General features: G+C 36.7%; 1 protein-coding gene across 4 annotated transcripts; it reads right to left on the reverse strand.

The window, feature by feature from the left end:
- Positions 1-19,933: 19,933 nt before the first annotated feature.
- LOC145673772 (DDB1- and CUL4-associated factor 11-like) lies at positions 19,934-111,713 on the reverse strand. Of its 4 annotated transcripts, none has more exons than XM_081743529.1 (11): positions 111,455-111,713; positions 83,973-84,074; positions 71,134-71,235; positions 65,851-66,010; positions 59,830-59,976; positions 48,835-49,016; positions 44,121-44,213; positions 34,581-34,827; positions 29,082-29,237; positions 25,324-25,430; positions 19,934-23,195 (listed from the first exon to the last, which is right to left on the reverse strand). In XM_081743529.1, the coding sequence occupies exons 2-11, from the start codon at positions 83,997-83,999 to the stop codon at positions 23,028-23,030; spliced, it is 1,389 nt and encodes a 462-aa protein (XP_081599655.1). In that variant the 5' UTR covers positions 84,000-84,074; positions 111,455-111,713; the 3' UTR covers positions 19,934-23,027. The 4 variants fall into 4 exon arrangements, with proteins under 4 accessions (XP_081599655.1, XP_081599652.1, XP_081599654.1 ...); XM_081743526.1 differs by having other exon boundaries at positions 83,973-84,081; XM_081743528.1 differs by lacking the exon at positions 111,455-111,713 and adding an exon at positions 111,355-111,376 and having other exon boundaries at positions 83,973-84,081.
- Positions 111,714-144,179: the final 32,466 nt, after the last annotated feature.

Here is a 144,179-nt window from a genome sequence, read left to right on the forward strand (position 1 = left end):
TCTTTAAAAAATCTCTTTAACTTCAAGTTTAACATACTGTATTAATATTTTTAAGAAACAATATTTACAATGCAAAATCATTGAGAACATAACAATGCAACAATGAAAAGCTTATTTTTATTTCTGTAAACTTTTTGGTCTAATCTTTTGACGTGGAGAAAAGAATAAAGGACAAAAAGAAGAAAACTTCCACCAACAATGAATAGTACACAAGAACTCCACACTATACTGTGTACCTCTTGAAGTTGAGCACTTTCTGTACTTTTTGGTGGCATCTTTTACTTTCCCTTTCTGTATATATGCACCTCTAAGGCGCACACAAGTGATTTAAAAAAACTGACTCGAGTAAAGCCTCCCCTCTCTTTACAGTGCATTAGGTAGAAAGTTCATTAATTATGAAAGAAACTGGTTGCATAAAATATTAATAAATAGATCAAGATATTTAGAATATTTAATGTATAGTAAATATTATACGTTACACACGATTAATGTAAAACAATGATTGAAATTAATAATCTATATATATAAAAGAGAACGCACAAATCCTTTGTTCCCTCATCACGCTAATACGGCTGAACCAATTTCTTTCATTTTTGGGGGGTTATTAGGATTTGGACCCTAGATGGTTTTTATCATATCACTTTAATTTTTAATTACCAGTGTCTTGAGATAATTGACCATTCAAGTGCCCATAACGTACAAATCCTTTGTTAGTTCATCATAGGTAAAAATAAACGTATTTATATGCAACCCGCATGACCGTGTCACTCGGCGGGTTAACATAAATGACAGGCGATATAATGTTAACATTTACTGGAATCTACTATGGTTTTTATCATATCACTTGAAAGCGAAAAAGTAAAAATTATCTAAGTAACAAATTTTATTGCGTTCCGGGCTGACCGCAGCGAAGCGGGGCGGGTTAACATAAATGACAGGCGATATAATGTTAACATTTACTGCAATCTTCTATGGTTTTTATCATATCACTTGAAAGCGAAAAAGTAAAAATTATCTAAGTAACAAAGTTTATTGCGTTCCGGGGTGACCGCAGCGAAGCGGGGTGAACGCTGCTAGTAAAGCATAATTTGGAAAAAAAAATAAAGCATAATGTGGGTTGCTCTACTTATTATTCTACATTCATGTTTTGTTACTAAATTGTGAACTCCTAATGCAATCAAAGTGTTTTATTATTATTATTATTATTATTATTATTATTATTATTATTATTTCATAAACGTAGATGGTAATCTAGGTGCTGCTACCTTTATATCTCAAATTATCGCTTCACCTGGCGCACGCTCAAATGCATCTAAAATAACAGAAAGATCCCAGAAAAAATGTTTTACAAATAAGGGAACATAGTAGTACGTAAGAAACAGAAAAGAATTCTGTCTTATCTCAGAGACCCTAAACCTTGTTCTTCCGCAAGAGCAGAGGTGCTTTATAGTAAAATAAGTAATATGGTACCAAAGGATCTTCTTCCTTTGCCTTTCGTTGAAGCAATTCGGTTTTTTGAATTTATAAATGAAATAGAACCAAGTTACCAGTCTCCATCCAGGCAAACTGTGACTCGCCGTATTGAGGCCTTGTTTTCTAAGGAGAAGTGTGGCTGCGGAATCGATTGATTTGACAACAGATAGCTGGGCTTCGCAGGCTGCGGAAAATTATATTACAATCACAGCCCACTATATGCTTCCATCTAAGTTCAATAAGTTCAGTCCTTCAAATAATTGAAATAGAAGTGAGGCACACAAGGGTAAACATAACTCAGCACTTAGCACATGTTGCAGAGTAGTGGAACATTTTAGATAAAATAAGATAAGATTTAGATGCAATTGTCTATGACAATGCTAGTAATATCACAAGTGCGGTACGAGAACTTCCGTATGCAAGCATATGTTGTTTTGCTCAAACCCTACAACTCTCTATAAATAAGGGTATTCCAATAGAGAACATCGAGAAAATGTTATGTGTTGTTAGTCGGATCGTTTCCCACTTTAAATATAGTACGTTGGCAACGTCAGAACTGGAAAAACAGTAAAGGTTATTAGGATTGGAAGTACATTTCCTTATACACAAGTTAAAACTCGGTGGAGCAGCATACATGAAATGCTTGAGAGATTGATAGAACAAAGAAGAGCTCTTAACAATGAATTATCAGATAGAAATGTAACAAAGACGTCAGATTGCAAGAAGTTTAACCCTTTAAGGATATCCAAAATTTTAGACTTTCACTCAAACAGCTACTGCTTCCTTACTATTTATCGTAGGATCATGGTTCATACCTCGTTTTTCTCACGATAGAGCATACTTACCAACGGTACCACGTGTCGGTATCATAAACCTTAACCGGAAAAATCGAAAAAAAAACGGAATTTTTCTGAAAAAATCACCCCTTCGTAACACTTGCGCCCCTCGGGCCCGTCCCCGGTTTTACGTAGGGATCTAGAAAAATTGATAAATACCTAAAGGTGCACACAATCTTTATGCAAGTTTCAATCTGATATCTTGAAAACTAAAGGCGTGAAAAAGTTTTGAAATTTGCCTTAAGAAAAAAAGTCACGTCTTTTCGCACCACTTGGCGCCGCCAAGTTGACCATCCGGTTCCAAAACGCATCTGCGGCGTTCTTTGGTCCATCCTTGACTTGAAAAATAAAAAAAAATCCCGGCTTAAATACCTGTTATAGAACCTAAATAAGCGGTCAAAGACGATAGTACGCCATGGTATATAAATATACCTGAACTCTTAAAAAGGTTAAACTTTCTACAGACTAGGAATGACCACATTTTCAGGGAAAACGGAAAACGGAATATAATTCTTCCGGAAACTGGAAAATTAGAAAGAAAAGACGGAAAATTTTCCGGAAAAACGGAAACGGAAAATTTTCCGGAAAAACGGAAACGGAAAATTTTCCGGAAAACGGAAACGGAAAATTTTCCGGAAAATCGGAAAACGGAAAATTTTCCGGAAAATCGGAAAACGGAAAATTTTCCGGAAAAACGGAAGACGGAAAATTTTCCGGAAAAACGGAAACGGGAAATTTTCCGGAAAATCGGAAGACGGAAAATTTTCCGGAAAAACGGAAAATGTGATTTCCGGAAACCGGAAAACTCTTTTTCCGGAAATGGCCATCCCTAGTATGAACCTTATTCTTTCCAGGGGATATTGGGGAGTAAAAATTTAGAACGTATCTGTACAGTGAATCGTATTGTACGTCAGTAGCGGTTCGTGGTCTGTAGAAGCACCGGTTGCAATGTTGCAATATCAAAGGTATGTAGTTACGCGCAAGTTTTCCCCTCCCCCAGCATTCTTGAGTCTTATCCAAAAAAAAAAAAATCAGGAAATATGAAAAGGAAAGTCCTTTTAAGCTCCATTTGTATATTTATTGAATAATTGATTTAATATATGTTATTTCCTTTTTTTTTTCAAACAACCACTATCAATGTACGTTTATACACTATTTATATACAAACCTTCTATGTTCATGTTATTGAACAAGAGATAAATCGAATATATAGCATGCATGTGCTGTAAGCCATGAATCCAAAAAGAAGAAAAAAGCAAGAAAATTGCATATATTCATTCACGCAGTTAAACAAAATTATTTAATTAAGTAAACTGTGCTTTACTTTAAAATGGAAGGTCTTTCTTTGTTCTTTCCGAGCTTCCAATTTTTCTATGACTTCATTGTGAAATCTGAAATGCTGCTCGCCAAGTTTTTCTGAATAGAAAGCATTGCTACTGCAAATATTTTCCGCTTTATTTTCTTTAGGGTACAGAAACACATCTCTCCTCCGACAATATGCATTTTGTTAGCATTTCTTTGTATGAATATAAGGGACAAAAAGTTCATTTTCAGTAACTACGTATTTTTGTCTGCTGTTCTACTATAAAGAAGCATGAAATATAAGATTTTTTCCTTCGAAAATTAAAAAAAAAATAATAATAGTTTAAAATTCCAGCAATTTAGGCTAAAGAAGACAGATGAGTATTGAAAGTGATTTGAGATTAATTTTTTATGCTCTCCGCCAGAAATCGAACACGGGATCATGTACACGAACGACACAGAGCTAAGACATTTTCTTCTTCGAAACCCGATCGCCCCTCCCCCCAGAAGAGGATTTTTTTATTTTAAAAATAAAATCTATCCCAAGAATTTTTACCTTTGTATTATAAAGGTAAAATAAAATCTATTGACTTCGAACGACCGCCCCCCCCAATCATTCAGCCTGTATCCGCCCCTGCTACCACCAGACGCGTATTTGTTCTTTGCGAGTTTCTGTTTGGTGAATAACTTCTTTCTTCCAAGCGTCTATATCTCACTCAATCTATCAGTTGAGTCAAGCGATGCCAAGCGGAGGAATTCATAACTACTACAGAAGCTGACTATATACCAGTTGCGAACGAAGTAGCAACTGGAAGAGCGCTATACGGGAGGATAGCAGCGATGCAAGAATAAATCCACTTCCTCATGTTAAGAGATAGGAGGTCGCTGCCATATGCTCAATGTTACTGCTTCCAGTGGCAACGCTCTCTGCAACTGGATTTGTAAATCACTCTCTTCCTTTCAGTTTTTTTTAAATTTATTATTTTAGAAATGCATCAATACTGTTTTGCGCTCAAGAGCAAAGGTTTATTTTTTTACTGATACACTACTTTAATACTTAAAAATATCTTTAGTATTAAAAAAATATCCGGTTGCACAACCATGCAACACATAGTACGAGCCGCCGCTGTTGCACGTGAAGTAGGCAACTCAAACGTTTTTACAGTTTTCCAGGTTGCATATTTTTCAGTTTTTCGTATTACCCTTATTCTCCCCAAGTGAAGAACAGCACCTGGCCAGAAAATTGACAGGGCAACGCCGAAGGCATTGACATAGCAAGTCTATGTACGCGTTTGATATTTGTCAATGCCTAGTCAGTGCCGGATTTAGGTTTGATGGGGCCTTAAGCTATTGAAAGGGGTCCTTTGTACGTGAAGCTTTAGGGGCCCTTTATACGTCAAGTTCTCTTTCTCAGCGACAAAATGTAGACATTTTTCTAGCTTTGGATATATGGTATATGCTAATTTATGGACCTAATGTATATCTAAATAGAAGAAAGGGCCCATTACAAGCAGGCCGGAAAACTTGTGCTCCACTGGGGCCTCATTACAAGTGGGGCTGAGAAATAGAGCCCTATTACTTGCTTCATAAAAGCCTAGTTCTTAACAATACAAAATACCATTGTTGTATGTGGGTTCTATCTTATTTGCTTTTTTCTTGTTATTTGGAAATTACATTGGAATCAGATTTTTCTTTAAATGTTTCGGGCGGCAAAAATTTTGGATTTGTTTTAAGATTGAAAATAAAGTAATATTTTATAAAACTAGCAGCCCGCTGAGTCCCGCGCAAGATCGAGAAAATATGTTGATTAGTTTACCTCACCGAATTCGCTCTAATTACAGTAGTTACTAAGTAGCTAGCTTATCTCATTTTTAAAGGTCATCTTCTCCCACCCCCACCCCAATGGATGAAGATGAACTTGAATATCATGAAAACTGATACTGTTAAACTCAGTGATCTCTAAAACTATGAATTAAACACTAATATCGGTCCTTTTCGACTACTTTTAAAATCTCACCAACTCCGTGGGGAATGGAATATGACCTTAAAGTTGATTTTTTTAAAAAAACTGTCACTATTCATCTCAGCGATACCAAAAACTGTGCGTCCAACTTTAATATGGGTTGTTTTCGATTATTTTTAAAATGCCCCCATGTTATTTTTGTAGGGACTTTGCACCCCATATCTCAGCTTAGGCGTGATCTAGGGACCTGGAACATGTCATTGATCATTTCCCTGATAGCTTTAAAACATATTAAAACATGTTTGTATCTATTATGGTTCGAGAGTTGAAAAACGCTACAGACAGACAATTATTGTATTGTTAATATAGATGCTATTAAACCATTACTGACTTTGAATAATGTAAACAATTATTTTCCTTATCATTATTGGTGTCTCACATTGACGTTCACCAATGGTCATTTACCTTCGGGCAGAACACCACATCATAATCATCATTGAGAAAATCAGGACATTTAAAATTACGTTGTAACTTTTGTAACTTTTAATACCTAAACTGTTATTCAACAAGAGATAGTTTGCAAAATCATGACTTGTTTCCTTATTTGAGACATCGTTTGTGCGAGGGAGGCAGCAAATTATTTAGAGCACAAGGGTGCACAATATATAAATGCGGGCCTGTTTAGATATGAACACTCTATGTCGAAGAATTCAATGCGAAGTGCCTATTTGTATTTTACACTGCAGTCTTCCTCCCTTCTTCGACTCTTTTTAATTTTGCATCCTGCACTGTCCGTCGCCTAGAATATGGAAGAGCTTTCTTTTTAGGAGGGCTATTCTATCACTTTTTATATTTTATAGAATAAGTAATGTGCAAAATGTTTGAAAACCGCGACACAGATGCATTTTCAACCACTGTAATTGTGTCAGAGATATTCTAATCACCCCTTGCAAACGATTAAATACTTAAAAAAAAATAGGAAAAATTATTTCTAACAAACTCAGAGGAATATGCACAACTTCGCCTTTCATTTGCTCTGTTTAACATCATTTACAGGCAGTAATACCCAACCTGGAATCTAATGAAATTCCATCTTGAAAGGCAGAAATTTCCATCTTGCTCCTGAATTTCCCACGCACTATACTAGTTACAAAATTCTGAATATTTACGAAACTTGAAAATTGAAATTACTATCTATATGTTTATTTGAGAAAATTATTCGTAAATTTCAAACTTTAAATTTTTAATAAGAATTTTCGTTAATTAAAAGAGACTATTGAAATTGATGAAAACAAGGACATTTTGTTGTCAGTATTTTTTAAAAATCACTCCTTTATGCCATAATATTTCACTGAACGTAATAAGAATAGACAAACTTTATTCTCCAGTTATTCTGTGTGAGGCGTTTTAGAAATTACTAGTTTCTCATGTGACAATTTACTTTCTTACGTTCACATTTTTTTAAAAAACTCCAAAGTACAATTTACGTTCCTTGTTACTTGTTTCTTGAGATTCTTAGGTTCCTGCATAGGTCACTTGTACAATAACATGCATTTTCAAATAACAAAATTTGACACTGATTTCACGTTTATTCAAGTGTCATTAGCCTACTTCCTTCACATAGAGAATATTGCTGTCGTTGCTGAAATAATCATATAAAATTCTATATATATGCTGGAAATTTTGACGAAAATTCCCTTTATCCCTATGTAAGAAATTAATGTAAAAAAATCCCATGAAATGCAATTTTTCCCATGGATTGCATCTCTGTAGAATATTGATACTCCATGATTATACAAGAGTTTTATGGCAAAAGTCGGCTTGACTCTTAGGTCAAATATGGTCGTTGATGCTGGAATATATTGTAGGTCAAATTTTGGGAGCAAATGAAAGTTACTGTAATCAAGTGGGAAGTCACTGGTTATTGGCCGCATTGCCCAAAGATGTTATAAAATAGGGGATCTGCCTATGCAACAAAATCGTGGAGCCATACGTCACAGTTCGCCACTGCCACTCTTGCCCGCTCCGCCCAATAAGATCGCAATATTTTGAGCTACCATTCACGGCGGAAACGAGAGGAGCCAATTAGAATCGATTGTTGTGCATGCTCGTTCTTTTGGGCTTCATTGAGTTAATAGGATGAACATACATATGGGCAGATTATCTATTTTATAACATCCTTGGTATTGCCCGTGTGGAAATAATTATATTGCTATTGGTGCGATTTCTTTCAGGAAGATCCTGCCGGGAATTTTATTTATTTATTTATTTATCAATCAGCAGATACAGCTTAGAGGCCATTTTACTCTGGATATATAACAGCAACAATAACAACGGAAAGGATTTGGAAAGATATCGGCCAGGGCCTGTTTAGTAGGTATCATCTCGGCAATTGCTTGGTAGGACTGAAGAAAACCCTGGACAGCCCCAATCAGGATGTCGGCAGCGGGAATGCTACCCACGACCACCGGAATGCGAAGCCAATACTCTACCGCATTAAGTATATAATAACGAAGAAGTTGACTGTTTTATTAACGTATAAGGTATATGGCGGAGGCTTCCAACTTATGTTCTTACACATTAAAATTAATGGGTTGTGTAGCAAACATTTTTCTATTTTTACAATATACTTATGTATAAAAGAAATCGTGGTTGATTTCGTAAGTAGCCCTACAATTTCTCTATTTTTAGAAATTTCAGTAAAATTTTATGTAAAAGTGGACAAAGAGAAAGGAAAAAATCTACAGAAAACATCTATTTGAAAATGTCTACAAGAAATTTTAAATTTAAAGTACTAAAACTTACCGAAACAGTCTGATTGAATTAGAGAAAGAATGAATTTCCTTAACAACAAATTTATTGTTATCAACAATGAGAATATAAATTATTCTTTACTGTCGATTGTTGGAAATGACAATAAACATGTAATAGTGCATTTTGTAGTTTATTGAACTTCTATGTTTATATAATAATAATAATAATAATAATAATAATATAATCCTCATCTCTTGTCAAAATACCTCCCCACGACCTCTTCAAGTTCTCTGTAATTTCATGGAAAGCCTTTATTATTATCATTTTCCATTCGAGGGGAGGTTGAGTAGTAAAAATTTTGAAAAACATCTCTGTGCAATGAATCCTATTGTCTGTGAAGCAGGCAATTCAAATGTTTTACATTGTTGCAAGTTGCATAACACTTCCCAAGTGAAAAACAGCACCTGGCCCGGGTATCTTCAGGGCAATGCCGAAGGCATTGACATCACAAGCCTAAGGTATGTACTCGTTTCATGTTTTTCAATGCCAGTCAGTGCCGGGTTTTGGTTTGATGGGGCCTTAAGCTATTGAAAGGGGTCGTTTCTGCTTGAAGCTTTAGGGGCCCTTTACACATCAAGCTTTCTTTTAAGCGACAAAATATAGCAATTCTTCTAGGTTTGAACATATGCTATATGCTAATTTATGGACCTAATGTATATCTAAATAGAAGAAAGGGCCCATTACAAGCAGGGCAGGAAAACTTGGGCTCCACAGGGGCCTCATTACAAGTGGGGCTGGGGCTCAGAAATAGAGCCCTATTACTTGCTTCATAAAAGCCTAGTTCACAGCAATACAAAATACCATTGTTGTATGTGGGTTTTATCTTATTTGATTTTTTCTTGTTATTTGGAAATTACATTAGAATCAGATTTTTCTTTAAATGTTTTCGGCCCCCAAGCGAGTGAGGCCCTAAGCCATAGCTTGTTTAGCTTATATGTAAATCCAGCACTGTGCCTAGTCAAGAGTCAGTGCTTGCGAAGTTTGAAGAGACACGACAAAACATAAAATTACAGGCATTAAAAATCATTCACCCAAAATTCTATTCTTTCATTTCACCATAGACAGAATGTTCATGAGTATTGCTGTACGAATTATCGATGTATAGGTTTCTAAGAATAGTTGGTTATTGCTATGGCTACGACACCTCTCGCGTACGTCCCGTTCTCTGCTAATCAAAAACAACGTATAGCATAACCGAAATAATATTGATTCATTGTTATGGGATGCGAAACCCTTGGTGAGGGGATAGGAGAGAATTCTTCCACTTATTGTTATTTTTAAAATAAAAATATTTCCAGTAAATAACTTATTGGAGGTGAATAAGGAGATAATTGTCAGTAATTTACAACATAATTACAGTATTTCATATGTAATTAACATGTATTTCGTATGTAATTAATGACTGATCAAGTGGTTAGTGGTATCTCGAATCTTATGTAGTTTAATAACTGTGGATGTTTAAATATTGCAAGGATCCCCACATCACAACAGACGCACGTGTCCGCTCAACACGTGCTAATGATTATAAACGACGTAGGAGCTAAAAAGCCGACACGGAGTACAGCGAGGAACGCCGAAAGCAAACGGACCTCACGGAAGGACCCTAGGACAAATAAAAGTAGGACCACCGAGACACCCAGCATCAGTCGTCCAACTGATCAAATCACCTACACCGCCCTGAGGTCGCACTGGACTAGGGGTCATTTCTACAACGAAGCCTTGCGAAGCTGCCTTGAGAGAAGAGGCACCGTGCAAAACACCTATTCTCCTCTGGTTGGACATTAAGGAGAAAACAGTTTTGTACTCTTTGTAATCAAAGACGTTTTGTATTTATCAAATTTTATAATAAATTGGTGAAGGAGATAAATCTCGTTCCATTATTGACTCTACCAAAACCATTACATGATAGGCACCGGAGTTTTGTACGGGACACTCTTTTTATTAACTTCCTAACAGGCACAAGGTCAGTATTTCAAGTTTTACTATGAAAATTCAGCTAATATATATATATATACAGATGGTGATCAGAAAAATGGAAACACCTGTAGTTGGCAACACGTCAGATGTATGGGTTGGCAGTGGTGGTGTGGCGCCCGCAGCGCCGGACCGCTGGTGGTGGTGTGTTACGTCGGTTTCCATACTACGTCAGGCACAGTGGAACAGCAGTGTCCAGTGGCTGCAGCAGACGCAGGTAGTGTAAAATGGGAGACCTCTCACAAGTAGACCTCACCACTTCGCCGTTGCGTTAGCAAAAGGAAACAACTACTGTCCTAGAGTAGGGTTGAATATAAGATATTGACAAAAATTTTAGCTGCTAATGAGCACTAGAAATATGGGAAAACGAAATAGAAACATGAATGTGGGAAAGCCATCTACAATATAATTTCAGAGTTGCAAGACCGATATTTTTTCGAAATAGATGGAGAAACAATAGTTATGACTTCAATTATGTAAATCGAGTTAGGAGGGATGTTTTTATGGCATTCCAGATCATGGCCGCCATATTGGATCGACGTCAATTTTTTCAAATGGAAGCAGGGCCATGTGAGGTATCAAACAACAATGATTTTTTCCACCCAATCTCATACACAAATTAGTTTGTCCATATCTAGAACGGTTTACAACTTACAGTTCTTTCAATGTTGAAAAAATCGTTGTTTGTAGCAGATAACAGATAACTATAGTGACAATGAATATAGCTCCAGAGATAGCATTCTTACTTGACAAAATTACAGCAATTCAAGAAATGCAAGTTCTAGGCATTTATAAAATGGTCAAAACAGAATTTTGCAGAGTACCATGAGCACCTAATAAAAATGAAGCGTCACAAATATCACAAAAGTTAATGCCGGAAATTTTGAAAGCGTGCATAAGTGAATTCATGCTCCCTGTATTCGACCAATAGCAATTCACATATCATTCCGCTTCCACACTAGCTTCTTGATTGTTTTTCTAATGATGTGCCTCCTCTAGAATATCCACAGTGTATTCCATTTCGAATTCCAATTCTTCATCCGCTAGGAATCTAATTATGTCATCTGCGATTACTTTTTCCTGTTCTGATATATTTGTTGCATCGTGCTTGAACCGTAATGTCTGTAACTGCTGCAGGAGGTACATAGCAATGTTTGCCTTATTTAACACCATGGTGTGTCGTTTTTTAGTCTAGAATTGTTGCCTGAACAAAGTCTCCCTAACACACACACACACGCACGCACCTCACAGAATTACAGGCTTAATACAATAAACGAAATAACTATTTCTCAAACACTTCCAACTTCACGGGTAGAACTCACAGTGAGAATAATATATTTTCTGCACTTGTCTCCTTACAAAGAGTTTGTCGCTGTAGAATGGTACACGATGCACGTAAGCTTCTACCTTATACCGTAGCTGCTACGGCCAGGAATGCCATTGGCAACCAATATTGCTACACCGTATTATCTTGATCGTGCTGTTCCAACTGCTTATAGTTTTAGTTTGAATCTACAAACGCATACACGAAGTGGCGAGGTCAGAACCACTTTATGAATGCTGAGGACTTTCATTTCTTGCATTGCCGTAATTTTGTTCTGTAAGAATGCTGTCTCTGGAGCTATGTTCATTGCCACTGTAGTTATCTGTTACCTGCTACAAACAACGAACTTTTCAACATTGAAAGAGCTGTAAGTTGTAAACCGTTCTAGATATGGACAAATTAATTTGTGTATGAGATTGGGTGGAAAAAATCATTGTTGTTTGATACCTCACATGGCCCTCCTTCCATTTGAAAAAATTGACGTCGATCCAATATGGCGGCCATGATCTGGAATGCCATAAAAACATCCCTCCTAACTCGATTTACATAATTGAAGTCGTAACTATTGTTCCTCCATCTATTTCAAAAAAATATCGGTCTTGCAACTATCAAAGTATATTATAGATGGTTTTCCCACATTCATATTTCTATTTCGTTTTCCCATATTTCTAGTGCTCATTAGCAGCTAAAATTTTTGTCAATATCTTATATTTAACCCTATTCTAGGACAGTATTGTTTCCTTTTGCTAACGCAACGGCGAAGTGGTGAGGTCTACTTGTCAGAGTTTCAAAGAGGGCAAATTGTTGGTGACGGCAGTGGCTACTGTGTTAGGTGTGTCGCGTGGGACAGTGTCGAAGGTGATGACGGCCTACACAACACACGGGAAAACCACATCGGGGAAGCGGAACAGTGTGCGGAAGAAAATCATGAATGACAGGTCACGCCCGGTATTAAAGCACATTGCCACGCATAACCAATGTGCCGCTGCGGAGCAAGTGACGGAAGAACTCAATCAGCACCTCCCCCACCCTGTTTCGACAATCACAGTCCTTAGCGAATTACATGACATGAACTTACAGGGTCGTGTTGCACGGGCCAAACCGCTCATCAGGGACCATAACGCTTTCGAACGCCGCAAATGGTGCCGCGACCATGCAACTTGGACCGTTGAGGACTGAAAACGTGTGATATGGTCGGATGAGTCATCCTTCACCCTATTCCCAACCACGGGCCGTGTTTATGTGTGGAGAACGCCCAGAGAAGCTTATGATCTGCAGTGTCTCCGACCAACTGTGAAACATGGCGGCGGCTCGGTGATGCTGTGGGCCGCCATATCATGGTTTTCATTGGGTCCTGTGGTCACACTTAGCGGAAGAATCACTGCCAACGATTATGTCGCAATTTTAGGAGACCACTTGCATCCTATGGTCCGGATGTTGTTCCCGGACAATGACGCCATCTTCCAGGATGATAATGCACCCATTCACACAACTAGGGTTGTTGCAGCGTGGTTTGAGGTACATCGGGATGAAGTTCAACACCTCCCCTGGCCCGCCCAATCCCCAGATCTCAACATAATTGAACATCTGTGGTCCGTCTTGGAAACCCGACTCCGGCGACGATTTCCACCTCCATTCTCTCTCTCAGAACTGGCCGATGCCCTGCACGAGGAATGGTGTAAAATTCCACTTGCTACCATTCACAACCTCTATGGCTCCATCCCACGTCGCATCAAGGCTGTTCTGAAGGCGAAAGGTGGCCCGACACCATATTAATCTGGTAAGTTGCAATTTCGTTCAGGTGTTTCCATTTTTCTGATCACCATCTGTATATATCCTCCTCGCCTCCCATAATTTTTGCGGGGCTAAATTTGGATTTAAATGGCATCAGAAGTGCAGAAGTGTCACTGTTCATCTCAGCGACCTCAAGAACTATAGATTCAACACTATTATCGGCCATTTTCGATCATTTGTAAATGTCTTTCCCCTCCTTTAAGTTACATCGCCAAAGTGATATGAGAAAAATCATCTCATGTTTGAACTTCATCTACGTTGAAAATTTGATCGAGATCGGTCCGGTGGTTCAAGAGTTATTGTCTTATTTATTTTTATATATTTGTCCCCTCCCCTAAGGTCTACCGTCAAAGTGATATAAAAACCACTCCAGGTCCGAACTTCATTCATATTGAAAATTTTATTAAGATCGGTCCTGTGGTTAAAGCGTGATGAAGTCACAAAGACGGTCACTTTTATTTTTATTCTGTCTACATATATCTCCCCTTCCCCTAGGTTGCACCGTAAAAGTGAAATAACGAAAACATTCTAGGTCCGAACCTTACCTAGGTTGAAAGTTTGATCAAGATAGGTCTGGTGGCTCAAGAGTTAATAAGTTTCATTTATTTTTATAGATTTCTCCCCTCCTCTCTCCTCCTCTAAGTTCTACCGTTAAAGTGATACGATAAAACCAACCTGAGGTCCGAACTCATGTATGCTGATTTTTTTTTTTTTTTTTTTTTAAAGATCGGTCGGATGGTTTAAGCGTGATGAAGTCATACAGTCACTTTTATTTTTACTTTTTTTTTACATATATATATCTCCCCCTCCCCCTTGTTGCATTGTAAAAGTGAAATGAAGAAAACATCCCAGGCCGGAATCTTATCTATGTTGAAAGTTTGATCGAGATCGGTAGGGTGGTTCAAGAGTCAATAAGTTTTATTCATTTTCATATATTTTCCTTCCTCCCCTTCCCTAAGATCTACTGTAAAAATGAAATGACAAAAAACTTTCCAGGTTTGAACTTCATAACACCAAAAGAAGACACAATATCCTCTTGCATGTGCATCGATGTGCAAATCTTCCTATTCCGTTCCAATTGTCACGATTCGAGTTTCGATTCCAAGTTGGCAGCCCTATCACTCTTACACGGAATTCGATAACATGCAACAGGACTTTTTGTCTTCTTTTGATGTGACGAATCACCTCCCGAAGTATGTGCACATCTTTCTGTTCCGTTGCAATTGTTCCGATTCGATTGTCTCTTCCAAGTTGGCAACCCTGTCACTCTTACACGACGCGGAATTCGACAATATGCAAGCGGACTTTTTGTCTTATTTTGATGTGAGAAATCTGTTCCCCAAATACTGTGACATCCTGTATCAGTATATTTCTTCCTGTTTCTGCCTAATGAACCGTCAGCGAAAGCTCTTCTCTGAGATCTGTGGTAGTGTTTCTCTACTTTTCCATTCCTGCTGAACAACTTATTTCTTTAAATCAATGGTAGCCAAACTTCTGAAACTTCTGAGCTACCGTACCGTTTTAAATCCTACTGTGACCTACCAACCAACAGAACTACCAACTTAAAAAAAAAAAAAAAATCTTACATTTGTTTATTGCCTATATACTTACGTAAACTTACAACTTAAACGTTAGCCAACTGGAGCGTTAACGCGATCTACTGAAAATGTTCCCGCGAGCTACTAGTTGCTCGCGATCGACGGTTTGGCGATCACTGCTTTAAATCCAACTAGATGACAGAAAATTTACGTCATAAAAATCATGTACGCCAAGCGTTAAGAGAAGACAGGGGAACATTAAATTAAATAAAAAGAATACACATGTTTTCCTGGTTTTCAGATTTCTTGTTTTTATTGGCATCATTTTATATAACTGTTTTTTGTACTGTTAACTACCCTAATCCACTTCTATACTTTAAGATCTTAACACATATGTATAAAATGTACAATATTTACAATTATAATACAACCTGGAATGAACTGTCAACAGGTATTATTAGAAAAGAAAACAAATGTTTTTATTTTAACCTTGTGGGATTAGTAATGAAAATGTCCATACTTTGTAAAGCAATTACATTTATTCGTGATATACAGTGTTCTAATGACTGTCAATGCTAAGATTTTCTTTTAATGATTTGGGATTTCAGTCACAGATATCTCTGCAGAACACTTTTGAGAAACCAAACTAAATGTTCTGTTGTCAGCCATTACATGAGGGACTTTTATTGAGACTCCAAGTAAAAATGACTTGTTTTTCATTTTAAGCCTCAGAGATTAATTTAATTTTTCAAAGACATTTTTGATTAGAAATCTTTGTTTAGCTAACGAATTTTGAGGGCGTGTAGGATTGAATGTTTTTCAACAATATGCATTTTATTATTATTATTATTATTATTTTGATTGATTGGGAGGAATAATGGTGAAGTTAGCGTCGTGACTATCTGCAATGGTGTATGAAGTCATCTAAGTCGTACCAAAACGTAATAAATAAACTAAGGTCATGAACATTGAAAAGGCGTAAGAAGACACACACACTTAAACTCATTTTTAACCAATAAAGCAACCTGTGTCTCTCGCCTCTCTAGCCTTTCAAGTGTACTACGAAATAAGAACATGCATGTAAGTACAGTTACTAGCAAAAGGAGTACCTACCTACATAATTTCTCAGAAATCTTAACAGTATGTGTGAGTCGATTTAATTAGTTGCTTTGACTTAAAAGACAGCCACGTGCTCTTCACAACGTTGTCTTTATTTAGTTCGAAGTTTCCACGAAAAAAATGTAGGCGAATTCCTGCTTTTTGGAGGTGATAGTACCATATTCTTGGTAAGAACAATTTCCATGATCGTGCAACGTAATAAAACATTTCGAAAAACCAATAACGGTGTTGTTATAAAATTTACTGGTAACGTTGATTGGTACGCTAACTTAGTATAAATGTAATCCTTTCCACTAATTTTTGAATCTGAGAAATTTTGTATCAGAAAGATTGAGAGAAACTTAGTTGTTCCAATTCTCGACATACGTCAAACATTGCTTGATTATCCAGACACAAGAGCTAACAGAGAAGACGAGGTCACGCAGAGCTTACTGGACAGTATTTAAAACGAGAGACCTCTTCCGCTAGTTAAAAGTGATAAAACATTAAGTCTGATACAGTTTCTGCCTACAAGAAACCGTTCTTTTAAAAACGAGTACGGACACAAGTACACAGACCACTGAGTTTAATAAATTTTGTCTGTATGTCATAAGAGAATGACTGATAAAGAAAAATGGCCAACATGTGTCATGCACATCAAAAATGGGCAATACTAACTTAATGAGATAATTTATCTCATGTTTATAATAAAGATAAAATAAGTTTCGTACGTATTCCTAATTGCATTCAGTATTGAAAATTCTACTCTAAAATAGTTTCGGTAGCCTCTGCTATCTTCGTCACTGGCACATCATTTCACTTCTCATAAAACCGTTTTTCACCTTCTCTTATGCATAGCTGAAGAACGACAAGATGTAAAAAAAACTTAATAACCGATTCCCTGCACTTGAACAACTCTTCCAATGAAGACACTCTGAACCTCTTAACAAGTAACTTAGATCTTACACACCTTAAGATGATTTGTAATATTTTTATGCGCTTTTAAATGTCTATTACTTAGCATAGGACAAAAAAATTGACTAAAATAAAACTCGCACAACGCGGAAATTTATCTGGACCAAAGCTTGTTTAAAGTGAAAGGAAAAAAGAAAGGAAGAAAGAAAAATTATTCCGTTTTCGTCTTAAGCAAGTTCACCTATATCTTTAAGAATGAGATCAATTCAAACTTAATTCTGCATGTAGTTTTCTAACTTGAGTCATTTTCTGATAAATTCCTTTAAAAAATTACAGAAAATGACCTGTATAATGGTTAAACTTCTGTGTTTATATTCGAGCTATCTTGAACTGTGAACAGATCGACTCGGTAAGAAAAGACCAATATAAGTGGCTACGTTCGGCACGCTATGATCGAGTAACAATGCTGACAAGTTGCAAGCACTCACAACATTCTTTGTCATTATCAGTTACAGAGAACTGAATATTTGCTATTAAAATATATAATAATTAAAGAAAAAAAGAAAAAGAAAAAAAGACTCAAAGTCATCCTTTCGAAATCATCGACAAAAGAACAAATTGAATTATGGTGGGTATTGTACAACCGAAGAGAAAAAGGATATGCTGTCTCCCACAGTCCTGAAGCATACGAGGGACGTTACACTAGAAAAGCTAAAAGTATTTACAAACTGGCACTGTCGGTAGTATTGTGTAACGGAGGCAGCCATCAAGGAATCCTACCTCTTGCTCGCCTTGTAACTCCTGCTCAAAATGTTTATCAAATAGTGAATGGGTAGTACGTAAAAATAACTTGAGTAAAAATTTCAGTTCACACATCATATGTTTGTTGTGCCACACATTCTGTATTTCAGAACAAAATCAGATGTCTTCCGGGAAATATATGTGAACTGGGAACATTAGAGCTATTTTCTTTTATTTCTACAAATACAATATATGTCTTGGTCAGGTAGAAGCTACCAGTCTACCCTCCTCTGAATGCTGGTCATTCCAAATATGGAAAGTTCAAGTTACATACATTTACTCATAATAACTTTTACTGGAAATCAGAGGAAACTGTTCAGTTTTGCCATGTTTTTCGTCCAAATAATATGACACAACAATATGAGTATGTATATTTCTTTTTTCTTTAATAAAACCAGGAATTATTCTAGAAATAAAATGCTGAGCTAGCGTATATAACTTACGAGTTATTTGTTTCTTATACATATAATACACAAATATATTACTGCGAAAGAAGCATTGTTAATATCCGTAACTTTTATAATTAAGAACATCATTTAAGTGTTGCAGAATAATAAGTGTACAATGTCACATTTGTATCAGACAAGAAAAGAGAAAATACGTTGAGAGGTGGCAGAAAACTCCACTGTTGTACATGTCCACAACCGCGCCTCTTCTACATTTCTTGTAAGGTTCTCAGGATCGCGGAGACGAAAATAACTATATGACCTTTAGAACTCTCTGTGCAGGGAGTTATTATTTTCCAAAGTACAGTTCTAAATATGCATTACTGAATTCTATAAAAATGATACTTTTGTGAAATTTCAGAAACTAAGCTTGAATATATGTACATTCGCGTTAAAAAAAAGTTATATCTGTGTTACCCAATCCCTTTTTCCAGTAACCTGTCAACAACCTGGCAAATCAGACATGTGATTTACTGCAGTAAAGTAATTTTGCAAAAAAGTGTTGACATGCGACCTACTTCTTGAACCTCACTGTACGATAATGAATTTTATATACGATTTAAGATATCAAATTGCTTTGAACCGCATTTTGATCTTTAATGTCTATTAAGAATAAACTGTACGAGATTGAATGTTGTATTTATCTAAACACTTTTTCGAAATAAAACATTTCGAGACTCCCTTTTAATATTACTGTAGTAAAGCCCTCTAAAATTTGGATATTCTGGTACTGTTGCGTCTTTAGTTTGTGTCAATAATAAATGTAGGATTGTCAGTTTTCGTTTGATATGCAGATTTCAAATAAGTAATGGCCTGACGGAGTGCTACCTGAGAAAAAGTATAACTTTACATTGGGTTGGCAATAATATTAACCTAGTAGTACTGCAGAGTATGCCAATCAAATGTCTCTGTGCCGATATTTACATCGTTCATAATTAAAGCGTTTTTTATCTTATCGGTTTAATCTTTACACTGCTGCGGTCGCTTAAACTTTTGATTTAAATAGGGTTTACGTGTGCAAGTCACGATCAACACTTCTCAACTGACTACGGACATTTGATTTCGTTGTTCTTTAACGCCATAAACACATTCGTTCATTTCGAAGTAACCACCTTTCAACATTAACCGCGAACAGAACATTTCACTCACTTAGCTTCTAAATGAACTTTTTCCACCTCATGTATGCTAGAATTTCTGTTATACTATGTGTGTCTAAAAGCTTTCCTATGTATCTCATTAAGTTTAATTCCGTCGTCTCACAAGCCATTCTTCCCCAGTTACATAGCCATTCTATACTCACAAAAGCATCCAAAACTAACAAAAAATGAAAATAAAATCTTTGAGTTTAACGTCCCACGATTATGCCCGTTAGGCTGAGAGAGACGGATAATTAAGGGAAGTGAATGATAATGGAGGAACTGGTGGAATGCGAATGTGGGAGGAAAACGAGAGTATTTCGAGAAAAACCAAAATCACGACGCTGTCCACCACAAACTTACTTGATCAGGGATTGAAGCAGAGACCCCATGCACGAGAGGTAAGCGCTCGACCACTGAGCCACCATGTCCCCCCCCCCCAAAAAAAAACCCGCCTAAACTCTTATTTTACACACCAAGAAATGTATTTATTTAAAAAAAAAATCATAAGATTGTGAATTTTTATATTTTAAAGCAAACAGTTTATTATTATTTCACTGACTGACAGTCAAGAACCACACATATATCACAGATGTTTCAAAAACGTTAATAATGTAACGTAAGAAAACTTTTTCTGCATACAGATGCCTAGGATCTTCAGTAACAATTAACAGTACATGTATGAAAAATTAATGAGCATTATATGTTTTTCCGAATACAATTTTTATTATTTTTTTTTCTTTTGTATATTTTAGAATATGAACTATTAAACAAAATCTGTCCTGTATACGCATTTCACACACTTTCCAACGTACAAAAAGCCTTATTCACAGCCGAAATGTTGTGCCCTGCCAATTCCCAGTTAAACAAACTGGCTAGTATAGAATATAATAGAAAACTGTGAAATTTACTTAAATAAAATATGAACTATTTAGAATACGAGTCAACTAGTGAATTAGAATAATTCTTAACAAAATATGAACATACTTACAGAATTGTTTTATCTACTTAATAACGACAGCGAATAGTAGTAAGTGGTAGTACGTCATGCCAGCATTTTAACAATTTTCAATTACCTAGTACTTCAAAAGAATATGATCCCAGTACAATCAGACATTATACAATTGTCTACAAGTAAAAACACAAACTGAAAAACGAAATTTCCTACTGAAACAATGAACATATACATTCACATTAAGTTTGCTTTGCTCGAAACAGACAGGGCTTTTAAAGTTACCTAATACGCCAAAGATGTATCTTATCTTTCAAAAAACAAGAAAGAAAAAAAAGTAAGAACGATAATAATAATAGTTACACACACTTCAAAAGAGTTTCATATCTGAACATTGTTATTTAACCGAAGCCGAATGAAAGTGGTTTCCAGCCCTTGTTATTGACAATTAAACAAATACAAATACAAGCACACATCATTTTGTTTGCCTAGCTGCTTACTGGATTCTTCAGAATGGACTATCAATTCCAATTTTCTCGGCAACCATCTACCTATCTGATCAAAATGTATATAAGCAACATGTTTTCATAATGTCTGCTAATCATCAAATTATTATTTTAAAAAAATAAATAAATAAAAATAAAAAAATCATTCATTACTGCTATGAAAGGTAAAGAAGAAGATTTTGTAAAGTTTATTGGTACCTGATTTTATTACCATGCACCGTTACGCTTTTTCGGAAGGCACATTGAGTAGCATCCACACAAGTATAGTAGCCTCGGTCTAAAGACAGCAATTTGCTTAAGTCGCCCCTGTGTGAGGTTTCTTTTCATACTGTCCTGTGTGTTTTTTCTCTCCGTTGAAAATTAACTCTCAGGCAATAAACTGAACCGAAACTGTTGCCAAATCTTTGTCAATGATCCTTTCTCTTTCCTTCTCTCTCTTAAACAGCGGCTTCCCTTTGTGAGCAAGTAGCTGTCTTTAGACCGAGGCTACTATACTCACGAATGATAACGGTGTATTGGTACATATTTTAGTATTTTTAGCGAAAAGTGCAATGAAAATTTTACGAAAATTCGTAACTAAAGTAAACAGGTAATGCCACAATGCATAAAATATGTTCTGAAAATATTAACATATAATAGAAATCAGCTACAACCAATACTAAAAATATATTAGAAAAATCACCGGATAGGCACGAATTTACGCTGGAAATAGGAGGTTTCTACTACGAAATGCGACAAAGAAAGATTATGCCATGAAGTTTGATTACACCGAGTATTTAATCAATTTTGTTTTAGATTTAGACTGAAGTAATGAGAATTGTTATTGTTTACCTGAAAGAATTCCTTTCCTTCGAGACTTTTTACGTCCATTCAGACTGAAATACAGTACTCGTAGTGAACGAAAAGTAACTTTCAAGAGCACCTCGTACATAAGCCTGAATTCATAAAAAGCACTTAAGAGCCTGACTTATTAAAAATACAAAATTTACCATTTTTTTTTATAAGTGAAAGGAGATAATAAAATGCAGCTTACCACAAACATAGATAATGTTATTCTACAACAGAAAATACGAATTTGAAGAATTTTCAGTGTTGCCATTCATAGAAACTACAATGCTGCCAGAATAACATTTCCCCGAAAATATAAGTTAAGGCAACGACTAGAGGAACGAACTCAACTGCATATGATTAACTGTTATCTTGTTTTGGTATCCTGTGAACTACTTTCTAAATAACATTATTATTTAATTTTAATAACTGTAAGTTAAAACTATTATGTTTATTACAAACTAAATAGTACTGTTATCTAAAAAGTAGTTCACAGGATACCAAAACAACATGATACGTAATCAAATGCAGTTGAGTTCGTTTCTCTAGTCTCTGCCTTAACTTAGATTTTCGGGGAAATGTTATTGTGGCAACACTGAAAATTCTTCAGGTTCGTGTTTTCTGTAGCATTATTTATGATTGTGGTAAGCTGCATTTCATTATCTCCTTTCACTTATGAAAAACAAGCAAAAGAAAAATGGTAAATTTTGTATTACTTTTAGTAAGGCAGGCTCTTATGAGTAGGTTTCGATATTTCTGGATAGAATCAAAGAAGTTAGAACAATTTGTTGAAACTGTAGTTCGTGGTCTTGTATTCATATTTGAATGTAAGTCAAAAAGTTTAAGAACTGAAAAACCAACTGACGAAGATGTACGTAATTATCGAAACTGTATTAAGTTAAAACACTACACACTTCTAAAGAAATGCGAAACTTGCAATCCCTGTCACTGGATGTTGTACCTCAATGTCACCGAATACCAATAAAGTTGCTGAGAAACAGTGGATGGTGCTTTGGTTGCAGAAAAGATGTCTACTATCAGAAATAGTACCACTTTAAATACGGCTTTCACACTTTGTTTTATTATTTGCTTGCACAAATGATGCAGTTTACTAGGCAAACAAACAATAAGGGAAAATCAAATAATAGAACTGAGCTCTCAAGCTCTCTAAACAAATTGAAAATTTTAACTCAATATTAACAATTGACGTTATATCAGTCTGTATTTTTTTCCCCTCTGGGACCAGAAAGACGATAACTTTATATAACTTAAAAGAGACAACGTTCACTTTTAGTTCTGGTTTTCAAGAGCCCCTACAGAGCATTTGTCAACATCCTTGTCTCTGCAAAGACTTTTGTTTTTCTCGTTGCGCTATTCTCTGGCTTCGTCTTAACGTTTTAGGCCGCTCAGCTTGGCCGTCTGCCTGCTCTTCCTCATCATCCGAATCTAACACTTGTCGTCCAGCGTATGTCCACTTGCCGAGGGTACCATCCCACTGCAAAGAAAATAAACACATATTTAGACACTGAAATATAGATTAGTTACAAGGGATGTTTTCCAACTGTAAACTGGGTTTATAAATTCAGAAAACTGGGTTTAGGACGTCCCCTGAAGATGTGACTTCTTCCGAAGTTGTAGCTGGTACAAGTCATGAACAACAAAAATACCGTAATACAAATTTGCAAATAGTTAAATGCAGACAATAGTACAGAGAATACCAGAAGGACTCTGTAATTGCAATGGACGAACTTACAAAAGATATCCAAGAGTTATCACCTTGGAATATGCTATTTGCGAATGACATCGTGCTGATAAGTGAGACCAACGCAGCTCTGCAAGAGAAATTAGATGCCTGGAGAGGAGTGTTGGAGAGAAAAGGGCTTAGAATTAGTAAAACCAAGACTTAGAATATGTACATTGTCCTTTCGGGAAAAAATGTAATCGAGAATACAAGAATACGGCTGGACGAAAAAGAGGTGGTAATGACGAAGGAATTCAAGTACTTGGGATCAATTCTGCAGGAAAAGTAAATGTAAAGAGCAGAATTAGCAGCGGTTGAACGAAATGGAGACAAGCGGTACGAATGTTGTATGACCGTGAGGTATCAATACGCCTTAAAGGAAAAAGTTTACAAAACAGTAGTGAGACCTGCCTTATTATACGGAGAGGAATGTTGGACGACGAAGAAGAAAGATGAACAGAAGTTGCATGTTGAGAAGACGAAGATGCTGCGGTGAATGTGTGGAGTGACGCAGAAGGACAAAATTAAGAGTGAACTGATTCGGGAACAGCAGAGGTGACACCAGTAATAGAAAAACCGGAAGAAAATAGGCTGAGATGGTTTGGACACGTAAGGAGACGACTTTTGAAATACGTAGCTCATCAAGTTGATGCTGTAAGAAGTGAGTGGGAAAGGATCTCGAGGCCGGCCAAAAAAGTAGTGAGGAGATTGTGTTTAGAACGATATGGGGCTGTGGTGTCGATATACAAGGTAGAAACAGGTGGGAAACAGCAATCTGAAAAGCCGAACCCAGGTAACTAGAAAAAAGGCTTGGAACAAGAAGTAATCAAAGGAAAACAATGGAAACAATGTAGATAAAATATCTCCAAATGCACGTAAGCATTATTCCGTAAAGTTTAATAACGCAACAACACGCAAGTTACCTACTAGAATTATTATCAATGTCATAACCAACACAGTGTTACCAACTTGAAGAAAATATGGTACTACACATTCATAACGCCTGCAGAATGATGAGCAAAATTTTATATATAGCTCATAAAGTAGTAGGGCATATTTTGAGCGAAATACGAGAAAAGACAAATCATCTTGATAAAAGTAGTTGGTTAAATTATTATTTTAACTCTATTTATAAAAATATGTGAATTAGCTAGAGAGACAGAGAAACCATGGCTTACGCTGTCCCAACCCTCATATAATATACGAATTTCGAACTCATATTCAATATGATCTCTCGCAACTACCAACAACGGGATTTGACCATTTCCGGATTTTGCCGGATAGTTGGATATACACTATTCATTTCGAGTACTTACCTGTTTATATTTCATGATTGTATATGAACTTCCAATTTTACTCAGTCAGTTCCTGCATCAATTTCCATGTGCTGACTTCTCTCGCCATTTTCTAAAACAATTTAAGATTTAATTTCGGCGTGAGAACATTTGCGTTTTGCATGAGTAGCCACAGTGGCGCCACATGAACAAAAATTTTAAAATTTACGAAAAATTTAGTACAGACACACACGCTGAACTATTTGTAAATAAAGTTGTAGGTGCGAGTTCTGGCCGCACAACGTACAAAAGAATCCATGTGATCTCGCTTAGCCAATGAACCACTTAGAGCAAGCTATTATGTGAAGTTTGTGTTTTGGACTTGCCTGCCCGAGGTGAATCAACGAAGAATACAAACATGCCATTGCTTGGTATTGTCTGTTAACTGGGTGACAGTTACGAGAGATCTTACTGCAGTTCGCATTTTCGCACAAAATACAGAATTTTTTCTTTATTTTTCGAAAATCAAAATTCCCGTACGATTCTCTTTGTATCAAATTGAAACTAGTTATATATTATTGCAATGCAAAAGTTGCGGTTGTACTTACCGAAGTACTAATTAGCTCTTGGCGATATGGATGCCATGATACATCACGGACACAAGCACGATGCCCTTGCAGAATACTTTCTATTTTACCAGTCAAAACGTCATAAACTGAAAGCAAAAGAATATAAATAATTATTTCCATAAACTAATTCGGCTCTACCTATGGTCAGTAAACATTAATAAAAATTTTATTTTAGAAGTTCAAGTTTTACAAACATGTATGATTCTGAACAAAAAACATACGTGTAATAACAAGAAAGTATACAATGTAAGCAGTTTATAGCAGAACCAGTAGCAGATATTACAGCAGTTTCTTTATCAGACAGGCATAAACATGTTATATTATCCTGATATAACTGTGAACAAGGCGCGCGCGCGCACGCACACACACACACAAACACACACTCACACACACACTCTCTCTCTCTCTCTCTCTCAGACACACACACACACACACACACACTCTCACTCACTCACTCATGAGTGGACTGGCTCGCCGGGCAACCTGGCAACTGCCGGTGTGCCTTCCCATTTATGCCTGCCCCCCGCCGGCGAAAATATCTATTTAATAAAATTCGCTAGTAGCAGTACAGAGGATCACGTGATTCCATGTATGGGATATTCGGAGCGGCGTTTTACATTAAGAAAAGCTACATACCTTTTCTTTCAGTGGCAAGCAACATTTTCTTGTTACTGTGCAGGTTACATAAAAGATACGGAATATTTATATTTTAAACTGGTGTGTGGTGAAGCGTATCGGTAACTTCAAGTATCTCATTGTAGTAAAGGAGTCAACAAAAGCTATTATTAGTCTCCATAGGCTCAACGGTGATGAAAGGATTCGTGGTCCCATAAAATCTTTTAAACAGCATTTGCAAGAACAAAATAAGCCTTTTGCGTTGTACTTTTGAATCCCAAAGAAATGACGTCATGACTCCCACCAACTAGACGAGCTCCTTCTCAGAACACATGTGACCTGTTTCGCAATGCACTTACAACTGAACAATAAAAAGAAATCATTCAGCATTATAGATGTTAAATGAGTGTTTTAAAACAATACAAACGTGTGGTATATTATATATACACACCATAAATCCCGAAAGGGTTAGACACTATTTTAACTTATAGTGTATAGCGGGCCGAAGGCTGACACGGAATAACAAGCATAAATATTGAATTGATTTGATTTGATTTTCAGTTTAGGCTCACTGTCAGCAGCGAAGCTACATGAAACGTAGACTTACAGATTAACGTGGTATCCCAATTACATGAGCTCCGCCGTGCTAAACAATGAGAGGGGTTCAAGCGATATACAGGGTCTTCCAAAAGTCCTGCAAAAAAGTAAAAAGCTATAACTTTGTATCCATTTATTGTATTTGTACAAAACTTTTCGTGGACTTGTAAGAAAGTCTGAAATTTTGTATCCATGCAGTTTTTTCAACGCCAAATCTCCAGCTGAGCACCATTTACGTCCAAATATTGCTGAAGTATTTTCGGGAATCCAAGAATGGCATTTCGATGTTCGCTGACACGGCACACCACCCATACATTTAACTTTGGAAAATCACGAACATGTGTCTTAAATTCGTGTGGATTCTCAATTCCCCAGATTCTACAATTGTGTCGGTTTAGCTTACCAGACACATGAAACGTGGATTCACCTGAGAACAGCAACTTTGAAAGAAGTCCTGGATCAATGTTCAACCGTTCAAGCATCATTTCACAGAACTCACTTTTTATGTCACAGTCTTCTTCCGTCAATTCCTGTACAAGTTTCAACTTGTAAGGCTTTGCCTTTATTTTCTTACGAGCGATATTGTGTAGCGTTGTCATTGCCACTCACAGCTCCAAGGATTTGCGTTTCAACGATTTCTTTGGACTTTGCAACACGCTTTCCTGCACGTACTGAATCACATCAACACTGGTTGTTGGCCTTCCGCTACGAGGCAAGTCCAAGACACTTCCGGTAGCTAGGAACTTATCGTACCATTTCTTGATACTTCAACCTGCAGGTGGTTGTTTCTGATATTTTTGTCGGAATTTTCTTCTCACCAAAACACTAGATTTTAACTCACAAAACCACGCCACACACTGCGCTTTCTCTTGAGTAGACGCCATCTTTGTCACGTGATTTGCGGTTGTGACGTCAACGTTTACATCCGCTCATTGTTGCCAACAAAAAATTTAATACTTCCACTAAACATTACAAACAAAATAGAAAACTGTAAGTAGTACTTTCAAAGTTACAGCTTTTTACTTTTTTGCAGGACTTTTGGAAGACTGTATGGCTACAAACGCAAGCGTCTTAAAAAACTGTGTCTGTTTACTATAAAGCATACATGAGCTCGAAGCGAATTTACGATCCTAAGTATCGAATGTGTACATCCTGGTACTGGGCTCTGAGCTACTATGCTAACCTCTTACGCAAGAAATAAAGTTACGCCTATATTTACGCACCCGTCACAACAGCTCAGACACAGGGCGCCGTGTATGGTGTATTCAAAAAAGAGACTATCCACGCAGAGAGGAATTTAAAGAGATCTACTCAGAAAGCAATGTTGATAATACAACTATTTTTTTTTTTTTTTTTTTTTTTTTTTTTTTTTTGTTACGACGCTACTGGCGCTAGAAACAGCTTAAGTTATTGCTTATTGGCTGTTAGCATGATCTGTGTATTTGGTTCTGTACGCTCTGCCCTGTTGCTGGTAGGTCAATATAAGTGTACTTGTTTAGGCCTATAGTAAATACGAACGAACAAAGAGAGGATGCGCAAAATTTCTTGCGGCTAACTCACTCACTCTACGGCCTATGGAAGCCGAAGAAGGTTCAATGCCGCGTTCACAAAAGCTCTCCACTAACATTTATCCTTACCCAACTGGATCCAGTTTCTACTTTGTATTCCTATTTCCGCGAGATCCATCTTAATATTGTCCTCGCATCTGTGCCTAGGTCTTCCTAATGGTCTTTTTCCTACTGGATTTCCAGTTAAAATTTTGAAAGCGTTCCTACTTTCTTCCATTCTGGCTACATGTCCTGCCCCCCTCAGTCTCCTGGACTTGATTACCCTAACAATGTTTGGTAAACGGTATAAATTACGCAGTTCTTCGTTATAAAGTTTCCGCCATTCCCCATTCCCGTTCCCCTTGGGTCCGAATATTCGTCTCAGGATCTTGTTCTCAAATACTTACAGTCTGTGTTCTTCTCTCAGAGTAAGCGTCCCTGTTTTGTAACAATACAGCACACAGGCATGATTATCGTTTTATAGATTTTAAACTTTAAATTCCTTGACAGAATTCGCGACGACAAAAGATTTTGAACTGAACAATAACACGAATTTCCTGCTTTTAATCGACATTTAATTTCTTAGTGAATATGGTTTTGTTAATATTAACCCTAGATATTTGAAGGTACCCACTTTATGACAAGTATTATTTGAAGTTTGCCGTATTACGATCTCGGAATTTCCATGAACTTCCGAACTTTCTTGCGACTAGGAGATGTAAAAAACGTAAATATGGACCTAGATAAAATAGTAACAAAATTGTGTTCAACGAAACCTGTACCAGTGAAAAATCTTTTAACATAAAACAATTTTATGATCTTAATAGATTTCACGTAGTGATCTTTTAACTTGTTCGAACCGCGTATGACTTAACTATGCACTAATGTTAAACCTTACTATAAAATAATCTATACAGGAAGGAAAAATAGGCGACTTACATATGAAGATACCATGTTATAAAAAGGAAAAATACTCACTGACGACACGTCCTGCAGCACATCCTGTGTATATATATCTTTGGCCCGTCGTGAATTCCGGAGAAAAATGACACCGAATTAGAGTCTGCAAAACTGAATGGCCTCTATATGTCATTATGGAGGTATCTCCTTCCAGCTGAGTCTTCGGGTTGCTTACTAAAAAAATAAAAGATAGTAACATTTTAAGTAACTACAATAAATCACTATAACAAAAATAAATAAATAAAATATATAAAAATAAAATGCTCCGATAAATTATAACATTTCAGTAACGTTTCCGAGGAAGAACGGTCCTCATCCTTCGCTGACTTGACTTTGAAAAATGGTTAGAAATGTAAAAACTGATAAAACTGATAGAATGCGGTAGGGACGGGGGAAAGTATTAATAGTACATACGATAATAAAGCTCTTTCTCAAGCCAATAATTTCAAGTAATGTACTTATTTGCATGACGGTCGCAGAAATGTCACAGAAGACTCGGGGAATGAGCAACCGACAACTGATCTAAGTGTGGAATACAAAGAATTGGTGGGACAGAAATTGCTTGAAACTCGTTGTCAGCCAGTAAGAATGATAGATAGTTGAGAACCTGAAAATTGGACAAGATACTGTTCGAAAAACTGGAACACGATCTTCAGGAAATAAACTTTGTGCCCGGTTTGTGCCATACATACTAACTAACGAGTAAAAGAAGTGACGAGTTTCTGCAAGTCGAGATTTGCTGCAAATGGCAGACACGGACCCGGGTTGGTTCAAGGAGATTATAATTGTGCCGAGTCATTATTTCATGCGTACGAACCTTCCACACAGCGCCGATCAGCAGATTGGGTCGGTAAAGGTTCTCCATAGCCAAAGAAAACGCGCCTTCAGAAGTCACGCGTGAAGACGATATCGGCAGTGTTCATCGACTGAAGAAGTGAGGTTCATAAGTAATTCATACCCTGAGGGTCACGTCATCACAGCAGGTTTACAAAAACATTATGAATTGATGGTTGGAGAGATTTTGACATAGGGGAACGAAAGTTTTTGATTGTCATGAATGACTTCTCCATGACAACGCAACTTGTCACAAGGTGATTCTTGTTGAGGAGATTTTGGTCAAGAAATAAGCTGCCTCCAACAACCACTCCATTTATTCTTCCGACTTAGCCCAGCAGACTTCTTTCTGCTCTCTAAGACTGAATCAAAACTGAATAGGCAGAGATCAAATTCTGATATCCACCAGGCCGTTACCAGTGAACTAAAGAGGGTCTCACAAGAAGACATCCAGAACTGGATCTGACAGCTGTATGCCAGTGCCACTGTTTGTGTCGAAAGAGGAGGGACGTATGTGGTATAATAACTCATAGTTACAGTTATTCGGTTTTTTATTTCTCTTTTATGCCACTAGTTTCGAAACTTTGTAGACGGACTGTGTACCTTAAAAAAATCGGAAGGTCGCCGATGCAGTAAATTTTTAAGACACTAAGAGACTATTTGTATAGAAAAATACTAAGGGCACCCTGCTTTCTTTTGCAGTACGGGAAGCGTAGAGAAAGCAATTTGCTAAGAATAAGCATTTTCAAGGCACTAGGAGATGATTTCTTTAAGAAATTAATGAATCTGTTCTCATTATATGGTAGCTCCAGATTGTTCAACTGCATATTTTCAATAATACAGGACAATGCATAAAGTAAATGAATTTTCATATATATTTAAGTATTTATTGCTGAAGATAAAAATATGTCTTTAATTATGAATTTTTTGACGTCGTACTTCTCTGTGCTTTTGATTGTAAACTAGAAATTATCAAATAACACTTATCTCCACTAGAAATAAAATGTGGTTATTTTGAGGTTTAACATCTCTACGAACACCAAGATTATGTATGTAAGACATGGACCTGCAGTTAGACGTACTTCCTCAGGAATCGAACAAGGGTCTCTATCACTACTACGAGGGGTGATCAGAAAGTAAAGTTACTAAGCCTGCAACGAAACGTGTATATATTACTTCATACAACCAATACAGCCAACAGATAGTACATACATTAAGTTATTTTTCGACATAGTCTCCGTATCGGTTGAGGCACTTATCGTATCGTGCGATGAGTTTAAAGATTCCCTCCCGGTTAAAATCCTGTCTTTGGGTATTCAGTCACGTTGTCGCAGAGTGTTTCACCTCCTCATCTGCAGAATATCGTGCATAATTTGACAAACGCTTCCGAACGACATTCCCAATTCTGCCATCAGAAGCCGTAACGTGATCTTCTGTTCCCCTGAATGAACTTCTCCACGCGAGCTGTATTCAAATCTGTTGATGTCGTGCTGGTTTGGCCACTGCGCTCCTCGTTGGTGACGTTTCCTCTACCAGACGCAAACTTTCGACACCATTATGCGACATAATGAAGAGGCATTATAATCTCTCCGTAAACTTCTACCAGTTGCCGGTGAATTTCAGCCACGATTACATGTTTCGCCCACAGAAATCGAAGAACTGAGCAAAGCTTCTTCGTTAGACCGGTTTTCCAAACTAGTCGCCATTTGTGTTTACATACAACTAGCGCCGCAGGTGGCGGGTGACTGAATCCCTGCACAGTTGCCAACTCCATGTATTAAAATTATCACAAACTCCTTATTCCTCTATAACAGAAGAAACTTCAGAAATATAGGCCTTGGAACCTTAGTTTCTGATCCTCCCTCGTAGTAAATAAATAAAATTTCTTCTAGCAAAATAAATAAATAAATATAAAAAAAAAACTAATCATTATTAGGAACGAACGACAGGCTTTACCGAAACAGAAGTTCGTATTTTTTTCGAAGCCTAGACGTGAAAATTTACCCTCAAGTGTTCTGGATCCCATACAATCTTTTAGACACATTTGGAAGAGAACAAAATAAGTCTTTTGCGTCGTACTCTTAAAGGACAAACAAATGACGTTATGACCCTTACCAACTTGATGAGTTCCTTCTCAAAACACGTGTACGTCTGAACAATAAAAATGATCCAGCAGTAATAGATGTTAAATGAGTGTCTTGAAACAATACACACATATAGTACATATATACACACACTAGCTTTTGGCCAGCTGGAGGCTCCGATCCCCAGACCCCCGTGTTTGCTCGGCCTATGACCTCACATTTCTCACCCGTCGGCCTTTGCATCAACAGTGAATTTCATGAACTTGCTCTTCATATTTCCTGAATTTGCCATTCGGGGGCTTCGCCCCCACACACTGTCTTTGCTCGGCCTACGGCCTCGCACCTCTTGAACCCACAATTCTATCGTTTCTTTTCTTATTTCAACCAACACCCATTTAAATAGCATGGGAATTCCTTCATCCCCTTTAGACCCCTAAAAAATTTTAAAATATTCACTTTTCGCAATTTTTCTGTCGGTTAGTCCTGGAAGGCTACAATCATGCCACATATTTCATCATTCTAATCCTGCCGGAAGTGCCTAAACATTTTGGGGTGTAGAAGACGTCCCATTTAAATAACATGGGGAAGATTTTTCAGTTCCCCATAAAACCACTTTACGGTTCGAAATTTTTATTTCTGATGATTCAGATAGGTAAAGCTAACGAAAACGTACAAATATACCAAATTTCAAGTTTTTATTCCTATTCTAAGTACCCAAAATATTAGATTATAGGTCGAAAAAAAAAAAGTCTCATTTAAGTAACATGTGGATTTTAGACCTCCTAAAAATTAAAAATATTCACTTCTGGCTATTTTCCTGTGGGTTTGTCCCGAAAAGCTACAATCATGTCAAATTTTAACATTGTAGCCCTACAGGAAGTGCTCAATAATTTCGGGCGTGTAAAAGGTGTCCCATATAAATAACATGGGAAAGATTTTTCAGTTCCCTATAAAACCAGTCTAAAGTTGGAATTTTTTTTTATTTTTACTGATTTATTTAGGTAGTGCTATCGAAAACGTGCAAGCATACCGAATTTCAAGTTTTTATTCCAATTTTAAGTACCTAAAACATGAGTTTATAGGTCCAGAAAAAGGCCCATTGAAATAACATGGGGAAATTCTTCTTTCCCTCTTTAGACTCCCTAAAAATTAAAAATATTCACTTTTGGCAATTTTCCTGTGGGTTAGTTCCGGAAAGCTACAATCATGCGGTGAAGCCCTATAGGATGTGCTCAATAATTTATGTCAGCTCATGTAGTTTTATATATAGTTAAGATACAGTATATATATACAGTAAACCCACGTTAACACGAATTCCAAAGGACTAAAAAATCAGGAGTTCGTGTTAACCGGGGATCCAAATTTTATTATTCGAATACATTTTCCTCATACATACGCACTACAGTATACAGACTATATATACACACCAGTACAGTATATTATGTATGCCATAGAAAACACTAGAGATGGTATCGAGACGAGACTGAGTAGTCTCGGTCTCGTCTCGGTTCCAAATTCGAGACGAGACCAAGACTATTCTCCGTCTTGATACCATCCACAGAATTGTATCGAGAAGAGACTGAGAGTTTCGGTCTCGTCTCGATTTTGAAAAGCACAGCTCGGTCTCAAATTCGAATTAAGATCGAGATCGAGACTAGTTTCGGTCTCGGTACCGTCCTCTGAAAAGTGAAAACACTACAGTAACCTTATTATCCTATCTTCGAAGATTAAAAAAAAAAAAAAAAAAAAGTTTCCACGCAGAAAATCCAGGTTAAGTTATAAAATTGATAACTCCGCTAGCAGGTTGGATACCGCTAGTAACGGAAAGGTATTTATGACTGCTGTCACCAGTTTGTAGTTACAAGGGAGAGAATATGTTTTGTCTCGAGCTGTCGCCAGCTCGTCTGCCAAGCACCTGCATGTTTAGCGCATGACGGAGAACAGAATCAACACCTCATAAGAGAGGAAAGATACCTGTTTCTGGTTTTTCTCTTATTTACAAGGCAATTTTCGTCTGTATAAATACTGCGTGACAAAAACTGATCCGGAATTAAATCTGAAATAAAAAAAATGATCTAAAAAAAAAAAAAAAAAAAAAAAAAAAAAAAAACCAACAACAAAGACTGAAAGTTCGTGTTAAATGAAAACCTTTACTGACTCAAGGGACTAAAAATTAGTTCGTAATTCGTGCTAACCGAAATTCGTGATTCGTGTTAACCGATAAAACTTCCTATAAGATAACGTACAGCGATGCCGGGACCGAAATTTTGTTCGTCCTAACCGAGTGTTCGGCTTAAGCGAGTTCGTGTTAACGAGGTTATACTGTATATATTAAATCCTGAAGGGGTTGATAATTATAAAATAACATGTATGTGTCATCAGCTTTCTGCATAGAAAGGAGCCATCCAATTTTGTAAAGAGATAAATCTTCACTCGATTTAATCGTATGTGAAGCAGTTTTTTTTTTTTTTTTCGATTTTCGTCTCGGGAGAGGATAGTACGACATACACTATATTTCTGTCAGGACAAGAAAATCTGTCCGTGTTATGGAGGTGTCAGTTGAGGGAGGTTTTATTGTAACACTAAATTTGCTGCTTACACTTTTTCGGCACTCGTTGCCACCGGTAGTCCCAATTCTGATCAGCCACTGCTCTCCTCGTGTTCTGCTGACCATTATGCGAGGAAAAAATTCTCATGTCCCACAATTTTATACACTGATCTTTACAATTGGTTATGAGATGACGCCCATCACCACGGGGATCAATATACGTTAAGCCATCCATGTGTCCTGCCAATACGCCAACTGGATTTGGGTTTAACTCACACAGTGTTCTTCGGTCCCAAACCTACAAAAAAGAAAAACTTTATTAAATAATTATCCACTTTCTTCTATCAACAAAAAGCAAAATAAACAACACAATTCGTTAATTGTTGTAATTGCACATTGAAGTTACAAGTGTATACATCTAAATAGTTAGTATCAACACTACAATATTTAGTATATTCTGTAACAAAAAAATGAAATGAAATGAAATCTTTGAGTTTTACGTCCCACGGTTATGCCGGTTAGGCTAAAGGAGACGGTGATGATGAGTAATGAATGAAATGGTGGAATGAAGAAAGTGGCAGGAAACGGGAGAACCCCGAGAAAACCCACGCACACGGAGCTTGTCCACCACAAAGTTGATTTGGCAGGGGCTATATTCTGTAAAGTCCAACGTGCTTGTTTCTACAAACATCCAACATGTACTCCAGTGGCGTATCTACGATTTTGTTTCGGGGGAGGCTTTGCCTGGAAATGTGAAAATTCTGCAAGATATTTCATATACTTTACTATAGTAAGTATGATTTCGGGGGGCTTAAGCCCGGAAGCCCCCCCCCCTTAAATACGCCACTCTGTACTCCTATCTATAAATAAACAATTACGTGCGCCTTATTATGGAGTCCTACAGCTGCAAGCGTTGAAAACAACAGCAGCATCACCAGTTACATGACGACGAAGGAACAGTTTCGCCACCGCCTCACCTGGAGCACCTAGATAACCAAGAATATTTCAATAATAGCTACCAGTCTCGATTGGCCACCCCTCTTTTAGCTTGCTCTGGAGCTTCACGACATACCTAACTCAAAGTCTCTAGTTTGCTTCGAAACTCTAGGCTCTTCTTCTTCCCGCTTAGTTTACTTAGGAGCTCTGTTGGGATTCCTAACCTCAATCGCTTAGCTTGCTTCAGAGCATTGGGGATTATTAATCCACTCAACCCAGCTTGCTTCGGAGCTCTGTTGAAATCCTGCCCTATGCTACTTGGACCTTGGGTCACCTCTACCTTAAAACTTAGATAATTTACATTATTGTAGTATTTTCTGTAAATGCTGTTGTTATAGAGAATTTATTGAATAAACCGGTACTGGAAGTCGATTTCGGACTCTGATTTTATGAACCTAGCTCTACCTATCAAGAAGTTTTATAATATTTTTCCTTCTCTACACAAAAGAATGGTGAGAAGCATCTTCCTCTCTCTTTTTGTTTTCTTTCTCTACTACTATTTCGTATTTAGACTTCTCAAAAGATGAACTCAAAGGCGATCAACCACATATTGCAAGTTTGAACATTTGCACACAAGGCAATTTTGCAGGACAAACTAGGCAAAAAAAAAAAAAAAAAAAAAAAAAATCAGTTGGGGATTCTGATGATCTTCTCAGCTTGGGATTAAAGTTTGCCAATAATAAAAGGGTAAATTTTCCACCTGTTTATGAAACATGGAGTGTGCTACGACTTGCTTTGTTTGGACAACCAAGGGACTACATTACTGAACACATACAAGATTTGTTTAAAATGTATCCAACCTTAATAGGGAGGCGTGGTTTGACGCACATAGGTAGTGATCCTAATGCACATCCTTGTTTTTTTTCTGCAAAAACAGTCAGTCATTTTATTCAAAACGAATGTCACCTCACCTATCAGCAGTCTGCCGCACGACTGAAGGCGTTGAACAACGGTACTGCACTAAATTTTGTGTAAAGCTTTGAGAATCCCAAGTGAAAATAATCTGCAAGGGTCGATAGACCTTCAGAAACGAAGCAATGGACACCAGAAAAAGTGGTTCAACCCTCCACTGTTCACAATTCATACAAACTTTCCTCAAAAAATACAGCATATCTATGCTTTGTCAGGATCCCTACTCTCGTGACATGGCTCCATGTGATTTCCGGTTTTTCTTGAAATGCACCTGAAAGGAACCACATTTCAGAACAGAGAAGAGTTCATGGAGAATACGATGGAGCAGCTCCGCGCAATCTTAAATCAGGCGCTCCAGTGCCGCTTCAAACAGTGGGAGAGCCATTGGAAGTTACTTGGGGCCAGCTGCATGGGGCAGCTACTTGAAGAAGATTAACGTAATATTGTGGTATCTGAATACACAAAATTATTTATAAATAAAAGTTGGATACTTTTTGAATAAACCTCGTATAAAGGTCGAACTTTATATTATACGAGAAAATAAGAAGAATCAAATTTTCCTTATTTCGTATACCTTACAAGTGGAAATTCAACAAAAATTCAAAGTACGAAAGAGTGCAGAAGTAAGCCTGGAAATGAAACGGAGTCTTCGCTAACAACTATGCTACACACGGTAATCTGGAGACGTCAGTTCGTCCCCGGCTCAATACCATATGTTTTTGAAAAAATGAAATGAAATCTTTGAGTTTTACGTCCCACGGTTATGCAGGCTAGGCTAAAGGAGACGATGATGAGGAATGAAATGGTGGAATGAAGAAAGTGGGAGGAAACGGAAGAACCCCGAGGAAACCCACGCACACGGTGTTAGTCCACCACAAAGTTCACTTGGCGGGGGCGGGGGCGGGGGCTTTAATTAATTTGCCCTTTTCAAGCATTTACAACATCAAGAGATGACAATACTCAAATGTGGTTGCAATGTATCATATCCAACCCCTCAATATCAACATTTACTATCGCGGTAAAATGTTTTCCTACTACGTACACATTATTATGTCTATCACTGCTTTATAAACATAGCGGATGAATAGTAGTGTACGTGTTTACATAAAAAGGAAAAAATAAACTTTTTTCTACAGTGTATCTAATATATTTACTACATTCCTGAGCGGATAAAGAGGGAACATTCTACGAATAGGTGCGTCGCCTAGCAGCGTGATGAGCTAAAGCGGAACTATACGACCGAACCCGACTGTGAAATAATAATAATAATAAAAATAATAATAATAATAATAATAATAATAATAATAATAATAATAATACTAATAATAATAATAATAATATTCTTCCTGAGTGCGACACGCGAAGACTTCTAACTTTGGTAAGTGATTTTTTTCTTCTTTTTACAATTTCTTCTTAGAAAGATGAAATACGAGGTTTCAATGTGCAAGATAGTCACAAATATATGTTAACAAGGAGCTGTTTCTCTTAAGTATTCGGAATAAATTTTAAAAAATGAAATGAAATCTTTATGTCCCACGGTAATGCCGGCTAGGCTAAAGCAGACGGTGATGATGAGAAATGAATGAAATGATGGAATGAAGAAAGTGGGAGGAAACGGTAGAACCCCGAGGAAACCAACGCACACGGTGTTTGTTCACCACAAAGGTCATTTGGTGCGAGCTGGGATCGAACCAAGGATTCCATTCACCAGAGGTGAACGCTCTACCATAGAGCCACCGCGGCCCCAAATTAAAAAAAAAAAAAAAACTTTTTTCCTTTCATCGTATTTCCATGAAACAATCTGAACATGTACCAAAACTGTATTTCGAAATACCAACAGTGTTTCATGAGGACATTCCAATTTATTCAGTTTGAAGCTTACTCCAGAAGAAATCTTTTTGCTGGTGAGTATAGCAGATAATTAATTAACGCAATTATGTTCATGAACTGTTAAACTATGAGCGTATACGATAATAATAAGTAATTATTTACCATTTCCCACAGTCGATGTAAATATTTACAACTACAGTTAGCACAAAATCAACACAGAGTTTTTCGTCTTTATTATTAGTCTGCTATTAGGTGTGTTGATAAATAGTAGATATTCGGTTTTTTTTTTTTTTTTTTTTTTTTTTTTTTTTTTTTTTTTTTAAAGTATATTGAAACTTCGACTAGTGCTTATACTAATATATATAAAAGTGAAAGTGCCTAGTGACTTCCTACCTCTTGAACCACAAGACCGATATCGATCAAATTTCCAATGTAGCTTAAGTTCGGGCCTAGAATGTTTTTATCATTTCACTTTGACGGTGCACCTTAGGAGAGGGGGAAGACATACAAATGATCGAAAACTGCCAGTACTAGTATCGAATCCATAGTTTCCGAGATCACTGAGATGAACAGTAACACTTCCGATGCCGTTTAAATCCAAATTCACTCCGGAAACTTGGGGGAGGGGGAGATATATAAAAATGATCAAAAATGACCGATATTAGTATCGAATTAATAGTTTTTGGAGTCGCTGAGATGAACAGTTACACTTCAGATGCCACTTAAATCTAAATAATGCAGCCCTTTATGTCCAAAATGAAACGTGAAAAAATGAAACCTTTAAGTTTTACGTCCCACGATTGTGTCGGCTAGGCTAAACGAGACAGTGATGATGAAAAATAAAGGAAATGGTGGAATAAATAAACTAGGAGGAAACGGGGGAACCCCAAGAAAACCCACGCACACGGTGTTTGTCCAACACAAAGCTCACTTGGCGCGAGCTGGGATCGAACCAAGGACCCCATGCGCCAGAGGTGAACATTCTACTACTGACCCACTGAGCCCCCCTCCCTCCAAATGAAACATATTCTTGCCGTGTGAAGAATGGGCATTCTGGTAGTAGCTAATATAGATATTTTATTAGAAATGTTCCTGGTAGTTTTCAATTATTAAAGGAAAAAGTACCAGTGTCACTTGTACACCACGTGAAGAAGGCTGTTTGTATGATGTATATCTTCTCAATATTGAACCCAGAAGTGATACTAATTTGAACAATTTTCGGCTTTAGACAGAGAGTGAGTGGAGATATAATGTATTTTAGGGACGCTTGCAGGAAACCGCTTCTTGCTATCTATTACCGCTTTTTCTCTATAGTGATCAATGTAAAAACCGGAAGTAACTTATTTCTACCACTTCCGCTTTAAATATCACTTCCAGCAACGTCTCCCGTCCACGAATACTCTTCATCGATTTTTTTTAACCTTGTTAGCACTATGGAAAATACAAACTTTTTCAGGTTTCAAGTTAAGATGATTTTCTGGATTACCTGAACTCTCACATGGCCATTTAAGATTTAAACCACTTGAGAATGCTGCATGAGCATTGCCAGAAAACGAACTTAAAAAGAATGGAGAGATGGAGTGGGAAGGATAACTGTCATTGTTCCTAGATATAAATCTTTTTATCCGCATCTTTTTCTCGCAAAAATAAGTAAAATATCATCTCTCTAGGACTTACAGTTCTCGAAATATGGCTACACAGATATCTAGTAATTCGAACTTTATTGGCCAATATCTGGGGAACGGTGGCCAGTTGGCCAGTATAAAGTTAATCATTGGCCACCAGTTACTATTTGGTACAAAAATGTTCACCATCCTCTTAGATATTGATCAACACCAATATGATCTCTGTGTGACTTCCACAATGGACACCGGTTACTATCTGATACCAAAATATTTATCATTCTCTTAGGTATTGATCAACATCAATATCATCTCTCTACAACTTAAGGTCCGCGATCTACGGCTACTTAAATATCTAGAAATTGGCCATTTTTGGCAAAAATCACGGAAACGGTACGTCAAGGGAGATGATACTGGTGTTAATCAATACCTAAGAGGATGGTAAACATTTTGGTACCGATATTAATTGGTGGCCACTGGCCAACGACCAAACCAGTAACCAGTTGGACAGTGGCGACCGGTTACTATTTGGTACCAAAATATTTACCATTCTTTTAGGTACTGATCAAGACCAATGTGATCTCTCTATGACGTACGGTTCCCGAGATATGGCTCCTTAAATCTCTGGAAATCGGCCATTTCTTGGCCAGTATCTCGGGAACGGTAAGAGTGGCGCGAAAAATTTAATCACTTTCTCTGATAGTTTTTGATGCTCTACCGAATGCAGGGTTCAAAATTGAAAAAAAATCGCAAACAACAGACAGACAGACGGGCTGACAGACACACATTATTCAGTAACGAACTTTTTAAGTTCGTTGAAAATACCAACCAAAAATGAATTTTGTGTGGTGTTTGATTTGAGAAAGTAATTTTGGGCCTTTCGTGAATTATCTAATGGCAAAACTCATCCAAGAATGCCTAGAAAGAGTAATAAAGAATGTTTTATTATTGTCACTCACCACACTCAAGCGCTCTGTGTTGCACAAGCAGCGAGGAGATAAAGTAGGGGAAAGTTGTTTATTCCACATTTGTACCTCGCGCTTGTAAGAGTGCAAGGTATATTTCCAAGCAGAAATTACCATGCATTTGAGTCTTCGCTGTCAGGTTTCCGAATATAATTGTGTCTGAATTATACAAGCCCATTCTTTTGAATCGTGGACATGGATCTTCCATCAACAAGTAAAGTTCCCCCCTTTGAATTTTTCCAATTATTTTTTGTGGCCGATATATTCGTATTCTTAAAAAGTGACACAAACGACAGCAAATTGCAGAGAAAAATAGGTTCTTTGAAATCAAATTCAATATTTGCAAAATGGGAACCAGTTACTTCGCAAGAAATAAAGTTATTTTCTTGCCACGATTATTCACATGTGTCTTGTACGGAAACCAGCATTGTGGGACTACAGAAATAACGAATCTATTATGCATAATATATATTCAACAGCAAATTGGCATATAAAGGGATAGATATTTTCAAATTTAGGCAATGTTGGATGTAAATGATAATGACCCCGAAATAGCTAGGAATTAACAAAATTATGACCTCCTTCATAAAATTCGACCACTATTTGAACATGTTGGGGGAAAATGTCGGAAAGTGTATATACGTCAGAGCAAACAATAGATGAAGCAATATGTGGATTTAAGACGCCGTGTTTCATTCAGGGTTTATATGGAAGAGAAACATTACAAATACGGCATCAAAATATTTGAACTTTGTGAGGCGAGAAGTTGGATTGTTTGCAATCTGGAGATGTATTCAGCCCGCGAGAGATTACGCACATGGAAAGCTGGTAGAAAACAGATCACAACTTCGTGTTCGAAATGTGACGTGGCCATTTACATTGGAAGATATTTTGAAGTTTCTTCACACAAAAGACAAATATTGAGACTACTAAATATCGGGTGGTTGATAAACAAACTAGTTTGTATATATCGAATATTTTTTTAACAGTTGTGAAGTATTTATAAACATTTAAGTGTACATATATGTGTAATCATTCATTGTCAGAAGAAGTGGCAAATCATTTGTCAAATAGGCCTGTTGCTACGTGGCACATAAATCCAATAAGTACACGTTACTTTTTACCTTCTAATAGATTGCTACTTCTAATTTTATTTCTGAAAGTTTCAACAGTTTAGAGTAAAAACTTTGAAAGATGCGATTCTTTTTTAAAAATAATCCTTATTTTCTCCAGGACAGAGGGCTTTGACAATTTAAATACTCCTACGACCGAAAGTGTCAAACCGTTTGTTGAAAAAAAGAAAATGACTTTTCTATCTTCGAAACTTATTCTAGTCTCTTCTCGCACATGGCATTCATATTGTGTGTGTCAAAATATACTGTATATAAACTTCATCACAGTAAATATGCCTAATCCTCCGAGTTACCGTTCGAAGTGGTACTTCTCAATCCCCATGAGGAAGTATAAAGAAGATTGTACAAAATGTCGAGTTCCTAACGCGACAAAACGATATATTTTTCACCATTTTCTTAGATGTTGAATTTCAAAAAATCACGTCTTAGCTATAGTGTAGAATTTGAGAACTCTTGTATAAAATTTCAATTCAGTACGCCAAACGGGGGCAGGGAGGCAAAAGTACCCCTTTCCCCTTAAGGATTGTACTTTGTGAAACTTTGTCTTATTCTGAGTCCAGGGCTCAATGATATTTCAGTAAAATTTCAAACGTCGATACCCAACCGTTCCAGAAATCTGGTCAACAACACTTAAAAAAAAAAAGCTCATGACCCCCTTTTCCCGCATAGAATTTGCATTTCGTAAAACCCTGTCTTATCCTGTGTAGGGTTTTAGGAGAATATTTATACACAATTTCAAGTTTCTCTAACATTTCCGGAGATTGGTGAATGGCGTAAAATCATTTTAACCTCCCTTCTTGCGATTCGTATTTCGTACACTTCGACTTACTTCTAATACAGACTTCAAAAGAACATTAAAAACTCAATATTTTCGAAGATCTGATGAATGTCGAAAAGAAAAGGCTGAAGCCTATTTACCCTTGCGATAGTCTCATTTCGTAACCTCTTCGGACGTCGAGTGTCGTATACGACACACAAAATTATTTACCCTGATAGAGCGACAACGTGGCACATATGATACGCATATTTTGATCCTCTTCCTTGTCGCCAGAGTAGACGCTGCATTTGATAGAAGCTTGACAATTGAAGAACTCTTTCTGTTGGTCCTAGATAGTGTTTTGGAGGGAAGAAAATATCGCAGAAACCGAAAAATTACACGATTATGTTAAATATTCTACCTCTCTTACTTTAACGCCTTATTTTTTCCAATGCATGTTGATTTATCTTGTTAAAAGTACGAAGTTGATTATTTGCTCTTCTATTTTGTGGGGGAATATGGAGAAATTTTGTTTTATCATGTGTCGTATGCGCCACTATGAAACCAACCGTTACAAAATATGATTATTCATAATCTAGAGATATATCATGTTTTCAATCTCTTCACTTCGGTTTTATGAACATGTGACAGTGTTTTAGGTATTGGATACTGTTGTCATAGATGTATTAAGTGTGTAATACGCATAAGCATACGTAGTGGGGAGGCAAGGGGACAAGAATATCGTTTCTCACTTTTTATTGGTAGAGTTCCAAAATGAAATGAAATGAAATTTTTGAGTTTTACGTCCCCCGGTTATGCCGGCTAGGCTAAAGGAGACGGTGATGAGCAATGAATGAAACGGTGGAATGACGAAAGTAGAAGGAAACGGGAGAACCCCGAGGAAACCCACGCACACGGTGTTTATCCACTAAAAAGTTCACTTGGCGGGAGTAGGGTTTGAACCCGGGAGGTGAACGCTCTACCACTGAGCCACCCCGGCCCCCTGGTAGAGTTCCAATGGGTCCTATATGACACACATGATTGTCACTACGCTGTGCATAAATAATTGTAATTTCTCTTACTCGTTGCTGTATGGAACGAAAGCATTACGAAAATATAAAACTTACAAGAAAAAACAATTTTGTTCCACTAGTGACACTGAAGAGGGTAAAACTCCGTTTATCATCAACTTAGGATTCAAAGAGAACATCTTATACAAAATCTTACGTTTCCATGCAGAACAATTTCGAAGATCTGGTGAACGAAAGACTAAAATACTTTCAAATTCTCCTTAAGATTTCACGAATGAGTCAGTAGATTTACTTTGATATTATTCTCTACGCTATTGAATGATTAAGTAATGTCTCCTTACTTACTTTACACAATCCATCATCACCTCCGCTATACAGAATTTGTGATGTATCATCTGCAAAAGCTACCGTGTTAACATCGTCTGCGTGTCCTTCAATCTGAAATTATAAAAGCTCTATTAATATAAATTTACGTATTTTCAAAGAAATGCGCTATCTTCCAATTTATGATTTGAATTACTACAAAAAAATCTATGAAACAGTTTGTTATAAATATTCATCAGGCCTATTAGAGTAATTTTGTCGGACTTTACATAATTGAAAGGAAAAACCTGGCATACAGAGCAATTTCTAATACACTGACAATATGAATGCTATTGTGTTCTGGGAGATGCAGTGAAGGAGACTGGTGATTACTGATGCGAGTCGAGACAGAAAGGCTGGACTTCATAAAGGTTTAACCTTTTCAGGACCGATAGGAATTTCACGTAAGTCGTAGATCTTTACGTTGGCGGCCCCAGTAGCCCTTATAATTGTCACAGGGACATGAACAATACCTCGTTGTAAAGCTATTAGCTAACTTTTGTGCCCCCCTGCCAAACCCGTAGAACAATAATTAAAAAAAAATGTTTTTGGAAATTTGTGAGAGGCTGGTAAAACTGTTACTTCTCGTACACAGGGAAAAAAAAAAATCACGTGTACGCCAGACCTTGTACGTCAAGGCCGAAAGTTCAATACCAAGTGAAAAAAGAAAATCCGAACGTGTTTCCTACGAGAATCATCCTGTACATATTTTTCGAAATATTTTGGCCTACCCTGACGTTAGCAGCCTTAGAAATGCTCTTAACTGACACAGAGATATAAACCATACCTCGTTGGAAAGCTTAAAGAACACAGATCCTAACGAGGTAACGTTTGTACCCCCTGCGCGCAACTCGTAAAAGAAGAAGAAAATCAAAAAATCTGAAGGAAAAAAGAAAAATACATTTTGTGGGATTATGGCAACACTGTTATTTGCCATACGCAAGAAAAAAGTTCTCACATATACGCCAGACATCACTAGTTAGTATGTTGATTTATCTTTATTGATACCACTTTTTATACTTATATTCCTTTGGAAGGAGAGAGAATTCCCCCAAATGCTGAGGGAAAGGTGTACTAAAAACATCAAACTTCCCTCCCCCTTTCTTCTGTTGCGGTACCCCCGATGTGGATAAAATGCACATCCTTCCTGAAGAAATAGACATCTACATCATTTCTCTAGGTTAATTAAGAGCAGAACTACGGAGGTTTAAACTGCTGGCTCAGCCCGTAAGCAGTTGGTCCTGAAAAGGTTAAGAATGTACATGAGGTTGGAAGAACTGCAACTACAGAAATGTATATTATTATCTTTGTGGTGGGATGCTCAAATATAAAGCAACTTGTATACCTGGCCGGCATTTCTTTGGAGCAGCTGTAGAATGTTTAAGGAACAGCTGCCGTAATAAAGGTCTGAGGATTAGAGCTCATTCGGTACAAGAGTCACAGACGGTTAAGAATGTTTCAGGGATCAATTACCGTAATACGGTGTGAAGGTTAAACACGTTTGGTACAGTCAGCGATAAAAGTGTATTCCGTCTGGTAAAATTTATTTTGGGAATAACGGTGGAACGTACACAGTTTCATTGAGTTTCAAGGCTGGAACGTACAGAAAATTACATTCTTTTTAATTTACAGGAAACTGTACTCAAATTGTCCTTCCATTCTGAAGTTACTTACGAAACTAATTTCAACAAACGGAATGAACCTTTGTCGCTGACTGTACAAGAGTCAAGAGGTGTATTAGGAAACCCTTTTCGATTTCACCAATCTTGTTTATATTATACTCGTTACTCTGTTAGCGTTTAAATCTTGTTCCAAACTTTGATAACTTCAATGACTGGCAGAACTTTCTAAGTTACCACTACCTATTAGTGGGACGTGGTAAAATAAATTTGCACCTCAAAAATATTGTTAGTTATACTTTTGAATCTCGAAAGTATATTAAGCGCTCAAGGAAAGAGAAACACTTTATATATATATACAGTGAAACCTCTACTAACGGACACCTCTATAAAGCGGACACCTCCCGTAACGGACATATTTTGTAATCCCCAAACACTGCAATAGGAAAAAAACATATTGGCAAACCTCTCTAAAGCGGACACTCTCTAGTACGGACACGGACAGTCTTTTTCTGTCTTTTATAGGTATTATTTACCTCCGTATTACGGGCACTTTCTCTAGAAACAAGTTAAAAAGTATAGTAAAAATTCATTTTTTCATATATGTGTCACCAAGGAAGCAATGTGACATTTAGCTTCCTCAACTGTCTACTCAGCAACCCAGATAAAGCGTCTCTGTTTAGCAACACTCTCATGTCTTTGCATGCATCCCACTCCCACCCAAGCTGTTTTACACACAAAAGTGATCGACAGTTTCCCGACGTTTGGGATGACATGTTATGCTACTGTCCCTCTGGAATCTCTGACCCGCGGGTACGCATATTGTCTCAAAAAAGACACTTCTGGACTGCAATTAACCCACAAATTAAAGCGACATACTGAAAACGTAGTAAGTAGTGATAAGTGTAAAATGCAGAGAACTATAGCATCTTATTTCAATGTTGTGCCTCGGACATAGAATATTGGATGGCGGAAGATAATGCAGGTATCGTAACATTTTGGTAATATTCGTAAATACACGATTCATACAAAAATATTTTTTTTTTCTAATTACATATCACCTTGATTACTAATTTACGTAAGAAAATATTGAAACCTCTTTAAGGCGGACACCTCTCTATAGCGAACAATTTTTGACTCTTCACGGCTGTCCGCTTTAGAGAGGTTTCACTGTATATATATATATAAATATTATATACTATACCCAGCAACCGAAACATGCATATCTTCTTCCAATTATACCCTTTCTATTTATTATTCATTACACTTCAAATCTTGTACGTACTTATCTCAGTAATCTAAGAGCCTTTGCTCTTCCAAATAATATCAGCAACATAGAGCCTTTGGCTCCAACATAAATCAAATACTAGTACTACTGAAAATCCAATTAACTTTATACATTTCAACAACTACGTCAACCGTCTACAACTTAAAACACCTGACAACAAAAAGCTAAAACAGCCTGTGCCTAACCTTTGGTCACTTTCTTCCCAACTCTTAATACACTTACAATGCTCAATGAGAGGCATACACTGGCATACAGGGTGATATAAAAATTTGTCAAAATATTTTGGGAATAGATTTCTCTAGATTCCTCATATCAAAATAAGAAAAAAAGTTCATATGAACCTCTGGTCGGAAGTGCATAGTTTCGTATTATAGGGCGCCGAAAACGTGAACAAGAATTTTCGGAATGATCCAAAAAAATGGATGAAAAGATTGTGATCTTGGCCAATAATTAGATGTTGGGCCAGGAGCCACAAAATTTTTGAACGGCCTCTCGATAAATCGAGTTTCCGTATATTTTACGGAATAAGGACATCATACTGAGTTAAGTGGTAGTTTTGGTTTGGCTACAGGATATGTAGTTATCGAGATATAAGGCGTACAAGAAAATTTGTAACTGAATGAAAAACATTGGATTTTTTGGATTAGGGGCCATAAAAGTTTTGGATGGCCCCTAAATTGAGATTTCGTATTTTTTACGGAATAAGCACATCATACTAAGTGGTAGTTTTGGTTTGGATACACTATATGTAGTTCTTCAGATATAAGACGTACAAGAAAACGTTTGATTGAATGAAATATATTGGATTTTTTGGATCAGGGGCCACAAAAATTTTGAACGGCCCCTAAATCGAGATTTCATATTTTTTACGGAATAAGGACATCATACTGAGTTAAGCGGTAGTTTTGGTTTGGCTGCACTATATGTAGTTCTCCAGATATAAGGCGTACAAGAAAATATGTGATGAATGAAATATATTGGATTTTTTGGATGAGGGACCACAAAAATTTTGAATGGACCCTAATTCGAGATTTCATATTTTTTTGCGGAATAAGCACATCATACTGAGTTAAGTGGTAGTTTCGGTTTGGCTACACTATATGTAGTTCTCCAGATATAAGGCCTACAAGAAAATTTCTGTCTGAAATACATTGGATCTTTTGATCCAAAAAATGAACTTCAAAGTTCCATAGTTCCACTACTATAGGATCGTAGTCAGGTGAAGACATCACTAAGGAACTAGTATGTGAACTATCCAAATATCCGTCTTTCAGAACCTCTGGTACTTGCACAATCATTTTTAGAGATAGACTGTTTGGGAGTACTTGATCACTCTCCACCTACCTCTCTAAAAATGGGTGCGCGAGTACTGGAGCATTCTTTAACATGGATATTTTAGGTAATTCATATATTAGTTCCTCAGTGATGTATTTACCCGACTACGATAGGTCCCATAGTAGTGGAGCTATGAACTTTTAAAGTTCACTTGTTTCACGTTTTCGGTACCCTATAACTCCGAAACTATCCACTTTTGAGCACAGTTTCATATGAATTTTTTTTTTTCTTATTTTGATATGAGGAATCTGTTCTCAAGATATGGTGACACATTTTTGTAACACCCTGTATATCTCGGTTTTGGAAATTTTTTTCACGTTAAATACTAATAGTATTGTACAATTTGAATCCCATCAATGCGTCTCACGTTCAATTTTTGAACTTGAGCTCGACCGAATTCGCATGTTTGGATATGTTTGGTTCTGACAAGGAATCTGTCGGTGTGCACACTCACCTTTAGACATCTTTGTTGGCACTCCCGGTCATAAACATATAATAACCCGTCGTTCGCTCCTCCAAGGATTTCTCTGCCATCACGTGAGAAGACTAGTGAGAATATACAGAATCTTCGGTCATCTGGACACAATGGAAGCGCTTCTTGGTGATCTGAGTCACCATAAATGCTACACAAGTGTACTGGAAAGAAAACATATTAAAATGAACTTTAGAAAGTGAGCTAAGTGGAACTACACAGAAAATGTACGCAATTTCATAAATCTAAGAAATCATCTCTACAATACTAAATTAATGAACTGGTTACTTACAACAGTCAATCGAATTTTAGGTAACCACGCTTAGAAACATCATCTCGAGTAGCACGTGCCACAGAGTGTGGTGAATAATAATAATAATAATAATAATAATAATAATAATAATAATAATAATAATAATAATAATAATAATAATAATAATGGTCTAAAAGTGGTGTCCACAGAGTACTATTCTACAAGTCAAAATAAAGCAAAAAATTATATATTGTCGTCTGAGATTCAATACCGCGTATCTCCAATTTTGACGAATTTCAGTTTTTGATACCACTAGAATCAGTATAGGATGGCGCACAATCTGGTTAAATAATACACTTATATCACGACAGATGGCTGTTATTTCCTCAATGTAATACCGTGTATATTGATGCTAAAGTATTTTTTTAACAGTTTTTGCCTGTTCTGTAAATTTGGTGAAATGTTACTTCTGCGGTGTTGAATCTCAGACGTCGATATATAATTGTATAGTGTATTGTATACGAGTCCTCGTAATTGTACTTTCGGGTCCTCGTCTGGAGATGCAAATTACACTATGTGGCAACGTCGCAGATACAGAACCATAGAGCACATCTACCAACCCATCAAACAGTTACCACGATTCTTTCCAGACGATAGCACCACTTATTAGCATAACAATCAGTGGCGTAGGGAAGGGGGGGGGGGCTCGGAGGGGCCGCCCCCCCCCCCCAAAGAGGTCCGAAATTGTAATTTGGTACTTTGATGTTTGTAATTTTTTTATATATTTTTATGTTTATATATTTTTTTGTTTGTAATTTTTCTATATGTACCTATAACAGCACTTGCCCCCCCCCCAAACACACATCCTGGCTACGCTACTGATAACAATCAATGTAATTGGTTGATAGATTCACAGAGCAATACTAATTAAATCATTTAAGTTTTACGTCCCACGATTATGGCGGCTAGGCTAAAGGATACGGCAATGAAGGAAATTGTGGAATGAAGAAAGTACGTGGAAACGAGAGAACCCCGAGAAAACCCCCTCACACGGTGTTTGTCTACGACAAAGTTTTCTTGGTTTCGAACCAAGGATCGAACCAAGGACCCTATGCAGCAGAGGTGAACGCTCTACCACTAAGCCACCGCGGCCCTTGGTTTTTCAAAATCTATCTGCTATTCATTTCATAAAGATAGACCCTGATTTCGCGGTGCTGCCCTCACGTTCATTCAAAACTTATATTGTATTCTCGCACCTCATTAGAATTGTGGAATGTTGTATTTTCAATACTTATGGCATACAAATTTTCTTTTTACTGTGTAGTGAGAAAAAAAAATAGAAACTAATGAACACGTGCGAATTTTATAGTACTTTTTTTGGTAGATCAATGTTTAGAGAACTATATATCGGAAACGAGACCACGTGAAATAATTTCCTGTGCATGATACGTAGGTGCATTTATTACCTGTAAGTTCTGAAAATTTCGTTACCCAACACTTCATAATTTTTTGTTATTTAGTAAAAAGTGAAACACCATTATCTCTGAATTGCTGCGGGGTGTTATCAATTTTTAAAAAACTAGTAGAAAGATCTTAAAGCACCTTTTTCAATTAAACTGTTTAGATTTGTTTTAAAAGTTAAACAACGACAAATATGACATAATTTTCTCTGCTGTGTGCCCTTCGCTATTGCAGTTCATAGGGAGTGCGATGTTGCCACATTTTCCTGGCGTGTATTTAATCATGGTAGCTGGGTTGCGAAAGAGAGGTGTGCTGCTGAAAACCCATCGTTTGATTCAACTATTGGTGTTCGTGATTCGTTTGTTTTGTTACAGATCATTATCATGCATCATTTACGAAGTTCTGAAAAGTCAATGATTATTAAAGCCCGAACTTATTTTGATGCAGAAAAAGAGCAGGGTTGTAAGTAATTGTATATCTCAATCAGTGAATCGAGCACAAAATAGGCATTAGTACCCAAACTTAAGCCAAATGATGGAAAGAACTGGCGTTAGTAACCGAGATACTTGCAAATTAATTAATGCATGCCTGAAAGACCTGAAACTGGATAAACCGGAAAATATACTAGAACCAACAAAGTTGCGGAGACAGCGAATTTATTGGAGAGACAAGGGAGCAGAATCTCGTTCGTTTGACTTGCGCAGGCTAATTTGTGTTGGTTTTGATGGGCGCATAGATGAAACCAGACTATTTGGACCAGATGGAGGACAACTAACAAAGAAGGAGGATCACTACGTTATTATTGCATATCCTAGTGAGCAATACGTGGACCATATTGCTCCACAAAGTGGCAAAGCAGAAGATATTTCAAATGAAATATTCTCTATTATACGTGGCACGGATTCGACAGCTACTTTGCGTCCTGTGGTATGTGATGGAACAAATACAAACACCGGCGAACATTCTGGAATTATACGTCGATTGGAAACAGCTTTAAATCGACCTTTACAGTGGCTTATTTGTATATTGCATCTGAATGAGCTTCCACTAAGAGAAATTTTTAAAAATATTGATGGCAAAACAACTGGTCCAAAAGGATTTTTGGGGCATATCGGAAAGATGCTAAGTTTTGATCCACGGGATGTTCCAATAGTTGATTTCCAGCCCGTCACTGGAAATGTCAAGGAATTTTGTGTGAATATCACAAAAGATTTTAGCGCTGATCAAAAGTATTTGCTGAAGGCTTGCATCGCAGTACAAAAGGGAAAGGACAACGCTGATGCTGCTGTTATAAAATTTTTACAAACTGCTTCTCCAGGTGCCCTTAATCACGCTAGGTGGTTGATGCCCGCCAATCGAACCCTTCATTTGTTCATGAGCACAAGAAATCCATCCAAAAACCTATTGCAGCTTGTAACCTACATCGTTAGAGTGTATGCTCCAAGTTGGTTCGAGATAAAAACCCATTCCAACTGCACTGATGGATCACGTAACTTCTATTTTATTTTGGAGAAAGTTAGAAATTTACCATATAGTGAGATGAAGGAAGCTGCAATAAGATCTCTAAAGTTAAATTGTTATTTTGCCCACAGTGAAAATATTCTTCTTGCAGCTCTTGCAGATCCAGACATTGAAGTAAGAAAAGATGCAGTAAACAAGATTGTTGTTGCAAGAACGACCAATCAAGCTGGAGTGAGAAAAATTTTGTAAATCAAATATTATGATTCATGTCGAAGCAGAAAACTACTACAAGATGATTGATTGGGATGCTTCCGTCACAACGCCACCTCCACTTGTAAACTCAATGTCAGATGAAAAATTGCTGGCAAAGATTGAAATAGGACCACTGGAATTTAAAGGAATTCAATGTCATTCACAAGCAATTGAACGAGTCGTAAAAGAAGTTTCCAGGGTTTCTACAAAAGTTTTTGGTCATAAAGCCAGACATGGAATGGTTGCTTCATCCGAGGAATCAAAAAGGAAATTTGGAAATTTTTGATACTAAGCATGCGTTTCTGAAAGCAGATAATTAAGTAATACTTCTTTAAAAAAAAAAAAATAATGCATGTTTTAGAACAATAAACCTACTGAACAGAAAAAAAACTACTTTTTATCATACACCAATAATAGCTTCAAAGTTAACTCAAAGTTGGGACCCTTAAATCAAAAGATAAAAATCTGAAATTTTACATACGAAATTATCTTTACCTGTATCTACTTTTAGAACTAGAGACAAAAGCTTCTGTTTACATTTCTTGAAGTTCGCCCCGCCCTATTGTCCATTCAATGTAAATAAGTCACTGGCTCTTTTTTGTTGAAACTTTCACAGAAGTGTTCGAAAATTGACCAGAAGAGGTATGAAGCGTAATACTTCAGATACAGTTTAATCCGTGTCCATATAATTTCAGCTAAGATTTACGGTGTAATTTACATCGAGAAAGGTTTGTACAAAAACCGTTCAGTGGTATGAACACCGCAATTGTTTAGTATAGCCCTATGAATCAATTTAGTTAGCGCTTGATTTAGACTATAACGGTGCTCTAATCTTCTATTATATGTAGCTATATTACTTTAGTTTAATATTTACTTAAACGATCAGTATCGTTCTTGGCTAGTTTGATGCAGGTTACAACTCGTTATGTGTGAATGATATACTTAACACATTCATTCATGCTTTTGAACATTTAAAAAATCAATATATCCGTTATTGTTTATCTTTATCAACATCATTGTCATATGCTGTACGTTTATCAACATCATTATATCCTCTATGCTTATCATTATCAACAATGTTACTATATATTGTGCGTTTATCATAACCAGCATCGTTATGATATGCCATACGTTGATCATTATCAACATCACTGTTATATACTGTACTTTTATCTGAAATTTTTAAAGCACTTTACTGCACTCTATTTTATTGTTTTGTTTTCATTTGAGCATTATTCTATACACATTGTAGTGTGTGAAAACATGATTTAAAATGTGTATGTGCAGTACATTAAAAGCAGAAACCTTTCAATCATCAAAAAAGTCATTCTTCAGAGAATGATTGACAAAAAAAAACTTATTTGAGATTCGAGGAATCAATAGCAAACAAAAAGATAGTGTCGCCGGACCAAATGTTGGAAGAATGAGGCTTGATTCTCCACTAGTCGAGCAGTTAGTTCAATAATATATACAGGGTTGGCAAACACCATGGTTTTTATTAAAAAAAAAAAGTTTCTTTTGTTTAAACCAGGTTTTTTTGGTTTAAACCAGGTTTTTATGGTTTAAATGATTTTCTCTATACATTCGTATCATATATGGACAGAAATAAGTTTGTTTCGCCTTGATGTTATTATGCAACAACCGGGTTATGCTGGAAGGGGTCACATAAGCTTAAAGCGGAATAAAAACCGCTTTTCGAGTTACATCCGAGAGAAATTGTCCTCCATTTGAACTCAGAACCAGGACTAATTGGCCACAAATGCGATACGTCTGCCGACTCACTCACGAAGGAATCCTGATAAAAAAAAATACGTTGTACTGATGCTTCTTACATGCTTCTTAATATAACTGTCAAGAGTCATTTCAGAAGGACAAAAAGATAAACAGTTGCACAAGTGAAACCATTACACAGAATTACATATGAACAATTTCAAAGTACTACGGAGTACAGAAGAACTAATTTAGTTCAAGTTAGTTAACAACGACTTTTATTGGTCCAAATTAAAGAAATACACCGACTTAATCTGCATATCAGTAAGAAAAGTGAATAAAGATACGAATTATTTGAGTCCACTTTGGCTCAAACTCATTTATACATAAATAGATACCAAAGATACTTATTTCACTAAATTCCTCTCGTGGGGTCTGTATGACCCCCCCCCCCACACACACACACAAAAAAAGTACGGCATTTTCGATGTATTTTATTAATAGTAAACATTGAAACGAAACAATATTTAGAATTTTTCTTCGATTGCAATTACATAATAATAACAACTACAAAAAAATCACAAAATAAACATTCATAAACTTGTAAAAAAATGTTCTTTTGTAGTATAATCTTTTTGAGTAATGAATGGGGAATTTAGGACTGAACATAATACGAATAATATACGGGAGTGAAACGTGATAACCCACAAATGTGTGTTCATCAAGATTTTACAAACACTTACACATTTTTTTGTTTTTTGGTTTAAACCAGTTGTTTTTTTTTAAAAAAAACAGCTGGTTTAAACCTTGGTTTAAACCAGCCAACCCTGAATATATATATATATTTTTTTCATGAGAAAAAATACAAGAAGACATTTAAGTATTCAGTAGTACAATAGACGCAATTCTTAACTATAGGCCCTATATATTATAAACATTTTTACAATAAATGACATTAGTGAAAGTTATGCAACCTTCTGGATTCAACTGTATGATTTTGTTGTACATACATGTTCAAACTGTTGCGATCTTACTATATAGCCCATGCTCTATACACTGTATTTTTATTATTCCAAATTTAATGTGGTTATTGTTAACTTCTCAAAACTCTAACTGGTTCATACTAACTTTGCTATCTAAATAACACACTAAAAATACAATTCGCTGAATAAAGTAACATTTATTTATTTATTTATTTTTTTTTTTGAAAAATATTTTTTTATTTTTAAAATAAGCGTTGCTTTGCTCAGCGATTTTTACTTTTAGTATAACACAAAACTCTGCATTTTAATTTTGTAAATATAATTTTTATACTTATTTAGCGTCCCTTTTCAACACCGATATTATCTTATATATAAAAGAGAACGCACAAATCCTTTGTTCCCTCATCACGCTAATACGGCTGAACCAATTTCTTTTATTTTTGGGGGGTTATTAGGATTTGGACCCTAGATGGTTTTTATCATATCACTTTAATTTTTAATTACCAGCGTCTTGAGATAATTGACCATTCAAGTGTCCATAACGTACAAATCCTTTGTTAGTTCATCATAGGTATAAAAATAAACGTATTTATATGCAACCCGCATGACCGTGTCACTCGGCGGGTTAACATAAATGACAGGCGATATAATGTTAACATTTACTGCAATCTACTGTGGTTTTTATCATATCACTTGAAAGCGAAAAAGTAAAAATTATCTAAGTAACAAAGTTTATTGCGTTCCGGGGTGACCGCAGCGAAGCGGGGCGGGTTAACATAAATGACAGGCGATATAATGTTAACATTTACTGCAATCTTCTATGGTTTTTATCATATCACTTGAAAGCGAAAAAGTAAAAATTATCTAAGTAACAAAGTTTATTGCGTTCCGGGGTGACCGCAGCGAAGCGGGGTGAACGCTGCTAGTATAAGATAAGGACTTGTAGTTTAACGTGGAATCCTAATCAAGTTATTAATGTTATTCAATTTTTAATGTTGTTCTAGTTGGAATTGAACCATGGATCACGTGCACCTAAGAAAAAAAAATGCAATATGTTTACACTTAGTTCGTTTCTTTATGCGTTATTTCATTGAATTTCAAAAGCATTTTTATTTCTTTGCCCAACTAGGTTGTTTACATATGTTTAATAATATTTTTGTAATATTGTAGCAAATATGTATTGTTGTTAATTTGAAATTTCAAAAGGTACGTATACTGTGAAAAACCATATTTAGAAACACTGAGTGAGAACCAGTGACAACGAAAGAAAATTATATATATATAAATGATGAAAAGACATCAAAAGACAGAAAACATTTTATGAATACATAAAAGTGGCTTAACGAAATAAAAATAAGTAACTTTAAATTTCCAGTGGCTAGACATACAGGTGAAAAAAAAAAAGGGCCTGCAAAGTAGTGAAATTTGGCATGCATAGTGCTTCGTGAATGACACCTCACCCATAGTGCTTCGTTAACAGTGCAAAGAAAAATAGTTTCTTCAACACATGGTCCTAAGTCATTTCCAAGTTAAATTTTGATTGGACAATCTTCGATTATTAGCCAATGGAAAACAACGTTACGTCCAAGGCAGATGGACTGTCAGGTGCTTTGTGTTAGCTTTAAAAAAAACTGCGCCAAGCACTTTCAACGATGGCGGCTTGAAAGGAACTGCGTATGCAATGTGCGGAGGAGGACATTTTTTGGAGTTGTTAATGTTAATAGAGAACTTTATTAAAAGCTGACTAATAAAAAGTTTTGTTATTTCTGTGTGCATTGAAGTAGAAGGAAAATATGGAAAAGCGAACTGCAAAAAGCATCGGCGTCTTGCCTAGGATTATTGAGGAAAAATACCTGCCAGTGAAACGTCAGTAAGTAATTCAATTTTGGAACATTTCCAGTGACAATCTAAAAGAAAACTTCATCTCCATATCGCTTCAGCCCGGTTATTAAACGAGAAGTTATAGTGACAAAATGGCATCGTTCATTCGATAAAGCACGCCAATCTAAAATTTCGCTTTTCGTTGGTGAAAGCAAGTTAACGAACCACTGTAAAAGAAAAAAAAATCTGTTTGAATTTAAGAAAGAATACATAAAAGGTTAGATAGGTTAGGTCACAAGATTATATATATTGATAGCAATATATATGTAAGTTTTGCATGTCTTACGGCCGTACAGTTAATGATAAAAGTGTGAAATTTGTTTGTTGTTGTCTTTACAATTCATGCTTGTGCACGTTTAGTTCATATTTGTTTCATTATGCTTGTTGTGTTGTGTTGTAATGTAGGTCATTCAGCGAACAAATATTAATTTTTAAAGTTTGATAGTTATGTTTAATTTGTCTTTTCGACTTTTCCCTGCAAGTTTAATTTCTCCGCGAGTTCAGGTTGCGGAACGTATTTGCCTCAATGCGGCAATAGTGGGCTATCTCTCGCGGTGGATAGTTGAAAAAAAAAAAAAGGAAGTGAGAATTAATTTTATTGTTTAGTCTTAATTAAAGGTAGCCCATACGTAATTAAACACGGTGTGATCAACTTCTTCATCCAGGTCCTCCCAAGCTTGGGTGAAGGTTGGCAAAGCACAGTTATGCTATCGGATGGAGGGGATGATTTGGCAAAGCACAGTTATGCTATCGGATGGAGGGGATGATTTGGCAAAGCACAGTTATGCTATCGGATGGAGGGGATGATTTGGCAGAGCACAGTTATGCTATCGGATGGAGGGGATGATTTGGCAAAGCACAGTTATGCTATCGGATGGAGGGGATGATTTGGCAAAGCACAGTTATGCTATCGGATGGAGGGGATGATTTGGCAAAGCACAGTTATGCTATCGGATGGAGGGGATGATTTGGCAAAGCACAGTTATGCTATCGGATGGAGGGGATGATTTGGCAAAGCACAGTTATGCTATCGGATGGAGGGGATGATTTGGCAAAGCACAGTTATGCTATCGGATGGAGGGGATGATTTGGCAAAGCACAGTTATGCTATCGGATGGAGGGGATGATTTGGCAAAGCACAGTTATGCTATCGGATGGAGGGGATGATTGGGAGAGGTTTTTTTTGCTATGTGATTCCACTAAGTTAAAAGTACAAGGTTAATTCGTGCGACCTTCTTCCACCGAAGCGATAGCACTTACAAAGGCTGGATTAATTGAACACGCTAGACCATAACTTTAATCGAGGGAATTAATACTGGATACTATATTACGTACTATACCTGACAAGGGAATCAATCTCTTGTGGTTGCCTGTTACACATTGTGAATTTAACACAATTGAACTTATTTGAGCATTCGACAAAAATAAAGTTACAACAACAAGCAAAACTTCAAAGTAACTGATGTCTTGAAATTGTGAATCGATTCTCTGCTTGCGTGTCTTCTGCTGTTTGGAAGAATGCAATGAAACATGCATGTAAGCTGTAAAATGCGTATACTGATAAAGCTCACTATCTTGAGGTACTAACAAGTGTCCAGGAAAATAGCAGCAGCAGCGATTAAGTCAACAAGTGACGAAAGCGAATGAAGTAAGTAGATTAATAGATTTTTGGATGTGTTACTTCAACATTTTTCACTTCAATGTTACATTAAGATACGTACATCCATTATTATTATTTTTAAGATGTTGTGAGATCTTAAAGGGCCCATACACGCAGACACATGCACGAATGAACCGTCCAACTTGCATGAAAAATGATAAAACCACAGGCAAGTTGATTGTGTATGGCTTCGTTCATGCATGTTGAAAGTTTTCGAAATCTGTAAACATGGATGATGATTTTGCCGTTCTTCATGCATGTTTACCGTGTATGTGTTCGTTCATGCAAGTTGCTTGTTTTATATTTAGGTCCGCCAATCACGACAGCGGAAGAAATCACGTGACTCTTTCCTCCGTAATGCCAAGGTTGTAAGTTGGACAGCATGCTGGTACGTGTGTGGGCAAAAATTTCTTCCAACATGCATGACGAAACAAATCTTTCATGCATGTTGAACATGCAAGTGTGTTCGTCTATGGCTCCCATTAAATATTTTTTTTCTATTACATTCTCATGAAGTAGGCACCACGCTCCAAGCTTCCTTAACGTGACAACACAGCACGAGATGATTTGTACAGCGTTGCCGCACTTTCAGCTGCTGTATGCTATTTTTTCACATAAGCACGGGGAATTTAAAGGCTGGGCTGTTGGAATGTTGAAATAAGCATTTTTTAAATATAAATACTCTACCAACTAAACCCTTTTTTGTTAAAAGTTTAAAATATTTGGAACACTAGAGTTCTAAATTTTCGAACTGTGTTTTGTATGCTTCTCTACCTACCACGGTAAAGGAGATCAGAGCGTCATAAATTTATTTTAATTACGTGAAAAGTATCACGTGATGAAAATTGAACTTTTCACAACTTTACAGCTAATGGATGCATCTACATATCGTGCACAGGATCTCGTTTTTGATATATATAGTCCTATAAACATCGATACACCAAAACGTACGATAAAAATAGGCGCTTTTTCATTAATTTCTATTTTTTTTTCTCACTACACACTACAAAGAAAATTTTGGTATGTTAAGTATTGAAAAGACAACATTCCAGCAATTCCAACGAGGTACGACTATGTAATATAAGTTTTGAGTGAACGTCAGGGCAGGACCGCGAAACCAGGAGCCTATTTTTATGAAATGGATAATAGCACTAGGTCCTAGTATCAATATCATAAGCGAGAGAATCCTACGTAATTTTTACTTGCATTATTCATCACCTTCATACAACTAATCTTAGACTGACTGACTTCCACGAAAATGCCTTCATCATTACCAAAATACACTACATTAGCACTGAATGTAATGCCATACTTACTGCATTCAGACCAACTTGAATATACTAAATAATTCCCATCAGGACTAAAAGCTGTGTCGAGAATACTCCAACCAACGTCTCGTGCTTGTATTGTTTTGAAAAGGTCAAACTTTCCCTCGCTTGTATTGTAAAGACGTAAATTTCTGTCTGTGGAAAAGAAAGAAAACAAAAAGTCATAAGTATCAACAACTAAGGTAATATATGATACTAGTTTATACAAAAACACTGTAAAGAGAAAAGTTGCAGAGGGTTGTGCTCTAAGAGTGTACTCAAATTAAGTGCTATTTCGTAACATTCCCTACACACAAACTCCATGGCGCTACACCCCGACTAAGAATTGGTCGTTGAAAGCTTGTGGGGTAGTTACTGTCAGCACATTGGCTTTCATGGCTGCCATTTCTGGATTTCTACTAGGTATACACTTTTGAAGGCGACTGTACTAGTAATGTCTTCTAGCAGGACAAATATTATTATTTTTTTTTGGTAGTTACTTTATAAAAGGAAAAAATCGAAAAAGCAACACATCATGGACTTGCATGAGAAATAATAATTTTCATGACATTCAAAACAATATTATTCATCTATATATTAAAATGCCAGGTTTACGAGTTTGTTTCCAAAGAAAAGTATATATGTTTGTCTCCAATCCCTTCGATAATGAGATCTCGAAAACCACAAGTGCTAGAAACGTGCCATTTTCGCTGGTCGATTCCAAATTTTGTGGAGATTCTCCAGTTTTAATCTATCTATTAAAATGCTACAAAAGCAATACAAGCGCCTGAGCTCCAACCTCTAACTTTTGATTTTAAACCTTTGATTTACGGTTTTTTGTGATTTCACGTTAAAAAAAAATATTTTAAAGTATGTGCACTTAAATAAATTATTTAAATAGATCTTTTCCATAAAGTTTATCATGTTAAATTATTGTTCAAAGCTTTTGTATTGTAATATAAGTCTTCTCCAAAATCAGTTCAAATGAATTGTGCTATCATCTTTGGAGTTGTTTTAAACTATGTTTGTGGACGTTTATATGTTTGTGGCCAATCCTTTCAACAATGAGATCTCGGAAACTACAGGCTCTAGAAAGATGACGTTCTCACTGATCGATTGCAAATTTTTCGAAGATTGTCCAGTTCTAATTGAATATTTAAAAAACATGGTCATTATTTCTTTATTACATTTTTACTGGTACACTGGAAATGTTGAAAAAAAAAAACTAAAGCATCATATCCTACGCATTATACATTCCAACACCACATAGTTGTATATAGAGGTTGCATATGTCTAATTCATTTGTTTCAATGGCGAAATAATAATGAAAAGGAAGGATAACTATTTCTCCAGTCTAAGATGAATCTTTATTTTTAGTTTTTTGCCCAATGAACACCATATATAACGGACATTATAATTAATTGTGTATGTAATGTATTTGCTTATTGCATACTACATGCAAGAAGAAAGAAAACACTGGTCATACACGAATTAGGAACTCCAACCAGAAGTAGGATAAAATCTTGCAAACGGTGCAAGATATTGAGAAAAAATAATTGAAAAAAATCTCCCCTTTATAATACCCTTGCCGATTTTTTTTTTTTTTTTTTTTTTTTTTTTTAATCAAGACGTCTTTCATTTGAGTCTGTAAAGGGACATGTACAGATGTTGTGAGTAATGACAAGGAGATTCATGCTCATATGTGAACGATACGCTCTGTAGAGAACGCAGGTTCAGCTAGTTCATTTATAAAAATTTTAACTTGTGAAACAATTACCTAGCTCTGTCAGTCGCATCTTTCTCTACCTTATTTTCACAAATCACTTTTAAGTCTCTCTTTTAGTTGCTAGTTCTCTCGTTAGCACGATTATGCCCTTTAGGCTAAGGGAGACGGATGATTAAGGCAACTGAATACTGATGGAAGAATTGGTGGAATGGGAAAGTGGGTGTGCCCCGAGATAACCCACGGACACGATGTTGTTAATCAGAAACTTAGTTGGCTGGGGATCCAACCAAGGACCCCACGTACCAGGGGTAAGGGCTCTACCATTGAGCTATCATGCTCCTCTCAAGGAAAAATGAAGGTAGTTCTAATTTCCCACTTTTAATCTTTTTATTCATAAAATGGCGAAAGTGACGAGATGGTTGAACCGTTTAAAATAAATTTTTGTACTTGGTTGACCTGGGGTTTTATCATTACAACTTGATTAAATGGGTATCCTAAGCGAGCACGGGATTCAGGTTTTTCGCAAATAACAAGAGATGGAGAGTTTGAAATGAATATTTGAACATAGTTAAAACTTGAGTAGAGCTCGCGTATTATCATTTCCTTTCAAATATGCATCCTATGGTAAAAATACAGGGTCGAGCAGAAAAACTTTACGGTTTTCAAACTGAAATCGTGGCCAGACTGATTATTTCCAATATCTTTTGTTTTCGAGCTGAACAACAATTAGTTACGTAACATACCGCACCTACCTTTTCAAAATTATACTTCTATATGTTTCTTTCATTATTATTATTATTTTATTACATATATTTTTAGATCATTTCTTCACAGACATCAATATTGAGCTTGACAAGGACACTGAACTCAGCTCAAATCAGTTCAGTGCCTATGAAGTATTTGTCAGCAGAACATTCAGCATTCATCATGGAGATACGCAAGCAGCATTCATCATGGAGTTTTCTTTTTTTCTTAATGAATCAGTGGTTGTTTCTCATCATGCATTTCGTCGGCAATTCAACATTCATCGGAGTTGAAATTAAGTTTTAACGTCCCGTTCAGCAGCGAAAGTATATGAGACGTGGATCTACTGATTAACGTGAAATCCGAACCACATCAGATCCCGCCGGGATCGAACCCGGGTCTCCCATGCCAAAGGCGCGTACGCTAACCAACATTCATTGACATCACAGTTTTTTTCAAACCTCAACACAATATTGTTGTGGGTTAAGAATATTCGGAAAAGAGCTTGTGCCAAGACGGAGACACATTCAGGAAAACCAGGCACTGTTCGAATTCCAAAGAATATCGAGGAAATTTCAAGTATCTGGGAAGTATTTTGACAAGAGACGCTTACTGCAACAACGAGATCAAGTCAAGAACTGCCATAGCCAAAGAAGCACTCAACAAGAAAAGATCATTGTTAACTAGCAGCCTTAACATTGGAGCCAGGAAGAAGTTGGTCAAGTGCTATATATGGAGAATTGGACTGCATGATTCAGAGACTTGAACATTACGGAAGTTAGAGAAGAAATATATTAGAGAGCCTCGAAATGAGGTGTTGGAGGAAGTTGGAGAAGATAAAAAGGACAGAGAGGGTAACAAACGAAGCTGTTTTAAAACGGATAGGAGAGAAGAGGGCACTTTTAGCCAGCATCCCTTGCAGGAAGGCCAATTGAGTTGGATATATATTGCCAAGAAATTGTCTTCTTCATACTGCTATAGAAGGAAAAAATGGAAGGAAATCGAGGAATAGGAAGAAGAACACAAGTGATCGACGATTTGAAAATATTGGGAGTTAAAAGAGGAAGCTGAAGATCGAGAAACGTGGAAAAAACATTTCCAGACACAAATCTAAATAAATAAAAAAAGCCTCATTAGTTCCAGGACCTACCAACAAGCAGAATACTTAACAATAATAATAAGAAAAATGTAATTTTCAGGAAGTATGAGTTGTACGTTTTATATCTAATTGTTGTAAACAGAACAGTTTGAGTTATAGTTCAATTGGAAAATAGAAGATCATATGTGAAATCAGTCTGGTCACAATTTCAATTTGAAAACCGTTAGGTTTTTATGCGGCTGGTCTGGAGAAGAACTCGGTAGCACAGTGATAAGCGCATCAGCAGCATAAGCAGGAGAACCAGATAGAATTCCAGACCTAGTAGTACGTTTTCACTCTTTGAATTAAATTTTACTTTTTAATGCATTTTGAATAGAAATGTGAATTTTACTTTTTTTTTTTTTTTTTTTTTTTTTTTTTTTTTTTTTGTAAAATTGTTTTTCTAAACTTATGTTTAGGTGTATAAAAGAAAAATACATGCTTTGTCAATTTCATTTTATATTAATGTGTGGCTCATTTGAATAATCATATTGAGGAAGCGAGGCAACCTTGAAATTGAAAATTTAACGTAGTGGAAAAAATACGTTAAGACTGAAAGGCACATACGAATTCTGCTTAAGTGTGTAAAAATTCATTTTAGGGGGCTAATGATTTAACTATGCATCAACTTTGGGAAATGTTATAAGGATCGACTATGTGAAAATTCATTTCAGAGGGACTAATGACTTTGCCCATTGATTTTCATGCAATTGAGTGAATTTATCGCTCGAAGTCAAGAAAGACATTTAGGTATGTATCGAATTTTTTTAAAAAAAAATCCTTTCGGAAGAAGAAGATAACTATTTTACCTAACAATTATCATGAAATGGGTGTGAATTTACCAATATGGCGTGCGACAAAACGATGTAGCTCAAGTTTTTTTTGACTTTAAGAAAACTCTTAGAAGAAAAAAAATGAAATCTTTAAGTTTTACGTCCCACGGTTATGCCGGTTAGGCTAAAGGAGACGGTGATGATGAGTGAAATGGTGGAATGAAGAAAGTAGGAGAAAACGGGAGAACCCCAAGAAAACCCATGAGCACGGTGTTTGTTCACCACAAAGTTCACACGGCTTGAGCTGGGATCGAACAGGGAACACCAAGCACCGGAGGTGAACGGTCTACCACTGAGCCACTGCGCCCCCTTAAAACTCTTAAAACAGTCTGCAAAAGGTGGTTTAGGGAGGTGTAACGAGTTTTATAATAACAAGCAACTATATAATTTTTGCGCTCATGAAAGCTAAAAGAAACTGAAGTAAAGAGAAACCATTTAAAATCGCATGAAACCTATGTAAATAGAAACATCTTGATTATATTTATATTAGTGTCGCTAATTGTGACTTACTCTGTATAGTGATCACCAACTTATTGCCGATCCAGTGTTTAAAAACAAAGTAAAATCTAAAAGTATTTGTGAAATTGAAGCTCTTCATTAGTGTCTAGCTGTCTATGGCAACAGGGCTTGCTACCGAAATCATATTTGTAATGTAACAATCCAATGATGAATCCCAGGGTACATAATAAGTGAATGTTAGTTAAATTTATTTAATTATGTCTTCATTTCTGGTTTCACATTTCACGATTATGTCCTTTAGGTTAAAGAAGATGGATTATTACTAAAAGTAAGAGAATATAAAAAAGTTGGTGAAATGAAAATGTGGCGGAAATGGAAAAATTCCGTGAAAAGTCGGACTCTTCGAACCAAAGGTGAGCGCTGTAAATACTGAGCCATCCTGTCCCCACAATTACGTCTTCATGATAGAAAAAAGTCTTTTTACGGCCGCTTGAAATAGGAAAACCCGAACTGAAGTGAATTCAAACTTAAGCCCAGAGATGTTCATTCTCGCGAGGGAGGCCCTCTCGAGGTCATCCTCACCCTCAAAATCCCTTGCCCACAATGACGCGAGGGCGACGGACAACTCTCTTCGCGAGGCGAGGGTGAACGAGAGAGAGGACTAACTGCCACTGCGAGGGCGAGGACAAGCTTCCAATACGAGGGTGATGGAGAACTCACTTCGCGATGGCGAGGGTGGACAACAGAGAGGACCAACTGCCTCTGCGAAGGCGAGGGTGAACGAGGGGAGGATCAATTGCCACTGTGAGGGCGAGGACAAATTTCCAATAGGAGGGCGATGGACACCTTCGCGAGGGTGAGGGTGAACGAGGGCGACTGACAACTCCCTTCATGAGGGCGAATGAAGACGGAGTAAAATGAACATCTATGCTTAAGTCATCGAAGCGTGAAGTTTGAATATATTCCATTAATTTTGTTCTTTCCAATTAACGAATGGACACTTATATTACTTGAAAAAAAAAAGTTACGATATTACTGTAAAGTACAAATATAAATAAATTGATTAAAATCATTCCTAATTACTAAATTACCAATAGGTTAAGTGTAGAAAAAGGAAAATCGTACTTTACCTTGGCTAGCACTCAGGAAAACATTCCCGTCCTTTGAATAAGTGCCGCAAAAGGCCTTATTATGATACGTGGCTACACGCTTCATTTTGTTCGGAAGGTATGAATTATATATCCTACAGCAATCACCACGAGTGAAACCATTGCTACCATACATGCCGACCTGAAAAATGAATTGGGCTGTAAGCACTCTACAATTAACACAGATATTTTCAAACAATTAAAAATATAAAATACTTTGGTAAGTTATACTATAAAAAGTTTAAGTAAAATGCGTTTCTTTTGCTGTGTGCTTAATTTCGGAGCTACAAAGCCCCAAATGCAGGGGTTAGGATTCAGGATATAGAAGGCAATTTTGAGGAGATAATAATAATAATAATAATAATAATAATAATAATAATAATAATAATAATAATAATAATAATAATAATAATAATCTTTATTAACGTAATGAAAACAGCTTAAAAGCAAAAATGTACCAACTAGTCTTACAATTCGACTAGCCTTTGGCTAGCTAGGGGTCCCACCGCCAGTCTCTCGTATTTGCTCGGCCTACGGCCTCACATTTCTTATGTATCAGCCTTTGCATTAAGAGTGAATTTCGTGCATTTGATCTTTAATTGCATTTCCTGAATTAGGCCCAGTTGGGGGTTTCGCCCCCGACCCCCGCGTTTACTCGGTCTACGGCCTCGCACCTCTGAAACCCACAATTCTAAGTTTATTTTCCTATTTCAACTATCTAAAAGATAAGAACTTGTATCCCTAGAAAACGCCCATTTAAATAACATGGGAATTTCTTCATCCCCCCTTTAAATCCCTTAAAAACTAAAAATATTCACTTTTGGCAATTTTCCTGTGAGTTAGTCCCAGAAACCTACAATCATGCCAAATTTCAACTTTCCACATCAACCGGAAGTACCCCTTTATTTTACGTCAGTTTATGTAGTTTTATATATAGTTAGGATATTTTTACTGTGGTATTATACATCGATGAAAACATAAGCTTTGGCAAATTTCATGCCATGCCAAATTTCATCATTCTATCCTACTTTGAGTGCCTAAATATTTTGGGGTGTAGAAGATGTCCCATACAAATAACATGGAGAGGATTTTTCAGTTCCCCATAAAACCACTCTAAAATTGGAAATTTTTACTTGTAGTGATTTACTTACGTAACACTTACAAAAACGTACAAGAATACCGAATTTAAACTTTTATTCCAATTCCAAATACCTAAAACATCAGATTATAGGTTCAAAAACCGCCCATTTAAATATCATGGGAAACTTCTTCATTCCCCCTTTAGACCCCCTAAAAATTAAAAATATTCACTTTTGACAATTTTCCTGTGAATTAGTCCCAGAAAGCTACAATCATGCCAAATTTCAACTTTCCACGTCAACCGGAAGTACCCCTTTATTTTACGTCAGTTTATGTAGTTTTATACATAGTTAGGATATTTTTATTGTGGTATTATACATCGATGAAAACATAAGCTTTGGCAATATAATCACTGTCAATTCCTAAAACACATTAAGACATAAAGTCTACATATATACAAATGTATGTTTGTATGTGTGCATGTTCCAGTATAACTCTAGAACAAGGGAAGCATTTCCAACCAACGTATCATTTACAACATGGAAAAGAATACTGTTGAGGTATGACCTCTAGCACACCTAAGGGAGGGGGAGGGGGTTACTTACAAAAATGTTCAAAAATGAGATGAGATAATATCCATATATTTTGTGGTCGCTGAGATGAAGAGACCGGGGATACAACCAGGGGCCCCACGCACCAGAGGTAAGCACTCAACCACTGAGCCACCGTGTCCCTTTAAATCTTAAGAAATTATGAACTCTGTTGCTTGAAAAAAATACATGAATAAATAATAATAATAATAATAATAATAATAATAATAATAATAATAATAATAATAATAATAATAATAATAATAATTTGAATTTATTGATAATAAAGACCACAACCGAAGCCAAAATGGTCATAATGTACAATACTATACAATGAAAAATTACAAAAGAAATACAAATAAAACAAAATAAATAAATTAAAAATACATCAAATCATCTCGACCAAATACAAAATAAAAGATTAGCACATGAGTTTGATACAAGCTAAATTGTAGAGTAATAATAATAATAATACAAGCATACTGTTATGTCTTACTTAAAACAAATGAACTTTTTAAACTTTCAAAAGTTATTTCCTCATAATGGAACTTGCCAGCTACTTTACCCCACAATTTATTCTTCACTTTGACACTCATATGATCTTGGTGAGACATTGGGTAGTGATAATAAAGAACTGAACATACTTCTACGGTACGCGATTTCTAAGCGCGTGATTCCGTGTTCGATTATCAGTCGAGGGGGATTGTCTTAGATATAAATTCAAATAGAGATGATGATCTCATCTTAAGCAGCAGGTCCTGTCGCATATAGACCCGGTGCTGAGAAGACTCGACTCGAAGTCTGCTGATGATGAAAGCTCAGAGCACTTCCCTTGGGTTGATCTCAGGCCTTACTACGGTGGGCACTTTACACTATTATGACCTCACTGCCATCCATCCAAAGATGGAATGGTTAATCACGATAGGTCTGACTTGCAGAAGATCAAAGAAATTACTTGGTTGTAGGATTAAGTAGGAATAAAAATTGGACCGATTTGTTAGGATTCACTACCGTAACTTTCACAAATCTCTAGCCATTTTCACGGCGGTTACTAACACCCTTCCAAAGAAGGGTAATATACGAGGGCTATCCAGAAAGTAGATTACGTTTTGGAATAAAAAATCAACAAAGTATAGGAAACAAATTTTATTATATACAGATGAAAGCCACACACAAATACTACTTTTCGACATAGTCACCATTCAAATTAAGGCATTTATCGTAGCGATGTACGAGCTTGGAAATTCCTTCGTCGAAAAATTCGGCCGCCTGCGACTTCAACCACTTCGTTACCTCTTCTTGCAGCTGTTCGTCGTCATCAAAACGCTGCATAGCCAGCCACTTCTTCATTGCTGGGAATAGGTGGAAGTCGCTCGGTGCCAGGTCGGGACTGTACGGCGGATGAGGAAACAACTCCCACTGAAAAGATTCAAGAACTTCACGCGTGACATTTGCCGTGTGGGGCCGGGCGTTGTCGTGAATCAACAAGATCTTAGAGCTCAACATTCCTCTGCGCTTGTTTTGAATTGCTCTTCTGAGGTTTTGCAGAGTTTGGCAATACCTTTGAGCGTTTATTGTAGTGCCTCTTTCCAGGAAGTCCACCAAAATCACACCTTTTCTGTCCCAAAAAACAGTCGCCATCATCTTCCTTGCCGACATTGTTTGCATGCATTTCTTGGGTTTTTGGGGAGAACCTGTGTGCCCCCACTGCATTGATTGCAATTTCGTTTCACAGTTCACGTGTTTCACCCATGTTTCGTCACCAGTAACGATGCGATCGAGTAAAGAGTCACCATCCTTATTGTAGGCGTCCAAAAAGTGCAACGCTGCAGCCATTCGCTGATTTTTGTGGTCCTCTGTCAAGATTTTTGGAATCCATCTTGCACAAAACTTGTGGTAACCAAGCTTTTCGCTGATGATTTCGTGCAACAAACTTCGCGAAATTTGTGGAAAACTCAAAGAAAGTTCCGTTATTGTGAACTTTCGATTTTCACGGACTTTAACATCGACTTTTTCGACAAGTTCGGCAGTCACTTTGCTGGGTCTCCCACTTCGATCTTCGTCGTGAACATTGGTTCGGCCATTTTTAAATCTTATGACCCACTGTCGCACTCCACCTTCAGTGATAATGTTGTCCCCATACACTTCACACAGCTGCCGATAGATTTCTATCGGTTTACAGTTTTTTGCTGTCAGAAACCTTATTACTGCACGCACCTCGCAGCTCGCGGGATTTTCAATTAACGCAGACATTTCAAACCGTCACAGTATCTTAACGGAGCACAGCACGAACCTCTCACTAGCACGGCTAGATGCCGACTGAGCTGCGCAACGCTCTGACCCCAAGATGGCTGCGCTAGCCCCGCCCCTAGCGGACACAGACGAAAACGTAATCTACTTTCTGGATAGCCCTCGTAATACGCCTATTTCGCGATGGACCGAGGTAGAAGTAGGAATCTACAAACATAGCCTGTGTCGGCACCGGATCGTTTTAAGGCAAGTATACTTTATACCAGCAGTGTCAAGAGGCGTCACAACACCACTCACTACAAAATCTCACACACATAACTCAGAGGAGTACATCCCTAGTCTTAGGGATAAAGATTAGGAATTAGATTTCTGGGCTTTCAACATCTAGGCCATGTTAGCCCATCACTAGGATTAGGATTATGAATTAGATTTCTGGGCTTTCGGCATCTATGGCCATGTTAGCCCATCACTAGGATTAGGATTATGAATTAGATTTCTGGGCTTTCGGTATCTATGGCCATGTTAGTCCATCACTAGGATTAGGATTATGAATTAGATTTCTGGGCTTTCGGCATCTATGGCCATGTTAGCACGACACGTATGAGGGATGACGTCCCTCGGCGAGCACACTATCCGAGGAAAGGAAAGCAAGGAAATCGGCCTGGGCCTGTATGTTAGGTACCATCCCGGCATTTGCCTGGTGTGAATGAGGAAAACTCGGGAAACCTCACTCAGGATGGCCAGCTCAATGAAAAGGTTTTCACACTTTTTCAACCAAGTGACACCACTAAAGCTTCTTGAGAGGTACCACGTACAATCTTAAAAAAAAAAAGTATTTGCTACCCACTTCCCTCTGAAAATCCTTGTATATTTAATTAAATCCAATTAATTACAGTTTTAATTAAATCACACAAATGTGGATTTTCTTTGTCCGGTTGAGATCTAGGTCATGGATATACAACAACTTCGTTTTTCACATTTTCCTGCCTTTGCGCCTTTGGAAATTTATTTATTTATTTCATTAAACGCGAATAATATTGTAGAACTTGGCCAATGGCTATCTACGGAAATAACGGTCAACTTAGGTAGTTGTCATTCTACAATCAGCGACGAAAGTTCTTTCAGTTCGTTAAAATTTATTTTGGGAATAACAAATGGTATGACTGAAACTGACAGAAAATTACATTGTTTTTAATTTATTGAAAACTGTATTCAAATTGCCCTTCCATTCTGAAGGTATTAACGAAACTAATTTCATCAAACTGAAAGAACTTTTGTCATTTACTGTACCTAGTTACAAGCAAATTTTGTATATGTAGGTCCGTTCTCTGAGATAGATACATACCTCCCTAGCTCGTATCATCTTAGTGACTGACGATGGCCTTTGGCAGCTTTTCGAATGTAGTAAGCCACAAGACTGCCTTGTTGCTAGGCTTATCTCGCTACGCTACAAAAGAAGAATTCCATACATTAACAATACTTTTTAAAATGCATGATACTTGTAACTAAAGTATTATATATCTATATAACGATTATGTAAAAGGAGCTGTGGATGTAGAAGGAAAATAGTTCTACTCAGTGTTTTATTTCTAAAAATAAAGGTGCCGGTACGCTGGACTTCAGGTTCATAATGGTTAAAAAGCTGCATACCTTTCAGGGTATGACTAATAATAATAATAATAATAATAATAATAATAATAATAATAATAATAATAATAATAATGTCCAATAGCATATCACTGTAGTCTTGTAAATAAAAACTCTTGCGAACATATATATAAAGATGCTTTAGAAACGTCTGATTCTTACATCTCAATTTTATAATACAATAAACGTAATGATAAACAATATTTCTTAGTGATTTGTTTCTTACTTCGTTTCTCTTTTTGTAAACGTGTAAATACAACACGTTGAGGTATAGACTACCAACAAGCCACCAGATCCGCAATTGCCATCTGGTAAATTTATTCTTCACTAGCAGCGTTCACCCCGCTTCGCTGCGGTCACCCCGGAACGCAATAAACTTTGTTACTTAGATAATTTTTACTTTTTCGCTTTCAAGTGATTTATAGCGCCTGTTAGTTATGTTAACCCGCCGAGTCACAGGGTCATGCGGGTTGCATATAAATACGTTTATTTTTATACCTATGATGAACTAATAACAAAGGATTTGTACGTATGGACACCTGAATGGTCAATTATCTCAAGACACTGGTAATTGAAAATTAAAGTGATATGATAAAAACCATCTAGGGTCCACATCCTAACAACCCCCCAAAAATGAAAGAAATCGGTTCAGCCGTATTAGCGTGATGAGCGAACAAAGGATTTTTTGTACGTATTGACACCTGATTGGTCAATTATCTCAAGACACTGGTAATTGAAAATTAAAGTGATATGATAAAAACCATCTAGGGTCCAAATCCTAACAACCCCCCAAAAATGAAAGAAATCGGTTCAGCCGTATTAGCGTGATGAGCGGACAAAGGATTTTGTGCGTTCTCTTTTATATATATAGATAACATGATTATAGTATCACGTATAAAGACCTTTTGCTAGCTATAAGTAGCTCTCTTTACAATGAACATCTGATAACTTTTATTAACAACTGTTAGACAACTCAAGCAACATCCAGTATATAATCTTTCTCTAACTGATTCATTGGTTGAAATATAACGCCGCTTTCTCCGCACTAGATTTACAGGAGATCCGAATCACTACTCTGCTTCTGATCCCGGACAGATATTTAACTAAGAATCGAAGTCAGGACTACTCGCACAGCAAGAACGCGCATTAGAACGAAGGGTTACTAATCTACAACCTGGAGTAGAAAACTTATACTTCAAAGATACGACTTCAGTTACGGACGTCGCGCGCTGAATTCCATTCCACCTTATCACCTACCTACTAGGAAGCGCCAAGGTAGTCGACTACGCAACGATTTAGAGGGAATACCGATCGCTGTACTTACATAATAAAGGAGTGGCAGTGTCCATAACGGACGACACTGGACGGTTCCAGAATTAATTTGAACGTAGAAGAATAAGTAGTACTCTAGTGAGGGACTAAGAAGGTAACCAGTTACTTGAATTAGGAAAGATGAGAACGGCGTAGAGGTAACGTTTTGTGATTTTTGCTTTTGATCGTCATGGTACCAACATTATGCAGAACGGAGTATCCTAATGAAAGTGAAATCTGAACCATTACTTCCGTTAACAGGGTTTAAAATTGCAATCACGCACACCGGAAACGAGAGAGATGGGCGTAAGGTTACAGGAAGAACTTTGTAAAGTTTCTAATAAGAACATGAACAGCTGCAAACATACTTAAAGGTATGAATATCTGGGTTTTTAAAGAATATCATTAAGATCTATCTAATAGACTTGTTGATGGCACGAATTCTGCTGCATTAACAAAGAACTTCATGTATTATTTTTATTTCATTAGTCTAATAACGAGCTATCCTTACATATCATTCTACTAACAACAATCCCCTAGAGGAGATTATCTAGAGATTTTGAAAAAAGAAAAAAATAGAGGAGAAAAAGAAACTAGAACTGAAGATAAAATTCAAAGGAAAACATGTTTGAATCTATCTCATGTGTATGTAATTTCAGGAACGTAAATTCTCACGGAGACTTCATCTTTCTATTTCCTCTATGATATTTCCAATGTTACCTGGCTTTAGGGCTGCTAACACGACCTCTATATCCCGAAAACACATTCAGAATTATGATCCAGTTATATCCTGCCCCTTGTGAAATTATACACGTGGGACGGATTTAAGTAAGTTTTCCTCTGAGTTTCGAGTTTTGCTTCTTTTATCATCTTTTTTTTCGTTCAAATCCCGTTTTCAAAACGAATCCTATCTAAGTTAGGAATTTACTTGTTCACACGAACACATGAATGGACGGTGCAAGGGTAAATTCTACATTGTGTATTGTGTGTGCTTTTCTTTAAGTACTTTATGCTTTCTTTCTTTTAAAAAATAATAATAATAAAACTACAAGCACTTGGTGTATGTAAGGTTTCCACTTTTAATATGATCACTCTGAAACCAGCAGGTCTTTTTGACACAAAACCTAAGTTATGGCATGATACTAAAGAAACATCCGTAAAAATTCTTATCCCAATAAAAGTATGGACAATTTTTAATCCACCAAGGTGTACGTAGGTTTGAACTGTAAGATACATTAAAAATTACTTTCAGGTAAACCACGTTTTATTAAACTAACTCACTCTACGGCCTATGGAACCTGGAGGTTGAATGCCGCGTTCAGAAAGGCTCTCCACTGACTTCTATCCTTAACCAACTGGTTCCAGTTTCTACTTTGTATTCCTATTTCTGCGAAATCCATCTTAATATTGTCTTTCCTAGGTGTTCCTAAAAACCATGTTTTATTACTCAATTAATATATAGGCGCATGAGAGGATAATTCAGATTAGCAAAAAATTGGTTACGTACCAATAAATCCTTCCGTGGGGAGATTAAACACTCTCCACACGTATCGGAACAACAAGCTAGTTCCGTCTTCATTTTTAAGGTAACACGGACAAAAATGGGTGAGAAAAAAGGTAAACATACCACAGAATAGATGAAGGACGTTAAAATACCACGAGCAGAGCACACTATCAATTTTAAAATCATTACTTTTCTCAACACTGCTACTATAAGAAATGAGTTACCAGCTCTACAGCGGATGCTGGAAATGTCCCCTGTTTTGATTCAAACACTGGTTTACACGTTTCACCAGATTGGCAGCAACTTTAGGAAGATTAGAAGTGTTAATCTTCTCAATGGCACTGCGAATGTTCGTTTCCAGGTCTTGAATAGTTCGAGAATTGTTCTTGTATACCTCTTGCTTTAAATAGCCCCATAGAAATGAATAGCAGTGTTGCCGGGTGCATGTAAGTAAAAATTTTATCATGATAATTTCAAAGTTTGTTTTTCAATATTTTCAGGAATTGCATAGTGTAGACAGATCCTTAACACACCTTCTGATGCACTGAAACATCAGCAGGGTTGCAATTCAGTGTTAATTTATGAAAATTACGATTTCCCTAGTTTCCCCTTACAGAGGCCTCATTTGATTAGTTATCGATGGAATTGAAAAATTCTATTTTTCTGCTCCATGCTTTCCAAGCTACTCCAACTAAACAAACTGAAAATTAATGACAGAACATTCATACGTATTAAGTTATGAGTCAATTTACGTGTTTTGCAAAAAAAAAAAAAAAAAAAAAAAAAAAAAAAAAAAAAAAAAAAAAACATTCGGTTACATCTGGCGACACTGTGTGGTTCCTAGTGTACTTCAATCGTTGCTTCCTAGTTTAAAAATATATGCATGAACAAGGCTTTATTTTGGTATAACCATTATCACTTCAGGTTCAAAAGTTCTACTATCCCAAACTCCAGGTTGCATTGTATATTGGACACCCTGTATTTACCCATTCTGTAGTACGTGTTTCTTTTTCCAAACCTTTTTTCTCCTTGTTACCTGACCACTGAAGACGGAAGTAACCTGTTGTTCCGATACGCGTGGACAGTGTTTAGTTTCCCCACGGGAGGATTTATTGGTAAGTAACCAATTTTTTGCTAATCTGAATTATCCTCTCATGCGCCTATATAATTAATTTGAGTATTAAAACATGGTTTACCTGAAAGTAATTTTTAATGTATTTTACAGTTTAACCCTACGTACACTTAGGTAGATTAAAAATTGTCCATACTTTTATTGGGATAAGAATTTTTATGGATATTTCTTTAGTATCATGTCATAACTCAGGTTTTGTTATTTAAAAAAAAAAATCCTGCTTTCAGAGTGATCATTAAAAAAAAAAAAAAAAAAAGTGTAAACTCTACATACACCAAGGGCTTACGAGTACCATCGTACACCAAAGGAGGGTTTAAAAAATGTTCAGCGGATAAATCATTATTTTCTGTCCCAGAAAATGTAATATTCTTTGTTTTGTATCTTCAGTTGTCTTAGTTTATACTTAGTACAAAACAAAGAAGAATATTACATTTTCTGGGACAGAAAATAAGGATTTATTCGCTGAACATTTTTTAAACCCTCCTTTGGTGTGCGGTGTTAAGAGTAACCTCTTGGTGTATGCACGGTTAAAATAATTTTAGAATTATAAACTAAATACATGTATTCTTTCCAGTGTGGTGCTAGAATGCGTGTGTATTACTATGCTGACAAATGGGTATTCAGACAGATTTATTTGTAAGTTGATTACCAGGTAGTAAGACAAATATTTATAATAATGGACCTCGTTATAGTATAAATGTAATTGGATGAAAAGCTCTTTACAAGTTACCTTACTTATCATTCTTCATGACCTAGGGTAATCTTCTCTGCTTCAAGAAAGTTTATCAAGCTGCGTGATAATTTCTTAAGATAATGCAACAAATCAAAAGACCAATATCTTAGTCAACCAAGCTGGATTAACAAGTCCAAAATTAGCTACTACTACTCTCAGATACCAACATTTTATTATGGGTTCTAATAGCCAGAAAGAGTATCTCCATCCAATGCATTTTTGACTCTCTAATTTCTTGACTGGTGAGCACCAAGACTGATATGGGTATGTAGAGAATCGGTATAATCTGTAAGGTCACGAATACGTTGGTTTCGATGTCACGAAGTGAGGTGTGCTCGAACGGGAGTCGAAAACCCGATCGACTGTTTCACTAGTGTTGTAGTCACTTCTCGGGTCATCGTGCGCCACTGGAGAATCTTCCAGTGGAGATCTGGTCTATCCTCATTTCCTGACTGCTGCATAATTCTATGCCGCACATTACCCATGAAATCACAGAGATCCAGCAGGATCCTCACAAGAAGTGACGAGAACGGGCCCAGAAGCACGGATTATTTACTTATGGAGGCGTGTATCTCTGGTGACCGACGGGTTCCTCGAGCATTGTGAGTATGTGGATAACGGGAGAAGGCACGACAGTTTCCGAATATGTAAACCCCGGTCTCACATTTGACGTTGTTCTAGCGCCGGAGCTCAAAATGGCCAGACATTGCTTAAGTCTATCGGCTATTTCTACCCATGTGTCAGCTGAGCTGGGTTTGGTTCCAGTTGGAACCCATTCTTGGGCTTAGTTGTGATATCCAGGAGGCCTGTAGCTAGAAGTGTGTTATGGGGGAGGCACAGTTCAATTTGTTTCCTGACACACACACACACACACAAAAAGCGCTTTTGTAACATACCTGCGATTGGTTTCGTTTCGAACCTTTAAAATTTCGATCTCCAAACTCAGTGACCAGTCTACCATGAACAGACGCGTCTACACACTGTTTTAGTCATACTACTTTAAATTTTGATGAACCTTGCCTTCCACGTATCACAGATGGACATGTATTTTATTTAAGGTTATAAACTGAACGATATTTATAATAATTTGTAAACTTTTTTTTTTACTGCGTCAAATATTTAATACACTATTAACTGTACTCTTTAGCTGTTTTCTCACATCTTTCTTAGTATCTCCAAGCAACTCAAGCACAACCCATCTCACTTCTCGCAATTTTTCTTGCACCATTGTGTGTCCACGGTAAACAATAAGGTGAAAAAAAATTTTAAATGATAATGTAACTTCCTTCCACTCAGATAATTTATGGAGAAATGTAATTTTCTGCTACTTTGTAGAAATTTTGTTACAAATATACAAACTGGCAAAAAATTACGTAAGTCTTATTAAATTTCCTGCATAAATTCTTCACAACAATAACACTTTGAAGTGGGGATTCTAATGCAAGGAATTCACATTATTAACGAGATTTTTTTTTTTAACCTCATTGTTTACTGTGCTCATGAAATAGCTGAAGATAAAACTCTAAGAGGTGAGATGAATTTCAAATGAGTTGCCCAGATCTGCTGAGGAAGATGTCAGGAACATCGAAACAATTACACTATATATAGTGCTCGTTTTCAAATTATTAACAACTTGTATATTTTCGGGCACGCTAAGAGAAATTTCTTAAAATGTAAGCCAACATCCGAAATATACTCTGTAACTGGGAAGTCTGCTACTACTGTTCACTTTAATTCCCTAGGATCCTTGTACAGTCACTGACAAAATATAATACACATACAGAGTTAGCATAAATGATTCATTCATAGAGACACGATTTTTTGGTGACACGCAGAAACGCGAAATGTATCTGTTTTGTATGAAAATGTGTATTTAAAATATATGTGTTTTCACTATTTGTTAGGCCGTATAACGCTCGCGATTAAACGCGAAATTCTGTAGAATTAGCGAAATTTGCAACAAGTCTCGATATTCCACGAAATTTACGAGTAAGTGACAATTTTTCAATAATTTTACGATTTCTTCATTACCATTATTTATCCCTTATACATACTTGACCATGAGTAAACGCTACTAGTTCATTTGTCTACCACAATGAAATATGGGACTGTCGGATGTCTGGCGCAAGCCCTCCCTCAGTTTGTTTTCTTGGCTGCAACGAGTGTGGTCCCAGATTTGCGTCGTGTATTTCTGAACGGTAAAGCAACCGGTACATTGCTGAAAATCACATGTCTCGATAGAGCACAAGAATTTAAAGACCATGGTTACTACGTTTTTGATGCACGTAAAAAAGTAGTTGTGTACATTTTGTAATATTAGACTAGCCTGGAAGCAACGCGATTCGTGTGTGAAGCAGAATGAAAGCGAAAATCACAAAAAGAAGTTGTTGTTTTGTGTTACCGAGAAAAGAACAAATTTAACACCAGAAAACCTTGAAGCAATGCTTACCTGTTATTTGAATAAGTAAACTGTGAACACTAAAGTTTTTTTTTTTTTTTTCTATTAATATTCTCTCTGCGCGTGGTTTTTTGTTTAAATGATACTTTTATTCAATGAGGATGGTCAGTGTTATTTTTAAAAACTCAAATATTGTTTAATATAGTCATGAATGACCTCATGTCATGATTGATGAGTGGAAATTAAGGTGAAATAAAAGGTAACTAACTGTAGCTGTCAAGGAAAGTAGTATTCTTATATTGAATTTTTATTCAATGATTTTATCCCACTTTACGCATATTTTTTATAACGAAATTATGAATCTTTATTTACCACAAAATCGTGTCTCTATTCATTCATTTCGATAAGGCTATATTTTCAAAAGTATTACACATACACTGATGAAAGATATATGAAAAGAACCACAAACGCACCATGTTTGTACTGTGTGGCAGTAAGAGTCCATTATCTTTCCGATTGAGTGTGGCAGTACAAGGTTAGTACTAGTGGTCGGTACAAAAACCGGTTTTTCGGTTTTTCACCGAAACCGGTTCGGTTTTTCACCTGATCCGGTTTCGGTTTTCTTCAAAACCGATTCCGTTTTTTTTTCTTTTCAAAATTTGTTCTATTTCTGACCGGAATGGTATTTCGTTGTTCTCCGGAAACCGAATTCATTTCCACAGAAATAGTTTTATGTGTTTTCGAAAAGTTTTCACCGAAACCAGTTTTTGTGAAAACCGAACCGGTTTTGGAGAAAACCGAAATGTCGGTTTTTCGGGCTTCGGTTTTTATAGAAACCGGTTTTCGGTTTTTATAAAAACCGGTTTTGCCCATCCCTAGTTAGTACCTGTCGAAAATGCAGGGAAGGCAAGAAAAAAGTTTGTGTGTGCTTGAATGTGCCAGGTGTTCGTCTGTTATAGGTGTTTAACGCGCTTTCAGAAGAGAGTATTGAAAAGAACCGCCATGTAAACAAAGCATTTTGCGGTTGTATAGGCAATTCAAGGACACTGGTTGCTTGCGTAGAGGGAAAAGCACCTGGCCTCCCAGATCTCCTGATTTAACACCCTGCGACTTCTTTCTGTGGGGGTACGTTAAGGACCTTATTTACGTACCCCCATTACGGCAATCCTTAGTCGAGCTCAAATAACGCATCAGTGCTGCAGTGCAGACAATTGACAGGAATATGCTACAGAATGTATGGAATGAGCTCGAGTATCGTCTGGATGTGTGTCGTGTCACCAAAGTGGCACATACTGAACATTTGTAGAGGGTGTTTGGTTTGTGGTTCTTTTCGTATACCTTCCATGTGCGTACGTGTAATACTTTTGAAAATATAGCTTTTTCAAAAAGAATGAATCATTTATGCTAGCCCTGTACTTAATTCTCCCTTTTGAAACTAGCTTTCTCGAGTTTCCGATAAACTTAAGGCCCTATATTATACCGGGTGTATCGAAAGTTTGAGGCCGTCACTCCGTTATGAGTCAAGACATGAAAAATCAACAGAAACAAAAACTGCTGGCATAGGTTGTTTTCAATCTAAAACGGTAGACTTTCTTTTTCCAATCGCACCAGCCGTTTGAGCTCTACATTAGTAAGGCGCTTTATGTGAAACGAGTAAGCAACAATTTTAGTTTAGCTGGCTATTCGAACGGAATTTTAAGGGCACACAAAATACACAGGGAACGTGCCCATTATTATGCGAGGAAACCTAGAACACCTCGAATCAGTGTTGCCAGATTGGGTTACAAGTAGCGGATTGGACGGTTTTTCAACTGCCCTCGCTACCAAAATTTAAAATTAGGCGACACGCTACTTATGGACTACTTTTTACTCATCTACAGGTTATAACTCATAAGAATATGCTACTTTCTTATTTTCACATATGAAATCACAAATTATTACTTTTATATAGTATAATAAAAGTTCCGTTGAATATTCTATTCACAATGAACAATAGTTTTATTAAAAGTAACATGTTTGATACTAGTTCAGTTCTTCTTTTAGTGTTTTAATCTCCAGATCTGACAACACTAGACTTTTACAAGGCTACAAATAGTTTGTGCTGTTACAATATTACTAACCATGTTGCTGTCTCATTTAATGCGTAGGCCTAATAGTTGTACGGAGCTGTGTAAACGTGAACTTTGTAACATTGTACATGAATTTGATGTATCACTTGCACGTATTTCCACTTGAAAAACCGAAAGTTGAATCCAATATGGTGGATGCAAGATGGCGGCCGGGATGGGTAACATGTGTCACAGAAGCAGTACTTGATCCAACTTGCTTTGCATATGCCTACATTCATGTCCACTTACATCTAAATAAACTAAAAGTAATTTTGTGTCCGAGAATTATAGTAGTGTATGATTGAACTCCGGATATATGAAGGCCCATAAATGTGCAAATTACCGGTATGGGCCGCTAAAATTAGTACAATACACATTGGGCCAAGAAGAACTTTGCATTTGAACCAATTCTACACGAATTCCGAGGGGACACTTCGCGAATGTACAGTTCATGTCGCATGTCTACAAATATGTTGCTGTAGGAATATAATTTGATAAAGATTTAGCCCAATATTTTTACAACATTAGTAGCTATGTATATAATCGGCAACGACATGTATGTGGTAAATTTCGTGTCAAAAGAGCAGTAATTAAGAACAATATAACGAAAAAATCTTTCCTGTTTATTTAGCAACATTTTGTTTTACTCATTCTAATTTTTGTATTTATAATTCTTTTCCTATGAAATTTACCACAAATATTTCCCGATTATCCCATAGTATCAGTATTAAAAGTACCCTGCAAAATTATCAAATTTATATTCCCACAAGACAGTTATAGATATGCGACAATCATTTTGGACATAACTGTACCCTGTAAGTGACAGATGAAACTCTTCATCAAAAAGCCACGTCACAAAATCGGATAAATTTTACGAAATTCACTGTCGAAAGACGTCACTTAAGATCAGATGAATTCACTCCTTATTTTTAACTGATTTCAACCCACAGCAATGGAGTTGATTTTAAGGGAGCAGGTCAAAACTTCCACACTCAAAAAATGTCAAAACGCCCACACAAACGATCATAACCCCCACACAAATGGACAAATCTCCCAAATCCACGAACGGTCATAACTCCCACAGCCAAAACTTCCACACTCAGAAAATGTCAAAACGCCCACACAATCGGTCATAACTCCCACACAAATGGACAAAACTCCCACACATAGTAACGGTCACAATCCCCACTTAAATGGACAAAACTCCCACACGCAGAAATTGTCACAACCGCCAAACAAATGGACAAAACTCCCACACAATCGGACAAACCTCCCACGCTTTGAAATGATCATGGTTGCACGTCTTGTAAGTTTCACACGCTGAAAATAATGAAAAGAAGTACAAGGGAATTTACCCACTTATCACCTTCTCCACTTTGGATCATAAGCGTTTTTTTTTTTTGACTTTTCTAAATTATTTCAGCGCGTGAAACTTACAAGACATACAACCATGATCATTTCAAAGTGTGGGAGGTTTGTCCGATTGTGTGGGAGTTTTGTCCATTTGTTTGGCGGTTGTGACAATTTCTGCGTGTGGGAGTTTTGTCCATTTGTGTGGGGATTGTGACCGTTGCTGTGTGGGTGTTTTGTCCATTTGTGTGGGAGTTATGACCGATTCTGTGGGCGTATTGATATTTCTTGAGTGTGGGGGTTTTGGCTGTGGGAGTTATGACCGTTTGTGCATTTGGGAGGTTTGTCCGTCTGTATAGGAGTTATGACCAATTGAGTGGACGTTTTGACATTTCTTGAGTGTGGGAGTTTTGACCTAGACCCGATTTTAAGGCTTCAAAGAAAGAAAAAAAAATCCCACATTAAATCAAAATCGAGTACAGTTCAAGAAAGTCATCGTGTATTGTTATTACATTATGTATACATGCAAATTTTCAACTTCTGGTTAATTTTATTCGCGTTAAATTCTATTCCGACCAATATTTGAACTGATATTTTGTCCACCTAAACTCCAGTTGACAACATCGGGATTCAGCTTTTGTACGTATAATTCTCTTTTATCTTTTCTGCTACTATCCTCGAAAAATTGAGTACATAAATATAAAATATGACAGAAAAATTATATAATTATGATAAAATTTTAGATGTTCAACTTTAAGAAGATAACAGCAAAACAGAAGATCTAACAAGGAGACTTAGAGAAGTGTCACTCACCGATTTGAATGAAACTTTACATACTTGTAGAACATCGAAAAATAACTGACACGTATTATTATTATTATTATTATTATTAATTATTTCTGTAATGGTGCGGATTTAAGGGTAGAAATCACCCTTTGAACGTTAGGGGTTGTCTGCAAGCATAGACAGAATATAGTAATTTAATGTGGAAGAAAACATACTGCCAGGGGACGGGGCTGATTCAGAATCAAAATAACAAAACTCAAAATGAGTGACTAGATAAGAGGTGAGAGGCCTCACTTTAATCAAGCGTCCCGTTAACAAAATAAATAAATAAATAAAAATAAAAATAAAAAAAAAATACAGAAAGGAGTTTCAAATCGATCTGCAACCTTTTCGCAGTAACCCCTATCAACTATGATTGTTCTTGGCTAATTGCAGAGCATTTCAAACCAGCAGAATTTTTGTAATTATAATCACCATTGGATCCGCCATTTTGAGTTCTGTAATTTTGACGTCACATTCTCAATCAGCTGTCCTAAAACCCTCCTGGCAGTATGTTATCTACTACATTAAATGATTGTTTTCCGTCCATGCTTGGAAACCACCCCTAACGCTCAAAGGGTGGTTTCTACTCTTAAAGTCCACACCACTGCAGAAATAAAGTAGATGCCGATTATTTTTCGATGTTCTACAAGTATGTAAAATTTCATTCAAATCTGTGAGTTACACTTCAGTAAGTCTCCTTGTAAAAAGACTCATATTTACTTACAAAAAAGACGCTGAAACTATCACGAAGTCTTCACGAATTTAGGTGGACGAAATATGTCATTTTTCTTGAGCTTGATGTCATCTCTGGAAAATATTACTGTTAAAATAAAGTAGTTAATTTTCGGCTATATCCCATTAGCTATACTCTGTACTGTCATCTTGGTCTTGTAGTATAATAATAATAATAATAATAATAATAATAATAATAATAATAATAATAATAATAATAATAATAATAATAACCTTGATGAGGGTAGACTTTAGTACCAGTTTCATCCTGAAATGTGACGTGGTTATTGTACATTAATTTCTGGGTTTACAAAAAAACTACGCATGAGGATTATCATTTTGCTCAGCTCAAAGAAACGTATCCTCTGATACGCGTATTTTTTCTTCGCTAATAATACTCAAGAAATTCAGTTGACATAATTCTGTATAGGTGATACTTACATCCAGGACTTCTGTATTCGGGTGCATGTCGACTTTCGGTGGACTCGCTGCTGCCACAAATTCATCCTCACTATCCTCTCGATCGGCTGATATTATATGGACCTGGCCACTAATGAGAAATCAGCATCAATAGCATTTCACATGAAGCACTATCTATTTTATTAGCCATTAAAGCAGTGGTTTCCAACCAGTCGTTTGCAGCTTGCCATAGGGTGTACCGCAAAAATTAGAATTTAAATTAATTAATTAGTTAAAATCAAACGCAAAGAGTGAAAAAAAAGTGACCGACTGGACCGATACTCGAACTCGGAACCTCCAAAATACCGTGCCAATGCGTTAAGCACTACGTAACCAGTCCGCTTCCCAGGACAGACACCCACTCTCGAGGACGGTGCTCTCATTTCGTATCTCGTGGGTTGTACCACGGATTCCTGCCGTGATTGGACAACCCTGTGTCCATTATGACGGTTATGATTTCATATAGACTAATGAAAGGAGGAAACGACCAATTTTTTATTATTATTATTTATTTATTTTTACACAGAAAATCCACTATAGGTGCGAATAAAAGAAATGCATCGAAAGATTGCGATCTAGGCCAATAATTAGTTTTTTGGATAAGGGCCCACAAAATTTTTAAACGGTCCCTAAATCGAGTTTTCGTCTTTTCTACGGAATAAGCACATCATATTGAGTTAAGTGATAGTTTGGGTTTTGGGATATTAAATGTAGTTCTCCAGATATAAGGCGTAAAAAAAAAAGTTTTGATTGAAATATATTGGATCTTTTAATCCAAAACGCAACCAACAGCACCGAGAATCGAACGTAGGAACTCCAGCATCAACATGGTATCACGGAGGTCCCGAATTCGAGTCGCGGTTCAGTTGGTCACTTTTTCGCTCTTTGCATTAGAATTCGCACATATAGAGGATTTGGTATTTAAAACAAATAAAAAATCAACTGTTTCTTCCTTTCATTAGTATAGTTGAAATCAATTTTGGAACCGATTATCTCAGCCAACGCCTCCAGCTGTACTAACAACACTCAGTACTACATAGACACTTGAAATCACACGAAATCTTTAGTTTTACGTCCCACGGTTATGCCGGTTAGGCTAAAGGAGACGGTGATGATGACAGAAATGGTGGAATGAAGAAAGTGGGAGGAAACGGGAGAGCCCCGAGAAAACCCACGAGCACTGTGTTTATCCACCACAAAGTCCACACGGTGCGAGCTGGGATCGAACCAGGGACCCCAGGCACCGGAGGTGAACACTCTACCACTGAGCCACCGCTCCTCCACATAGACACTTGAGTCTTACATTGCTATTATATCATCACTTAATAAAAAACGAAGTAAATTTGTCACGATATCGTGTGATTTCAGTCAAGTGTGTCGTCAGTCAAAAAAGGTTGGGAACCACTGCATTAAGTATCACTAAATGTCCTGATAGGACGCATGTTGAATGACGGAATATAAACCTTAGATCCTCTTAAGCATCTGTTGTGTTAATTTAGTTGCACACATTTCGACGACTCCTTCTCATCATCATCGGTATGTGACTGTTAAAGAAATTTTTCATTTGTTCGTAGACTACAAAATGTTAAATCATCAACCCTTCAACTGGTTCACTGAAGTGACAAATTCACAGATGTGTCTTTTGTTGTTTAAACAATGAAATGCAATCTAAGTTTTACAACCCACGCTTATGCCGGCTAGGTGATGATAAGAAATGAAGGTAAAAAGTGGAAGGAAACGGGAGAAACTTAAGAAAACCCACGCACACGGTGTTTGTCCACCATAAAGCCAATTTGGCGCTAGCTGGGATCCAACCAAGGACCCCATGCACCAGAAGCGTACGCTTTACCTTGAGCCACCGCGGCTCCTTTTGATGTTGATGTGTAATAATGCTTTTATTTTCCTAAGGTAAAAAATTGATCATTTTGTGAGTCAACGAACCAAACTAAAGAAATCCTTAAGCTATATACTGATGATGATGTCAAGAAATAATCGAAAATATACGACCAAATTAGTAAAAACAGGGGCTTAAACTGAGTTCAAGGTTAATATTTCATTATCAAATATCATAATAAATTAAAATATTAACATAGAAAGCAAATTTTAGTACTTGATATGTACAGTTTGTTAACAAAAGTGGGTATTCCAGTAATTTCGAGATAAAGATAAGTCTTTAAAGTTCACATTTTTGAAATTTAAAGGGGGAAGAATTTTAAAGTTACATCGAACTGCCGAACTGTATTCAGATTGACTCACAAACTCCAAATTTTTCCTTTTTCTTTTTTTTTTTTCTTTCTTTTTTTAAGTGTAGTTTGATACCCACTTTTGCCAACGAAGGAAAACTTTAAATGATTCTGCTTACTATAGTATTACCTACGAGTAAGGGTATAATGTTTCTTGAAAACCTAACCCATCGCTTTTTAAACCAATACAGTTAGTCACTAACACAAAATAACGTTTAAGGACAACTCTTTTCATGAACAGATTGTTTCAATATTAATATTTGCAGTGTTATTAAGCCTAGGCAGCTTAATAATTAAAGATTGCTAGGTACCACTTCTATGTTCCTTTATCTTTCTATATAATAATTAAAAAACTTGCAATATGCTGAACGGTCCTTTAGCAAAGATACTAAAATTTACTTTTTATTAAATGCAGTAATTGAGCAACTGACAATATGCTTTATTTTTTTTGTTTTAATAGCGTGTTGTAATCAAGTTTCTCATGAGGAGTTCGAAAAAAACGTAATATATTTTTCATTGGCCTGTGATTTGAGGTCATGATATTTTATTGTTACGATCAACAAGGCACGTCAGACGTTGTTTCCAGCGACAGACAAAAGAAAAGTTTCCAAATCACATATTAATTCTTGTGGTAGGAAGAGGTAGAAGAGAGAAATTTAAATGGTATTAATCAATTTTCTGGAGGATAGTAAACAAGGTATTACCAAACATTAAAAAACCGAAAAAAAGTAGTAAAACATTACGAATAAAAAGAGGCTCTACAAATATGAAGCACCGTCACGAGAATACTAGATGTCACATCTTCATGAAAATGCTTCCGACTCATTCGAATCAAAGATGAAAACAGAGATGGTTAATCATGCCTACATATATATATCCCTCTTTGGACAACTGAAGAAGTATCTTTACGGCAGGCATTTCACGAAAGATTCAGAATTTTAATATTCACTGTGAATAGTTGGTTTTATAGATAGAGGATCTTACATTCTCGAAAGTTAGTTTTGAATATCTCAAGAATGATAAGAAGAGTGGAATGAAAATGTCATGAATGTGTACGCATGAAGTACAAGTATACAAAAGTATATACAAAAATTAGGAGACGATTTTACACATAACATTACGCGAGACAAAAAAGATATACAGGTATTAATTTAAATACGAAGGATAGTCCGAGAATAAGCTTGCCCTCTCGTTTTCCCCAGGAAAGCCAACAGCAATGGGGGAAACAAGACAGCGGTTGCACGCGCAACACACCCAGACACAAATGGGTATCGTTCGCCCACGATCCTGCAGATCGCGCCGCTGCAGCGCCTGCGCAAAGTGGAGACGAGTCTCTCAGCCTGAGCCTGGTAACTATGGAGAGAAGGCGCATTTTGACGTCGTGGTCAAAGGAAGACGTGTGAGCAGCTGTTCGCTACGAATGGGCACATGGCATATCAGAAATCCATAACCGCCTCGTGGAAGTCACAGCTGATGTTCTGTTGTTGGATGGCAATGCCAGACCACACTCAACGACAGCAACGCAATACCATATTACAGCTCTTGGATGAGAAAGCCTTGCCCAGTCGCACCTAGTTACTTCCATCCAGTGTTGCCACACTCGATACTCGTGATGATGCCAAACACGGGTGATTTTTGTAAATTATGCCACATTTTCAAATTGTCTTTCCTAACTAATTTTAAAGACCCGCCCCTACTTATCTTCATTATTTTAATGAAATGTTTTAACTGTATTCATATACAAAGCTAATATGTTGCTGTCAGGAATGATAATGAAATAAATTGGTAAATGGCACATTATAGGGGAGGAAGGTCGAATTCATATTTTAGGAATGGACAAAATTTTAAGAAATATATGCACAACATGCCGCTTCCGACACAGCCCTGAAGCATTTCTTTTAGTGTATTACTAGCTGTCCCCTGACGCTCATATCCCTCCCCTCTCAAGCTCTAAATTGAAAGGGACAGAAACATCCAAGATAACCAAACATTCAGCTTTCAGTTGACAGTAATAAAACTATGGGTAAGTGAATGTGTTTTGCAGGGTCACGTTTTGCTATTTTTGAACGTTTCTCTGAATTCAACAATAAATTACAACCGCGGAAATACTACTGGTTTCATTGCTCCCACCATCGCTTCAACTAAGAAGAATAATTGCCGACGGTCCTTAAACCATCTAAATTTTCGTTCTTTTTCTGTTCTCCACAGGGAAGAATGAAATTATGCTAGATTTGGCCAAGATGCTAGATATGGCTTCACTGCTTCCATGTGTTTCTGGCTTGAAGAAGACTCGGCGGCAGGCGGTTTGGAAGCAATACTGATATCACAGAAGCTGTTCGACGCTTCTTCAATACGCAGAGCTCTGAATTTTTCCTGGAAGGGTTTCTGAAGCTTACAGACCACTAATAACAAACATCTCAATGTACGTGGTACTTATGTGGAAAATTTTCGGAATCCACTCGTATAGCACGGGCACAGGATGACCGAAATAACCTCAAGATAAAAATGGAATATGAACCTTAGCTAGTGACTGTAGAAAGTCGACATTTATTACCCTCTATTTCACGTTCAATCACAGTCGATAAAGGTTTTCTTTGTCCACTGTTCACAAGTAACTTTCTTCTACTAGTTAGTAGTTCACCCTTTCGCTGATCAGAAATACTGACAACAGGTATATTTTAAACAAAAAGTATTGTCTTAAGTCGGTGCTTTGTCTTTTTGCATGTTTATCAAAGCACGACCTTAATTTAACAAGAAAGAAAGAAAGAAGAAACATGATCACTTATGGAACATACAATATTTTGAGTCATGGTCCATTGTATATTGCTTCTCATGACCCAAATTTACGAAATAATAAACCAACAAAGGAAAACGGTAGTATCTCTCCCCTTTTACTTATTAATGTCGACTTTCTACAATGTGAAAAAAAAGACCTATCTTCATGTCAGGTCTCTATTTAGTTGCTTCGTTCAGTTCTTTCATCAGTAGTCACTCTTTCTATTTGTTTATTCTCCTATTATTCACTGTCCTGCACACTAACAATTTCAAAGTTTCCGTTTTTTTTAATTTTTTTAAAGGTACTTGTTCACATTTTAAAACATACATGAAGTTATGAACCAACACACACACACATAAAATAAATATTGATATCTGATTCCGAGAATGAAAGAAGTGAAAAAAGAGCAAACTGTTGTCATGTCTAGTATCCCTTTTTAATACCTTTGATTCTACATTTTAAGAGGCCTAATCATTGCGAAATTAAAATACCGCTAATTTTATAGTAATTATATGATATCTTCAAATAGATAAAAGATAATCGAAATTTGGAACAAGAGCGTCCTAGATAATATTACTTTGAATGAGGTACAGTTATCACGAGTCACTTAGTAGCTTTCCGTTTGCAGCCATTTAGAAACGCGAAAATAAATGCCAATTTTCTAAATGGCTGGAAATCGAAAGCAGATATGCGAGTCGTGATAACAGTATCTCATGTAAAATAATATTGTCTAGCGAGCTCTTGTTCCACATTTCGATTAACTTTTATCTATTTGAAGACATCACATAATTACTGTAAAATTAGCATTATTTTAATTTCGTCGTGATGGGACCTCTTAGTGACGAGACCTTAAGTCTCGAATCTTCAATGTCTGTATTCTCCTTCAATAATTTCCATGAAAGCATCTTTCTTCAGGAAGCACATCACAAGGTCGTTTCTCAAACTGTGTTCCGCGGACCACAACTTGTCTTCCAAGTTTGCTGTTATGATCCTTTTCGACTGAACCTTAGTCCAAAAAGACACATAACAACAAAATTTTAGTGAACTGCATACTACACAGTATGGGCTATACGCATACAAATTCAATTAGCTTATATTCTTCTCTGGTGAACTAATAAAGAAGAATACTTTAATACCAAATAAAGAATTTGTACACAGTTGTAATTATATTAACTAACTAACTAACTTTACGGCCTATGGAACTCGGAGGTCCAATGCCGCATTCACAAAAGCTTTCTATCGACTTCTATCCTTAGCCAACTGGATAAAGTTTCTACTTTGTATTCCTATTTCTTCAAGATCCATCTTAATATTGTCTTCCCATCTGCGCCTAGACCTTCTTAATGGTCATTTTCCGATTGGATTTCCAGTCAAAACCTTGAAATCGTTCCTATTTTCTTCCATTCTGGCTGCATGATCTGCCCACCTGAACCTCCTAGACTCGGGGACCCTAACAATGTTCGGTAAACGGTATAACTTATGTACTTTCTTGTTATGAAGTTTCCGCCATCCCCTATTCCCGTTTTTCTTGGGTGCGAATTTTCGTCACAAGATCTTATTCTCAAACACTTTCAGTCTACGTTCTTCTCTCAGAGTAAGTGGACATGTTTTGCAACCCGACAGAAGGACAGGCATAATTATCGTTTTATATATTTTAAGCTTCAAATTCCTCAACAGAATTCACGACGATAACAGATTTTGAACTGTGTAATAACATTAATTCCCTGCTTTTAGTCGACATTTAATTTCTTCGTAAAAAAGGTTTTGGTCTGTTAGTGATTGTATTGGATTTCATTTATTACGGTAAGTAAGTATACATGGAAAACAGTGTGTAAAGTGACAAGTAAAAATTAACATCAAGAAATAACATCTGATGTAAAAACAGTTACTAGAAATAGTTCTTATTCCTGTCTTAGTGGACGGGGAATATTTGTAAATAAAGTGCAAATACTCCCCCCCCTTTTTTTTTAAAAGAATTTTCCGGTTGAGGTGTATGTTATTGACATGTGAGTGGTACCGTTGGAAAGTGCACGTTATACTGAAGAAAATGGCTTTGAACCAAGACCCTAGGATAAGTAGTAATGGCGCAGTAAAATTTTAGAATATATATAATGGATCACCTTGAGACTTTCAAAATTTTTTCCATCCTTTGTTTTCAAGGTACAAGACTGAAATTTTGCACACACACTGTGTAGATAACTACGTATTTTTAAAGAAATTTTCAGATCCCTACGTGTACCCAGGCCTGGGCCAGAGGGGAGCAAACGTTTACATTCTTTTTTTCGAAAATCTTCCAGTTTTCCCCGATTTTCCCGTTTCTGGTGCATAATACGGAAAGCGAGTGGTGCCGTTGGAAAGGACGCTCTATTCTGAAGAAAAAAGAAGAGGTATGTACGATAAACAGTAAGGAAGCAGGAGATCTTTGACGAAAGTCTAAAATTTACCTCAAAAAGTGGAAATCCCATGGCAAAGACCTAAAACCGCAGAATCCTTATCCCTAGAGTCCCTTGTATGTTCCTTTATCCTGGTCTGAGTATTTCTGTTTACCATGGCGACATAAGAGTTTCCACACCGTCATATAGTATGTACATTATTGTTCATATACTACAGCATGTACAGTAGTTTCCGTAGTCCATAAAATGTTTATTTGTAATGATCGAAGATTTATAAGTTGCCTGCAAACCATATTTCTTTGCAACGTTATTCAAATTAACTAATAATTTTGACAATTGTAAATTTATTTAATTACAGTCTAGCGTTCCTTTCAGCAGCGAGGGTACATGAGACATAGACCTACAGCTTAACGTGGAATCCGAATCACTCTAGCAGTGAATCTTTATCAGTCATGCTGGAGAAAAGGCAAATATGCCTTGAAAGTGTTTATGAAATAAATTTTTATGAGTGTTGTACGTAAGTGTTTTTTGCTTATTTGAATATTCTAATATGTATCCAATAGTGTCTATTAGCAATTAATAACATAGAGGTTTAAAAAAATCGATGTTAGTGAAACATCATTTACACGACAAACTTACAAAACTCAATGTAAAATAAAAGTTATATAAACTAGGGAATAACAAAAATAAATAAATAAATAAAATAAATGTTTCCTTCCGCAATTCCTAACTTCAATCGTCTTTTAACTTTTGTCCAATATCACCTTGAGTGGCGTAACTAACAGACCCGCGATGTGCGGAGGCCCATGGCAAAATGGGACCAATTTAAGTTTCGAAGATTAACTTTATGATGATATTATATTAAAATCCACTTTTTAAGTTTCATATTTCACACTATTTCCTGAATATTGTTTTGTAGTCGAATTCAATAGACGATTTCAGAACAAGAAAACCCCAGTTCTTGCAATTGCACGAAATACTCACAGGGCTCTGTCCGTTGTCAATAGGCCATAAATCTAAGAAAACAATAGGCGACCCTTGGTTAGGAGGAGGAAAAGAAGTTGCCAAACGTCCCATTCTCTCGAGATTCTTTTTATTTAATTTACCACAAAAAGTATTAACATTATGTCTTTATTTGTCACTTGCTTTCCTTTCCTTTTTTTTCTTTTTTCTTCCTCTAAGTAATGACATTAGACATCTGGCAACATTCACCAACCACCGCCCTAACGAAGGCTGGGTTGCTCTTTTGGTACTGGTGTGAGACAAGTTTTTTATGTTTTAAAGTTTCCCATAATATTTTCGGATCGATGTCTAAAATGCCATTTAATTTACCGCGAAGACTGTAGGAATATAACACAGAAAGGAAGCGACTATCTCTGTATATAAAAGAATAAAAATGAAATCTTTGAGTTTTACGTCCCACGGTTATGCCGGTGAGGCTAAAGGAGACGGTGATGATGAGTAATGAATGAAATGGTAGAATGAAGAAAGTGGGAGGAAATGGGAGAATTCCGAGAAAACCCACGCACACCACTTGGCGAGAGCTGGGATCGAACCCGGGACCCCAAACACCAGAGGTGAACGCTCTACCACTGAGCCACCGCGGCCCCCTGTATATAAAAGAATTCCTGGGTGAGTGTGTGACTGATTGTTTAGAAAGAGCGTTAAAAGAAATACTGCAGTGATTGGTAAACAACCTTCCTCTTCGTTTTTTGTTTACAACACGTGCAGCTATCTGGCACACGCCAGCTTTCCTTAACCACTCAATAACAGATGATGCGTCATGTGGGTTGATTGAAGCATACGGTAACAGGGAGCAGAGTACTGTAAAAGATCAAAGAGCTCTGCTTGACTGCGACATCATCATCTGGTTTCGCGTTTACCCTTACGTGCTGAATCACAAGATTCCAGCACGGAACAGCACTGTGAGAAATAAGAACCCTGTACGTGACTGAGAATTCAAACAGCGCTCGCCTCTACCAATTTCTTCAATGCTAGTCCTCTCCTTTTTCTTACTAAAGTTCCCGACTCTCTGGTGCTCTCTAGAAAAGTGTCTAATGAGTAGGTCAAATTTACACTAGTTCACTGGAATGTCTGGAAAGGACCGAAATCACGAAGACAAATATTGCATTTTCTCTTAAATAAAATCTCTCCCTGCACACGTACACGGCACGTGGAAGTACATACGTGAAATCTTTCGTAACTGGTAATACCAAAACAACGGCACTGACTCTGTGAATCGAGCAGGCAAGTCCAAAACGAACGCTTCACACAACAGTTTACTACAAGCGACTCATTGGCTAAGCGAAATCACGTACTTTCTTTAGTACGTTGCGTGGCGAGAACTCGCGCCTACAAACTTAATTTACAAATACTGCATGCAGCTGTACTAAGTTTACATAAGGTCACTTTAAATTTTTCTTCATGTGATGTCGCTATGGCTACTCCAGCAATATATAGTTCTCGAAATGCCTTTTGTATATAGTGTATATCCAATTATTCGGCAAAATTTTGTTAACCGGAAATTTTCAAGTTCTGCTATTGCCGGTTACGAGAGATCTTACTGTACACAGCGCACATCAGTACACCAGCGTAAGTCGGCCAAATGTTTTCTGTGTAATTTTTGTTTCTGTGAAATCACCGGACATAAGATGGACAAATTAAGTCCAAATTCAAAATTAACAAGAAAAAAAAGCAAGTTTTACGTCCCACGAGTATGCTGGCTAGACTAAAGGAGACATGATGATAAATGGATGAAATGATGGAATGAAGGAAGTGGGGCAAAACGGGAAAACCCCGAGTAAACCCACGCACACGGTGTTTGTCCACCACAAAACACTTCGCGCGAGCTGGATCGAACCAAGGCCCCTTTCCACTAGAGGTGAACACTCTATCACTGAGCTACCGCGGCCCCTACCAAGTTACCAAAATTTGCAAAATTTCCAAGCAGAACTGAATATTCGGCAACAAAAGTCACAATCGTCTGTACATTCGGAAAACGATTTACACTAGTTGAAATGAGATTTCATCCAATCGATACAGATAAAGTTCTTCAAGTGAGTTCTAGCAAACATGCAAACAACAAATTTATATTTTTGTTAATTATTTCAAAGTTGTCCCTAATGCTTCACAAACTTCTCTATTTAAGACTTTACACGTTTAAAAGATAAAACTACCAAAACAATCCAATCTTTGGTCGTAAGTCTGGAATACTGAATATAAATCCATACGAGTATGTATAATCGGAAATCAAAATAGGGAATCCACACCTCCTTTTGTCTACAAATGGGCTTATATACATAAAGTTTCAGACTCTACCACTTACTTAAGTATAAGTTCTGTCCTATTTTAAAGAAATTCCCCACCAATTTCAGGATCTGCATCCCTAGTTTAAGTCATAACAACCAGGACTTGGATGGTTCCCCGCCCAATCGCCTACGGAGCCCTATACCTTTGAGCTATTTACCCGCATCCGCTGTCTCGGTTCCTATAATTCCCGGCAGGCAGTGAAACAAATCCTCTTGTGCAAACATGTAAAACAAGACTGAAAATCACTAATGGAACACAAGTTCCAAAGCATTAATTGACCGGTTTTTGTAAAGAATTAGGGGTGCACATTTACGATAGTTGTCATAAACAGGGAAATTTTACTGTTAAAATGAGTGAGTGCACATGAAAGAGGACTATATTAGATATTAATTTCCACCGGTGGAGTATTCTGCACTTTGCAGGGAAGCAGTAATAATGTTCAAAAGAGTGGAACTACTCAAAGCGCTACAGGAATTCGTGTAACTGTTAACAATCCTGAGTACTTACATTAATGTTTACAGTAGACAATATGTTATAGAAGTGCTACGGCGCTGACCTAACTGCTTTGCCCTGCACTGTATGAATAATTGTATATCCACCATCGCTTCGCGCCTACACACTATGGATGCACCCACGCGTAGGTCCACCGGTTTCGGCCTGCTTGGACACGGAAAAGATACAATTTTTGGTTTTGATGGCCACCTAGCGCAGGTGTGTGATTTTATTTTTGCATGAATAATCGTTTTATGGTACATTAGTTTACTATTAATCAGTGTGCAAAAATTGTGACCATTATTTGCGCCACAAAAATAAGACTGCAGAATGTCTTAGGAAACCACATAAAGCAAGGGAGTAAAGCAAACTAATTGTTTGAATCTGACAAATTATTGTAAATCTGCACGGAATTGAGTGGGTTACGTTTCGATGAAGGCGCCAGTAGTATTTTAAAAATAGAAAATTTACAGAAGAAAATATATTGATGCAAGTAGTTAGTCCTAACATAATATTAACAAAAATTAGAGAAACTAACTTTTTTTAAAAAAAAGGCTGTTACAATTCCACTAAACATTGGCCAAAATTAGTCAATTTGGGTTAAGTGCTGTTCGTTGGACCAATTTTAGAAAATTTACCGGGTCAGTTGGAGAATTTAGTTTCGTTTGTGAGGACAGTGATTGAATGCCAGGTGAGAGGAATAGCTGACTTTAAGCACGTGGTGGTTGTTGTCGGTAGTTTTTGATGATGTAAGCGGTACTGTATGTGGAAGCGGAAGGGACTCCACATTTGTTATGACTTACTCCCGAGAAAGGCAGTGTGGAAATGGCGCGTACATTTCTACACGATTGTACACGATTTTCTACTTGAAACTGGAAAAGTTTACACGCCTCTATTTTGAAGATCTGACCTAATATAACCTAATTAAATACATTTTGTTACTTTTTTGGAAGGAATTTGATATTCTTTCAAAATTCACACATAAAGTAAGTGTTTTATGACATAAACTATGTTTTGCGTTATACTGGTTCGCATATCCACCGTCGCTGACGCGCCTGCTCTCTACGATCATATCCCCTCGTTTCCGTTCAGGTCCCTCTGCTGCGCTCCAGCTGGATTCGGTTAGATAACAGTGGTGCTTTTTAATTGCAACCTAGGAAAAGTTTTTTCTTTCTTTTGCACAATAGTTATTATCGCGTACATACACTAAAAGTCCTCCTAAATTGAATGTGCACGGAGGAATGCAAGTCCACAACCCCATCGACGCCTCCGAAGCCGGTACTTGACCCAGAGTCACTACCAAGTGATTTGGAGAAGTAATACCCCTTCTTTTGATTTCCTGGAAAATGTTTACGCCTCAGTTTTGAAGGCTTAACATAACCTAACATAATATAACCCAATTTACTACATTTCGGATGCTGTGTGTGTGTGTGGGGGGGGGGGCATACAGTACTAATACCATAATTTTGAACATGGTATGCAAAGAACATTTATTGACATACTAACATGGGGAGATACAATGATAACATAAAATAATCTTTAAAAGCTAATTTGATAATTTACGCAAATACGGCAACAAAAATAACATATACTATGCAGAAGTTCAATCCCAGTTTTAGACTTAACACAATAATCATTATCCTCCATATTAACAGAAGATTAAAAGATTATCTTACAGTCCTATACTATCCAGTGCATTTCGTAAATTATCGGGATTGTACGGCCCATATACCTCTACCCACATAACACGGGAAGAATCTAAATGATCCATTATTAAAAATTTTATTAACAATCAATATAATGGTATCCGACTGACACTCTTCAATGTCAATATTGCAAACTGTGTACAAAAGTGCTGTAGCAATGTGCAGTGTTGCCGATACCAAAAAGCCAGTCACCCTCACCATGTTTTTCTTCTTCTTTCTTCTCACCCATATCCAAATGTATTACATTATAACTCCCACTATTATTACAGATAGTTTTTAAAATAGGAGTTGTGGCTAAAGTATAATTATAGAATAGAGGGGATTTTAAAATACGGCCTACGTGAAAACTTTTCTTCCTAGTGTGAGATTACTTGGAAAGTGTCGTTCAGATTGACAATAATCCGACAAATTCAAACTTCATTTTTCTTGCTTAAAAAGATCGTTCTACGACTTTCTGAACTCTTACGTTCCTTGCGCATGTCCAAAGAATTGCGTACAAACTGATGATATGCGCAATAAGTGATGTGTTATAAAAATATTCGGTGCAGATTTAATGTACTGATCCATACATTAATCCATTGCATACATGCTTCTGTTTCAGTAAATCGACTTTCTGTATCTTAAACAATTATTTTGGGGCGTGGACTTGCATTCCTCTGTACAGATTCACTTTAGCGTGGCTTCGGTATACGTACCGCGCAAAAGATACGAACCAATTTGTGCTAGGTAGCAACTTAAAGCACGATTGGTATCTAACCGAATAAGAGCAAGAGTGCTGCAAGGGTTCGGAAGTGGTAACGAGGGGATACGTCCGTAAGGAGCAGGCGCGTCAGAGAAGGTGGGTATATATATAGACGAGAATAGCGTTAAATATTGCATATGGCAGCGCAAAACACTACAAAATCACTTTCCTTACGTCTTGAATTATTTATTCTTACGTTACGAATGACAAATGCACAAGTGGGTGAGGATGGAAGAATTTTTGGAACGTAATTTGAAAAAGAAAAAAACGGGAGTACCCCAGAAAACCTACGGACACGTTGTTGTGCACCACAAACTTACTTAGCTGGAGATCGAACCATGGACCCCAAGTACCAGGGGTAAACACTCTACCACTAAGCCACCGTGTCCCCCTTGGTTGCATATTCGTGTTCCGAAGTAACTAACGTCAATTTCACAATGATGTGGTTCACTTAAGTCACGGACACCTCTATAATTGTACGTCATGAATTAGCACAGTGACTTCAGATACTTCATTTCACTATATATACTGAGGTTACTAGCTACCTTATAAGCAAATCGGTGAATAACAAGTTCGACTTTAATTAATCTATTTTTACGCAGATACGAGTCTCACAGTTAAGAACACTACATGTTTAGATTATTTACACACTAGGACATTAAAATATTACAAATTTGTTCTATAAATTTTACAAATTATGGATTCATACAGTAAATCTGCACCAAATATAATTTATGAAATAACAGGCATTGACCTGTTTTTTTTTTTTTCTTTGGAACAATTCTCTAGGACATTCTACAGTATTATTTTCGTGCTGTATGCCCAAATATTAACGTACAGTTTGATTATATACGTGCAAACTGATGTGCCATAAATACTGTTATTCATGCAGAATAGTAACCACTCCGTGTTAGACGACCACTACAAGGAACTGTTGTATCTACTTAGCGTAAGTGTCAGGGCGAAACATCGGAGCACGTGTAGGGTTTTATCTGTAGAGAGCAGGCGCAAAGCGACGGTGGGTATATACGCAAAATAGATTATTCAAAGGAAAAATACGCACACAATCTGTGTGCAACGCAGCCGCTACAAGAAAGAATACCTATCTCGCGCCCTGGCCCCCGTGCTCAATTCTAATATCACTAGAGTAAGCATCCTATCACAGTGATTAGAAATATACACTACGCCTCAAATGCACAGGCTAACAACAGTGGAGGATAAAATAAATTGTTACAGATATACTGTAATGCGCATAAAATCGATTCCTACAGATAAAAAAAAAAAAAAAAAAAACTATAGGAGGTACGTTCCTACAAGGTGATTTGTAGACCATCTGGACGTGTGAGAGCCTGAGTAAGTGATGGTAATCAAGGTATGAAATGTACTGTAAAAGCTAGGGAGTACATGTGTAGCAAAGGCAGGCACAGATGATCCAGGTGCTATTTAAAGTTACTTTGCGTTGAGAAAACCCACACAGTGATAGACGGCAGGGGAGTAACACAGATGATTAAGGCGCTAAACGGTCTCACATATGCTCTACGTTAGAGTTGTTCTTTATTGCGATTTAAATACTAAAATATCGAATTCTCATACATCTAGATTAATTTGCATAGTACGTGACAGTGTTTGGCTTTCTTTACTCTGTAGTAGGTACGTATTTATCTGTACTGTTTTTTGAGAAAAATTAGTACCTTGCAACTGTTAAGTGTTGCAATGTACGACTATTCAGAAATAAAGGAAACAATAAATCTTTACATCTTCATGTTTCCAACGAACAATATACTATCACCATATGTAAACAAACTTTTAGAGGGAGGTTTGGGAGCGGAGTCCCCTATGAAATATCTATCCCTAGGACATAAAAAAATAAAAAGTGCGTACGAAAATACAAATTTCTTGTACTAGGTTATTACACAAGGTGATAATTTTATTCATGAAATAAGAACTTCCCTTACCATGAAATGTATTCTTACTTCCTTAGAAAGTGTTTCTTAAGAGAGGATTTGAGTCAGTGTGTGCAGATTGACTTTAGGACAACGGATTATAACTACAGCGTGTGCACATATTGCATGAAAAGTGCAGCGCATTAAACCGAATTAACTTAAGAACGCAAGCCAAATTGCCCCAGGTTGCTATTAGAGGATAGATGGTACCTAACTGAGTCAGGGCAGAGGGCAGCAGAGGGTCCGAGCTCTCTCGAGGTGAGTGCGTCTATAGGGAACAGGCGCGTCAGTAACGGTGGGTATAGGCATATACGAGAATAATGGAAAAACACGACAAAGAACACATGCCTTGAATGCACAACAGTTTTGCAACGCATGTGATCACTTTGTACAAGGCCCAGAGCATACTACTACACGTATTAACGTGAAAATTGGAGAAAATACTCCTTTTGTTATGAAAGTAATTGATAAGAAAGAATTTCTAGAATGTTCTGCAGCCCCCATTAGCAAGCGGAAGAACGGAGGGGGGAGGGAAAGGGCTATCGAATCCAACGAGCTCCATCACCAATTACTGTGTTTTCGGCAGTATTTTGCTGTTGGGTGTCAATCCTGATCACATTTAAGCCCATGCTTTGGCAAAAACTTGCATGCAGACATTCGTTAATTAATCTACTTAGTTCTTTATTTTCCGACAAGGCATCGCCAAATGTGTTCCCCATAAATCTGCGTGGATATATAAAGATCTATATCGTACGCTCCTCGCAGGAAACGACCAATAACAGAAAAAGTGGACGATATTCTGGCAAATTTCAGCAAGATCGGAATGTATACAGTTATCACATCGCCAATGGCCTCCTAAACATCCATCATCAGTGTTAAATCATTCGGATCGGGGAAAGCGGGTTGAAAAGGATTCTTTACCTCTTGCATGTATGCAACCCACCTTACTTTGTGGCTTTTCTGGTTGCAGCATATTTAGGATATACTTTTATCATAGGCGTTGCAAGAATTGTTTGATTTTTAAAAAATAATTAATTAATTAAATATTACTTTTTCATTCTTTTATATGTATAAACCTTCCTTATATGTATTCGATTACTGAAAACCACATTAAAATACAACCAACGATTCTCTACATAATCACTAACAGCTCCAAATACAGATGAAGCCAAGTATCTCCTCTCTTTTGAAGCCGGTTTAAAATTCAGCATAAACTCTTGAAAAAAGTGAGGGAATACGTGTTTGAGCGTTGTTCACAATTCCATTTGTAAGGAGAAAAAGTTTGGTCACTTCTATAATATCCAAAATATCCCTTTCTTTACTGAGAAAGCGCTGAATACGAAGATTTGTTTAAGTTGGAGATGTGAAATTCGGTTTATAAATCCCTAACTAAAAATAAAGAGAATATGTACTTCAGCAGTTTCGAAAACTCCGCTTCTTTGGGGAAACAGGGCATATATATAAAATATTGAATTTAACCTCATTTATTCATAAAGTGCCATACTTGGAGATTTGCTTCTGTTGTAGGCGTGGAATTCGTTACATAAACGCTTAAATAACAAATAATGGGGTACACGTTTCAGCATTTTTGATGATCCTTGTGGGGAAAAGGGGCATCATTACTATAACATCCAAATGTCACTTTCTTTATTGAGAAACTGCATATTGAAAGGATTTTCCGAAATTGGAGATGTGAAAATCAGTCTATAACCTCATAAATTAAAATGAATATGTATTTCAGCATCTGGGAAAATTCTGCTTAAAGTAAGGAGGAAAATTTCTATATTATTAATATTTTGATTTATTTATTCAGAAAATATTTAATGTAAGGATTTGCTTAAGTTGGAAATGTGCAATTCGCTACATGAATTCTTAACTTAAACTAAAAGAAACACGTATTTGGGAGTTTTTCGAAAATTCCGCTTCTCGAAAGACAAGGCGAGGCAATACGTGTGATTATATGGAATAGTGGAAGTGGTTGACTGAAAATTCAGGCCATATTAACATATAAGAACATGAGAATTGGACGGAAACCCCCTTTTGTTAGAAGAGCAATGAATGGGAAAGGATTTTTATTTTTTAAATATGTGTGCTAAGGGAGGTAAAATAAATAAATAACTACCTCTATGGCCTATGGAACCCGGGAGTGCAATGCCACGTTCACAAAAGCTCTCCATTGACTTCTGTCCTTAGCCAACTGGATCCAGTTTCTACTTTGAATTCCTATTTCTGTGAGATCTATCTTAATATTGCCTACATCTGATCCTAGGTCTTCCTAATGGTCGCTTTCCGACTTAGTTTGCATTTAAGATTTTCTAAACACTCCTATTTTCTTTCATTCTGACCATATGTCCTGCCTACTTGAGCCTCGTAGACTTGATGACCCTAGCAATATTTGGTAAACTGTACAAATCATGCAGTTACTCATTTAGAATGGAGATAAATATTTTGCCCAAAATACATCATCAAATAAATCCCTGAAGTTTGGGAGATGAATCTCTATGCATAAACCTTTCATTACGTACCCAGTGCGGACACGTGATCCAATACTTCCTTATATTCCGATTTCAAGGAGGGAGGTGCAATTTCTATATATTTTTCGCCAGATTGGAATAGACGCTGCTGTCTGTTGTTTGTTATCGCATTATGAAAAACGGCTTACCCATTTGAAGTGAATCTTGAAACATAGCTCCTTCCAAAGTTTTTATCATGCCACATTGGTTAACGGCCTATCCTCAAGGGAGTTCAAAAGTCGTGCCAAAACTAGACACTTTTATTGAAATGTATATCTTAATGGGGAAAGGAGTTCAAATATTTTCCATAAATCTATTCTCCCCGTACAAAGAACGGACATTTTCGATAATAAAATCTGAAGCATGAAGGTATCATGAATGGAAAAAATATAGCTAATACAGGAAGAATTATGCCTAAAAGACTTATTTAGGCGTGAAACGTGGGTCATGGCTAAACGCAGAAACAGTGTTAAAAAATATGCTACCTATGAACTGTACGGCGGTAATTTACAAATCTTTGGAGACACACATACCTACCGTCGCTAACGAGCCTGATCCGACTGAGACACCCTGCGAGTCTTCGGCTTCAGCCTGCGCTGAACCAGCATAAATGCATAGTTAGCTTATAGTGACAACTTACCACATGCTATTTTGTGTTTTCTATACGCATTTCTCATCTCACTAACGTGCCTGTTCTTACGGACGCACCATTCGCGCTTTCACTCCAGCTTCGTTCTGCTCTCAATCTTTCCCGCCGATTGGATTTGACTGTGCTTCCTAGTTTAGATAGAGTTAGTTGATTGTTTATAACTGACTGAGTAGAAATATTATTTTTCTTTCACATTTCTTTGATATAATATGGAACTCAACTCGTTTCGAATGTTTAAGCAACAAGAAACACTTTTTAATAATACATTTTTTACTATAAATCATTTACTTATTTCTTAGCTACGCTATTCCAGTGACCAACTGCAAATCTGATTTACTGCTTACAGATTTACTTTACGGGAGCAACACCATAATGATTCACAGGATGTCACATAAAATTCTCTTCTTGGGAAAAGCGTGACACCACACATACACTTGTTTATAATCCTCTATCAGTTCTTGGTGAATTTCTGTCGGTTCATTCTCCATGAGACATAAGAATCGAATGTCACTATGCACCTCAAGTTTTGTGTAATGTTACAGTTGCTGTGTCCTGTTTTGACTAACAGTTACTGAAAGAAACAAACGTCCTGCCCTCTCCTGGATGTAAAAAGCATTACACCTTGACATCTAATACATGTAGAAATTGTAACTACAAGCCTGCAAAATACTAGATTGTATAGCTACATTTTTCTTAGTTCTGATTCTTCCTCGTACGTCACTGTTGATTATCTTTTAATGTAATTCTTCCTGTAAATACGATATCTTGTGATATCCTACGAACAAACCACGATAATCAAAGTGAGCTATTTCGTCTAGATTTTCAACAATCCGTGATAAAGAAGGCATTACTTTCCTGTTAAAACCTTTATGGAGAGATACGCCATCTGGGTGCTTTTGGGTGACTACAGATTTAATTGATCACCCACCACTTATACAGGTCAATAAAAGTTCACATGGCTTTCGGCATTGGCCTTTGAGCTAGTCGATGTCAACGACGCTTGGTTGGCCATAAATGATTAGCATGCCGAATAGTGATTTCGGCCGTGGGCCTTAGAGAGTCTCAAGCAAGTAGCGTAGGCTGCCTATGTTGGCCAAAAGTGTTTCCTCACGCCAATTCTGATCCAAATCGGTCGCGTCGTTCATTAAAAAAAAAGGTCAAGTTTACAGACAAAGGATATGACGGAACAACATAGTATGATCGAGGGCCCATTAAAACCATCAATTTCGGAAATGATCTAAGTTCCAAGGATGCTCGCAAGAAAGCTTTTAAGTCTACAGATCGTAACTATTATGTAGATGAATTTGAGACCGAATTCGGAGCCTACGAAAGCGACAACTCTACTACACAACTACTGTAACTCCTTCTGGATAGGAGGAGGCACAGTGGCTCGGTGGTAGAGCGTTCACCTCTGGAGTGTGGGATCCCTGGTTCGATCTCAGCTCGCGTCAAGTGGGCTTTGTGGTAGACAAACACCAGGTTCGTGGGTTTTCTCGGGATTATACCGTTCTTTCCCACTTTACTCATTCCACCATCACATTTACTTCTTATGACCACCGTCCCCTTCATCTTGGCCGACATACCGTGGGATGTAAAACTGGAAGGTTTCATTCTTTTCCTTTACAATATAAATAATTTGTATCAGTTGCATTATTTATACCGCAGTAAGTTTAATTAATTTAACTTACGTCGCATTGTTCTGCCCTCTACAGAGACCGTGCGAAGCAGAAATCGAAACTCAGGATCATATACAGGGAGTTTCAAAACAACACTGTCAACGTTTGGGAAGTGATTCCTGACATCATGATAAGACAAAAAGTATAGACCAACCTGGGTGCAGAAATAAGTCTTTCCGGAATTATAGGCTGCCGAAAACATGAACTTTAAATTTCCATAGCTCCAATACTATGGGACCTACCACAGTCGGGTCAAGAATTGAGTTGAATTTCAGTTTTAGCGTCCCTTTCAGCAGCGAGGCTATATGAGACGTGGACCTACTGATTAACGTGGAATCCGAACCACATGAGCTCCCGCCGGAAATCGAACCCGAGTCCCCCGCGCTCAAGAGTCGGGTCAAGACTTCACTTAGGAACTATTATGTGCTCTATCTAAATATCCATGTTTCAGAATGTTATGCTTCCGCAACAATTTTTATGAAAGGTGTTGGCGAATACTTCAAATTACATGCCCGTAGTCAAGCTGCTTATATAAAAACTGTTGCGAGAGTACCGAAGGATTATGAAAAATAGTTTTGGATAGCGTACATATTAGATCCTAAGTGAAGTCTTGACTCGACTACGGTAGGTCCCATAGTATTGGACCTCTGGACCTTTACATTTGAATTTTTCATGTTTTCGGCAGCCTATAACTCCGAAATGACGAATTTCTGCACCCAGGTTGGTCTATACTTTTTGTCTTATCTTGGTGTCAGGGATCCCCTCCCAAACGTTGTCGGTGATGGTTTGAAACACCCTGTATATTGGTGCTAACCATCCGACATTTTAATCGAGATTATAATCTTATATTGAACTTGATAGGCTAAAAATGGACTGTATGCCAATTTAAAATGGAGGATTAGAATCAGATCAACGAGTACAAAGTACGTAAACCAACATTATCCTCAATGTTCTGGCTCCAAATTAGCCGCCTCCCAAATGTAATTCTCTTGCTCAACTTTCTATACATATGACTTAAACACTAAAGAAAATGGATGACAATGATTTTCACATCCCCAACTCAAGCAAACCCTCACAATGCACACTTTCTCAATGAAGGGAAATTTATATATTAAAGTAATGACCGCCTTCGGTGCGAGCGGTCCCGGGTTCGATTCCCGGTGGGGGCACTCGGTCGAAAAAGTGTAAAACGCTTTTTCAGGCCAGCCACCCTGAATGAGGTTTTCCTGGGTTTTCCTCATTCACGCCAGGCAAATGCCGGCGTGGTACCTAACTTATAGCTCCCAGGCCGCTTCCTTCCTTCCCCAATCCTTTCTTCCTTCCCTTTCCCCGGACTGTGTGCTCGCCGAGGGACGTCATCCCTCAAAACGTGAAGGGCTAAATGGCCTTAGATGCCGAAAGCCCAGAAATCTAAATCCTAACCTAACCTAACCTAAAGTAATGACCCCCCCCCTGGAGTGGAATGTTCCAAAATGCTGAAGCACATGTCCCATTATTTGTATTTAAGACTTTATATACCGAATTTCACGTCTCTAAGTGAATCCCCTCTTACGGCAGTTTGTGAACAAATAAAGGTAAATTTTAATATTATAGGAATATTCTCCCTCCCCCCGAAACGGGATTCTCAAAACTGCTGAAACACGTATTCTCTTATTTCAAGTTAAAAGAGTCTATAAGTAAAGTTTCACATCTTAAGCGAATCCTCACATTCTCAATGAAGAAAGAGATATTTGGATGTCATAGAATCGATCCAAGTTTTCCCTTTTAGGAGAGGAAAATGAAATGAAATTTTTGAGTTTTACGTCCCACGCTTATGCCGATTAGGCTAAAGGAGACGGTGATGATGAGTAATGAATGAAATGGTGGAATGAAGAAAGTGGGAGGAAACGGGAGAACCCCGAGAAAAACCACGCACACGGTGTTTGTCCACCACAAAGTTCACTTGGCGGGAGCAGGGTTTGAACCTTTTAGGAGAGGAATTTTCGAGAACACTAACATATGTAGTTCCTTATTTTCATATACAAGTTTATATATCGAATTTCTCGTTTCCAACTTAACCGAATAACCACATTCGTCATATCGTGAATAAATAAATGGAATTTTCAACATTACAGAATTTGACCCCTTTCCTCCTCCCCATCCCTTAGAAGCAGAATTTTCGAAAACACTGAAACATCCCCTTATTTTTATTTAACAATTTACAAACCGAAATTCATACCTCGAGTTTAAGAGAATTCGGCACCTTGTAATTACACAAAGGAAAATTTCAATATGATTGATATTGCACATCTTTTTCCCCCATAGGAGGGAAACTTTTGAAAACGCTGAAACTACGTTTTTCCTTATTTTCAGTGAAGAATTCACATGCCAAGCTTCTCCTCTCTAACGCTAGAAATTCGTGCTATACACTTTTCTTGGGTCGCACCGTTTTGAGTATTTTCAAAAATTCTTCCACACACCTTACGTTTGTGACAAAATGAAGACTCTTTCCAAAATTTCACGTTTCTACCTCTAGTAGTACGGCCTGGGTGATGATGAGTCACCCACTTCTACTCTTTACGTAATAGTCTAGATAAATTATTATCATTCATTACCAATCATAGTTAACGACGTTAAACAAATAAATAGCCAGGGCTTTAAAAAATCACTCGCCTGCTCGTCAGTGGCGAGCACTTGTTTACATTTGGCGAGTAAAGTCCGATAATTAAAAACTTGTTTTATTCTACACAACAAGTAATATTGCAATGAATCACATCGTGAACGATCTTTTTCATTCGACCCTCAGCTTTTGAGTTAATTTTGAGTTTAACGTCCCTTTCAGCAGCGAGGCTATGAGACGGGACCTACTTATTAACGTGGAATCCAAACCACAGAGCTATCGCCGGGAATCGAACGCGAGTCTCTTACGCCGCGTACGCTAACCGCTTAGCCACGAAGGAACTCCTACACTCAGCTTTTGTACGCCGCTAAGTACTTATGTCAATTTTGTTTTGTTTTCCGCCAAAGCAGTCTACCGATCACTGGTATTTCAAAAGCAGTGCCCTCCATACAGCTGAATATCTACAAGAAATTCAAGAAAAAATACCAGATGGCACTCTTTTTCTTATTTGTAAGACACATGCCAATAAACAAAATAAAAAATGTATTGACATGTTTACTGTGTCGCGAAGTGATCTTTGTTTTATTTGTATAAACCTATGATCGCAAAATGGTCTGGCTAGTATTTGCAAGCAAGATTTTTCAAGCCCTGTAAATAATAATAATAATAAAAACTGAATATCTGTGAAATAGTTAATAATTACTCGTTCCTGAATCGCGACGTCCCTAGGCTCAATTTTTCATCTATTTACTCACTTGCTTTTTAATTTTCAGTTTTTCATATACCCTTTAGATCCACAGGGTAAAGAACTGGTGATTCTATCCTACATTAACAGTTACGTTAAGTAAATGAGCTACAACTTGGCCTGACGAAATACTCAGACAAAGACTCACTATCAAATAAATAACCAACACAGAAACTATTACAAAATATGATTTTGGTTGAAGATCAAATCCCAAACCCATGATTTTGCAATAATATGAATACTAATTTTAAATGTAAACTATACTAATTTTATCCTTATAATAATAAAGCATGTTTATGAGACTTCATGTATAATTCTTCAACAAAAATATATTATAGAAACCCTTTGGTATAATGTGTAGGGTACTAGCACGCCGGAAAGTGATATACTTAGCCATTTATAAAGATACAAATTTATCTGGTGTGTTCCTATTCAAGACGAAACAAATTCCATGAACTGCACAAGTAGCACAGTACGATAAAACTTAAATTTGCTCCTCTCAACCTACGCGAGAATCATTTTGAAGACAAAAAGTTTACACTTGAAGCTCTTTCCTCACGAAATGTCGAAGTCAAACGCTCTTCTGTCACACTCTCGTGCTGGACGTCTAGCACAGAGTAGTCTGCACCACGACCACGTTAATCAAAACAAGATCAGTTCATATTGAACGCTAAGAGATATGTTTCTTACATAATTACTGTTTCAGTAAGAGATGTAAGATTTAATATTTTTTGGAATTTATCTATAAAATATGATGAAATTTATGTAACAAATCTCTGAAGCATTTTTTTTTCCTTTAAGCTCTGAATTTAAGCATTCAATCTACAAGTGTAGTAAAGAATGTGCATACAAGCTCAGACTGCTGTCTTTCAAGCAGCAACTTCCTGCACTTGAGACCGCTCTTCTTTAGCTTAAAGAGTGTGTAGCGTGCGACGTTAAACTGAAAAATGACATTTCAACTTATTTTTCTTCATTTGAAATGAAAAATGGAATGACATTTTTCAATTTAACTTCCCACTATTATGCATTTTAGTCTAAAGAAGACAATGGTCAAGGCAGTTTAATGATGATACAAGAATTGGTGGAATGAGAAGGGAGGAAATAGAAATACCCTGAGAAAACCCACGGACATGATGTTGTCCACCACAAAGACTTATTTGCCCAAGAATATTTCATTCATCTGAAAAAAAAAAGTAAAAAACGCTTTAAAGACTTCCTGTTTTTGTACAGAGGATGATCACTTTATGTATTTATTTTATTCTTTTAGGATTTATGGTAACAAAAGGTACCCTACCGTAGTGTTTTATTAAACGGTTAAGAAACTCATATAACACATATTGAACTTGGATTATATTATTATTATTATTATTGGTCAACTCAATCAATCGTGGATAAAAGAACACCCCAGATGCGTTTTTGAACCGGATAGTCAACTTGGCGGCGCCAAGTGGGAGCGGAGGGGTTTGACATTATCTTCTTTTCTTAAAGCAAAAAAGTTTTTTAAAAAATTTCACGCCCTTAGTTTCCAAGATGTTAGATTGAAATTTTGCACCTTTGAGTATTTCTCGGTTTTCTTTCTTTTCGTTTTTGAGATCTGAACGTGACCCCGGGCCTGAGGGGCGCAAATGTTCCGACGGGGTGATTTTTCAGAAAAAAAAATTCCGGTTTGTCCTGAATTTCTCGGTTCAGGTGTATGATACGGATATGTGAGTGCTACCGTTGGAAAGGGCGCGTTATACTAAAGAAAATGAAATATCAGCCATGAACCTAGGCTAAATAGTGATGTTGCAGGAAAATTTTAGATTATGTACTATGTATATAAATCTATGTATCTATATATTTTAGATATATGCATTTATATACATAGTACATAATATAAAAATTTCCTGTAACATTACTATTTAGCCTAGGATCATGGCTCATATGGCATTTTCTTCAGTATAACGCGCTCTTTCCAACGGTAGCACTCACATGTCCGTATCATACACCTGAACCGCGTAATTCGAAAAAAAAAAAAAGAAAACGGAAATTAAATGTCGACTAAAAGCAGAGAATTCGTGTTATTATTCAGTTCAAAATCCCTTTCGTCGCGAATTCTGTCGAGAAATTTGAGGCTTAAAATATATAAAACGATAATCATGCCTGTTCTGTATGGTTGTGAAACATGGTCGCTTACTCTGAGGGAAGAACATAGACTGCAAGTATTTGAGAACAAGATCCTGAGACGAATATTCGGACCCAAGAGGAACGGGAATGGCGGAAACTTCATAACGAAAAACTACATAATTTATACGATTTACCGAACATTGTTAGTGTCATCAAATCTAGGAGGCTCAGGTGGACAGGTCATGTAGCCAGAATGGAAAAAAGTACGAACGCTTTCAAAGTCTTAACTGAAAGACCAATAGGAAAACGACCATTAGGAAGACCTAGGCGCAGATGGGAGGACAATATTAAAATTGATCTCGGGGAAATAGGAATACAAAGTAGAAACTAGATCCAGTTGGCTAAGGACAGAAGTCAGTGAAGAGCTTTTGTGAACGCGGCATTGAATCTCCGGGTTCCATAGGCCATAGAGAGAGTTAGTTAATTATCTAGATATAATTTTGATCTTGCGCCAAATTTTGAAAAACACTTACGTCCTTATTTTTTAGATTGAATACAGCAAATGGATCACTTTCAGATTTTCGAATTTTTCCCGGCCTTTGTTTTCAAGCTATACGATTGAAATTTGGAACTTTTATTGTATACATAACTATATAATTTTCAAGTGATTTTCAGATCCCTACGTGAACCCAGGCGTATTTTTTTTATTATTTTTTTTCGAAAAAACTTCCAGTTTCCCCAATGTCTCGTTTCTGGTGTATAATACAGACAAGCGAGTAAAACCATAAGAAAGGTTGCTGTATTCTTAAAAAACGAGGTAAGAACCATGTTCCTACGATAAATAGTAAGGAAGCAGTAGCTGACTGAAAATATGAACTTTCAAAAAGTGGAAATCATAAAAGAGCTAAATAACGTATTTATCTATAAACTGTATTGAGGCTTTAAATTGGTACAGAATTTGCATATAATGATGCATTAAGTCTCCTATAGTAATTTCGTCTGATAAAATTAATGCAACACGACTGATTGTTTTATTTTCTCTCAAAATACTTGATACAGAGCTTTGAAATGACTAATAGTCTTAGGTAAGAAACTTTTGGCCAAGGAAAGAAAATTTTGAGAATATGGGTATAATAATCTTGACTGGAGCAAATACATAAAGGAAAATCCCGAAGCGGGGTTGGTTTGTTTGTTTGGCCGATAGTTATAGAGAGGGTCAGTTAAGAATAATAGAAAAACTCCTCACTCAACTTAAGCCATAAGTTTTGTGAAAAAATAAAAAAAAATAAATAAATAAAATAAAATAAAAAATAAATAAAAATAAAATAAAATTAAGGGTATCAAGACGATTTTTTCTTTGATCGTAAACCGAATATTTCGAATTCGTCACAGTAATTTTCGCCTCAAATGACACCAGTGCTGACAGCATTCACTGCACTAAAAAATCGCACATACATTAACACAGGAATTACACTTTGTAATAAGCACCAATGAAGACATCACATTCACTTCGGAAACTTGTGCAAAAATTACTCTAGTGGCACATCACTATCCTTTCAAATCAGGACCGACCTTCGTATAAGGTACTGCAAAATGGTAGCCAAGTCCGAATCTTGATCAGAACCATCTTCTGATCGTGACCGCGAATCATTATCGTCCATCCTTCTTGAAGTAGAGGTTCCCATACAGGCTGAAACAATGTGACTAGTAAAACCAATATTCTTCTTAGAAAATAACAGCGACAATACAACGCACTTTTCACAGCAATACTGCCGACATATTGTTCCTTGTGTAAACTAGATAAGGTATTAAATTAGGGAATAGTCCCAAACAAATGAATGTACAAATGCGTTCCTTGTTTTGATACGATGAAAAATGCGCAGAAAAGAAAATGCAAGTCAAGAAAGATTACGCAATGATAAGACAGATGTAAACAAAATTTTCCAATGTATAAGATAGAACAGTTACTTATTTCTCATAATTTTCTATGTTTCGTCACTTGTTAAATTGATTACAAGTCAGCAAGAACCATATCTGTATAGTTGATATACTAACAATGAACTATATGCTATTGTCTTATCTTGAAATGTCGTATTTTGTTTGTAATAATTGTATCCACTAAGATAAGTTAAAGAATATATTTGCAAGCTGCAACTAAGTAAAAATTTAGTTTCCCAACGCAAACAATGATATTGATATATATTCCACTCTTTGAATAATAATTTATTATATTTTTTTATTTTCCTAAGTCTGAACAGATCGTTTTAAAGGAATCTCACTTTAAATGAATTATTTTATATTTAAAAACATTAACTTGAAATTATGATTACAATTAAATGATTTTAGTTTATTATACTTCCAAATTATGCTATGCATAAGTGTTGGAGGTCTTACAGAACAGCTTTGTCCCTCCGTCTGTCAACAGGTATTAGAGTAAAAACTGAAAGATGTCGAGATGTGGTTTCTTGTATTCAATTCAGCATCCAAGGAATAGATTTCATATAAATTATTAACTATCTATTCAAACAAGAGTTGGTTATTAAAATAAATCATTCCTGGTTTCAACGTTTATCGCAAAAGAACAAAAAGAGTAACAGATAGCGAGAAGCGGTTTCATGGAGACGATTCAGCGTTTCAAGAGAACGTACCATGACTATCCAGAATACTCTACCAAAACCGGAAATGGTTCGAATTTATTATTACTTCTGGTTTCAATACTGATTTTCATAGAGCAAGTATGGTAAAAGATATTGAGATGTGTTTTTCTCCTTTTGCAATTGATTCAGCGTCTCAAGAATAGGTTCCATCTTCTGCATTAATCCTATATTCAAGCCAGAAGTGGTCGAAACTAACGATATCCGGTTTCAACATTTATCGTCATAGAACGAAAATGGTAGTATATAGCTACAAGCTGTTTTCTGCAATTGATTCAGGGTGTCAAGAGAACATACCTTCACAACCTCCAAAACTCTACAAATGCGAGAAGTTGTCGAAATGAACTTCTACTTTCGGTTCCAATACTGAGTTCCGTAGAGCAAAAACGGTAAGAGGTATCGAGATGCGGGTGTTTGCAATCGATTCAGGTTCTTAAGAATATTTTTTATCTCCTCTTTAGCCATCTAATCAATCTGAAAGTGGTTCAAATTAACGATTTTCGGTTTCAACTTCCATTGCTATAGAACAAAAGCAGCAAGATGTAGCGAGTAATGGCTTTCTGATATGGATTCAGAGTCCGAGGAACAGGTTCTATCTTTAATCTTATTAATCTACTGCTATCAGTAGTCATAGATGGCGTACTATCTCAAGTTTGAGTATTGAATTCCCATAGTTTGGCCGTCGACTATAGTTTCACATTGTTAAAGGAAACCCATTTGTTTCATTTGAAATTAAATATTTATTTGTTTTAGAAATAAACAATACAAATAATGTCATTATGCTTAACTTGATGTGCTGATGTCAATTAATTTAAGAAAGTTTCAACAAATCGTTTATAGCTATATTTAAACAATTTCCAATCTATACTGGAATCATCACAATTTAACAGCAGTGGGAAAGGGAGTTCACATTTCCTACTTTAAAAAATGTGTCATTCTATCATTGTCCCGTTGGAAGAAACACAGGAGAAACAACAGTGAAAAGGTCCATTCTGTACCACTTTGTAAAAATTGCGAAGTATAACACTACGCAATACATGCAAAAACCGTTTATAACTACGTTTACTGGTATCCCTACTATCGCAAAACTAAAACGCAGCGATAATCTCTACCAAGGATGTTTCATTGATCTCTACTCTGTGCTTGATCAGTAATGTGTTAAAATTGATTCAAGACCCGACCCGACCGAATACTTTTTTGCTTCTCACTCTATATTGAAGAAAGATAGTCATTTTATACGTTAGTTTGCTTCTGAAAACAGTCTTGAAAACTACTCAAACAGATTTCGATTGTTGTTTAATTATTGGAAAGTAAATTTCTCCTTGATGATCATTATATACGAAACCTGGTGCCTCATTCCTTAGGAGTTTGATTTGATTTTGAGTTTATTGTCCCGTTTAGCATCGAGAGTACACGAAATGTGGACCTACAGCTTAGCGTGGGGTCCGAATGCGATGAGCTCGCACCGAAATCGAAAACAGGTCTCCCACTCTGAAGGCGCGTACGTTAACCATTTATCCACGAGGGGGCTCTCATTCTTTCTTCTTCTTCTTCTTCCTCTTCTTCTTGTTCTTCTTCTTCTTCTTCTTCTTCTTCTTCTTATTATTATTATTATTATTGGAACTCAGTTTCCACGTTAGTGTATTAAGCCTTCAAAATAATAGAAAACCTCACAATAATGCAGTAGCAGATCAGATCCTCGGGATGGGCAGTAGGGTGATTGATTCTCCGAAGATTATCATTTTTTTATTATCAGCTATACATGTCTCCCTGAAACTAATACTGTATAATAGAGGAAAGTGGGCGAATACCGCGTAGGAGGGTAAACCGCGCACCAAAGGTTTAAATATGGGCTAGGGTTTAAAAATGGGCTACCAGCAATATCTGCGCTCCACAGTGCTGCAGTGAGGCAGAAACTGTAAGAGCTCGTTAGGCCAGCTATACACTATAAGATAGATCCTAGGAAATCTCTTACGATTTGTCCTAGAGTCAAAATCTCAACGTGTATGGCAACAGATCCTATGTCATTTCCTGTGTTCTGAACGATCCTATGAGATTTCTCTTGTTTAGAGCACGCTCTATTTCGGAAAGAAAATTCGTAAGATTTCGATTTAAGCGACATCAGGTGAGAGAAAGTGAAAACAAAACAAATGAAAACACAAATGATGATTTATCTTTTGATCGTGCAGGTTTACTTTAGATGTACCACTCGAAATAATTGTTGAAAAATTATAATTTGTCACTATTTCCTAAATGATTTGCGTTGACCGACATGAAAATATCTTACATAGCATAGATAAAATCCCTGAAGGGGACCAACAAAAGCAATTGTTGATAAACTACAATTCTTTTACGATTTGCGTACAAATACGGGGTCAAGATATATATATAGTATAAAAACAATAGTGCAAAAAACGCAAACCAAGTTGTGCTAGGTTGTTTCTAGAAAGTACGAATGGTATTTAACCGAGTCAGAGCAGGGCTAAGCGGACTCCCGAGCGTCAGTGAGGGGTGCGAGCGAAGGAAGCAGGCGCGTCAGTTGATGTAGTGAAAACGAGTGCGTTTTGGCAATGATACGAGTTTGAATAGCACTTGTCATGGTATCGTGGTAGTAGCGCTCCACTCGTAAACATAAATTATAGCTTCTGTAAACTATGCAGAAATACACCGGTGGTGGAAAATAGTAACACCGGTCAACTTTCATATGCACTCACTTACGTAAAAGTTTCGCAGAAGGGGTCCAGAAGTAAGCAGAACATACAAAATTTACAGGAGAAATGGAAGATGCAAGTACTTAGACCTAACACAACCTAACTAAATCTAACCTAATGAAGTTAACTAGCTTAAACTAACCTAATATTAATAGAAGTAAGCGAAATTCTATCACTTTTTGAAAATTGTGTTGGACCCATGTACTAATATAATCTAACGTAACATAACCGTAACTAACCTGAACCAACCAACCTAAACTAAACTAATGTGAATATAAACTACCGAAATTGTAGCATTTCTTAGAAAAAATAGCTGGACCCTTTCTGCTAAACATTGTCTCACCTATTTTAACCGTCGTTAAAACATTTATAATGATTTTACACTAGTAACCCTACAGTTGTGAACATACAATACAGATGTATTACTTTGTATTTAATTATGTTGCTTCCAAAAAATTTGTTCCTTATAAATATGTCTTTTCATGCAAAGTATTAAATTTTACTTGTAAATCTTCTAAAATGTGGTGCGCCAAAAGTATACCAGCACCCTTCTGACTTATGCTTTTTTTTTTAGAGGTATCCAATTTAACAATATAGCGCCTGATATTAATATCAGTGGGATGTGCAGTGTAGTTAGCATAGTAATTCTTCAACTTTATACTTTTATTAAATAGAACTATTTCACAATGTTGATATACTTCATTCGGTCAGACAGGAAAAATCTTCACGTGTATGGCACACAAGGGTTAAGATTTCCTACAAGATATGTCATAACATTTTTCCGAAGATAAATCCTAAGATATTTCCTAGGATTGATCTCGTAATGTATAGCGCGCCTTACTTGTATACACAAAAGACGAGGCACCAGTTGGGGGCGAGATCGGAGCATGTGTACTTGTGTTTGTTGGCTGTTCAGTGCGCAGAAGACAATTTCGTCGTGCTAAAATTTTTGTAGGTATGTATATACTTCACGTTTCTTGTTTCCACACATGCTTTAAACCAATTGCCTCATATGAACTGTATTCCTACTACATAGCGTTTATAATTTGCATGTTTAAATCGTAAGTATTTATAAGGATACATCATCAAAACATTTCAAAACAAATTGGCGTCATTCTTTAAATATGGGCTACAATGACTGGTCTAAATATGGGCAAGGGTCTCGTGACACCTTTCGACATTTCACCACTTCCTGCAATTAAGAAGAAGGTTAGTAATCGAGGTCCGAAGGCTGCAGGCGCCTCCTGCATAACAGGTTCTCCGTATAACGGTGCTTTGTCCGCCTCGATGGCAAAGTCAGCAACGAAAAGAAAACAGGAAAAAAGGCATTTGGATTTTGAAAACTCTAAGGAAAACATAGAAGAGGGCAGTGAAAATTTGAGAAAACAAGATTGTTCCAGGAAAGCAGAGGTGGAAAATGGATCGAAACGGAGAAGAGTAGAAAAAAAATCAGAAGTGGGAAAGAAGAAAGATAAAAATCAGGAGTGTAGTGACTCAGAAGATGAAGATTGTTTTGGTATTAAATTAATTGACAGCGGGGAAAGTAATATTGAATTCCCGATATGACAGAGAATTCTAGAAGAGAACGATGCAAACTGCATGTTTTGTGGTATGAAATTTTCAGAGGACCGTCCTAACGAATTGTGGGTTATGTGCCAAATGTGTTTGATGTGGGCACACATTGAATGTGGGGGTGCAGATGCTGACATATACATATGTGATTTTTGCAAGTAGAACGTTCATTTGCATTTGGATTAATCTTACTGTTTGATTTGTATTCTTTTAAGGTCTATGTATTTATTTTCGATTTTTTAAAACTGGGGCCCATATTTAGACCAGTTTTTAAAAACTTAAATTTTGGAGCTCCTAAAAAATTAGTTTTTTTTTCCAAAGAAATATGTACTTTTTATTTACTTTATACTATTTGTAGTAAAGAGTAATCTTTGAAATATATTATTGAACATTGAAACTTTCAGTTATATACATTGTTTGAAAATGAGAACGAAAATAAAAGTGGTAGCCCATATTTAAACCTTTTCCTCTAAGTGATAGGTAGCGAACAAGAAATGAAACAATATAATATGTAACGGTTGCCTGTGTGCTCCATAATAACTGGGCAGTTCATGTTGAAAGACAAAGTGGGAAGATGCTTATAATTTGAGCAAAGACATTAAAACGTTGTGTGTTGGATGTGTTTTAAAGAAGAACGAAATTATGTTGCTAACGTATGTAGGATACTATGTTCCTTTAAAATATATTCAAAATTTTCTTTCCCTCTTATTTTCGCAGATGCCGAGAAAGTACTTAAAGAAAACCAAACGCAAAAACTAGACAGAAGAAACATTGTACAAGTAGACTTGACAATAGTTTGTATTAATGTTTGCAGTAGATCCTATTTCAAGTTTTACTTCAAGTACTTTATTTCAAATTTATTGTCTCTGTTTTCAGTATTTAAAGTTTATAGTACGTAGTAGATTATTAAATACATAAACATATGTGTTGGTTTCTATGTTACATTGGATTATTTAATATTAGAAAATTATCTGTGCGCTATTACCCTACTTGGTGGTGAATACCGCGCATTTGCCTCACTCACTTTCTCGCTTGTTTTTTCATGACGTAATGCAGTTGACATAACAGCTTATGCATACGTATAAAGTTAAAGGATGTGATGATATGTTCCTGAGTTGTTAATCATTTTCATCCCAAAATGTCTGCGTAATTTGCGATTAAACCTTAAGTGCGCGGTATTCACCCACTTTCCTCTACTCATAATTTAATGTTCTTTCCTACAAATGACACAAACGGTGATGCCGTTAAAAATATATATATATATATATATATATATATATATATATATATATATATATATATATATATATATATATATATATATATATATATATATTATTGTTTTTATATATTACACATTTATTCCATTTTAATGAGCGGCTATCGAAGGATTCGCAACCCGTTTTTATTGCTGTACACTGTCCATGTATTTAAATGGGGATTGCTAATCACAACGAGCTGGAAACGCAAACGCAATGAAAACATGCAGGAAACATCGGCTCGAGTGTATTTGGTGCGTTTCAGAACAACAGACAGCCTGCTGTTTAAAAGATGTCTAAAGAAAGGAAAAAAGGAAAGACGTGTTGCCAGGCAAGGGGAGTTTAGCAAGAAATAGCTGCTTGGAAGATTTTTTTGTGCAGAGTACTGGAACTGTGCAATTATAGATCTAGACCTGTCAAAAAAGACATGGAAACCCTGACTGGCTCACAGTAAGATTTATAAATCTGGCGAAAGTAAAATTACCGAATAGCCACCTAGGTCGTGTTCTCTGCGGAAGGTAACGCATCGGAAACGTATTCTTGAATAGCCATACACAGTTAATCTGAAAATCCACATTTCGAACCTAAGTTAATCACCCAGGAGGTGATCCGACCCTTCCAAGCAATCCTTCTGGATTCACCAGTGTAACAACGGCAGGTGATAGCAACCTATCTGACAACAGAAAATCTGAGCCATTGGTTAGAATTCTATTATCTCAGTAATCGGAAGATGAGAAGCGCTAGTTTTCCAGCAACATAATGCTAGTCCACTCCGACTGGCCATGCAGCGTTGGCTGGTAATTCTTGCGCAGCGCTCGCGCTGTTACGATATTTCCTATATTCTGAAGGCTCTGTAGCCTTTCCTGCTGGTTTAGTGAGTAGTGCCTTGTCTTTGGTGCGCATGGTGTCGGGTTGGATTTCTGGTAGGAGAGCACAAAAAATAATTTCACAATCATTCAGTTTCAGTGGCCTTTAGGGGATATGAACTTGTTCATAAGTAAAGCTTGCGGTACGAGGAGGAAATTCAATAAAATACGACGTTACTTAGAAATGATTGTAGATCAGATTCTGATAGGAGTAGGCAAGCAAAACTTGGAACATTTAAAGCAGGAGAAATTTAAGTTTCATAAAAATATATGACTTAATCGCATCCGATACGCTGGAGGAAAATGGAAAAAAGAAATAGTTTTTTTTTTTCAGAATTTCATAGGTTCTCACTCCTTCCATCCTCCTTAAACTTGACAACGCACACAAAATGAATATTGAGATATTATTTCGGATATACGAAACAAGAATACCCCCCCGAAATAGGTGTGAATACGCCATTAGGTACGACGAGAAATTTTAAAAAATATACAGGGTGTAACAAAAAGGCACGGCAAAATTTCAGGGGTGGATTCCTTATGGAAATGAAATGAAATCTTTGAGATTTACGTCCCACGGTTATGCCGGTTAGGCTAAAGGAGACGGTGATGATGAGTAATGAATGAAATGGTGGAGTGAAGAAAGTGGGAGGAAACGGGAGAACCCCGAGACCCACGCACACGGTGTTTGTCCACCACAAAGTTCACTTGGCGGGGGCTGGGATCGAACCCGGGACCCCTAGCACCAGAGGTGAACGCTCTACCACTGAGCCACCGCGGCCCCTGGATTCCTTATGGGTAGACAATCAAAAAAAAGTTCATATGAACGTATGTGGGGAAATGCATCGTTACAGAGTGTCGGGAAATGCACCGTATGAATAAATTCAAGAATAAATTATTTTGTGCCAACTTGGACTATGCATGTCAATTACAGTGATAGTTCGCTAAATATTTAAAACAAAGGGACACTAATAATAATAACTGCTTCATAGCAATTGCAATACAGTACTTGCTATGTGTTAAACAACATTTGCTACTTTTATATGCATCAAATCAGGAGCGCACTGCGCACGCATTGGGGTGGTCCACAGATCCACCATTCACCATGACCCGCTCTGACTCACTACCCACCAAACCCTTTGTCATCAACTCTGACCCATGATTCATTCCCTCCTCTCCACTGACTAAAGACTTTTTACGCTTGTAATAAAATAAGACTATGAAATTATCACTAATCTGACTAAGAGTTTGAATTTCTACGTTCAATCACTCAAGCACCGCTCGGTTACAATACCTGTGGATCTGACTTTTACGATATAAAATGGTAGAGAGTTTGTTATGGGCCATATTACGATGAATTTTAATTTAATTATTATATTTAACCATTTCCTTGTTGAATTACATATACTTTTGAGTGGAAAATAGGAGGAAATTTGAAATTCTCAAATGAATGTAAAGTTGCCCCACAAAAAGGAAAAGAAAACAGTAAACTTCGACTGTCTCAAAAGCCAAGTAGTAAGTTCTTTTACTATTATTACAATTACAAATATCAATATAGAATGCCTGAAGTTGTTTTTTTTTTCATTTTCATATACTCGTCTCAGGTAATGGGGCCGTGGTAGCTCAGTGGTAGAGCGCTCACCTCTGGTGCTTGGGGCCCCTGGTCTGATCCTAGTTAGTGCCAAGTGAACTTTGTGGTGGATAAACACCATGTACGTGGGTTTTCTCGGAGTTCTCCCGTTTCCTCCCACTTTTTCATTCCATCATTTCAATCATTTCTCGTAATCACCGTCTCCTTTAGCATAGCCGGCATAGCCGTGGGACGTAAAACTGAAAGATTTCATCTCAGGTAAGTAAAGGGAAACATGAAAAAGGAAGAAAATGGAGGCCTTGAAAGTAAAATGTAGACAAATTCATCTGTGTTCAGAAGACGCTGTCTACAATGCACTGAGCAGGGTGGGTCAACTTTGGAGGTGGGTTGCAGTGGGTCACGTCCTTTTGACCCACGACACACTGATCCAGTCATAAATTTTCACCCACGTTCCACTAAACCACTCCGTCCCTGCCACCGGATCCGGACCCCCCTCCCCACAAAACTTCCCAACTCAGCATACATTTGTACACTTCCTCAATAAAACTATACTCGTTTAACGGTGGAGTGATTGATATAGCATGAAAAAATCCAGTGGCGTATTTAGGGGTTGCTTCCGGGCTTAAGCCCCCCCCCCGAAATCTTACTTACTATAGTAAAGTATATGAAATATCTTGCAGAATTTTCACATTTTCAGGAAAAGCCTCCCCGAAAGTTAGCAAACCCCCCCGAAACAAAATCGTAAATACGCCACTTAAAAGATCTTACATGTCATCTATACTTTTTCTCTTATGAAAGCGATTTGGTTCTACCATTTCTTTCCCTGAAAATATAGGTGCAAGTATTTTACAATTACTTATCGTCTTTTCAGGTGTAGAATAACACTCATTTAATACTACATAGACTTAATGGCTTGTAAAACTGGACTACCCCTCCCAACAAAAATTTCTGGGTGCGCGCCTGCATGAAATTCATTCGAATTTAAACAATATGTATTGTTTATAGCAGCAGCTCATATTATGTCTGAGGATGGAAGTCTTATAGAACGAGAATATCTGTCTGTTCTATCGTCTTATTTGTCAACAGATGTCATAGCAAAATCCTTTAAGATCTATATCTAGAAATTATTTTATTAAATGTAGACTGTGTCTCAAGAAAAATTAAAATGTCCTCCCTAAGCCTCGGTTCATAACGAAAATGGTAGAAACAAACCATTTTCGGCTTCAATATTGTTCCCTCTAGAACAAAATCTGTAGTAGTTAGCGAAAAGCTGCTTCTTGAAAGGAATTCGCCATCTTAAGAATAGAATTTGTTATCACATCTCTGTATTCAAACTTAAAAGTAATAAATATCGGCTTATATATATATGTTTGTTTCTACACTGATCGCCATGAAGATACACGACCAGATAGCTAACAGTAGATTCTATTTCTGCCCTTATCTTTATAGAAGAATTGGAAGCAAGAGCGTCATTTAGGGGGGGACAGAAGGGGGCAATTGCCTCCCCCAAGACTTCGAGGAATACATACTTTAAACGGTTGTCCACTAATATACTAGTACAAAACGTGAAAGTGTTATGTCAGTAGTGCTCTTGCTCCCCTCAAGCAAAGTCTGAAATGACGCCCCTAGGGATGCGCACGAGACGAGTGGAGACAGGATTTTCCTGACAAAATTTGAGTCGAGACACGGCTCTTCCAATAGAGAAATATACATTTCTCGAGTCGAGACATAACTTTTACAGCACATTTTCGAGACGAGACAGCCACAAATCTTGTCTCGTGCGCATCCCTAGACGACCCTGATTGGAAAATGTAGAAATCGATAGAACTTCCAGTATCAGTTTTGATCCTCTTGGATCTAAAGCTGTAAGAGAAAGAGGATTCAGCATCCAAAGAATAGGTTCCATCCTCAACCTTATCTCTCTATTGTAACAAGAATTTATTTACCTTCCAGTTTTGGTTTTAATATTAGAACCAGTGGCGTATTTACGATTTTGTTTCGGGGGGATTTGCTAACTTTATTCCTGGAAATGTGAAAATTCTGCAAGATATTTCATTTACTTTAATATAGTAAGAAAAATTAGGGGGGAAGGGGGCTTAAGCCCGGAAGCCACCCCTTAAATACACATAACAGTTTCGAAATCTATAGTTGTCCACTTCTTCATTGGAAAGGCAAAAATGAAATGAATAATAATTTGTCAGTTATTATCAATGATACGACTAAGAAGGTATTTAATTCTACATGTATAACGAATTTCAAAGATGATTAATATTATTACAATTGCTACTATTGTTACTTTTATAATCACATTGTATTGTTTATTTTACCCAAGAGTGCTTAACTTTAAAGAAAAGGAACTTTCCGTCGTAGTCTCGTCTTCTTCTTTGTAAGTCAATCCATCTTTATGAATTTGTTTGTTATTTCACTTTAAGAGTCTTCATCCCGGCGAAATTAAAATAACGCTAATTTCACAGTAATTATGTGATATCTTCAAATAGATAAAAGATAATCGAAATGTGGAACAAAAGCGCCCTAGACAATATTATTTTACATAAGAAACCGTTATCACGACTCACTTATCTGCTTTCGATTTCGAGCCATTTTGAAAATCGGCATTTATTTTCGCTTTTCTAAACAGCTGAAAACGGAAAGCCACTAGGTGACTTGTGATAACGGTACCTCACGCAAAATAATATTGTCTATTGCGCTCTTGTTACATATTTCAATTATCTTTTATCTATTTGAAGATATCACATAATTACTGTAAAATTAGTGGTATTTTAATTTCGCCGGGATGAAGACTCTTAAACAGAAATCCGTCAGTCCATCGAAGCGTTGTCGCTTCCTGGATGATCTTAGATATTTATTATTATTATTATTATTATTATTATTATTATTATTATTATTATTATTATTATTATTATTATTATTATTATTATTATTATTATTGGCTTTGAAAACTGCGTTCGTCAGATACAGCTACTAGAAATGATGAGGGGAATGCAGGAGGCAATTGTTATATATTAGGACTAGCTGAAACACCCATTCTTCGCATGGGTCAGATAAGGTATCTATGTAAACAAACTGGACAACGAACGGAAGAAAGTATCGCTCATTTTCTACTACTTTTACATATCCCATTAAATGCCCCCTTAAACCCCCTGGTTCGAAATTAAAAAAAAAATGCCTCTGGCTCCGATGTTGGCTGTATTTGGAAGTCATCGCCTGTAGGACTATCACCATTCATCTCAGCGACTGCGAAAAGTATGGATTTGACACAATATCGGTCATTTTGGATTATTTTTTACATGTCTTGGTTTCCCCCTGGTGACCCCCCCGCCCGCAACCAAGTAAGGTGAATTTGGAAGTTAATGGTATCAGAGTTTCACCATTGATCTCAGCGACCGCGAAAACTATGAATTCAACACTAATATCGGTCATTTTCAACTACTTTTACATGTTCCGGTAAACGCCCCTCCTGAGACCCCCCTGGTTCGAATTTTGAAGAAAACGCTTCGTCTTGGTCTCAAGCCTGGACCAAGGTACCTGTGACCAAAATTTGATAGCTTTACATTTTCCAGGCCGCACACACACACACACAGACAGACACAAAAACAAACTTTTTATTTTATTTATATTAGAATACACTGCCCCTTCCTTACATCTTCTCCGTCTTCCGCTTCGCCGCATGTCATATATAGTTGTTTGGGTAGACCCTGCTTCTTACCTTTGACCTCGGCAGTCGCAGTCAACGTGTCAACACGTGGAAGTGGTATGCGCAACATATAATCTTCAATTAAATAGCAACCAATCCGTCGACACGTTCGCTAAAAGAACAACAGTAACAATCACGGGAAAAGGGAAACAGTGATGCCAACTCGTGGGATAAATAACATTTCTTGGGATTTTTACATTAATTTTTCGAATAGGGATAAAGGGTGTTTTCGTCAAAATTAGGAGCATATATGGGATTTTTCATATAGTTATTTCAACTCTCTATGAGCCAGATGTAGACTAGTAACGCTTAAGCTGGATCGCTAGTCACAATTAGGGTAAAACTTTCTCACTAGATGGCAGAGCACATTGCGACACATGCGATGTTGCCACATGAGTTACGAATAGAAAAGTGTTTAGAGACGATCACATTTTATATGTGCACACCTGAAGATTATAACAGTTCCAAATAAGAACACTTTTATCCAGAAACATCTGCAGGATTTTTCCAGGGGCGAGGAAGGGGCAAAAGCCAGACATACATTGATATGCATACCGCTTAATTCAAAACAATTATTATTAAAGCATATTGCATAACTTTGTAGACAATATTAAATATTCTAATGGGTGTAACCAAATATAATATGCTTTCACGTATGTTTCTGGATAAAAACGTTTCGAAACAACCAAACAACTTTCGAAAATGCAGTGTAAAGCCATTGTCCTCACCATGTCTCCGCTGCCCATGGCCTTATCGTTGACAGAGCATATTGCTTTGCTCAATGGTGACATTCACCTAGGAACCGGTTGTTAAAATTGTATCTCCACTTTCATATCCAATTCGTACGGAAACAACAATTTTCTAGTTTTATGATGTGTCAAAACCTTTAAAACTTTTTCTTTTAACATTGAGCGAGTATGAAACACATGAATTTAATTTTTCTACGCAATCCACTCTACGCTCAATATAAGTTTCCCATTATTTACAAAGTATCCCAATGCCTCTGAAGAACTTTTTATTATTATTATTATTATTATTATCATTGGCTACGCAACCAGTCATATACCATTTGTTGCACCTCTTCATCAGATTGCAACTTCTTTCTCTTTAGTGCCTTTAAGAGATACAAATATGTGAAAACCACTGAGGAGAGATTCGGTACGCAAGGAGGATGAAACAAAGATTTTCAATGATCGCAGCCATTGCGCAAGCAGTAGTATGAGTCCGAGTGTTGTTATGTTGTAGAGAAAATTTGTTTTCAGAAGTCCGTGTTACTTTGTATAGTAGGTTTACGATTTTTTGGAGATCGGAATACAAGCTATTATTGACTATGAGTTCCGTAGGCTCTAATGCTCCAAAAGGACACCCTTTTGGTCCCAGAAGAAAGTACTAACTTCCCTGTAGATGATTGTGTCCGATAATGGATACTGCCTCTATTGCATGCTCGCTTTCTTACTTTCGGAATGGGGCCGTGGTGGCTCAGTGGTAGAGCGTTCACCTCTGGTGCTTGGGGCCCCTGGTTTGATCCCAGCTCGCGACAAGTGAAGTTTGTGGTGGACAAACATAGTTTGCGTGAGTTTTCTCGGGGTTATCTCATTTCCTCTCACTTTCTTCATTCCACCATTTCTTTTATTTCTCATAATCACCGTTTCCTTTAGCCTAACCGGCATAACCGTGGGACGTAAAACTTAAAAATTTCATATTTTACTTCCGGAATGTAATAGCACACCCATATTTCATTCCAAACAACGAATCTCTTCTGAAAGTTTGCGGAGTGGCAAAATCTCGTCACACATCAACACATCCTGCTTCAGTTCGTCTATCAGCGGGCATGATACCATCCTGGCGCACACATTCCGAAATCTGAGCACAGCGTGGAAAATGTTATAGATTGAACCGTGACTTATGCCAGTGATTGTAGCTGCTTCATCCAGTAACTCTGCATTGCCCCTTATCACAATTTCAATTTACATAGAGCAAAGACGGTGAAGCAATTATTTGTTGGTATAGATTCAGCGTCCCAAGCATAGGTTCTATCTGCGCTCCTTATTCTTATGTTGAAACCGCAAGTGGTACACGTATCACTTACGGCCAGAATATTGGATCAATAAGAGCTAGACATATAGTACTCACTTCTGGTGGATGAGGTTTTCTGGCTGGAACCCAGCTCGCGCCAAGTGGGCTTTGTGGTGAACAAACTATATGTGTGGGTTTCCTCCGGGTCCCTCCCTTTCTTTCATTCAACAATTTCATTCGTTGTCATCATCACCGTCTACCTTTCCTTCAGAGCACATTTATAGGACCTTACAAAAAAAAAAAAAAAAAAAAAAAAAAAAACATCCATGTCTCTCGGTTATGCCATGTAGGCTAAACGAGACGGTGATGATAAGAATGAATGAAATGGTAGAATAAGAAAAGTAGGAGCACACGGGAAACCTCGAGAAAACCCACACACACATGGTGTTTGCCCACCATAAAGCCCATCTGGCAAAGCTGAGATCGAACCAGTGACCCCACATACAAGATGTCAATCCTCTACCACGGAGCCACTGCAGCTCCAGAGTAGAAAAAAGATTTGCATTTCTACATGAGTGGTTGCGTTTCTCAACTGAATATATACATAATTTATTTTCATTATAGGAAAAAAATAATCAAGCTTTACGGTTTTATGAATTTTTTAAATACTAACTAGAGAAGGTCGCGAGATATTACTCTGACATCGTATCGATATTATGCTCAGTCGACGCCTTTCTGCATATGAAACAATTAGGCAACCGGAGAAATCCTCGATCGCAAGCGTGTTCGAAGTATGAGTGTTAAAAGTTCAAAATTGAAGAGATTTTAAGAAAGTTTGAAAAACCATTTCTTGAGATAGACCTTCAGTTTTGGCATCAGGGAGTTCTCCTGGATGCCCAACACAGTAGTAAGACCAAACCTTACGCATTTTGCAAGATAAGGGCAATTATTTGGAAGGGTGTGAAGGGTACGCCTACACCTTGCAAATTGCTCCCCATTTGGCATACTGGATCAATAAGATAATAAAATGTATTTGATACCCCTATTCGACTGTATTGTTATTCAAATTTCACTTTCTGTGTAGCCTCCTTCAAATTGAACCAAAGCATTTGTCTTGAAAACGCTTTGCAAGGCGTGCAAAAATTCAATGAAGAACGTCGTGGAATTCACAATTAAACTTGTGATGATCTATATCAGCGTTTCCCAACCTTTTTCAACTTGCAGCACACTACGGGTGTTACTTGAATTCTCGCGTCACACTTATAGATATTATTTGTAAATATAAAACACAGTGGTATTTTTTCTGCGATTATTGATCTCCTCAGTGAGAAGAAAGCTCTATCACTGGTTTTTCCCCGTTGTAAATCATTATGCTTATTTTTCGTTCTAATTTAAAAATAGAAAACAATTACAATGAAATATTGGACTTAGGTTTTTAAAAATACTCTTTCTTTTTAAAAACTGTATCCAACCTTTTACTAAGAAGGAAGATCACTAAATAACGAACGAAGAAACAAATCTCTTTTACTTTTAAAACACAAATGTAGGTAATTTGTCGAAAGGATTGAATGATATTTTAAATTTTCAAGTTATGAAATAGTCTGCAAGAATAAAGAAGCAATAATGGTCATAACAATGATAACAAATACTTTTTTCAACATTAGAAATGTACAGAACAGTAACCCAGTATGAAACTTAAAATTGTAAATTCATATTAGAGGTTCATTGTGAAATTCAAATATACATTTTTTCCCTACGTTTTGCAATTTGATTGCTATAAAATTAATAATTTTGTTTCGATTCCTCGCGGCACATCAGCGGCCTATTCACGGCACACCAGTGTGCTGCGACACACCGGTTGGGAAACGCTGATCTATATTGTAGTGTTCTTCCCAGACCCGTATCCATGGGAGGTCTAGGGGGCTGGACTCTCCTTAAATATTTACTGCCGCCCTTAAATTCTCACGGTAGGCTTGCAAATGAACAATAATATGGTTGGATCGCCCCCTCCCCAACATTTTTGGGCTGGCTACAGGCCTGATTCTTCCTTTTCTGTAGCTAGGAGTGAGACCTATATTTTCTCAAAAAGCTCTGTCACCAATGTGTTGTTTTGTCCGGATCAGTTGTTTAGCAAAAATTTTGCACTGGGCTACACTAAAATATAGTATCATATGTGGAAAACGAAAATCATGTTATTGTTAAAATAAAGTTAAATCAAATAAATTATCTACTAAGGCTGACATTGAGAATGAATACGAATATTAGTTTATACCACCGGTATTTTATTTATTAGTTAGACCCTAATCGTGCGGAAATGCGATCCAAATAGCTCGCGCAGCGCCAGACAGGCCTGCCGTGGAGCTCCTGAGCGGTACTTCGAACCCTGTCGGGCTATGCTTATGCATGGCAGAATACGGTGTTCTAATACATCATCGCTAGCCATGTACTTAGTTTTCAGCAAATTGGAATGTCGATTGTGGGAAAATATTGGTCAAACTCCAGGAAATATTCTAAGATATTCAATTGACCGAAAAATTTAAAGAAAGAAAAAATGGTTAGCGGGAATGTGCGCTCAAAATTGTGAACTAGGTGATTTTTATTTTTGAAAAAACCGCTGTTTGCATACATCATCGCTAGCCGATTTTTTGTTTTTTGGTCACATTTCTCGCGGAATACCGTAAAATATTGCCTGAAGTTTGACCACTATTTTCAAATAATCGCCATTAAAATCCGTTGAAAATTTTAAAAAATGGCTATGAATGAGATATTGAAACACCGTCTCCCACAATGAATACCACCATGTCCATGGGTTTTCTCGGGGTACTCCTGTTTCCTCCCTTCTTCTCATTCCATCAATTCTTTCATCACCATTCACTTGCCTTAATCATCGTCTTCCTTAGCCTAAAGGGTATAATCATAGGATGTTAAACTGAAATATTTCATTTTCTCCACAATGCACAGAGGCCGGCTGGGTTGGGAGTCCCGTTCACGTTCGTTCCGTGACAAAGCGTTTCGGAGACAAATGTCATTGTTTAATGTTTAGGTTGCCACACAGAAATGTGACATTTGAACGACAATACAGTTGGTGGAAAATACATTTTATTAGCCTATTGACCCGATGTGCCAAACAGGATGCAATTTGCAAGTCGCCATTACCCTTCAACCCTTCCTCAATAAGTTCCCTTATATTGCAAAATACGTACGTTTTGACCTCACCATTTTGTCGAGCACCCAAGAAAACGCCCCAGTACCAAAACTGAAGCGTGTATATCAAAAAGCGTGGTTACCGGTACTTCAAACCTTCTTCAAAATCTGCTCAATTTTGAACTTTCAACGCTCATAATTCGAATAAGGTTGCGCTCGACGATTTCTCCGGTTGCCTAATTGTTTCATATGTAAAAAGAAGTCAACTGAGCACAGTGTCAGTATGAAGCCAGGGTAACACCCCACGATCTTCCCTAGTAAGTGAAATTAATTAGTATTTTCCACTAATGAGTTCAGGCAACTATTCGTGTATATATGAAAGCTCAAAAACATATATAAATTATTTTCAAGAATATATAATATTTTACCTAAGCAAAATGAGTTTCAGCAAAAATAAAGAAAGAAAGAAAAGGAAATAAGAAAACAGAAAGAACACACATTACATACGTAACGTTCAAAATGATCGTCAAAATAAACTACCTTTGTATTACACGTGTGCATAATATTTACGTGGAAACAAACAGTTAAAAATTGAAAAGCGCTTTGCTGTTTCTTCAAATTATTCTCCCTTTCTCTTCGCTTGCCTTGGCTCTTCGATCTTTTACTTTGAGTTGGATTCTTCTTTTTTGTATATGATTCCTTCCGTTTCTCCATTTTCCACTTTTATTATTTATAATAGTTTTGTCACAATTCACAGGTTCCGCCTCTGGACGTGAAACGCTAACAAGGAATTGCCCTACTACTGTGACTGCAACAGTACACATGCAAGTTTGGCAACGAAGCATTATGGCGTCCTGCGCAAGCATGAGATTCAGCCGCTATAATTATTTCCGTAAACATAGAATTATATTTGGATAAAATGTAAAACATAACACGAAAAATGGTCATATAATATCCATATTCCGTGATGAGACAACTACTTATAAAATAATTTATGTTTGTAAGTAAAAATTTCATAAAATTGAGCACAGGAGTAACAAAATCTAACAGCAAGCGCCATCTTGCGTACTCATCTTAAAACTCATCAAGTTTTTTTTTATATGTTACTTTTTTAGAAAACAGAATACATAATCAGAGGAAATAGTATCTTATGTTGTAGCTGATGCGTAACTCTATTTTATAGTGCAATATTTATAATTTGTGCCATTTCTTTACGTGTTGGTTAAGGCAATGAATTAATGCTTATACTGACTTCCGGGTAGTGATCCACCTTAAGTAAACGTTAAATCAGTGCTAATGTCAAATTTTGTTGTAAAATGCATGTTAGTGTGAAAGTTATATACGCAGAAACTTGTGGTTTCATAAAAGAAGCAGTAATGTTGTTTGTACACCGTCAAAGAAAGTTTGAACAAGAACATTCAATACCTCAAATTTACACGTTCAAAGAAATATTGTTCAAGACACTTAGTAGTAGTGGTAGGCGTTCGCCCGAATGACTCATCCTTACTCTCTTTTATGACCAGGATATTTGAACTCCGTTCCCTTTTACGGCTAAGATGAGTGCTTTGGTACCTCGATTCTGATTGGCTGAGAGAGGTCACGTGACGTTAGGCCCCGCCCACGCGGGAAATTCAAATTTTCCAGGTCACGTGGTATGACGTCATGAGTCACCCCGCGGGGAAATCCCTCACCCGGGATTTTTGAAATTTGTTCCCTTTTACGGGTAAGATGTGTGTTTCTGATTGGTTGACAGCTGTCACATGATCTTAGACCCTGCGATATTTGAAAATTCGTTCCCTTTTACGGGTAACATGAATCCTTTGGTACCACGATGCTGATTGGCTGATAGAGGTCACGTGATCTTAGGCTCAGGGATTTTTTAAAATTCGTTCCCTTTTATGGGTAAGATGAGTGGTTTGCTACCTTGAATTTGATTGGTTGATAGCGGTCACATGATCTTAGACCCTGGGATTTTGAAATTTGGGTATCCTCTTTGATGAGTACTTTGGTACTACGATACTGATTGGCTGATAGAGGTTACATGATCTTAGACCCGCTACACGGTGAACAGGTCACATGGTATGACGTCATGTTTTACCCTTGCGGGGAAATCCATCACTAATTCGTTTCCTTTTACGGGTAAGATAAGTGCTTTGGTACCTTGATTCTGATTGGATGATAGAGATCACGTGATTTTAGGTCCTAGGATTTTTGAAATTTCTGGGATTTAAAAAAAATTCGTTCCCTTTTACGGGTAAGATGAGTGCTCTGATACATGATTCTGATTGGTTGACAGATGTTACGTGATCTTAGACCCTGGGATATTTGAAATTCGTTCCCTTTTATGGATAACATAAATGCTTTGGTACCACGATGCTGATGGGTTGATAGAGGTCACGTGATCTTAGGCTCTGGGTTTGGTATTACGATACTGATTGGAAGATAGAAGTCACATGATTTTAGACCCATCACACGGTGAACAGATTACATGGGAAAACCCCTCACTCATTTGTTTCATTTTATGGATAAGATGAATGTTTTGGTACCTCAATTTTGATTGGAGGATAGAAGTCACATAATCTTTCCCTCACCCCAATGCTAGAAATTCAGAGTGCTATGACAGTGATCACCCTCGACCGGGATTTTTTTTTAATGGTTATCCTTTTTGGTACCTTAAAGTTCCCATGAAGGGTTCAACCTCCTCTTAAATAACATTTTTTGGTATCATGATATTGTACTGAAGTTTACATTAAATATTATCGTTCTCTTTGACAGATAAGATGATTACAAGCTTTCTTACCTTGATGGAGAGACCTTATATGTTTACGTATGGAGATCCTGTTCTTGAATTAGTAGCCTATGTCTCTCAAGTGAACAATGGTGAAAGAGGGGTGTCTCTTGTAGATTTCTTATAACACATTGTTGTGAGTTTAAGCGATTTATTGCTCAGTAAGCGATTCATTAATGGAAACAGTGTTGCCAGATTTTTTCTTACCTAAACTGCTCCGATTCTTTTCGAAACGGTTCCGCAGAGTGCAAGAAATTTTAAACTAAAAATTTTTTCGAACTAAAAAAATTTCAAAACTAAAAAATTTTAAACAAAAATTTTCAAACAAAAAATTTTCGAACTAAAAATTTTGAAACAAAAAAGTTTCAAACAAAAAATTTTCGAACCCAAAAAAAATTTCGAACTAAAATAATTGAAACAAAATTTTGTCGAACTAAAACATTTTTTAAAAACAAAAGTTTCGAACTAAAGATGTAAATCACATCTAAAAATTTTCAAATCAAACTTTTTATCGAACTAAACTTTTAAAATTTTCGAACTAGAAATTTAAACCGTTTAAGAAAAATCCTAAGAAATGTTTCTCCAGGAATCGAACTCAGGTCTTTCAAACCAAAGATGTGTATGCTAACCGCTTAGCTATGAATGAATTCGGTTTTAATCGTGCTTGGTGGGTTTCGAACCATGGTTCTTGAAAATGTTAAATTTAACGTCCCCAGCGAAAAACGATGGTGATGAGAAATGATAGGACGAAACAGGAGAAAACATGTTCCCTTTTAGAGGTACAAAATTGTCAAATTATAAACGTAAGCAATACGTTGTACCACGTGTTTGGTCTTTTGGCCCAATTTATCCTCTTGGATGAGGCCCTATTACCTTATATAGTTATATGGACGTATACAGTTGTTCATTACCTTTCATAAGATATGGGTATATTTGTGCACCCCTTTAAATTTGGGTGGAGTACTTTGGCCCACCCCCTTCAAGTTTGGAAATTGCCCAATTTAAACATTTGGTATAATAGTATAGGACCCTAATATATATTATGATATCCCTTTTAGGGGCACAAAATTACCAAATTTTACTACAACCACGTATTTGGTATTTTGGCTCATTTTATCACCTTGGATGAGGACCTATTACCTTATATGGTTATATGGTCATGTATAGGGGTCTATTCCCTATCATAAGACATAGGTACATTTGTGCACCCCTTGAAATTTTTGGGAATGGTACCTTGGCCCACCCCTTAAGTTTTAGAAATTGCCCACTTTAAACATTTGGTATAATAGTACTGGACCCTAATATATATTACTATAAATTTGGGTGGTCCACCTCGTTCCCTTTTAGGGGTCATTTTGTTCCGCTTTAGGGGTGAACATGGATACCGTACATGTGTTGCAATCGTCCCGAGTTCGATTCTTGGTGCTAGTTTCAGGAAAATGTTGAATTTAACGTCTCCGCAAAACGATGATGATGAGAAGTGATAGGACGAAACATGAACTTACTTGATTGAGGATTGAAGCAGGGACCTCACACATTAGTGACAAACGCGGATGGGATGATGTGATTTTGGACCTCTCGTTTCCGTTCATGGATTAAATAAAAAGATGACTCTTTGCTTAAATCTGATTAGTTCATTGTTCGAGCGATTTTTAAACGCTCTGCGTTTGTTGATCAGTAAGCGCTTCATTGATGGAAACAATGTTGCCAGATTTTGAAAATCTAAACTGCTCCGATTCTTTTTCGAAACGGTTCCGCTGAGTGCAACAATTTTCAAAACTAAAAATTTTGAAAACTAAAAATTTTCAAACTTAAAAAATTAAACTTTTCAAAAAAAATTTTCGAACTAAAAAATTTCAAATAAAAAATTTAAACAAAAATTTTCAAACTAAAAGATTTCAAATAAAATTTTGAAACAAATTTTGAAAAATCTAAAATTTTTAAAACTAAAAAATAAAATCAAACTTTCTGGAACGAAATTTTTTAAACAAAATTTTCGAACTCGAACCGAATTTGAAAACTAAAAAACTTTTCGAACCAAGTTTTCAAACAATTTTTTTTCGAACTCAGAAAGTTTCAAACAAAACTTGCAAATCAAAATTTCAAACTAAAAAGTTTTCGATCTAAAATTTTGAACTAAAAAAATTCGAACTCAAAGTTCTCACTAAAAATTTTCGAACTCAGAAAGTTTTAAAATCAAAATTTGAAACTCAAGTTTCGAATTAAAAATATTTTCGAACCACAATTATCAAACTCAAACTTTTCGAAAATCTTAACAGAGATTGAAAGTGATCACTCGTTTCGCGAGCCGTAACTTTTAGTAATGTAACATAGTTTACGGTTTAAGATTTATATTGTCTTGAGAACGATTGAGTTCGTTTATGTAATGAACCCGTTGGCCAGCCATAGCCTGATTTCACATCGTAGCTCATGAAAGCAATCTTGTTGTAGTTGTGTAACCGTGACCATTTTTTTTTCTGGACATAGACTGTACGATCACCAGGAATGAAATACTACTTAGTTAAGCGACCATTAAGACGTGAAATAAGATGAAATCTGAACCATCAAATGTTAAGACATCCTGCGATAGAACAAACAAAAATGTATGTTTCCTTACCTGGAGTCGAACCCCGGATCGATTAGAACTTTAAGAAAGGGACATATTTCGTTTAGCACAGCGATTCATATCTTATGAGCTGGGAACTCGGACCTCAAAATCGACGTCTGCTTAGTTGTTAAAAGCAATGAACCAATTTTCCATTTACATTGCCAAACACTTTAAAATATTAAGTCAGCTTCTGTCATATTGAAATTGCATTAAAAAAAAAATCATATGCGAAGGCGAAGATGACGAAAGAGAGGAGCGACTTCTTGCACAAGTTTCGTAACGAAATGAATTTCATTACTTCAGTATCATAGTTTCTTTGTCATAGATGAAGAATGCAGAATTTGCAGTTTTTCTTTATAACATCATTCAGCTCTGTCATATTGCATTCTCTCTCTTTAAATTGTGTTACTGTTGCGTAGTTACTAAGATATCAGTCCCGTGCTTGTAACATTGAACTTGTCATTTACTGCAATAGTGATTACCGTGTTACCTAGTGATGCTATAATGTTGCATTGAATCCAATTTTTCTGGTGCAAGAGGTTTTCAGTTCGATTCCTTTAGAGTGCTTCCCGTCGTTCTTATAGGATTATCATGTTACTTATTTCATGAAAGATCGTGCTAGTAGTGAACGATGCTACATTGAATTCAATTTACTATGGTGGAAGAGCTTCCCTCATAAGATTGTAAATGAAGAAAGAAAAAAAACTGTTACGACACCATGGTTCGGCTTTCCTTGTGTAAAAGAAATGAACGATTTATCGTTTTGATCTCATATTTTTTGTACCGTGGTGCTGTAATTCGAGTGATTTGTATTAAATAACATTCACAAGAAGATCGATTCCGGCTGGAAAACATTTTCATAAAAGTGAACAAGTGCATCTAATGCGAAAAGGATTCTAGTTTGATCCTGCTGACGTTCACTATTTTAAGTGGAGTTTTTATACGATAAAAGTACTGCACGAACAGTCTGTGCCTACTGCTAAAACTGAATTACATTTTCATTGAAATCAACATAAGTAATATATTTGTATTTAAAAATGTAATCAGTATGTACTGTAATAAACAACATTGTGTGTTTGTGTGTGTGTCGTGTGTGTGCGTGATGTTAGTCTAAACAACAGTCTTTTTCATGAATGGTTTTTAAATTATTGTTGTGGTATTTGCTCTTCGAGAAAAAGCTGAGGCCTGCAAAATGATCTTCCTCAACTCAGTGACCTTGCTTGTTTCATGTTAAGTGTATCATTATCTGCTTTACGTCGTGATGACTCAATGACAGAGGTGTGTAAGGTCGCTGGTTCGATCTTAGCTAACGTCAAGTTGCTTTGTAGTGAACAAAAAGCCGTGTGCGTGAGTTTTCTCAGGGTTCTCCCCACTATATTTAATCCATCATTACATTTATTTCTCATCATCATCGTCTTCTTTAGCCTAGTTAACATAACCGTAAGACGTAAAACTCAAAGATTTAATTTCATTTCTCTGAACCACCACGAGTGTTTTTTTGTTCTCTTGACAGTACCGAGGACGTAAATCTTGTGTTCCTAGACTGCATAAGACGTGAACGATAAAATCTGAACCACCATAAATGTTTTATGTTGACTTAACAATATCGAGGCTGTATAGGACGTGGACCTACAGTTCAAAGTGAAATTCGAATCATCATAAATGTAGCTATAAACACCAAATATTTGTTTCTATTTTACGTATAAGATGGAAAGCGTTTATGACCTTAGACTGTATAAGACTTGAACGTACTTCTGTGGGTTGTGTACTTAAACCCGTAATAATAACGCCAAAAATCGAACCTGGACTTAGCCACTGAAATCTCAAATGGGCTTAAGGAAAGATTTTTTTTTATTGTAATGCATTCAACCTAGAAAATGCTGATTAGCACCTTGACCTTCAAGTGAGAGGAGTGAGAGGTAAGGAAATACTTCCGTGCTTGACGTCACATGAATGAAATTCTGTCCATCTTAGCATTTTTCGTTTTGTGCTTTGATCAGTAAGCTGTTATCCGTTTCATACAAGTTCAAGTGTTAATGTGGCTAATATTTATTAAATCACGTCTTAATGATCGCTAAACTAAGTAGTATTTCATTCCTGGTGATCGTACAGGCTATGTCCAGAAAAAAAATGGTCACGGTTACACAGCTACAACAAGATTGCTTTCATGAGCTACGATGTGAAATCAGGCTATGGCTGGCCAACGGGTTCATTACATAAACGAACTCAATCGTTCTCAAGACAATATAAATCTTAAACCGTAAACTATGTTACATTACTAAAAGTTACGGCTCGCGAAACGAGTGATCACTTTCAATCTCTGTTAAGATTTTCGAAAAGTTTGAGTTTGATAATTGTGGTTCGAAAATATTTTTAATTCGAAACTTGAGTTTCAAATTTTGATTTTAAAACTTTCTGAGTTCGAAAATTTTTAGTGAGAACTTTGAGTTCGAATTTTTTTAGTTCAAAATTTTAGATCGAAAACTTTTTAGTTTGAAATTTTGATTTGCAAGTTTTGTTTGAAACTTTCTGAGTTCGAAAAAAAATTGTTTGAAAACTTGGTTCGAAAAGTTTTTTAGTTTTCAAATTCGGTTCGAGTTCGAAAATTTTAAGTTTAAAAAATTTCGTTCCAGAAAGTTTGATTTTATTTTTTAGTTTTAAAAATTTTAGATTTTTCAAAATTTGTTTCAAAATTTTATTTGAAATCTTTTAGTTTGAAAATTTTTGTTTAAATTTTTTATTTGAAATTTTTAGTTCGAAAATTTTTTTTTGAAAAGTTTAATTTTTTAAGTTTGAAAATTTTTAGTTTTCAAAATTTTTAGTTTTGAAAATTGTTGCACTCAGCGGAACCGTTTCGAAAAAGAATCGGAGCAGTTTAGATTTTCAAAATCTGGCAACATTGTTTCCATCAATGAAGCGCTTACTGATCAACAAACGCAGAGCGTTTAAAAATCGCTCGAACAATGAACTAATCAGATTTAAGCAAAGAGTCATCTTTTTATTTAATCCATGAACGGAAACGAGAGGTCCAAAATCACATCATCCCATCCGCGTTTGTCACTAATGTGTGAGGTCCCTGCTTCAATCCTCAATCAAGTAAGTTCATGTTTCGTCCTATCACTTCTCATCATCATCGTTTTGCGGAGACGTTAAATTCAACATTTTCCTGAAACTAGCACCAAGAATCGAACTCGGGACGATTGCAACACATGTACGGTATCCATGTTCACCCCTAAAGCGGAACAAAATGACCCCTAAAAGGGTACGAGGTGGACCACCCAAATTTATAGTAATATATATTAGGGTCCAGTACTATTATACCAAATGTTTAAAGTGGGCAATTTCTAAAACTTAAGGGGTGGGCCAAGGTACCATTCCCAAAAATTTCAAGGGGTGCACAAATGTACCTATGTCTTATGATAGGGAATAGACCCCTATACATGACCATATAACCATATAAGGTAATAGGTCCTCATCCAAGGTGATAAAATGAGCCAAAATACCAAATACGTGGTTGTAGTAAAATTTGGTAATTTTGTGCCCCTAAAAGGGATATCATAATATATATTAGGGTCCTATACTATTATACCAAATGTTTAAATTGGGCAATTTCCAAACTTGAAGGGGGTGGGCCAAAGTACTCCACCCAAATTTAAAGGGGTGCACAAATATACCCATATCTTATGAAAGGTAATGAACAACTGTATACGTCCATATAACTATATAAGGTAATAGGGCCTCATCCAAGAGGATAAATTGGGCCAAAAGACCAAACACGTGGTACAACGCATTGCTTACGTTTATAATTTGACAATTTTGTACCTCTAAAAGGGAACATGTTTTCTCCTGTTTCGTCCTATCATTTCTCATCACCATCGTTTTTCGCTGGGGACGTTAAATTTAACATTTTCAAGAACCATGGTTCGAAACCCACCAAGCACGATTAAAACCGAATTCATTCATAGCTAAGCGGTTAGCATACACATCTTTGGTTTGAAAGACCTGAGTTCGATTCCTGGAGAAACATTTCTTAGGATTTTTCTTAAACGGTTTAAATTTCTAGTTCGAAAATTTTAAAAGTTTAGTTCGATAAAAAGTTTGATTTGAAAATTTTTAGATGTGATTTACATCTTTAGTTCGAAACTTTTGTTTTTAAAAAATGTTTTAGTTCGACAAAATTTTGTTTCAATTATTTTAGTTCGAAATTTTTTTTGGGTTCGAAAATTTTTTGTTTGAAACTTTTTTGTTTCAAAATTTTTAGTTCGAAAATTTTTTGTTTGAAAATTTTTGTTTAAAATTTTTTAGTTTTGAAATTTTTTTAGTTCGAAAAAATTTTTAGTTTAAAATTTCTTGCACTCTGCGGAACCGTTTCGAAAAGAATCGGAGCAGTTTAGGTAAGAAAAAATTTGGCAACACTGTTTCCATTAATGAATCGCTTACTGAGCAATAAATCGCTTAAACTCACAACAATGTGTTATAAGAAATCTACAAGAGACACCCCTCTTTCACCATTGTTCACTTGAGAGACATAGGCTACTAATTCAAGAACAGGATCTCCATACGTAAACATATAAGGTCTCTCCATCAAGGTAAGAAAGCTTGTAATCATCTTATCTGTCAAAGAGAACGATAATATTTAATGTAAACTTCAGTACAATATCATGATACCAAAAAATGTTATTTAAGAGGAGGTTGAACCCTTCATGGGAACTTTAAGGTACCAAAAAGGATAACCATTAAAAAAAATCCCGGTCGAGGGTGATCACTGTCATAGCACTCTGAATTTCTAGCATTGGGGTGAGGGAAAGATTATGTGACTTCTATCCTCCAATCAAAATTGAGGTACCAAAACATTCATCTTATCCATAAAATGAAACAAATGAGTGAGGGGTTTTCCCATGTAATCTGTTCACCGTGTGATGGGTCTAAAATCATGTGACTTCTATCTTCCAATCAGTATCGTAATACCAAACCCAGAGCCTAAGATCACGTGACCTCTATCAACCCATCAGCATCGTGGTACCAAAGCATTTATGTTATCCATAAAAGGGAACGAATTTCAAATATCCCAGGGTCTAAGATCACGTAACATCTGTCAACCAATCAGAATCATGTATCAGAGCACTCATCTTACCCGTAAAAGGGAACGAATTTTTTTTAAATCCCAGAAATTTCAAAAATCCTAGGACCTAAAATCACGTGATCTCTATCATCCAATCAGAATCAAGGTACCAAAGCACTTATCTTACCCGTAAAAGGAAACGAATTAGTGATGGATTTCCCCGCAAGGGTAAAACATGACGTCATACCATGTGACCTGTTCACCGTGTAGCGGGTCTAAGATCATGTAACCTCTATCAGCCAATCAGTATCGTAGTACCAAAGTACTCATCAAAGAGGATACCCAAATTTCAAAATCCCAGGGTCTAAGATCATGTGACCGCTATCAACCAATCAAATTCAAGGTAGCAAACCACTCATCTTACCCATAAAAGGGAACGAATTTTAAAAAATCCCTGAGCCTAAGATCACGTGACCTCTATCAGCCAATCAGCATCGTGGTACCAAAGGATTCATGTTACCCGTAAAAGGGAACGAATTTTCAAATATCGCAGGGTCTAAGATCATGTGACAGCTGTCAACCAATCAGAAACACACATCTTACCCGTAAAAGGGAACAAATTTCAAAAATCCCGGGTGAGGGATTTCCCCGCGGGGTGACTCATGACGTCATACCACGTGACCTGGAAAATTTGAATTTCCCGCGTGGGCGGGGCCTAACGTCACGTGACCTCTCTCAGCCAATCAGAATCGAGGTACCAAAGCACTCATCTTAGTCGTAAAAGGGAACGGAGTTCAAATATCCTGGTCATAAAAGAGAGTGAGGATGAGTCATTCGGGCGAACGCCTACCACTACTCACTTGAACAAGAGTCTCGAATGAACTTGAAACAACGTTTATACGATCATAGAGGTATCGAATCACGTTTTATGTACTTGTTGATAGGTGGCAGTCGAAAACAATTCACCGAAACAATGAAAACAAATGAAAGTGAGGCTGCGTACTGATCTACTTCAGACCTGTACGTGATTAACCATATTAGCATTTCTTTCATAACTTTCTCCAGGCATTTGGAATATAATAAATCATATTAAATCATATAGAAAACAGATCAATTGATCTTGTAGTAACGCCATCGAATTTTCACTAAGTATTTTGTCCGTTTTACATTAAATGAGAGTTAGGTTAGCTTACGTTAAAAGAATAAAGTGCTGCTTAGGCATAAAATCGTTCCCTGTACTAAGCTTTTAAAAAAATCTGATGACAGAATTACATTCAAGAAAAAATGGAACTGTTTCAGTATCAAACATGACTGCTTTTTGATGTTATTTATGCTGGCATCGAAGACTGACTAAAGAAAAGGCTGAAAACACAGGAAACCAAACGAAACAATGATAATATCTTTTCAGCTACTGGACTTAACGCCCATATTTGCATCAGATTTTCTTCATAAATTTATCTCATGTTTGGTACTGGTTAGGTTAGGTTAGGTTAGCCCGTCAAACAAATAGTAATTTTACTTTTAAAATGTGTGAGTGCATATCAAAGAGGATTGTCTGGGACAATAATTTCTACTGTCGGAACATGCTTGTATAATGTAAGAAACAAGTATTTTATGTTTAGGAGTTAAATGTTACCAGTATCAAATCATTGTAGTTGAGTTCAGATGAGTGATTATGACATCAAGGGTTTGTTTCACTATTCTTATTTATAAAGAATACGGCATGGGGTATGCATTATTCTTGTTCTTATATTTCTTGCACTAAACCTCCGTCAATGACGCGCCTGCTCCCTACGGACATACTCTCGCGTGGGGCCCTCTTCTACGCTCCTACCCTGACACTGTTAAATAGCACTCTCGATTTTAGCTTTTATTCCACTTTCGTATATGTAGCAGAGAAGTCTGGATGTGCATTTGTACCTTACGCGAAAGACCTCATAAAATTAATCTGTACACATGAACACAACTCTTATCTTAAGAAATAACTTCTAAAACACTACGTGTAAATTTCGTGATAAAATAATTGCATATATTATAATAGCATGGCATGTAATCATTTCCAGAATACTTCCGTTTGCGAGCATATTATCAATCTGTACGTAATTATTTGTTATTATTCCAGATTAATAACAGTACAAAATGTCCTATTGAAGCAAGAAAAGTCAGTTATATATTTTACTTGATGGGCTCTTCTTTCTTAATCTACACCCGATATTCTTGTATATTAAATTCTCAAATTAATATTATTATACCTATCACTTAATCAAAATTTAACAATAGTTATAAGGATGCAAGCACTGTAACTACATAAATCAATTATATTATCAACAATAATACTAACAATATCTTCCAGTGCGGATATTTGCTTTTTTTATTATTATAATGCTTCTTGTAGACGATCCAAGAAAGCTTGAACAAGACCATTCAATACTTCAAATTTACACGTTCAAAGGAGTATTGTTCGAGACACTTGAACAAGAGTCTCGAATGGACTTGAAACAACTTTTACACGATCATAGAGGTATTGAATCTGTTTTATATTCTTGTTAATAGATGGCAGTCCAAAACAAGAGACTCTAACTGTGAAAACAAATGAAAGTGAAACTCTGTGTACTGATTTAGTTCAGACCTGCGCATGAATAGCTATAATATTAGCATATTTTTCGTAACTTTCTGCAGGCATTTGTAATTTAATAGATTATATTAAATAATTTGGAAAACAGGTCAATTGATTTTGCAGCAATCCCATTGAATTTTCACTAAGTAGTTTGTCCCTTTTACATTAAATGCGGGTTAGGTTAGCTGACATTCAAAAGGTAAAGTGCTGCTTAGGTATAAAATCGTTCCCTATACTAAGCTATTTTTTTAAAAAAAAATATGATTCCTCAAATGGATTACTGATGACAGAACCACACTCAAAAAGAAAGAAAATCGAACTGTTTCCTAAAATTGTGTGTATCACGAGGCATTTTGATGTTTTTATGTTTTGGCATCGAAGACTGTGTAAAGAAAAGGCTGAAATCACAGAAAACCAAACGAAGCAATGATAATATTTTACAACTACAGGACTTGCCGCCCATATCTGCATCAGACTTTCTTCCCAAATCTATCCCTGTTTTGGTACTGGATAAGAATAACCCGTCAAACGAATAGTAATTTTACTGTTAAAATGTGTGTGTGTATGAAGGAGAATTATCTGAGATACCGTAATAATTCCCATTGTCGTAACATGCCTGTAGAATGTAGGAAACCAGTATTTTATTTTTAGAAGTTTAATGTTATCAGTATCAAATCATTAGAAGAGCCATAGTTCAGTTCAAATGAGTGAATACAATGTCAAGGGTTTGTTGCACTATTCTCATTTATACATGATTCTTATTCTTATAGTATAACCTTCGTCGATGATACGCCTGCTCCGTACGGAGTACTCTCCAGTGCACCCCCTTCAATGCTCCTGCCCCGACACTGTTAAATAGTATCTCGATATTATTTATTTATTTATTATTATTGCACAGTCTTGTATGTAGCATATGTTAGGATGCACATTTGTACCTTAAGGGAAAGCACTGGTAAAATAAATCTGCACGCGTGAAAGCAATCTCTACATTAAGAAATAAATTCTCAAATACTACGTGTGGATTTCGTGATAAAATAATTAGAACACAATAGGATAACACGTAATCATTTCCAGGATACTTCAGTTTGCGAGCATATTATCAATCTGTACGCAATTGTTTGATAGTATCAGAGATTAATAACAGTACAAAACATCTTATTAAATCAAGAAAAGTCAGTTATATATTCTTTTTATTTAATGGTCTCTTCTTTCTTAATCTACACCCGGTATTCTTGTATACCCCCTATATTAAATTCTCAAATTAATACTTATACTTCTCATTGCCTCAAAATATAACAAAAGTTATGGGCATGCAAGCATTATAACTATATAAATCGTGAATATTATCAATAAAAAATACTAACAATATCTTCCGGCGCAAATATTAACTTTTGTTTATTATCACTTGGAATATCAGATAATTATGGAAAGAGTAACGAAAAGATATATATTCAACTGTAGCTATGTCTCACGACGCCATCATACTTGTTTTGTATTTTCCTGCACTCAAGTCGAGCGCTGATTGGCTATTGAATGCTCTTGAATTGGATTGTTTAGAACAGGACCGAAACGAAATTTCTTGAACGAAACTATTGAATTCAAGACAAAAATGACGTCAGTGCTGATGTCTTTTTCATCAAATAGTCTTGAATGGTCTTGAACAAGTGTCTTGTTCAAGCTTTCTTGGATCGTCTACA

Source organism: Thermobia domestica, chromosome 17 (assembly GCF_964235325.1).
Source record: "Thermobia domestica chromosome 17, izTheDome1.hap1.1, whole genome shotgun sequence".
Taxonomy (NCBI): Eukaryota; Metazoa; Arthropoda; class Insecta; order Zygentoma; family Lepismatidae; genus Thermobia; species Thermobia domestica.

Bases quoted from the DNA above. Each gene is read 5' to 3' on its own strand.
- LOC145673772 (XM_081743526.1), bottom strand. From the start codon at position 111,567: ATGGGAACCTCTACTTCAAGAAGGATGGACGATAATGATTCGCGGTCA. The intron at 84,082-111,454 runs GTCGGTCCTGAT...ATTTCTCATTAG, and splicing joins TTGCAGTACCTTATACGAAG to TGGCCAGGTCCATATAATAT. The intron at 44,214-48,834 runs GTGAGTGTGCAC...TTATAATTTCAG, and splicing joins GCCAACAAAGATGTCTAAAG to ATTGAAGGACACGCAGACGA.